We start from the raw sequence: 144179 nt of genomic DNA, 5'->3' as shown, positions 1-144179 counted from the left end.
GGCAGCCTGCTCCTGAGAAGATTGCAGCCTTGGAAACCCTATGGGGCAGTTCTACTCTGTCCTGTAGGGTCTCTGTGGGTCAGAATTGACTCCGCAGCAATGGGTTTGGCTTTTTGGAATAGAATGTAATTTCTTATTTCAATTTTCGTGCTAACTCCTGGCCTCTTCCTAATCTCAATCTCTTGATATTTGGGCCCACCTCACCGTAGCCCCGTTCCTTCGCACAAACACCCCCTTGCTCTCCCCTTTTTTCTCTCTTGATGCCTTCATATCATCTTCACCACATCATGTTGCCCACTTCCTCTGTCTTCCCTCTATCCCTTCATTCTGTCCTCTCTCTCTCTCTCTTTCTCTCTCTCTCTCTTATGTCCCTTTGCCACTCCCGGCCCCCCCAAAAATTATAACAACAAAAGACACTCATTGATAGTTTCGGGGGCTCCCTATAATTTATGGAGCAGAAAAATCACTTGGTGTTTCTCTTGCTTGAATTAATTTACAGTACAGTACTCAGCCTATTTCTGATAGATAGCCTAAGGAATTTTTTTTTTTAATTGAACTTTAGATGAAGTTTTACAGAACAAACTAGTTTCTCATCAAACAGTTAGTACACACATTGTTCTATGACTTTGGTTAACAACTGCACGACTTGTCAATACTCTTTCTCAACCCTAGGTTCCTATTACCAGCTGTCCTGTTTCCTCCTGCCTTCCAGTCCCTGCCCCAGGGCTGGTGCACCCCTTTAGTCTTGTTTTGTTCCATGAGCCTATTCAATCTTTGGCTGAAGGGTGAACCTCAGGAGTGATGTCATTACTGAGCTGAAAGGGTGTCTGGGGGCCATACTCTCAGGGTTTCTGCAGTCTCTGTCAGGCTAGCAAGTCTGGTCTTTCTTTTTGATCTAGAATTTCGTTCTACATTTTTCTCCAGCTCTGTCAGGGACCCTCTATTGTGATCCCTGTCAGAGCAGTCAGTGGTGATAGCCGGGCGCCACCTAGTTGAACTGGACTCAGTCTGGTGGAGGCCGGGGTAGATGTGGTTCATTAGTCCTTTGGACTAATCTTTCACTTGTGTCTTTAGTTTTCTTCATTCTTCCTTGCTCCCAAAGGGGTGAGACCAGAAGAGTGTCCTAGATGGCCGCTCACAGGCTTTTAAGACTCCAGACGCTACTCACCAAAGTGGAATGTAGAACATTTTCTTTATAAACTATGTTAGGCCAATTGAGCTACATGTTCCCTGAGACCACGGTCTCCACAGCCCTCTAGGCTAAGGAATTTTTTATCCTTTGTCTCCTTTAGGCAACAGAGAGCTAGCTAAAGTTGTTACAGACGGAATATTACAGGGGCTGGTAAGGCAAGAGGTAGAGACTGTAATGGTTCAGGTTTTCTGTCAACTTGGTTGGGTCGTGCTGCTCAGTGGTTTGGCAGTTGTGGTGTAGTTTGGCTGTTATGTAATGATGTAATCACCTCTATGATGAGATCTGCTATGAGCAGTCAATCAGTTGAAAGGGGGTTTCCTTAGGGGGTAACTGGCATCCAATATATATGGGCTTTGTGGCAAAGCTCCTAAGTTTTTGTTCCTTCTGGATCCTGCATCTGGCTCATCATCATCTGACCTCCGGTTTTTAGGACTTGAGTTAGCAGCCTGCCATGAGCCCTGCCAGTCTTGGATTTGTCAGTCTCTGCAGCTACCTGAGTCAGGCGAAGCCTCCAGCCTGACACCTGACCCACAGACTTGGAACTTTCCAACCTCTATAACTGTGCGAGCCATTTCCTTGATATCAATCTCTCTCTCTTTCTCTCTTATACATATACACTTCACTGGTTTTGCTTCTCTGGAGAACCCAGCCTAAGACAAGAGCTGTCAGTCACTCAATAAGTTAAGGAGAGAAACTTAGGGTGGTCATTAGAGAAAGAAGATTGGAGCAAATTTTATTAAATTCAGAGGCTCATATGCACAGGTTTGAAGACGAAGACCAATAGAGTTGGAAATATCAAAGACACTGTGAGGGAGAGAATACACAGAACATCAAAGTCCCTCTGCAATGGAGAATCAAGGAGCTACCAGAGGAAGAGTGGACGTGCCTTCCTCTGGGACAGCAAGGAAGGATGGGTAATAAACTACCTTGGCAAGCAGAAAGTATTGAATTGGGTGGAACTTTCTAGATGGCCGAATCCAAGCACCTAATTTTCCAGAAATGGAAACAAGGTCAGAGAGGCTGTGACTGCCTTGAGGTTTTAAAGAATGACAGGGAGAATAACAGCTAGAACCCAGGTTGGGATGAGAGTGGTCACACTAGAGGGCCTTTGTGGGTCTTTTTGGAATAAAACAGCAGGAGAATCCTTCAGTTTGGGTCATTTTCTGGGTTTGAACAGCATTGGCTTAGGTTTCCATTTAATTAATCATTCAACAAACCAGGACTGGGTGCCCTGATTTGACTTTCTCTCTTTGACTTTCCAGACACTGCCAGCCACTGACTGGCCTCATGTCAGCTTTCTCCACCTTTACTCCCCAAAGACATAAGTATCCATTGGGGTTGCATGAAGCATTATTCATTTATGCCAGAAAGTCTGCACGATTCTGATAGGTACCTGTATTATCTTATTTCTTCTTCACAACAAACCCACAGCTTGGAGGCATTATTGTCGCATTTGACAGGTGAGGAAAACGAACACTGCTAGATGAAGTTGCCCAAAGTTCCCTGCCAGATAAATCACCTACAGCCTTTAGAGCAGAGCCGGGCATGTGGTAAGCCCTATCTGTTAGCTACTATCATTTTTATGATTATACTAGAGGTGAACATAGCAGATAGGAGCACAGACTCTGGAGCCAGATTCTCTGGATTCAAATCACTATTTACAACCATTTGTGTCATCTCAGACAAATTGAAAATAGAGATAATAACACTTAAAGTAATTAGAACAGTGCCTGGCACACAGTAAAAAAAAACAGTTGCCATTGGGTCGATTCCGACTCATGGCAACCCCATGTGTGCCAGAAGAGAACTGTACTCCACAGGGTTTTCGGTGGCTGATTTTTTGGAAGCAGATCAAAATGTCTCTCTCCAGGCATCTCTGGATAGACTTGAACTTCCAATCTCTCAGTTAGCGATTAAGCATGTTAACTGTTTGCAACACCCAGGCATCCCACACATAGTAAAATTATATAAATATTAGCTATTTTTATTTTTAAATATCTGTTTCTTATTCTTTCCCAGTTTGAACATGTGCCTAAAATAAACAAAATACACTCATAAGATATAACCACCCAAGCTTGGGTGGCCAGATCCCATGAGCCAAGTGGTAAAAGCCTGGTAGTTTCATTTCCTTATGGAGTCCCTGGAAGTGAAGGGCATTGGTTTAGGTTTCTGTTAGTTAATCATTCAACAAACATTTGTTGAATACCCACTAGGTACCCACAGAGGAAAGTTGCAGAAGTATAAGCCACTCCCCTTGACTTGGAGGTGCTTGTAGTCTCTTCAAGAAGAAAGATAGAAAAATAATTTCAATAAAACGTGATGCGATTGAGACTCTGCCCAGAGGGAGGAAGGTGACATCTGAGCAGGGTGTTGAAAGATGAGGGAAGCGACATGAGGGAGGAAAGCACTCCAGGCAGAGGTAACCTTGGGGACAAATGGCAGCCTGGAGGAGTCAGCCTGGTGCGGAAGCAGGGACCGCTGTGAGGGTGTGGCAGAACAGCCTAGAGAAGCAGGCATGAGTGAGATTGAGAAGGGCCTTGTGCACCATGCTTAGGAGTTTGGATTTTGTCCTGCCGGCAGTCGGGGAAGCCATGGAGAGCTTGTAAGGAAGGGAGCCACAGGATGAGATCTGAATTTTTTTTAAGTCAAGACTACAGGTGGATTCAGGGCAAGGACTGGGGCAGGGAGATGGGTGCTGAGACCATCACAATAATAACCACAAAGGACCGGGGGCTCCAGAGCCCAGGTGGTGGCCGTGGGGATCAAGGGGGAGAAAGCATCAGAAACAGAGACAATTAAGAGACAGAATCTACAGGACCTGGTGACAGTCTCTTAGGAATGAACGGGAGATTCGTGGTAAGTGTTGCACTTTGAATCCCAGGTCCCTAGCCTGTATGGAGGCTGAGGCCCTCTCTGAGATGAACTCCTCAGGAGGAGAAGCAGGTTGAAGATGAGGGTGGGAAGGTATGGTGAGTTAAATTGTAGGTGCATTGAGACCTCTGCAGGGCACTGAGGTGAGTCTGTCCCACAGGCTATGGAAATATGAGACAAGAGTTTCTGAGAAAAGCCTGGCCTGGCCTAAGGCAAGGATTTGGAAGGGTCAATGGTATTTGAAATCAGAAGAAACTAGAAGATATGGAAATGACTTGGCCTGGAGAAGAGCATAGTGCTAGTCTCATGACTCAGGGTCACCTTATAGAAGATTCCAGAAAGGTGCAGGGCCATGGGGTAGGGAGATGGGTTTCTTGAGAAGAATCAGGAACCCAAGCCTTTTCTTCCCTCTAACTCAATGCTGTACCAATGGCTGAGTGGATTCCGACTCATGGCAACCCCGTGCGTCACAGAGTAGAACTGCTCCACTGGGTCTTCTTGGCCGGAATCTCTACAGAAGCAGATCGCCAGGCCTTTCTTCTGTGGTGTTGCTGGGTGTGTTTGAGCTGTCAACCTTTAGGTCAGTAGCTGAGTGCAAACCATTCACACGACCCGGGGGACCTAAAAACTTCCCTAGACTATCTAATGTTCAGACACACCCCTCATCCGCAAAGTTGGCATTTTCCAGAAAAAAGAATTAGTTGCTTTTTTCAATATCTTAAAAGAACAAACAAGTAAAGGTAAATCATGTTATAATGTAAATCGTAGCACAGTAGAGCTATACAAACTAATCTTAAAAATTTTGTTGATTTTATACGGAATTACATCCTCCCCAGTGTGGTTTCATTGGCTGTTTTGTGATAATCAGAAGCTTCGATTGGTGGTTGTAAATGTTTTTGATAAATTACAATGAGAAAACAATTTGGGTTTGCTAATTATGCACTTTAATTGGCAGACATCAGTTTTCAAAACGTGAAGCCTCTGAGGACTAAAAACCAAGCTGAACAAAATCAAACTACATCCAGGGTGGTGAAGGAAGAGTTTGGGAACCCACAGCATGACCTTGGCCCCTAATCAACGTCCTTGTTGAGCTGGGTTCTGTCTGGCAGTGCCACAGGCATCCCTTGTGGTGGACCAAAGGGTTCTGCCTGATGACATTTGCAAATAGTTCCCTGAAAGAGACGAGTGGAAAAATTTTAAATCCTGCCTAGCTAACTCTGGAGCCCTGGTGGCGCGGTGGTTAAGAGCTTGGCTGCTAACCAAAAGGTCAGCAGTATGAATCCACCAGCTGTTCCTTGGAAACCCTATGGGGCAGTCCTACTCTGTCCTGTAGGGTTGCCATGAGTTGAAATTGACTCACTGGCAGCAGGTTTTATGGTTAGCTAACTCTGGGGTCCCTGGGTGGCACCAGTGGTTAAGCACTCAACTACTAATGCAAAGATTGGTGGTTTGAACCCACCCAGATGTGCCTCAGAAGAAAGGCTTAGAGATCCGCTTCTTTAAGTCATAGCCTTGAAAACCCTGTAGAATGCAGTTTTACTATGCGCAGGTAGGGTAGGCACGAGTTGGAACCAACTTGAAGGCAACTGTTTTTTGTTTTTTTCTAGTCAGCTCCAAGTCATCGTTCAAAAAATATCTTTCTCCAAGAAGCTCCTCAGGGTGGGCTAAGTGTCTTCCTCTGGGTTCTGTTTTGTCACAAATATTTTGTGATTATTAAAGTTTGTTTGTTTTGATTTGGCTTTGTTTTGGTCTGAGTCCCTTACTTAAAAAAAAAAAAAACCTGTTGCCGTGGAGTCGATGCCGACCATAGGAACCCTATAGGACAGAGTAGAACAGCCCCATAGAATTTCCAATGAGTGTCTGGTGGATTCGAACTGCCGAACTTTTGGTTAGCAGACGTAGCTCTTGACCACTACAGGGTTTCCAACTAGACAGTAATTTCTTCAAAGGCAAGTATTGTTACTCACTGTCCCAAGCAGCTAACACAGTGCCTGGCATATTTCCAGAGCTCTAAAAATGTGTAGCTCAGAAGACAGACAATCTCTTTTTTGATAAGACTTGCCTCTGAAGACAGGGGATCAAGATCTGTATTCCCTACTATGTAAGCTCTGGGCTCAGAAAGAATGGGGTGAGGAGGGCCATCCGTGGTCTAGGTCTGCTGAATAAAGGAACCTTTTCCCCCATGTGAGGGACCATCCCTGCAGCACCCCAGCAAACATTTACAAACACCTTCCACACAGGAGACCCAGGATTGATTTTTGGCCCATGCATCTGATGCCCAGGAGCCTGTCATTGGAGGTTTGCGTGTTGCTATGATGCTGATGGTGCTGGCGAAGAATATTGAATATTCCATGGACTGCCAGAAGAACGAACAAATCTGTCTTGAAAGAAGCACAGCCAGAATGCTCCTTAGAAGCGAGGATGGTGAGACTTCATCTCACATACTTTGGACAATGTCTTAGTCATCTAGTGCTGCTATAACAGATATACCACAAGCGGATGACTTTAACAAAGAGAAATTTGTTTTCTCATGTAAAGTTGGCTTAAAGTCCAAATTCAGGGTGTCAGCTCCAGGGTAAGTCTTTCCCTGTCTGCCGGCTCTTGGGGAAGGTACTTCTCGTCAATCTTCCCTTGGACTTGGACTAGGAGCTTCTCTGCACAGGAACGGAGGGTCCAAAGGATGTGCTCTGCTCCCGGTGCTTCTTACTTGGTGGCATGAGGTACCCAACTCTCTGCTAGCTTTCTTTTCCATTTTATCTCCTGAGAGATAAAAGGTGGTGTAGGCCACACCACGGGAAACTCCCTTTACGTTGGATCAGAAATGTGACCTGGGTAAGGGTGTTACAATTCCACCCTAATTCTCTTTAACATAAAATTACAACCACAAAATGGAGGTCAACCACACAATATTGGAAATCATGGCCCAGCCAAACTGATACACACATTTTTGAGCGAAAATAATTCAATCCATGACAGACATGTTATCAGGAGGGACCAGTCCCTGCAGACAGACACCATGCTTGGTCAGTGAAAAAGGGGAGGACCTTCAATGAGATGGACTGACTGATACAGTGGCTGCAAAGATGGGCTCAAGCATAGCAACAACTGTGAGGATGGTGCAGGACAGGGCAGTGTTTCGTTCTGTTGTACATGGGATTGCTATGAGTCGACCTAAGAACACCTAACAACAACAACAGCATGATGCTGAACAGGTTTCAGGTGAGCTTCCAGACTAAGACAAACTAGGAAGAAAGGCCTGGCAATCTACTTCCAAAAATTAGCCAATGAAAATCCTGTGAATCACAATGGTTTGATCCACAACATATTGTTGGGATGGCACAGGACCAGGCTGACTTAGGTCTATTGTGCATGGGGTCGCCATGAGTCAGGGGACAACTAAAACACAGCTAATGACAACAACACTATAAGACAGGCTCTGGGGGCGGGAGGCACAAGGAACACTACATGTGGGTCTCATAGACTTAAAGCACCCAGCTTGCTGGGAAAACAGAGACCTAACAATCCAAGACAGCCTATCTGAGGTCCCAGTCAGTGGGTGCCCTTGTAATGAGAGATGCAGGAAGCGTTCTGAATATCTTCCTTCTCAGGATCTGTTTTGACGTTGAGAGACAATAGATTTAAATAGGAATTTGTCCTCAGTGTAGGGGCAAGTGGAGCCTGGAGGGTATTTTAAACAACAGCAGAGCTGGATAAAAGCATTTGCATTGCACGCTGGCTCTTCCCTCTTTTTTTCTGGCAAACTGCAAGAGCGAAGTTCAATTCCAAATGCTCGCGTGATATGCTTTCCCCCTTTGTAATTGAGATCTCAGTTATCCATGGCTTTGCCAGAACTCCATCTAATTGTGTTGCACGTCTCAGCTTCAAGGTACTCTGACAATTTTCTCTGGGGACTCTGGTTGTCCAATGGTTAAGCACTCAGCTGCTAACTAAAAGATCCATGGATCGAATCCACCAGCAGCTCCACAGGAGAAAAGATCTGCTGATCTGCTACCAGAAGGATTACCCATTGCCATCAAGTCGGTTCCAGCTCATAGTGACCCTGTAGGACAGGGTAGAACTGCCCCATAGGGTTTCCAAGGAGCAACTGGTGGATTCGAACTGCCAGCATTTTGGTTAGCAGCCAAGCTCTTAACCAGTGTACCACCAAAAAAAGGCGCCACCAAAAGGTTTACAGCCTAGGAAACCCTATGTGGCAGTTCTACTCTGTCCTACAGGGTCGCTATGAGTCGGAATCAACTCAACAGCAAACAACAACAGCATACCAGCAGCCGTCAAGTGGGTTCTGACTCATAGAGCCCCGGTGTGTCTGAGTAAAACTGTCCTACATATGGTTTTCTATGGCTGTGACCTTTTGGGAGGTCGCCAGGCCCTTCTTCAGAGGCACCACTGGGTGGATTCGAACTGCCAACCTTTCAGTTACTTGTCCCATGCTTAACCATTCCCACTACCCAGGGATTCCTTTATGTATGTCTTCAAAGGTATGACTGTATCTTAACTGACCTCTCAAGTCATTTACCTTCCCACTCACCCAAGCACCTCTCCTTAAAAGTAAAAAAGCAATGAAGTCTGAAGATAATTCACTCAGCACAAACATTTCACAAATAGAATCTAGGCTCCATGGGTGTGTTGAGAGGGAGGCTACCTTGAAAATCTCCGAACTGTCAGATGTCAGTCTGTATCTGCAGGAAAGATACCGTATGTAATTTAATCATCACCCTCTGGTTCCCCCCTACTTTTCCCAGATAAAGGTCCTCTCCTCACACCCCCTTATCTTTGCCTAACCCCTCACCTCCGAAAGAGAGGAGCTAGGAATGGTGAAGAGAGTTAATTTGGTTGCAACTATCTGGGGAGAAAAAAAAAAGAAAGATGGAAATGAGATGGACAGGCTGAGGCCTTACTTTCTGACGGGCATTGCTGCTCACACCTTTTAAGTGCTTCCAAATGTAAACGGCCACCGTCCTGTGAGGGGGGCTGCGTCCTGATTCAAAGATGCAGTTTCAGACCTGCTTCTCCAGCCTGGTCCGCAGAGGAAGACTGGGATTCCACCAAGGCAGGACAAAACCTCTGGACTCGACAAATCCCTTCAAAGTAACGTTTGACGTGTATGTGCTCACAGTCTAATTGTTGGATAATTTTGCTTGAGCGTTTGAGTGATCCGAGGTATAGAGTGCTGCTTAGAAGCCCTCAGAGGCTCCCGACTGAGAAGGCAGAGGGGTGCAGAGGTGGGTTTCAATGTTGTTGTGTTAGATGCCATTGAGTCAGTTTCAACTCGTAGCAACCCCTTGTACAACTGAACAAAATACTGCCCATTCCTGTGCCATCCTCACAATCGTTGTCAGGTTTGAGCCCATTGTTCTAGCCACTGTGTCAATTCATCTCGTTGAGGGTCTTCCTCTTTTTCGCTGACCTTTTACTTTACCAAGCATGATGTCCTTCTCCAGGGACTGGTGCTTCCTGATAACATGTCCAAATTACATGAGAGGAAGTCTCACCGTCCTCGCTTCTAAGGAGCACTCTGGCTGTACTTCCTCCAAGACAGACATGCTCATTCTTCTGGCAGTCGATGGTATATTCAGTATTCTTCACCAGCACCACAATTCAAAGGCATCAATTCTTCGTAGGTCTTCCTTATTCTTTGTCCAGCTTTCTCATGCATATGAAGCAATTGAAAATAGTATGGCTTGGGTCAAGAGCACCTTATTCTTCAAGTTGACACCTTTGCCTTTTAACACATTAAAGAGGTCTTTTGCAGCAGATTTGCCCAATGCAATACATCATTTGATTTCTTGACTGCTGCTTCCATGGATGTTGATTGTAGATCCAAGTAAAATGAAATCCTTGACACTTTCAGTCTTTTCTGTTTATCATGATGTTGCCCATTGGTCCAGTTGTGTTTTTTGTTTTCTTTATGATGAGGTGTAATCCATACTGTAGGCTGTGATTTTTGATCTTCATCGGTAAATGCTTCAAGTCCTCTTTGCTTACAGCAAGCAAGGTTGTGTCATCTGCATATCGCAGGTTGTTAATGAGTCTTCTGCCAATCCTGACGCTCTGTTCTTCATATAATCCAGCTTCTTGGATTATTTGCTCAGCATACAGATTGAATATGTATGGTGAAAGGATACACCCTGATGCACACCTTTCCTGACTTTAAATCATGCAGTATCCCCTTGTTCTGTCCTAACAACTGCCTCTTGATCTATGCAAAGGTTCCTCATGAGCACAATTAAGTGTTCTGGAATTCCCATTCTTTGCAGAGTTATCCACAGTTTGTTATGATCCACACAGTCGAATGCCTTTGCATAGTCAATAAAACACAGGTAAACATCCTTCTGGTATTCTCTGCTTTCAGCCAGGATCCCTCTGACATCAGCAATGATATCCCTCATTCCTCCTCCTCTTCTGAATTCGGCATGAATTTCTGGCAGTTTCCTGCTGATGTACTGCTGCAGCCGTGTTTGAGTCATCTCCAGCACAATTTTGCTTGAATGTGATATTAACGATATTGTTCAATAATTTCTGCATTCTGTTGGATCACCTTTCTTTGGAATGGGAACAAATATGGTTGAGATGCCCAATTCAGTGACTCACGTTATAATTCTCTTCAAGTGAAATCCACTCCATAAGATCTAAGGTGGAGTATTAGCTCCCCGGGTTGTTGTTATTAGCAGCCGTCAGGTTGGTCTCCCAACCGTGGAGCTCCATGCACAACAAAGCGGAGTGCTGCCCTGTCCTGTGCCAGGCCCAGGGTCAGAGCACACAAGCCACTGACAGACGAGTGATGGCTGGGCATGCGGTTCACTGGCAGGGAATCGAGCTGAGGTCTCCCGCCCGGAAGAGGAAACTGCTCCCAGTGAACACCCAGTGCCTCTCTGGGTGGCTGTGAGGAATTCCGGCCCACTGCAAGGATTTTCAAGTCCACACTGCGGTTCTTAAAAGTCACATCTGGGCTGAGCTGACAGTTTTGCAGCGTCTGTAATTGTGGGATAGAGGATGAGATACTTCTTTCTGATGGCTTTTATCCAGAACAGCCCTTAGGTCATATTCCACACGTGGCTACACTTCTGCTGTCACCAAGCACTGGTAGTTAGGTATAATAAAACCAAAACCAAGACAAAGCAAAACCCGTTGGCTTCGTGTCGCTTCTGAGTAGACCTGTCCCATGGGGTTTCCAAGGCTGCAGTCTTTATGGAAGCGGGCTGCCACATCTTTCTCCAGAGGAGTGGCTGGTGGATTTCAACTGCCAACTCTTGGTTAGCAGCCGAGCGCTTAACCACTGCACCACGAGGGCTCCTCGTTAGGAATAACAGAAGATGATTAATGGAAAAGTTAAGTGAGATCAGATTTCTAGGCCTTCGTTAACCTGTCTGATTCTGTCTCTATGTCAAGAAATAGGAAGCCCCAGTGACAAGTCTCTTAGACTAAGGTTAGGGCAAGCATAACGGACTTCAGATATGCCAGTCTCCAGAAGGGACTTAGAGGAAATATAATTTTTCGTTGATACAAACGTGAGCATTGCTGAAATTTTTTCATGGGGTGGTGGACACGGGTTTTGAAAATCTTCCAGGATGAAATCACCTCTAACACTCTCTTTAGGATAAAGCTGTGACTTGGTCAAGGGCTAGGGTGGACCCAGAAGTATTTCCGGAAAAAATTCCTGTCTTTGCCTGCAGGTCCTCCCCTCTCCACAGCAGTCTACTATTTCTAAACTATATGGATCTCCTCTCAACTAATGACAGAAAATACCATCTTTCTAAGCCCTTGAACTGATGCCTTCCGTCAGAACCATTTCAAAATTATTCCATCCCTTCACTTGTCCTGTACTTTAGCTTTTGTCTTTGGATAAGGCCGGATATCAGAAAGTCGATACACAGACATTATTTAAGCTCCAAAAGAAAAACAAAGTTGCATTTTCATCATCAAACCCTAAGAGCCAGGCTGAGGGAGGTAGGGGTCTAGCTAGGCTCTGGAGCTGGGGCCCTCTCCACCACCTGGCTTCACAAGAAAAAACTTCATCAGAAAAGGCTTTTATTCCTAAGGGCGTCAAAAAGCGTTGCCTCTCCTGAGATTGTTCTCACAACTGACTTTTTCTCCCCTACCCCATCTTTCTTGAGATGGTGTTATGGTTGAATTGCATACCCCCAAAACGTGTGTCAACTTGACTAGGCTATGATTCCCAGCATTGTGTGACTGTTTTCCATTTTGTGATCCGATGTGATTATCCTATGTGTCGTGAATCCTAACCTCTAAGATATGAATGGATCCCTGGTGGTGCAGTGGTTGAGAGCTACAGCTGCTAACCAAAAGGTTGGCAGTTTGAATTCACCAGCCACTCCTTGGAAATCCTATGGGGCAATTCTACAGTGTTCTATAGGGTCGCTAGGAATAGGAACCAGCCCGACAGCAATGCCTTATGATGTTAAAGAGACAGGATTAGAGACAGTTATGTTACTGGGGCAGGACTCAGTCTACAAGATTAGGTTGTATTTCGAGTCAATCTCCTTTGAGATATAAAAGAGAGAAGTGAGCAGAGAGGAGTGGGACCACCTACCACCAAGAAATAAGAGGCGGGAGCAGCCTGCCTCCTTTGGACCTGGGGTCCCTGCACTGAGAAACTCCTAGACCCAGAGGAGGATTGATGGCAAGGACCTTCCCCCAGAGCCAGCAGAGAAAAAAGTCTTCCCCTAGAGCTGGTGCCCTGAATTTAGACTTCTAGCCTCCTAGACCGTGAGAATACATGTCTGTTTGTTAAAGCCATTCACTTGTGGCATTTCTGTTATAGCAGCCCTAGGTAACTAAGACAGTTGGAAACCTCAGAATCAAAACTGAAACTCAAAACGATTCTGTGGCCCGGGTGACCTGCCTGCTTGTGTCTCATTACTCCTCAGACCCCGATCGCCTATCCTGCTTTCTCCCTCGTCCTCAGTTTTGCATGTGCTTTGCTTGTAAAATGTCTGTGATCCATTCTGGAAATTAGAAGGTCATACCAAGTTTAAAATAACCAGTTTCAGAGACCGATTATCCCTATTATGAACTGGTCAGGTCCTTTGTTTCAAATCCTCCCTCCTTCCAACTACCCTTCCTTTTCACTACTTCAGTTCTTAATACCTGACCAAGTAAACGGCCCACAGCACTCAGTACAGCCCTGATGGTTCAAAATGAAAGGTCAGCAGTTCAAACCCACCAGTGGCTCAGCAGGAGAAAAGACCAGGTGATGTGCTCCCACAAAGATTACAGCATAGGAAACACCATGGGGCAGTTCTACTCTGTCATATGGGGTCACTATGAGTCGGAATCAACCCAATGGCACATAACAACAAACGTTTCTCAAATGAGTAACAGAAGATCTGTTGGTGGGGGAGAGACTGAAGCTTTGCCCTACAGTTTGGATATTATCTCTGCATTCAGTTACCTAGATCCGCAGTTTCCTGACCCCGATAACTCTGATTTAGTTTTGCTTTTCTTTATAAGTTTCCTCTAGTTTGCATATTGGGAGTCCCTCGGTGATGCACACGTTCACAACTGCTGAACTAGAGGTTGGAGGCTCAAATCCACCCAGACGTGCCTCAGAAGAAAGACCTGGTAACCTTCTTTCCCAAAATTAGCCATTGAAAACCCTATGGTGCAGAGTTCTACTCTGACACACATGGGATCACCACGAGTCCAACTCAGCGCAACAGCAACTGGTCTTACTTTGTACGTGGTTATTTTGTCAGTCTCCTCGTGCCTGTTTCTCTCTCCCTGAGAGAAAGCCGAGAGTGCCATATGGCAGACTGGCAACCCACACAGAAAATATTTCAGACTTTCCAGACCATATGGTTTCTGTTGCAAGTATTCAACTCTGAAATTGTAGCTCAAAAGCAGCCACAGACAATACGTAAACAAATGAGCGTGTGTCTTCCAACGAAACTTTATTTACAGATAATTAAACTCGAACCTCATATAATTTTTATATGGAGCAAAATGTTATTTTTCTTTTGATTTCTTTTTCCCAACCATTTAAAAATGTAAAAAAAAAAAAAAAATTCTTCACTTTCTGACCATACAAAACATAGATGGGGTAGGGGGGCTGAATTTGTCCTATGGGGTATAGTTTGCCAGCCCCTGTTGCACAGCCCTGGTGCCTCAGTAGTTAAGTGCTCAGCTACTAATTTAAAAGTCAGAAGTTCAGATCTACTGGCCGCTCCTTGGAAACCCTAGAAGGCAGTTTTACTCTGTCCTAGAGGGTCACTTTGAGTTGGAATCAACTGGAGGGCAGCTGTTTGGTTTTTCTCTATTTTTTTGTATAGACTTGTGTTCAAAGCTATCGTTGTCACAGTCTCTGTCATCCCAGGGTCATCGCTCTGTTGTGTGGGTCTATGGAACAGAAAGACAGACTACGGAACTTGGAGTCCAGATACCTGCGTTTGAAAACCAGCTGTATCACTTCCTAGCTATTCTACTTGAGGAAACTTTTCTGAGCTTCATATATAAGACGAAGTCCCTGGGTGGTACAAATAGTTAACACACTCAGCTACTAACCAATAGGTTGGTGGTTCGTGTCCATGAGTTGGAACTGACTCAGTGGCTAGCAACTAGTTTGGGTTTATATACAAGAAGGACAGCGATTCATGCAATCTCCCAGGGCTATTAAAAACAAAACAAAACAAAAAAAACTGTTGCCATCGAGTCATTCCAACTCATAGCAACCCTCTAGGACAGAGTAGAACTGTCCCTAGGGTTTCCAAGGAGTGGCTGGTGGACTCGAACTGCCAACCTTTCAGTTAGCAGCTGAGCTCTTAACCACTGCACCACCAGGAGGGCTCCCCCAGGGCTATAATGCAGGTTGAATTGTACAGCAAAATATAGCTCTGGGGGTGGGACTGTCTCCACCACCATCACACTCCCACCCAGCCCAGTTAACCCACTGACCTCTACTCTTGGGGCTTCTTGGACATCATCCAAGCCTCATGCAGAGAACAAGCCTGATGTCCACCAGCCTGACTCCCTTCTGCTCTCCTTGCCATTGTCAGGCAGCAGGGATGGCATGCAACACAACCAAAAATGAGGCGGAAGACGTGTCTCTAAATACTATAGCCCTGTTTCCATTGGCTCACAACCCAGCACAGAGCACAAGGGAGTTGCCCCTGGACTGCCCAGCCCTTGTTTAGGCTCATGTCAGTCAGATAATTTTCAGGCCCCAGCAGAAACCTGCTGGTGAGAACTTCTCAAGTGTCACTGCTTACAACAGAGGGAGAAAAACAGAAACTCTGTTTATTTTCCTGACCTAAAAGAGAACATCACTTTGCTCTTTCCTTTTGTCTAAGGTTAGTCAGGAACATTTCTTGAAAGTTGCCCAAGAAGGAGTTTCTCAGACTTTATTTCCCAGCAATTTGTGTTTTCCATTCAAAATCGGTTACTTTCAGTAACAACAATAAAAAAAAAAAACAATAATAGTTAATATTAAAAGCAACAGTACTATTTTCCTCATCTGTAAAAACTGAAAAAAAAAAAAAAAAAAGATTCCAATCCCAGCCTCTACAGCAGTTTAAAATGAGTTGTAAACTGTATAAGAACAGTGTTGTTAAGACATCTACTAAATGGCTTTGAAATTGTAATTTTAGTGGACTTTATAGGCAGTAGAAGAAACCCTGGTGGTATAGTGGTTAAGTGCTATGGCTGCTAACAAAAGGGTCGGCAGTTCAAATCCACCAGGCACTCCTTGGAAACTCTATGGGGCAGTTCTACTCTGTCCCATAGGGTCACTATGAGTCGGAATCGACTCAAAGGCAGTGGGTTTGGTTTTTGGTTTTTATAGGCAGTAGGGGAAAAAAACTAAGCACTATCCCCTCAAGGAACTCACAGGGCTTTGGGGACTTGGGCTCCTTCTTTTTCACAAAATTGAAAAGCATTGTTCATAAAATTATAGACTCAGACCCTGGAGCTGAGAGCCCCAACTCTTTAGTCTGGCATGAGAGAACAGAGGCCGGGGAGAAGCGGTGACTTGGGCATCTTAGGCAAAGGAAAAGGAATTCTGCATCTGGACGTGTGTCCTTCTGCATGGGTTACCTCCCTGTCTGGTCCTCTGTGCTAGGAGCTGGCCTGGCGGTGCTGTCCTGGGGAGGTGGGGAGAGGCCAGGGGCGCCGCAAGCGCAGGGTCACGTAGCCAGAGCCAGAGCAAGACGGCTCAGCCCAACCTAGGGAGCTGTGAAGGTCAGCGTTTGTGACACAGGTAACATTTCAGCGTCCTTCTTTCTTTGCCTTAAATTGCTTTCTAGAAACTGACAGAAAATGGGAATCTGGCACATTGGGACTTGGCGTATTATTCAAAAAGCAAAGAGTGTCAAGGAGTAAGGGCTAGCAGGGGGCTTAGCCTCTTGCTTTTCAGATAAGGAAGCGGATTTGGCCGAATTCAAAAGAGCTAGGGTGTCCCCTTCTCCTTCCCCCATCAGTTCCTTGCCCTTGTCTCACATCATCCAGCACTTCCACCATTTTTATCTGCTGGTTTAGGACTTTAAGCAGTGCACCTGAAACCTCCAGAATCAAGTTAGGAACACTAACCCCACCTCTGCTACTGAGTATGTCTTTGTTGTTGGGTGCTATGGGATGGATTCCAACTCACAGTGACCTGGTGAGACAGAGCAGAACTGCCACATGGGGTTATCTGGGCTGTTACCTCTACCAGAAGCAGAAGCAGATCCAGCGTTTAACCCCTGTGCCACCAGGGCTCCTCTGCCCCTTGGGAAACAGTGAACGCAACAGGAGTGCGTGAATCACAGGTTTGCAGTGAGGAAGGGCGATTTACTATCTCCGTGGGAGGCGGCACCGTGTAGGGCACTCAGCCTTGGTAAAGTTTAAGTTCTACCAAAAGTCCCAGGTTTCTAACCCCTGGCAGCTGAGCGTGCTTTGGGAAATATACACTGTTTACAGGTCACTCTGTCCTGCTGACCTCCCATGGGGTGGAGCCATTCCATTTGGACTTCGTCATTCCTTAAGAACACAGCTTCCACTGCCAACGGAGGTGGTTTCCAAACTTCTGATCATGGAACATGGCCTTCAGAAGAAGGACTGATCAGAAGCACAAGGTATGAAAGTCACTCCTAAGCTGCTCTGTTTGAACAGGGATGGAGGTGGAGTCCAGAACACAGCTTTGCGGGTTCCTCCCCTCCACCAACAAGGGGCCTGGTTACGGTGGATTTCTAGGGAGCCTCAGGGTACAGTTTGAAATTCACTGTCCTCTAGGTTACAGCGAAGGTGCTTGAGTGTGCTCCTCAGCATCGTTTACCGTGAGGCCACAGCATTCTTCGCCCTCTCCTTATCAGGGTGTGCTGTCTCTTTGACTTGTTGCCTCCCCTCCCCTGGTCCCAGATTCGCCCTTCACAAATCTGCTCAAACGCTCCCTCCTCTGTCTCTCCTTCCTGAATGATTTCTGTAGAACTTTGTTCATACCTTAAATGTGGAGCCCTGGTAGAGCAGTGGTTAAGAGCTACAACTGCTGACCAAAAGGTTAGCAGTTCGAATCCACCAGCTGCTCCTTGGAAACTCTATTGGGGCAGTTCACCTCTGTCCTGTAGGGCCGCTATGAGTCAGAATCAACTCGAGAGAAATGGATTAGGCACACTTTGAGGTCAATTTCCCACATTGCAGCATGCACTCTCTGAAAACAAAAACTGTCTTCTTCTTGCAGTGTTCAGCTGATGTTTAAAGAATGCCTGATGAGTGCTGGGTGCTGGGGATAGAGCCCAGAGATCAAAACTGACAGGAAACACTGCTCTCGTGGGAGCTGACATCTTAGAGACAGGAAGACAGACAATAAACAAGATAAAGGAGTAAAATATGTAGCATATTACAGAGTGACAAGCACTGTAGAGAACAGTAACACAGAGCACGGGGACAGAGAATGCGCACCGGGAGCAGAGGGCATTCCAGTTGTAAATAGGATGGTCAGGGAAGGCCACACACAGAGGGTGACATGGATATCAACCTCAGATCTCTCTGATCTGTGTAGCTCACTGGTGGAAATTGTTCCAAGCCCAGAGAAACAGAGCTGCAATTACGCCTGAGAAGAGAGTGTACCGGCATATCTGAGGAACATTGAGGAGGCCATTGTGGCTACAGGGGAGAGAAAATGGAGGAAGAAGCTAGGTAAGGTGTCGGCTGGCCTGGGGCCCCATTGGCCATTGTAAGGTCTCTGGTTATTACATGAGAGGGTCAGACACTAGAGGGTTTTTGAAAGGACTGGCATGATCTGATTTCTGTGAGAACAAAATCACTCTGGTTGCCACATTGAGAAGACTGGAGAGGGCAAGATGATGATGGTCCAGACCAAAGTGGCAGGAAGATTAGTGGTGAAAGGTAGATCAAATCTGGAGATGTTTTAAAGATAAAGCTGACAGATCTTGCTGAGGGACTGCAGCTGAGGTGTGAGAGAGAAAAGGATGACTTCCAGATTTCTGGTCTGGGCGGCTGGGAGGATGAAGCTGAGATGGGGACGGTGCAGGAGGAGGAGGTTTGGGGGAAAACCACAGTCACTCTTTTGACATTAAGACAATGATGTGGGTATGTGTGTGGTCAGTCTGGAGGGGAGTGGGCTGAACGGGAAGTAAAACTTAGTGTTTGTCATTAGTCAGCCCAGTGCTGAGAAAGTGCTCAGTAAATGGTCGCTGAATCATGGAATAGATGAGCCCATCAGACGACCAGAGAACATGCACAAGGCCAGGGAACCCAGAATACCATCAAAAACCCTGAGCTGTTAAACAAAACCTCTGACGCCACGCATGTAGGCTTATGAATAGGAATTAGGGATTTAAAAAATCTTACCCTTTTAATGTATATGGTTGTAATTGAGGCGGTCCTCCCAGATGTGACAGGGCTTTGTGTCAGTGGCATGTTGTCACCACTTAAATCCAGGACATGGGAGAGAAGAGCCCAAGTACCGAGATCTTCATTGACGATCGATCATCATGGCACCCTTTGGAGTCTAGTATTGAATGGCAGGCTGGGGTGGACACATTTTATTCCTGTCCTTTCAGTCTATTTGTATCTTTTTAAGCAACCTCCAGGCTGAAATGGGTTTCCGTTTGATGGTTTTCTTTACAGCGCCTCCTTTAGAATAGCTTTCTTTCAATTCTGTAAAATGATCCAAGGTAAAAAGGCTGAACTATGTTTTGCAAGTGTGTTCAAAGAAAACTCTTGGACATTTCCACAACCTCCTCTTTTTTACACCCACACTATCTCTTACGAATTGAATTATGTCTCCCCAAAAGATATGCTAAAGCCCTAACCCCTGTTTGGAATAGGGTCTTTGAAGATGTTATCAGTTAAGTAACATGAGGTCATACTGGAGTAGGGTGGGTCCTAATCCTACGAATGGTGTCCTTATAAGACAGTAGAGACATAGACACATAGACACAATGGGAAGGTGGACATGTGAAGGTGGAGACAGAGACTGCAAGCCAAGATCACAAGTCATCACCAGAAGCTAGGAGAAAGGCATGGAACAGATTCTCCCTCAGAGCCCTCAGAATGAACCAAACCAGCTGAGCTCAGAGTCCGAGCCTCCAGAACAGTGAGACAATAAACATCTGTTCTTACAAGCCACCCAGTTTCTGGTGCTTGTTATGGCAGCCTAGGGAACTACTGGAAACCCTGGTGGCATAGTGGTTAAGTGCTGTGGCTGCTAACCAAGAGGTTGGCAGTTTGAATCCACCAGGTGCTCCTTGGAAACTCTATGGGGCAGTTCTAGTCTGTTCTATAAGGGTCACTATGAGTCGGAATAGAGTCAACGGCAGTGGGTAGTTAGGTAGGTAGGGAACTACTACACTATCACTCTCAACTCCTTCCCAATCAAGCAAGTGTCTTGAAAAAGGAGTCCATCCTTGATGCAGTCTGGCTTCTGCTCCCACGGTTTCCAAAGGCCTACGTGGCCACGACTGTGACAATTCCAGTTGGCATTTCTCAGGCCTTATTTGCTTGATTCCTTTTCTGTCTTTGATGCCATTGGCCACTCCTTCATTTTTGAAACTTTTCCTTTAACATCTGTAATTCCCCTTTCTCCTTTTTCTCCCTACTTCATTGACCACTCTTTCTTTTTTTTTTTTTTTGTTGTGCTTTAGGTGAAAGTTTACAGTTGAAGTTAATTTCCCATAAAAAATTTAGACACATATTGTTTTGTGACATTAGTTGCCACCCCTACAATGTGTCAGCACACTCTGCCTTTCCACTCCGGATACCCTGTGTCCATTCAACCAGTTCCTGTCCCTTCCTGCCTTCTTATCCTGCCTCCAGACAGGAGCGCCCATTTGGTCTCGCGCATCTGATTGAACTAAGAAGCACATTTCTCACTAGTACCATTTTTTGTTTTATAGTCCTAATCTTGTCTGAAGAGTTAGTTCTGGGTTGACTGAGTGTCTGGGGGCCATAGTTTTGGGGGTTCCTCCAGCCTCTGCCAAACTGTTAAGTCTGGTCTTTTTATGTGAATTTGAGTTCTGCTCTGCATTTTTCTCCCACTCCATCTGGGACTCTCTGTGGTGCTCCCTGTCAGGGCGGTCATTGGTGATAGCCGGGCACCATCTAGTTCTTCTGGTCTCAGGCTGGTGGAGTCTCTGGTTTATGTGAGTGACCACTCTTTCTTTTGATTCTTCTGTGGTTTTCTTCCTCTGCTTTCCCTTTTAAGGGTTTTCTCCCAGCCAAGGCTTTGCCTTCAGCCCCCTGCTATTCTGAATACACACCCTCACTCTTTCTGACCTCATCTAAACAGCCACCTGATACATAAGCAAAAGCAGGTTCAGTTTGTAAGGAAGAAGGCAAGAACAGCAGTGTGTGCCCAGTCTCGCCCCTTCTCTCCTCTCTAGCTCCAGCTCCTGCCATTCCCCCAAGTGTAATGTTTTCTGTGACCATTCTGAGGAGCCCTGGTGACACAGTGGTTAAGTGTTTGGCTGCTAACCAAAAGGTCAATGGTTCGAACCCACCAGCCACTCCTCGGGAGAAAGATGTGGCACTCTGTTTCTATAAAGATTTACAGCCTTGGAAACCCTATGGGGCAGTTCTATTCTCTCCTCTATGAGTCAGAATCAACTCGACAGCAGTGGGTTTGGTTTTTTTGGTTTTGGGATCACTCCAAATGCCTCCTGTTTTTAGAAATTTTCAGCTATGCATTCCCACATGCTTAAAATGTAGTGTATTAAATTAACTACTGCTGAGAAACAAAATGCACCCCAAATCTCTTTAGTGGCTTAAAACAACAATAATCACTTATTAAGGCTCTTGGTTCCTACTTAGGTACTCTCATGAGATTGCAGTCAAGATGTCAGGTGGGGCTGCAGTCATCCATGGGGCTGGGAGATCTACTTCTAAGGTGACTTACTCACATGGTTGATAAGTTAGTTCTGTCTGGTGGTGGGAGGCCTTAGTTATTCACCTTGACCGTTCCACAGGACTGCTAGAATATCCTTACCACATGGTAACAGGCTTCCTTGGGAACAAGAAATTCAAGAGAGCAAGAAGGAAGCTGCAATATATTTTATAACCTAGCCTCGAAATTCATAAACCATCACGTTTGCCCTATTCTACTGGTCACTCAGACCAGCCCCTATTCAGTGTGGGAGGAGGCAACACAAGGTTGTGAATACCTGGGGCCATCTTGGAAGTGGACTAGCCCATTGTGTATAAAGAATTATGGCCTTCCCTAAGGAGAAAGTATGGCCTTTGCCCTCGACTTCTGGACACTGTTCATAAGTCTCTTCTGACTCATGGTGACCCTGTGTGTAACAGAATGAAACATTGCTCAGTCCTGTGCCGCCCTAACGTAGAAGGTATGTTTTAGCCCACTGTTGTAGCCACTGTGTCAATCCATCTCCTTGAGGGTCTTCCTCTTTTTCGCTGACCCTACTTTACCAAATGTGATGTCCTTCTCCAGAAATTGGTCCTTCCTGATAACATGTCCAAAATAAGTGAGACAAAATCTCACCACTCTCTCTTCTAAGGAGCATTCTGGCTGGACTTTTTCCAAGACAGATTTGTTCACTCTTTTGGCAGTCCATGGTATATTCAGTATTCTTCTCTCACATCATAATTCAAATACATACATTAATTCTTCTTCCACCTTCCTTATTCATTGTCCAGCTTTTGCCTGAATACAAGGTGATTGAAAATACAATGGCTTGGGTCAGGCACGCCTTAGTCATCAATGAGACATCTTTGCTTTTTAAGATTTTAAAAAGGTCTTTTGCAGCAGATTTGCCCAATGCGATATGTCTTTTGATTTCTTGACTGCTGCTTCCATGGGCATTGATTTTCGATCCAAGTAAAATGAAATTCTTGACAACTTCAGTCTTTTCTCTGTTTATCATGATATTGCCTATTGGTCCAACTGTGAGCATTTTTGTTTTCTTTATGTTGAGAAGTAATCCATAGTGGAGGCTCTAGTCCTTGATCTTCATCAGTGAGTGCGTCAAGTCCTCTTCACTTTCAGCAAGCAAGGTTGTGTCATCTGTTCATCACAGGTTAATCAGTCTTCCTCCAATCCTGATGCTATGTTCTGGGCACTAGAAATGTCTTTTCTAATGTCTCTGTTTGCCTGGTGGCCTTGAGTCCTACATGATATCTACCAACAATGTGATATAGAGTGGGGGCTTTGGTGACATGGCACCAGTGTCCTGAGGGCTGAGATCAACCATGTGGGCAACCAATCAGTCATGCCTACATAATAGAGCCCTAAGCAAAACTCTGACCACTGAAGCTCAGGCAAGCTTCCCTGGTTGGCAGTGCTCCATTCAAATTGTCACTCATTGATAGCAGGAGAGTAACCTGAACAGACTCCGTGGAGAAAGGACAACAGAAGTTCCATGTTTAGAGCCCTCTTGGACTCTGTCCATTGCCTCTTTTCCATTGGCTGATGTTAACCTGTATCCTTTCTGTGCAATAAGCTGTAACCCATGAGTATAAAAGCTTTTAGTGAGCTACAAACATCAGGGTGGTTTTGGGGAATGCCCCTGCTTTGAAGTTGCAGTTGGTATCAGAAATGAGAGCAGTGTTGTGTGGAGGCTGCCCTTGAACTTTGTAGTTGGCTTAAATTCCTAGCACCCATGTAGTTAGCCACCCTCTTAATTTAAAATGACTCTACTTGTCCCTCAAAACTCGGCTCATGTCACTTTCTTTGGGAAATCTTCTGGGGCCCCTCAAACGAACTTCTTCTGCTCCCAGTACACCTTGGGCATATTTCCATTACATCATGTTAAATTGTTGATTTCCTTGTTTCTCTCTTTTAGCCTTCATCGTCCTCATTCAAGTTGATATCACAGTCTCTAGAATGGTGGTGGAGCTCGCATAGTGGTTAAGAGCTCAGCTGCTAACCAAAAGGGCACCAGTTAGAATCCACCAGTCGCACTAGGAAACCCTGTGGAGCAGGGTCACTATGAGTCAGAATCGACTCAACGGCAATGGGAATGGCTTCAGTTTAGAATAGCAGTGCATAGTAGGGTCTTGATTCAACTTATGTAAGTGATAAATGAATGAATCAATAACATTTCCTTTCAGTGATCAAAAGTGTTTTGTATAGCACTTAATTTATATCACACCCCACCTCAGTTCTCTGATGGCTGGTTTTCAAATTTCAGCTTTCAAGTTGCATTTCCCACCCTACCTTTCTCCTAACTCAAGTCCTGCATCTCTGTGACTCAGCAGTTCCATCCTAGGCATTTATGCTAAGGAAATAATTCCACAGCTGGCAAAGATGCAGCTACAGCAATGTTCGTTGCAGTTTGTTCGCGATGGTTAACTTTGCACAAAACCTGCATCTCCAAACATAAAGATGGGATTAACCATATTATACAATAATAAAATGGCACATTGTGTAGCTACTAAGAATAATAACACAGAAATACGTTCACTGATATGAAAGATGTTCCTTTGATATTATTTATGAAGTAAAACCAAGTTGTAAAACATTTTAAAGAGGAAAACATTTATACACACACATGCACTCAGAGGGGAAAAAAAAAAAACCCCAGGAAAGCCTATGCTGGAAAGTTAGGGGTATGGATTATGGAACTATGAGTGATTTTAATTTTCTTCTTTGTCTTACATGGATCTTTAAATTTTCCAGGCATAAGTGTGTTACTTACAAAGACAAATTTTTTTTTTTTTATTCTATGTTTTCATTCTAATAAAGAGTAAGTCATCGATTTATCCTCTGAAGGTCTAGTGGGAAAATTCTGAAATCAAGAATATATTCAGATTTTCAGAGTTTTCCCAGAAGGGTACCAAGTCAAGGAGGGCCAAGCCATTTTACTTTCTAAGCTTCATTTCCCTCTCCTTTAAAATGCAGGACTTTTCCAGAACAGGCCTTCTTTGTGCCAAAGAATTGAAACACCACGTGTGGAATTCATTGTCCTTTCCCAATACCCTGTCTGCTCTCAAAAGGCCTTGATTCTATTTCTGCCAAAATAGTTATCCCACAATGTGTTATCTGGTTCCCTGTCTATATTGGGATGTCCTCTAAATCATGGTCTTCCTCATTTTTGCAACACCCACGAGCACAGTGCTCGGCGTATTTGTTAAAGAACATTGCCAAATCCAAAAGGCACATTTCTGTTTTCTTCTTACTCAACTTTTCAAGAGCTTTTGACTCAAGAGAATCAACCAACCACTGCTTCCTGTTGAGATTGCCTTCTCTTTTTGCTTCTGAGACACCACAGTCTTGTTTTTTCTCCTGGGCCTCTGGCTACTTCTTTTCTATTATCTTTGTAAAGTCCTGTTCCTACTCTACCTAATCTCTGAAAATGTTCCTTTCCCTTGCTCCTTCAGGCTCCCCACTGTTACTAGCCTCAGGGTACTGCACTCTTGGCTTTTCCTAAACCCCTCCGATGCCTTTGTAAATAGTCCTTTTATTAAACTCTTCTCAAATGACCCTGGTTTCCTGCCAGACCCTGACTCTTGAGTCCACTTGGTATCTTCCCTTGGATGTCTCGCAGTCATCACAAATACGACATGTGCAAAACATAACTCTTGGTTTTTCTGCATCCCTCCTTCTCCCCACTTCTGCTTCCATGTAAATAGAACCACCACCAATCCAGGTGTACCTGTTCAGACGCACAAGGCAGACACCTGGGAGTCATACATGATTTGTCTATCTCCCTCACCGCTACTCTCCCTCAACTAATCTCTTGCTATGTCTGTAAATTCAGCTGGCTTCTTCTTCCTCTTTACATCTTGGATCTCAAATGCTATCTTCTCAAAACTCTTTCCTCCACCCAAACAAGTAGGGCCCCTATCCCTTTATCCTCTCTCAAGGTACCAGTTTGTTTGCTTCTTGGACTTATCACAATATATACCAATTTGCACAATTCCACTCCACCCCCTACTAGAGCATTCATCAGTCTTCATTATAATTCACTACTCACTTTTCTGTCTCCCCTACTATTCTCTAATATCTTTGACAGCTGGGAATGCCTCTTTTTATCATTGTATTTGTAGTGGGCCCTGCGAGGTCTCTACCCAACACCCCATTCCCTTCCACCTTTCTGACAGAACATTGATTTTTATTCAGGTGTCTACGCCTTGTGGCTCTGCAGAGACTGACTTCATTCCAGCTCAAGAGTTGGACTCTGATTGGCAATCCCATCCTTCTTGGAATGATTGATTCTGGAGCCAGTCAATGCATGCTATCCCTTTGCTGGCTACTATTGGCACAGGGATGGACAGACTGCCTAAGCTGGCCCCAAAAATAAGGACGTTTACTCCCATGGATCAAAGAAGATTTTCTCTCTCTCCCAGTTAAAAATGCTACCCCAAGAAACATTTGTCCCAGGGAAACTATTCAGAGAATAGCCAATACCTGAGAGGACAATATGGAAATAGAGGAAGAGCTCTGACTGAATCTGTATTATATGAGATAATACATTTCCTCATGGTCCAAGACAGGTTGAGTTACTTGCAGACAAAAGCCTTCTAGCTGCCCTGTATCTAGTTTTAGTGCTTTGACCAGCATAGTGTAGGCATTCAAAACCATTGACTAAATGAGTGAATAAAATAATAAATTAGCATTTCTCCAACAAAGTGCAAAGGAAGGGTGCCCTAAACAATGGAAGTCATTATGTATCTACTTTGTGAGTTACGTCCCTTTGGTAGAAAAGGTGACTCTGCGCTATAAGAGATAACAAACTTAACTCTTAAGGTAATCCAACTTGGAGACCAAATTTTTCTGATCCAACATGGCAGAATTAATCTTTGAAGTTCTAGACCTACATCCATGCTAACCTCACCAAGGGACAGTACTCCTCAAAGCCACATGGAAAACAATCTGTTGACTTTATCCAGTGTTTCTACACTGGTAGAAATAAATTACATGACTTATCCAGATTTTAATTAGTGCTCAGTTCTATTGACTACTAGTTTAATGACTTAACCTAAACTATGCATTTGTTTCAAATAATCTCCACACATAAAAACAACTTAAAAAAGATATAATCTAGAGACCTAAAATGCCACGTTTAAGATTTAATAATTTGACTCTGTCTATGAGCTACAAGTTCAGAAAACAAAGACAAACAAAAACCTAACTGAAAGCAAAGATGCCTTCCTTTTTTTCAAAAGTCTTCGTATACATGGAGTCAGGTGGAAAACAAGGATGTACCTGTGTGTTATCAGAAATGAACTGAAAAATTTGTCTTGTTTTGCTCTGTGGAACATGGCTGTAGGAAACCCCCACCATGTGTGATGTATGGGTTCACAGGTAGGAATCCTCATGGAGTTTAGGACCTCCCTTTTATTGGTTGTTTCTGCTTGGAGCCTTGGGATTGACCAAGCAAAGGGAATCAATTTCTTGGATCCTACCTTTGAGTAGGGATTTAGGAAAAATATGTGGGGATGGGAAAAAGAGAAGAGGATGGGAAAATAATTCAATAGCACATTGGAACACCAACTTGAGAAAAATTATGGAGAAAACAGGAGTTGCCCACATAGTCTCGTGTGTCTACTTGAGTCAAGAAGCTCACTCCTCACCAGTATCATTTTCTGTCTTATAGTCCAGTCCAATCCCTGTCTGAAGAGTTGGCTTTGGGAATCGTTCCAGGCTTGGGCTAACAAAGGGTCCAGGGGTCATGACCTCCAGGGTCCCTCTAGTCACAGTCAGACCATTAAGACTGGTCTTTTTACACTTCTACATTCTTAAGACTTAAATTTTGCCGTTGAACTACCAGAACTGGAGGCATTAAATCTAACCCCTACACTGTTCAGTGGAGGAAATAGGTATTCAGAACTATGTTTCATCTGGGGAGAGATGTCAAATTAAATCAGTTTGTTGAGTACTTACTGTGAAAAGAGCATGATGGGGGTGCAAAGGCAAGTAAGACCTAGCTTTAAGATACTTTTGGAGTCTGAAGAAGTCCCTGGGTGGCGCAAAGTGTTAAGCTCTCAACTACTAGCTGAAAGGTGGGTAGTTCGAACCCACCCAGAAGCACCTAAGAAGACAGACCTGGCGATCTGCTTCTGAAAGATCACAGCCTGAAAACCCTGTGGAGCACAGTTCTGCTCTGCACACATGGGTAGCCATGAGTCAAAGACAACTAGACAGCAATTAACAACAACAGGTGTTGTTGGATGGTGCCAACAGTTAACGCACTCAGCAGCCAACTGAAAGGTTGGAGGTTTAAGTCCACAGTGGCACCTCGGAAGAAAGGCCTGAAGATCTACTTCTGAAACATCAGCCATTGAAAACCCTACAGATCACAATTCTGCCCTGACACACATGGGGTCCCCATGACTAGGCGCTGACTTGAAAGCAACCGGCTTCAAGGTGCTTTGAACCTGCTTTGGTGAAAACTTATCCAAACTATAACTCAGAGCAATTGTCCTGTTTACGGCCATGAAATTTATACCATTGCTTGGGAATAAGTGCTTTTCCTAGGAGATCTGACTTTTCAAATGACAATTTTAAAGTGCCATAAACAGAAATCAAAACGAAGCCTATCAAAATAGCTTTGATTTTACTGACCAAAGCTAGGCAGCTTATTGCTGAAGCAGCTCCATCTGTCCTCCTCACAGGATGAATGTCATGTGTTAGTCAAATGCACTTAGAGTCCTCCCACACTCAAGACCTCTCTTCTTGGAATTCAGCTGACAAAAGTTTTCTCTTCCTCAAAACAACTGCTAGAGCATGCTTGCTTTAGTAAACACTGTAAATGCGAACTGGGTGTTCCCAGTAAAGCTTTATTCTTTGGCTTACCAGAGCCAAAAAAAGCAATGGAAATGTGAAATCTCAGCTTTTTTCTATCTAACATTATCAGTGCTTGCTACCCTCCACTGAGGACCTGGGTGGAGGGTTACAAAACAGGCTGAATCTTTGTCTAAATGTAAATGAGTTGATACTACATTGTGGAAGTTACCCACTGGTTAAGGTTGGGTTCCTTTTTTGCTTGTTTGTTTGTTTTGTTTTGTTTTGTTTTGCTTTTCTCCCTCTTCTCCATGTACTGAATTATACAGAAAAAATAAAAGAAAAATTTGAAGGAAATCCTTTGTGCAATTAAGGTGTGGGCCATACACACTACTCTCATTGGGTTCACTTCGTGCTGACTTTTAAACAACATGGTGTAATTGACCAGGTCTTTCTGATTGCTTTCCTCTTCCTCTTTTCTACTTTTACGACTGACTACTGGTTAAGCATAGCCCTGGTGTTATAGTGCTTAAGAGCACAGATGCTAACCAAAAGGTCGGCAGTTCAAATCTACCAGTCACTCCCTGGAAATCCTATGGGGCAGTTCTACTCTGTCCTATGGGGTCGTTATGAGTCAGAATCAACTCGATGGCAAGGGGTTTGGTTATGTTTACTGGTTAAGCAGTTCAAACATGGCTCTCAAAGGACAAGAAGGAGACACGCAAACCAAGGAACTGAGCAGACTCAGTGAGACAGGAAGAATGCTTCATTTTAAGAAGTTGAGAGATGAATCAGTCTTGGAAGAAGTACAGCCAGAATGCTCCTTAGAAGAGAAGATGGCGAGACTTCATCTCATGTGTTTTGGACATGCTATCAGGAGGGACCAGTCCCTGGAGAAGGACATCATGCTTGGTAAAAAAGAGGAAGACCCTCAACAAGATGGACTGACACAGTGGCTGCAATGATGGGCTCAAACATAGCAACAATTGTGAGGATGGCGCAGGACCAGGCAGGGTTTCGTTCTGCTATAGATGGGGTAACTGTGAGTTGGAACCGACCTGACAGCACCTAACAACAACAAGAGGTGCATCAAACATTTGCAGAAACCAAAGAGAGCTGGAGGTAGAGACTGAAGCTGGGACATAAGGCTAAGAATCTGGCAACAGTGGGGCTTAAAATGACCGGTGAGTGTACACCCTGGTTTTTCTGGCTTCCCTTACACTGCATGAGTTTACTGGAAAGTATCAAGTTCTCCGAAGAAGGAACAAAGGACAAGTGGACATCTCTGCTTCAGCTTTCCTTATCTTCTGTATGATTTCCTGCTCACTTCCTCCATCTTTACCATCACCCGCCCCCATGCTCATCCGCTCAATAGGCTGGCAAGGCTAATTGCTCACAAGCTACTTATAGTGTGTGCTGATGGTGCAGAACTGGGCTAGGCAGCTGGGAACACCCCGGGGCTCTCTTGTGACTCTGACTTGCTTTTTCCATGTTACAATGTGCTGGGCCTCTGCAGTATTCCCCAGAGCCCCAAGTGAAGCCTCGCTATAATTCATGCGATTTTTAGATGTGAAAAATGTCCCTGCCATAGAAACGCAGGACGAAGTTGTTAAAGTTTATGTAGCATCAATTTTCAGGAGTCAAAATGTATCCAAGACATAAGTAAACGTTCAAGAAGGAGACAGAACGATGACGAAGGGATGGCGGTCAGAACAAAAGGACTTAGAAGCTGGGAAAAATACGATGAAGCTCTCCATATATCTAATTCATGAGACGTTTGTGAGAAGATCCTGGAGAGTTGCTCAATGTGGGGTATAAAGCCAAAAGAGGGCCATAAAATCAGTTACATGATCGGGGAAAGGGTGGTTACCCTAGAAGTACTGTTACTCTTGGTATAGAGATTAAAGAAAAATCCACTCTTTTACCCCTGTTCCTAGGTAGTGCGAACAGTTAAAGTGCAGCTAAATGAAAGGTTGGGGATTCAAATTCATCCAGTGGTGCCTTAGAAGAAGGCCTGGCCATTTGCTTCAAAAAGTCAGCCCACTGAAAACCATGTGGATCACAGCTCTGCTCTGATGCACACAGGGTCGCTATGAGTTGAATCAATTTGGCTGGAACTGGAACCAGTTCTTACCCCACCCTGACTGTCTCCGGAACATCATGACAAGACTGCGGTAGACTGAAGCAAATTTTCTAATATCCTTACAATACCAAACAAACCCGTCGCCCTTGAGTCAATTGGGACTCATAGCGACCCTATAAGACAGAGCAGAACTGCCCCATAGAGTTTCCAAGGAGTGCCTGATGGATTCGAACTGGCGACCTTTTGGTTAGCAGCCATAGCACTTAGCCACTACGCCACCAGGGTTTCCAACATCCTTACAATAAACATCAATAATCTCCAAGGGCTGGGGCTGTAGGAATGCAGTGATAAATGATAGCCTTTGCTGTCAATGATTTTATGAGTTAATGGGGAGTAGGAACATTTTGGAGCTCAGTAGCTAACCAAAAGTTCGGCAGTTCGAATCCACCCTATGGGGCAGTTCTACTCTGGGCTGGAATTGACTCAACAACAACAAGTAAGAATTTTTATGATTTAATGGTTAAAATAAAAAACCCGTTGCCGCTGAGTCAACTCTAACTCGTATCAACCCTATAGGACAGAATATGACAGCCCCATGGGGTTTCCAAGTAGCAGCTGGTGGATGTGAACTGCTGACCTTTGGATTAGCTGCCGAGCTTTTAACCACTGCACGACCAGGGCACCAATTTAATGCGTAGGGGAGATTAAACCATTGTTTTGGATGGGTATTTCTACACCCACTGCCGTGGAGTGGATTCAGACTCCTACAATCCCAGAGGACAGAGTGGAACTGCCCCATAGAGTTTCCAAGGCTGTAATCTTTACAGAAGCAGGCTGCCACATCTTTCTCCTGTGAGAGGCTGGTGAGTTTGAATCACCAACCTTTTGGTTAATAGCTGAGCACTTTAACCGCTGAGCCACCAGGGCCCCTGACCATTTCTACGGCAGGGAGATTTGTCACAGTTAAAAGTCAAATATACACGATTTTGTAGAAAGTGCAGTGTTCTGCCTAGAGCCTGGGGCCACTCCAGAATGTACCTCATGGGAAGGAAAACACAGGCAAAGTGGATAAAAGAGAAATGACCTGTGGAAGAGAGAAAAGATCCTTTTGTCGGGGTTACAATCATTCATACTCACGGGAAAAGCGGACAGCTCTTGAAACACAAACGAGGCTCTTCAGTGAGGCATGCCGGGAGGAACATTGGAGCAAAGGGAACATGACAGGGGAAGGCACCGAGAAATCAATCAAAGCACCCACAGGCAGCTGAATTGAAAAGATTAGGCTGTTCCCCACCATTGGAGAGAGTAGCTTCATCAGAAAACACCAGAAACTGGTCTGGGAGATGCTATCCCAGCTGCCAACGATGCATTCCTTCAGCGTGACCAACAGCAACATCTTGCTGGGATTAAAAAAAACAAAACAAACCAAACCTTTGCCATTGAGTTGATTCCGACTCATATTGATCCTATAGGACAGAGTAGAACTGCCCTGTAGGGTTTCCAAGGAGTGTCTGGTGAATTTGAACTGCCAACTTTTGGCTGGGATAAAGGCGAGAGGAAAATAAGGCAAGAATTAATTCTATAGAAACTTCCTCGAGTGGCATAAATATTTCCACTATGGTAAAAGGCTTTTCTCAATGGGGTCTCCAAGCCATGTGCGTGTGTGTTTAATATTTACTTATTGATTGATTGTTGAATGATTGCCCTAGATATCTATTGTAGGTTAATACTGGTGTAGATTAAAAAAAAAAAAGGTAGCGTGTTCTAGAAGTGGCTCTGTAATATCTTGAAGCAGAAATAAAAGCCAGCTTTGAAGTGTAAAAGTAAGGAAAGCATTGCAACCAGAATAATAGAGACCTCGTCTTACAGATAACCCAAGTTGTAGCTTGTCCGCTCCTTCTGCCCCCACCCTCTATGCAGAACACGTGGCAGCTAATAACGTCAGCAACTCCACAATGACCCTCAGTGGGGCAGAAGGGCTTCTTGTCCAGCCCCAGCAAGCTCTTCTTAAGTCATTTCCCCCAGTGCCTGGCTATTCCCCCAAGGAGGCTTGCAAGGCAAAACCTCTTCCCAGGAGGGGTGAGCTAGCACCCCTTTCTAATACAAAGAACCATACTTCGTTCTCTTTTTCTCTTCCCAGGTTTCCAGGGGTATTCCAGTTTTACCTTTGCCAAATTTCTCACTGGAAACTCCACCGATCCCCATTTCTACCTGTGAATTACAACCCAAGTGCTGTTATTAATGTTGACCACACAAATTTGACACCTCTCAATTTGGGGCCATCTCATTACTGACCCACCTCTAGTCACACTCAATCGTATCACTCCATTTTTACGGTTTTCACAGCACTTACAACTGTTTGAAATTATATTGTACATTTATTTTTATACATGTTTAGAGAAAGGACAGGACCTCATTTGTCTTGTTGACTATTTCCAGTTTCTAGAACAGCGTGTGGCATATAATAGGCACTCGACAAATATATTTTATTGTTGAGAATAGAGGGCAGAGTCAACTTAAGTCAGGGAACTTTGGGGAAAAGGGCGGATATTCTATTGAGTGCTGCAGTGGGTGAACTTGGAGTAGCCAGAGATAACTGAGAAGGTGGATGCCTAAGGAAAGAGGAGTATTAAGGTTTGGAAAGGGGTCTACAGCAGAGGTTTTCAGAGTGTGGTCTGCAGAGCTTTTGTGGGGATGTCCCTAAGATCCTCCCAGGGGGTATGTAAAGCCAAAACTATTTAATGGTATACGAAGACATTATGTGTGCTTTTCACTGTGTCACCATTTCCACTGATGGTGCAAAAGCAAACAAAAGGCGTCTTAGTTACCCAGTGCTGCTGTAACACAAATACCACCAGTGAGTGGCTTTAAAGAACGGACAGTTATTTCCTCACAGTTCCCAAGGGTAAAAGTCCAAATCATGGTCTTGGCCATGTCAATTCCTTCCTTGTCGGTCGCCTTGGGTGTTCTTTGGTTTTTTGGCATTTCTTGATTGTAGACAATCCTCACGTGGCATCTGTCTTCCCTCAAGTGTGTGTCTCTGTGTTGGTTCTGGTCTTTTTATAACTCGGAAGTCATTATGCTTAGGATACACCCTGCACTGGTGTGGCCTCACTAACATAACACAAGAGAGGCCCTATTTCCAAATAGGATCACATTCACAGGTACAAGGATCAGCAATTCAACACATTTCGGGGGGGGGGGGACAATTCAACCCATAACAGATGATAAAACTGCTGACGCTTCAGCATCCATGAAGGCAGTGGCACTAAGCGATCTGAGACATCACCACACACTCGCAGGAAACAAATGAGCGTTCTACTTAAGAACATTCCTGATACATAAGTAAAAATCACTAATTTCGTTAGATCTCAGATCTTGAGTACTTATCTATTTAACATTCTGTGTGACAAAATGGGAAGTCCATATGAAGCATTTCTGCTGAATAGATGAAGTATGTTAGCTTTCTTGAGGGGAAACACTTGGTGATTATTTGAATTGTAAGCTAAACTAGCCACTTTTTTCATGAAATGCTATTTTTACTTGAAAGAAAGAAAGACAAAGTAGAGTTGTTTAGCCTTAACTATCTGACAGACATTTTCTGGAAAATGAGGTGAGCCTATGACTTCAAGGAAAACACTGGCAGTATCTGTTGCCAATGACAAAACTTGAACTTTCAGGAGAAAATTAGAATCATGGACAAATTGGGTCCATCACAGTGAACTTGACAGTTTCTCTATAAAGACTTAAAAAGAAAAATAAAAACCTTTTTTCTGGTAATAAAATCTACCATATTTAACACAAATAATGCACACCTTCTGTGTGTTTGCCAACCATGCCCTCCCCCATCAAGATATTTTCATAAGCGCCACTGCGTCAATATTTGTTTTTACATGTTGCTGTAAAAAAAACTAGCATAACGTGCTAAAGAAAATACTTCCAGGGGGGTACACGGTTGGCAAACCAACGTAGAAGACATGCATTATTTGTGTAAAAACACGGTATAACAAAAAATTTGCCATTTTAACCATTTTAAAATCGTGAAACCATCACCATTATTTGTTTCAGAAACTTTTTCGTCACTACAAACAGAAACTCTGTACCCAGGAAGCAAAAAGTCTCATTTCTTCCTTCCCCCCAGACAATGGTAACCACTAATCTACTTTCTGTATGCGTTTGTCTGTTCTATACATTTCACCTAAGTGAGGTCATACACTATTTGTCCCTTTCTTATCTGGCTTCTTTCTTAGTTTAATGTTCTCAAGGCTCATCCATGTTGTACGTGTGTTAGAACCCCATTCTTTTTTTATGGCTGAATAATATTCCATGGCGTGTATATACTACATTTTGTTTATCCATTCATCTCTTGATAGACATTTGGGTTTTTCCACCTTTTGACTGTTGGGAGTAGAGCTGTAATAAATATTGGTGTACAAGTATCTAAGTCCCTGCTTTCGATTTTTTGGGGGTGTATACCCAGAGGTGAAATTGCTAGGTTATACGGTATTTCTATGCTTAACTTACCGAGGTACCTACCACCAAACTGTTTTCCACAGTGGCTGTACCATTTAACATTCTTGAGCAGTGGCTAGAGTTCCAATCTCTCTACATCCTCACTAACAATTGTTATTATCTGTTTTGTTTTGTTTTTTTAAATAACCTGTAAAGACTTTTTGACGAGATTAGTGATAATACTAATAAATGTGATTTTTAGGTATTACATAATGAAACGTGTCAACATGTGGAAGGTCTGTGTAACTCAAAGGACTCATATTTTCCAAAGGACTCATACACCATGTTATAAAATCATGTATAAGTAAAAGATTCATTTAAAGTACAGAATCGATCGATGGATTTCATGGGACAGTTTAAAAAGTTTATTAATAAGGGTGCAGATTTCACACTGAAACTCACCTTTAAGAAACTAGTATTTACCAAGTTTAGGTGCGATATCAAAGAATCAAAGAATTACCTGAAAGAGCTATTAAAATACACCTCCTTTAAAAAAAAATTGTTATAATTTAGGTGAAAGTTTACAGTGCAAATTAGTTTCTCATTCAAAAATTTATACACAAGTTGTTTTGTGACAGTGGTTGCAAACCCTGCAATATGTCAGCACTCTCCTCCTTTCCCTCTTCACCCTGGGTTCCCCGTGTCCATTCATCCAGTTTTCCTGTCCCTTCCTGCCATCTCATCTTTGCTTTGGGGCTGGTATTGCCCATTTACTCTCCTATACTTGATTGAACTAAGAAGTACATTCCTCATGTGTGTTACTGTTTGTTTTGTAGATCTGTCTAACCTTTGGCTGAAAGGTAGACTTCGGGTGTGGCTTCAGTTCTGAGATAGCAGGGCATCTGGGGGCCATAGTCTCAGGGGTTCCTCTAGTCTCTGTCAGAGCAGAAAGTCTGGTCTTTTTTTGTGCGTTTGAATTTTTTTCTACATTTTTTCCTGCTCTGTCTGGGACCCTATATTACAATCCTTGTCAGAGTGGTCAGTGTTGTAGTGTGTACACCTTCTTTCATTAACTACTTGTCTGTGTGAGGCCAATTTTTCTTCACGTACTTCCACCAAAACAAGGTATCACAACAGATGAATGTAAAAGCGGATATGAGAATCCAGCTGCTTTCTACTAAGACAGACATTACAAAGATTTTTGAAAATTTGACACCACTGTTCTCACTAAAATTTTTTTTCTTTGCTCAACCACCACCTTTATTTGCTCCTAAATTATACCAAAACCCTTAACAGAAGCTCGGTGTCCCCTATCAATACTGTTTTGATAGATGGAGAAAACAAGGCTCAGAGACTTAGGTATCATGTCTAAGATCACACAGCTAATAAATGAATGTCAGAATCCAACACTTCCCATCACACAGGACATCTTGACAATTATCAGAAATGTTTAGGTCCAAAGTACTTTCACCTAAAATATTAGCACAATTGAGGCAAAGGATGGCTTTGATTTGTTGAATTATCCTGATAACCACCTTGGTATGCTACTTCCCTGGGCTCTGGAAGACAACGAGGTCACAGAACGGTTATCAAATTTCCTGCCAGACTCTATAAACCAGCTGGATCCTTCTCTAAACTTCTTGGAATAATTCTTTTTCCTAAAGAAAAAGGATGTTTTTTTTTTTTTCTCCCCCTTTCTTTCTGTTTTTGTTCTGGCATTCTTTGGAGAATATGGAACTGATTACTAAATAGGGTCAAACTGCTGGAGTTGGTCTTCCTGTGTGAATGTGAACAGTTTGCTATGTTATCTGGGGCGGCTGTGCCCAATGCTGACGTTTCGGATGGCTTCCTTCAATTTCCTGTATGGTTATAATGGTGGCTGGGTGTGCACATGTGCACGTGTGGGCAAAGAAAACGTGGAGACAGAAGGGACATTGTGTCTATGTAGATTTTCTTGGATTTTGTGAAAGGTTTTCAGTTAGACATTAAGAGGGCCAAGTGTAAATAGACAATAGATAAGTGATAACTTTGGTGAAGGGTAAGACAGTACACAATACTGGGGAAGCCAGTACGACTGGTGCAAGGCAAGGTCATGGAAGCTCCATAGACACATCCAAACTCCCTGAGGGACTAAACTGCTGGACTGAGGGCTGGGGGGACCATGGTCTCGGGGAGCATCTAGCCCAACTGGCACAACACAGTTCATAAAGAAAATATTCTACTTTTTAGTTTGCTGAGTAGCGTCTGGGGTCTTAAAAGCCTGTGAGCAGCCATTAAGATACTCCATTGGTCTCACCCCTTCGGGAGCAAGGAATAATGAAGAAAACTAAAGATACGAGGAAGAGATTAGTCCAAAGGGCTAATGGGCTACACCTACCACAGCCTCCATCAGACTGAGTCCAGTACAACTAGATGGTGCCCAGCTACCACCACTGACTGCTCTGACAGGGCTCACAATAGAGGGTCCCGGACAGAGTGGGTGAAAAATGTAGAACAGAATTCTAACTCAAAAACAAAGACCAGACTTGCTGGCCTGACAGAGATTGGAGAAACTCTGAGTGTATGGCCCCCGGACACCCTTTTAGCTCAGTAATGAAGTCACTCCTATGATTCACACTCCAGCCAAAGATTGGACAGGCCCATAAAACAAAATGAGTCTAATGGGGCACAAAAGCCCAGGGGCAAGAACTAGAAGACAGGAGGGGACAGGGAAGCTGGTAATAGGGAACCCAAGGCTGAGCAGGGAGAGTGTTGACATGTCATGGGGTTGTTAACCAATGTCATAAATCAATATGTGCACTAACTGTTTAATGAGAAACTAGTTTGTTCTGTAAACCTTCATCTAAAGTACAATAAAATAAATAAATAAAGAGGGCCAAGTGTTTTAAGAGGCAAATGTTTAACTTGTTAGCAAAACCTGCTGCTAATTATCTGCATGGTTTTGGGCAAATTGTTGTTGTGTGCTGTCAAGTTGTTTCTGACTCATAACAACCTTATAGAACAGAGTAGACTGCCCCGTGGGATTTCCAAGGCTGTCATCTTTACCGTAGAAGATCGCCAGGTATTTTCTCTGGAGGAGTCGCTGGTGGGTTCTACCTGCAGACCTTTCAATTATGCAACAGAGCGTTTAACCATTGCCCCACCAGGGCTCCTTTCTGGCAAATTACTTAGGCCCAGTTCCACTTCCTCAAAGGATCCTTTCCGGCTCTGAAATTCAATTACTCTGGGTTTGGCCCAGAGCCTCCTTTTCCAACTCCCTACACTTTGTTGTTCTAAAACCTTTGTTTTTCTTCCTCCTGATCTTACTTTCCCTCTCTTTGTCCTTTTCAGTTCCTTTTATTGTTCCTACACTTAAATCCTTCTAGAAATGGTCCTCCCCCACCAGCTCTTATTATTCAGCACCCATTGTCTCTGAAAAAAATTACCAAACGGTTGACTCTATTTGAGAAAGAAGGTCCAGAATGTGACCGCTTCCTGTCCTGCCAATCGGGTGTCTAGAGCATAAAGGTTGGGAGCCCTTTCTGTCAGGCCATGTTGCAGCCTGGAGATGCCGGGCTGGAGGCTACTAATCCAGTTCGGCTCTATTTTTATTAAATTAGATCAGGCCTTAAATATGCAGGACAAAGGCATATTTAATTAATTTAATTTCTTGTCGGAGTATGAACATTTTAAATGGAACCAGGACATTCACTTCTCTTGTTTTATACAGACTTCCGGTCCCCCACGCTCAGATTGCTTTTCCAGATGGGCTACAGTTGGGTTTAGCACCATCTAGTGACCTAGACGGCACCTAACAACAACAACAACACGGGATGCGATGGGCTGATGGATACCTTATTGCCTGGTTCCTAAGATCCTTGATGAAGAAAACATGTTGCCTGAAAGAAAGGCAAACAGGGCTTTAAACAAAATACTGGGAACATTTGCAGCAGATAACTCCGTATACCAAAAGTTCAAGCTTGTTATAAAACGTGCAAATTCGTGTCAATTACATAATCCCTAGGGCCACGCTAAGTGGAGATTAATGGGTGTGTGCGCTGTAGATGTGAGTCATCTTCAGTTTTTAACTTTCACTGAGGTTTTTGTGTTCTCAGTGTGGGAGGCAAACGCTGTCTGTTGGTAATTTATGGTCCTAGGCAAAACATATGTCATGGGGGTCACTATGAGTTGAAAATCGACTTGGCAGCACCTAACAACAGTAATGTGCTGGACATGGGCAGGTTGCTTCATTTTTATCAGGGTCAGCTTCTCATTTTTTCATCTGTAACAGATAATTCCTAACTTCTTTAAAAACTTCAAACCAACTCCAAACACTACAATTCAGTGATTTACTGCAGGAAATGCTTTGTTTCATCTCCAAGAATTTAATATTAACAGGCGGTATGGAAATAATACCAAGTGTTGTCATTTATTGGATACCGCAATGTCTCTGGTATTATTTTAGGTATTTTACATACATTTGGAGCCCTGGTGGTGCGATGGTTAAGTGTTCAGCTGCTACCCAAAAGGTCAGGGGTTCGAATCCACCAGCCGCTCCTTGCAAACCCTGTGGGGCAGTCTGCTCTGTCCCATAGGGTCACTGTGAATTGGAATTGACTCGACAGCAATGGGTTTGGTTTTGGGTTTTACCCACATTTGCTTTTTTATTTAACCTTTAAAAATGCTGATTTACAAAATTCTGAAAGATACATATCACTAAGTTCCTTTTACAGATAAGGGCTCACTAGCCCTGCTCTCCAGGTTTAAAAACTAGTAAAGAACATGAAAGAGAAGAAAGTGAGAAATATACTATTGCTGTCATTATGATTTATTAATTCATTGTAACACCATTTATGGCATGGCACACAGTGCAATTTGCCAATTCCTAGCAATTCAAAAAGGACATCATGTTTGGTAGACAGCCAACAAAAACAAGGGAAAGCCTTAATGAGATGGACTGACACAATGGCCACACAACAGTGGACTCAAACGGACCAACGATCATGAAGATGGCACAGGACCAGGCAACATTTTGTTCTGTTTTATGTAAGATCTCCATGATTTCGAGCCAAGTCAAAGGCAACCACCACCCACAACAGCAATAACAAAAACCAAAAACCAAACCCACTACCGTCGAGTCAGTTCCGACTCATAGTGGCCCTCTGGGACAGAGTAGAGCTGCCCTGTAGAGTTTCCAAGGAGTGCCTGGCGGATTTGAACTCCCGACCTCTTGTTAGCAGCCGTAGCACTTAACCGACAGCAATACACCAGGTAAATCGTCCAGGGCCACATTAGCGGAGGTATTTCAGTATCTTTCACATATTCACAAAGCTGCTATCGTAAGGCAGTTGTTAGAGAGGTTGTTTTTTCAAAAAATATGTTTTGCAAGGAGTCAGGGGGACTCACTGTTATTCATTAAGCACGAACTGTGGTCCCAGCCTTGAAAGCCCTATGGAGCAGTTCTACTCTGCACACTTTGGGTCACGGTAAGTTGGAATCAACTAGATCAACTGGACAGCAATTAACAACAAAAACTAGGTGCACAGACCAAGGCAGGTACTTTCACAGACCTCTTCCCTGGGAGCTGAAAAGTGAGGAAGGTGGATGGACAAGCCCTTAAGGGTATCCTCCACGTCCCAGACACTGACACAAGGATGCCAGGTGGCACCATTGAAAGAACACCTCAGGTACCTCGTGATATTAGCGTTCTATTAGTTTTTGTTGATTGGTTTATTTGGGTCTTCCTTTTAAAAGCAGGGCAGCCTTTCCCAAAATGTGTTAATAGATCTTATGTGAAAAAACAAGGCTCCCAGGTGAAATAGTATGGTTTTCCTTGCTCTAGCATAGGACTTTTTGAAGCTCTTTGTATATGAATGTGTACTCTTTATTTAATTTATAAGCTTATTTTTGTTGTTGCTAGTTGCCATCTAGTCAATTCTGACTCATGGCGACCCCAAGTGTGCAGAGTAGAACTGCTCCATAGGGTTTTCAATGCTGGGATATTTCAGAAGCAGATTGCCAGGCCTGTCTTCCAAAGGTGACTCCGTGGGTTTGAACCACCAACCTTTTGACTAGTAGTCAAGCACTTAACTGTTTGTGCCACCCAAACCAAACCCATTGCTGTTGATTTCGACTCATAGAGACCCTATAGGACAGAGTAGAACTGCCCCATAGGGTTTCCAAGGAGAGCTTGGTGGATTCGACCTGCTGACCCTTTGGTTAGCAGCTGTAGCTCTTAACCACTACGCCACCAGGGTTTCCTTGTGCCATCCAGGGGCTTCTAATTCATAAATTGCTTGTATTTTGATGTAATTTATAAATTAACAACACTAGGAGCTCTGTAACCTAAAAACTGTTAACAGTTCATGTGTGTGAGTGTAAGTTTCCAAAATGTCTCAGTAGCATCACTTTGCCTATGCGGGATAGCACGTTAATTCTGGGTAATATTGAAACAATGTTGTCCAGCTGTCAAATGGCAACTGGGGTCCACATCCCACAGAGCAACAATGAGCCATAATCGCTGCCCCCTTGAGGTGGGGTTGCACCCTCGGTTTTGCACACCCCACAAGCATTTCATCCTTACGTTGTCCATCCGGTTCCCGTAGGCCTTTAGATTAATGGTCCAACCACGCACTGACCTGATAACCAAATACGCTTCCCTGCATTATAGAATTAGTCATGAGGCTTTAGGGGCCAGATTGTGTGCTTAAAGAGTCTGTTAAGAATTTCTAGGCTGTTAAACAGTTTTCGGTAAACCCTAGATCCTGACTGAATCTTTTCATTTTAGAAATAACATCTTTCCTGCAGAACTTTACGTATGTTAACTTCATTGATCCTCCCAATAACCCTATAAAAGTAGATGTATGGAACATGTTTGATTTATAGAAGAACTGAGTCAGAGCTACTAAGTAACTTGCATCCCTAGACCATGCCTTCCGGAATCTCTTAGCACCTCCTTCTGTTTCCCCTTGTTGGCCTCAGACACTCTCCGTGACCTCTGCTTCTGAGAACTTGAGCTAATCCTGACACACAGCCTTGTTGGCCATTTGCTGACCCACCTTCCACTCCTACTATCAGATCGCCAGTCTGAGCATGGCCCACTCTCAAGTTTTTGCATCAAACTCTAATAGAAGTTGCTACGCTGTGTTAAGATACAGAGTGAAAGAAGAACAGAGTGAAAGAAGCAAGGAGCAAATTTTACATACACCCTGAGTTCAGTTACGAGAAGAATGCTCAGTAAAGGAGTCTGGAAGGGAAGATGGTAAAGAGATTGTATTGGAGTTGTAGGGTAAAGGGTTCACTGCCTCCCTTCATGTCTATTTTCTCAGTTTTCTGGGATAGGGTTATATTACTAAATGTGAGAAATTTACCTTATTTATTTATTTAAAAGTTTCTTTCTTAAAACTGAAAGACATTTATCAACTTGCTTGGTTACCATATAATATCATAAACTATAGAAAAATCCTCCCAATAGTTACCATTTATTAATTGCTAGGTACTGTATATACCTAATATTTAAACCTCATAAAAACCCACCAAAGCAGCTATTATTAAGCTTTTTTTTTTTTTTTTTTTGACATTGGGGAAACCAAGACCTATAGAAGGTTAGTGATTTTTCCAAGATTGCATTACCAGTAAGTGCTAAAAATGGAATTTACAATTGCCAGATATACCTAACTTCAAAGTTCCCTTTCAGATAAGCATGTTTCAAAATGCCTGGATTTCTATGGGCTATTTTTCTATGAATCCTTTCAGTCAATTTATCAATCAATTATCATTATTCAATCATCCTTCATCTGGTAGGAACAATTATTATTATCCCATATTTTTTTTCCCATATTCATATTACCCAGAAATTTTGTTAATGTATCAAGTTCATATGACTAGTGGTAGAAACATCATAAGAATCTACAGATAGAGCTCCTGGGTTCAGCTCCCAGCATTAACTAATTAGCAGGTGTGCTACCCTGTCTCCAAGATGGCCCACAATGGTCCTTGCTTCCTGGTATTCATGGTCTCCTGTAGTTCCCTCCCATATTAGATCAAGTTTGGTCAGTGTAACCGATAGAATACAGCAGAGGTGATGGTATGTCACATCTGAGACTAGCTCATAGAGGACTTTGTGTCTTCCATCTTGCTTGCTCTCTCTTGGATCACTTTTTCTGGGTAAAGCCAACTGTCATGTCACCAGGACATTGGAGAAGTCTATGGACAGCCCACATAGACAGGAACTGTTGGGAACTGAATTGTGCCCCCCGCTCCCCCCCCAAAAAAGATATGTTGAAATCTTAACCCCTGTTCCTGTAAGTTTGGCCTTGTTTGGAGAAATGGGATTTTTCATTTTCTTTGTAGATGTTATCAGTTAACAATGTCGTACTGGAGTAGGGTGGATCCTAACCCTTCTGAGGGGTGTCTTCTAAAAAGGGAGACACACACGCAGGGGGAAGACAGACACCAGAAGCAGATACATCTATAAGCCGTAAAGGGACATCAAGGATTCCCAGCAACTACCAGAATCTGGAGACAGGCATGGAGCAGTACCTCTCTCAAAGCCCTCAGAAAGAATCTACATAGCCGATACCCTGATTTGGACTTCTAGGCTTCAGAACTGTGAGAAAATGCATTTCTGTTCTTTAAAGCCACCCACTTTGTGGCATTTTGTCATGGCGGTCCTAGGGAACTAAGACAGGAACTGAGGCATCCAACCAACAGCCATGTGAGGTGAGTGATCTTAGCAGCAGATCGACCAGCCCCAAGGAAGTCTTCCGATGACTGACATCTGGCAGTCATCAGATCACATCTTGACTTCAATTTGATGACAAACTGACATCTTGACTTCAGCCTCATTCAATGTCCTGAGTCAGACCCACCCAGTGAAACTACTTCTGAATTCCTGCCCAGAGAAACTGAGATAATAAATGTTTAGTGCTTTAAACCACTAAGTTTTGTTCACAGTCTTCAGACAGAGAGGACCTCTACTTGAAGAATTGTACAAAAAGAACTATACCTGAGTGGCCTCCTCCGTACCTGGACCTGCTGTAGTTGATGACACTCTGGACTTTGAGCTGATGCTGTAAAAGTCCGGGATGTTTGGGAGATGTTGGGAGGGGATAAGAATAATTTGCCTGTGGGGGAAATATAAATAATTTGTGGCCAGAGGGTAGATTGTGGTGGTTTAAAATATGACCACAAATTATTTAACACTCCATTCAAAAGGTAGAGCCTAATTTCTTTCTCCTTGAGTGAGAGCTAGACTTAGTGGCTGACTTGTAATAAATAGAATAAAGCAGAAGTGACAGTGTATAACTTCAGAGGCTAGGTCATGAAAGTCACTGTGCCTCCCTGCTTGTTCTTCCTCTTGGATTGCTCGCTCTGGGGAAAGTCAAGAGGAGCCTTATGGACAGGGCTATGTGTTAGGGAACTGAGGCCTTCTGCCAACAGTCAGTGAGGAACTAGGCCTGCAGTCAACAGCTTTGAGAATAAATCATCTTGGAAGTATATCCTCTAATTCCTGTGAAGCCTTCGGCCAGCAGCCCTGGTCGCCATCTTGACTGCAACCTCATGAAAGACTCTTAATGAGCTAGAACATTACCTTGATCGACCTCGTAGTGGCTCCGAAAAGAAAATTAAGGCGGGATATTTATATGGCTTCAGGACCCAGGCTGGGTGATTTTAAGGTGAGTCTTGCCAGGCAGAATTGGGATTGCGCAGAATTTTAACATATTAGGTTACTGAGCACAGTAGGGTGAGGGTCTTGAAGCCAGCCTTGATGTACAAGCTGTGAGTCTTGATAAGTAAGCTCTTTTGTTGATTCAGAGTCTTATCTTCCAGGAGTAAGCAGGTAGGTGATTTTTATTTGGTGCTATACCCATACCAAAAAACCCAACCCCTTTGCTGTTGAATCGATTCTGACTTATAGTGACCCTACAGGACAGAGTAGAACTTCCCCCTAGGGTTTCCAAGGAGCAGCTGGTGGATTCATACTGCCAACCTCCTGGTTAGCAGCTGTGCTCTTTAACCACTGTTCTACCAGGACCCCAGCTCCCAACCAGATTATCTAAATCAATTGGTTTTGAGCGTTCTTTGGTGTGCACTAAAAGGTCCCCAGGTGTTCCAATCTGCAACTCGGGCTGAGAACCGCTTCTGTCAGCAAAGGAGAACACTGAAAGGGTCTTTTAACACAAGTGTGTGTCTTAGATAATGCTGATAGCTGCGTGGAGGCTGCAGTAGATGAAGCAGCACACAGGGAGCCCATGTTCAACTCAGAGCGTCGCTTCGGGAATTTCCTTTAGCTGTTGAATTAACACAGATTAGAAATCTGGGCTTGAGGAGTTATCCAGGGAAGTTTGGCCTGTAGCTCACTTGGAGTCCCTGGGCTTCTGGGGGTAGCTTGGAACCCTAATATGTAATGGGGACGCATTGGGACCACAGTAGATGCACTGCAGGGGATGGGGGTGGGAGGGAGACTGAGGACAATGAACATCAGTGGAGAAGATCTCCAGCTTTGCCTAGACCTGCCCTGACCTGGCCCTGGCACCATTAGGGAATTCCTAATTGGATACGCTATCAGGAAAGATGCTTTTGTATAACTTAGAAATATGGAATTTGGCCTGTTCCTGTTACAAATGCTTGCTTCCTCTGATTCTTTCAATTTTAGTTCAGTTTTCTTCTAACCAATATAGATCTCTAATGTTTTTCTTTGTACAACCACCATTGCCATCAAGCCAATTCCAACTCATAGCGACCCTATAGGACAGAGTAGAACTGCCCTGCAGGGTTTCCAAGGAGCAGCTGGTGGATTCAAACTGCTGACCTTTTGGTTAGCAGCCAAACTCTTAACCATTGCACCACCAGGGCTCCTTGTACAACTAGAAAAGGAAAAGAAAAAAGTCATAAAACCTGAAGTTACAAGTTACTCTTGTTGTCCTGTTGGTCCTTAAAAATGAAATTTTTGTGCCACACTTTTGGGTATTATATCACCTTTTACTGTGTGCTAGGGGTGCTCTCAAGGAGCCCTGGTGGAGCAGTGGTTGAGCACTTGGATGCTAACCGAAAGTTTGGTGGTTTGAACCCACCAGCCACTCTGCAGGAGAAAGATGTGGCAGTCCGCTTCCATAAAGAGTACTGCCTTGGAAACCCTATAAGGCAGTTCTATTCTGTCCTATAGGGTGGCTGGGAGTCAGAATTGATTCGACAGCTGTGGGTTTAAGGGCCCTCCTGACAACTATCACCTTTCTTGATGCCTTGAAACTCAAACTCAGGTTATATCTTACTTAGTTAACCCAGGACTTTATCATGAACCTGATTTTACAGACAAAGAAATTGTACAAAGGAGAAAACCGAGGCTCAGGAAGAACCAGTTTGGTTAAGCCGGTAGTACTAACAGCAGCAAGAAGAGCGTCGGAGTGGGCGGCTACTACTCGAGAGTAGTAAGCCATTTGCTTCTTATCTCCCTCGTGGTTCAAGTTCACCATGCTTGCCACAGTTTTTCACTTGGACCCTGAAGGCTTTCTCCCTAGGCCGGACAGCTGGGAGAAGTTGCCCTCAGCTGTTGGAAGGATGTCCCTTCAAAATCGGAAAACCAAGGCAACAAATTATTAGCTTTCAATTTCTACTACTACTTCCCAGGTGGAAGGTAAAATGAGTTTTCTCACCTTCCGACGGGATTCCACAGGCCTGGGAGAGCGTACAGGGGGAGCAGTCAGTCAGCAGTTTGAGTCCACCAGGCGCTCCTTGGAAACTCTATGGGGTAGTTCTACTCTGTCCTATAGGGTTGCTGTGAGTTGGAATTAACTCAGCAGCAATGGGTGTGCGGATTTATGTCGTTAAGAGCTGCTCAGCTGCTAACCAAAAGATCAGCAGTTTGAATCCACCGGCTCCTCCTTGAAAACCCTATGGGCCAGCTCTACTCTGTCTTTTAGGGTCGCTGTGAGTTGGAATCAACTCATTGGCAGTGGGTTTTTTGGTTTGTATGAGTCAGTGATTGCCACATGCTGCCTACTCTACTTGGTGTGGAATATTGAGCAGTGAACAAAGGAGGACCAACATTCCTTTCCTCATGGAGACGTACATCTTCTTGTTGTTGTTAGCTGCTGTTGAGTGGGCCCCCAACTCATGGTAACCACATGCCCAACTAAAGGAAACAGCTGCCTGGTCCAGCACCATCCCCATGATTGGTTGTGGATCAGACCATGGTGATCTATAGGGTTTTTGTTGGCAGATTTTCAGAAATAAATTGCTAAGTCTTTCTTTTTAGTTTGTCTTAGCCTGGAACCTCTGTGGATACGCAAGCCTCCACTGACAAATAGCTGCACGTAGAGTGCATTGGTCAGGAATCAAACCCAGGTCCCCTGCATGGAAGTTGAGAATACTATTACTGGACCACCAATGCCTCCTCTTACATCTTAGTGGACAGACAATAGCAAATACAAGAAAAGATGTAGTATTTAAAGATGATTAAAAAAAAAAAAAAAGCCCTGTTGCCATCAAGTTGATGCTGACTCATAACAGCCCCATAGGACAGAGTAGAGCTGCCCCATAGGGCTTCCAAGGAAAGGCTGGTGGATTTGAACTGCCGACTTTTGGTTAGCAGCCACAGCTCTTAACCACTGGACCACCAGGGCCCTAGTATTTAAAGATGATGAGATTATGGAAAACGAAGATAAACAAGCCATGATAGGGAAATAAGGAGTGTGTGTGCAATTTTAAATGTGTTGACCAGGGAGAGCAGGTAGAGAACATGACAGCAGAGCAGAAGGAAGGAAGTGAGGGAACATAGCTCATACTTCAGAGAAAAGCGTTCCCAGTGGAGGGAACAGCAAGTGTAAGCCCCTGAGGTCTGGAATAGCAAGGAGGCTCCAGGGCTAGCGCTGAGAGCGTGAGGGGAGCAGAGTGAGAGATGGGAGTCAAGGGGGTCACTCCTGCAGGTCCCTGAAGGCCGTTGTATATTTTCCTGTCATGACTCTCAGGCAAGGGCAGCCTCCATGGGACTCTTGCCATGCAGGACAGCCCCTTTTTGATGGCCTAGGCCATTTCTATGCCACAGGAATGGGGTGTGGACATCAAGTGGGATGTGGACATCTAGCTGGGTTGTGGGGCATGTTGAGGAAAACCCTGGAGACCTCCCACTGAGTGAGCTCTGATTCAGTCCCATTTGTTTTCTCCTGTTATCTTTGCCAAATAGCTCATGTAATATTTTGAAACCATTGGGAACCTCCACATTTCAAGTGTAAGCTTTAAGTATTCCAATGTAACATTCGCAGCTAAAGATCATCATAACCTGAAAACAAGCCCACTGCCATCATGTCGATTCCAACTCGTAACAACTCTACAGGACAGAGTAGAACTGCCCCATAGGGTTTCCAAGGAGCAGCTGGTGGATTTGAACTGCCAGCCTTTTGGTTAGCAGCCGAGCTCTTAACCACTGACCCATTAAGGCTCCAAAGATCATTTTATCAGTCCCTTATTGCCTCTGAACATATTAAAACAAACAAACAAACAAAAACCCTTGCCTTGGAGTGGATTCCAACTCATAGTGACCCTACAGGACAGAGTAGAACTGCCCCATAGGGTTTCCAAGGAGCAGCTGGTAGATTTGAACTACTGACCTTTTGGTTAGCAGCCAGGTTTTTAACCAATGTGCCACCAGGGCTCCTGAATGTATTTCTGTTCCCAGAAGATTTGCCTTCTTCATCTTTCTTCCACAGATTATATTCTTATATATTTTCATGCTAATATAATTCTCTTTCGTTATCACTGAACTACTTCTAAATCTGAAATAGTATGGATTAGAAGATGTAACAACTTGCTTTGAAAGACTCTTGTTCTCTCTGTACAACCAGATTGGTCTGAATTACCACCTGGTTACCAACTTGTTAGTTACCAGGTGTTTGACAGACCAGTTAGCATTAGCTCGGCATCAGATAGTTCTGGTAAGACATTTAAACTGACTTGGGTATAGGAACACTTCAGATTTCAGTTGTCGTTAGGTGCCGTGGAGTCAGTTCTGACTCACAGAGACCCGAGGTACAACTGAACAAAACATCGCCCGGTCCTGTGTCATCCTCACAATCGTCATGTTTGAGCCCATTGTTGCAGCCACTGTATCAATCCATCTCGTTGAGGGTCTTCCTCTTTTTCTCTGACTCTCCACTTTACCAAGCATGATGTCCTTCTCCAGGGACCGGAGCCTCCTGATAACGTGTCCGAGTACGTGAGATGAAGTCTCACCATCCTTGCTTCTAAGGAGCAATCTAGTTGTACTTTTTCCAAGACAGATTTGTCGTTCTTCTGGCAGTCTTCGTCAACACCATAATTCAAAGGCATCAATTCTCCTTTAGTCTTCTTATTCACTGTCCAGCTTTCACATGTATATGAGGTGATTGAAAATATCATGGCTTGGGTCAGGCTCACCTTAGTCCTCAAAGTGACATCTTTGTTTTTTAACACTTGAAAGAGGTCTTTTGCAGCAGATTTGCTTAATGCAATAAAAAAAATGCAATACGTGCTTTGATTTCTTGACTGCTGCTTCCAGGGGCGATTTCAGTAGTAGGCTATTACGTTCCAGAAGGGGGCAGCCTAGTTCCACATTTCATCGTGAGGAATTCAGCCTCTTCTGGGCGCTTGTTTGTTAGGGAATCACATTTCCCAGGCAGACAGGTGTGAACTTGGGAGCCATTTTTTCCTTTTTATTTTCCTGACTCTCCATTCAGATTCTGTTACAAAAAAAAAAAAAAAAAGTTGCCATCGAGTTGATTCCTGGCAGCCCCATTCTACCTTAGCTCTGCATATATCTTGTTTTCATCTCTAAACCTGTCGTCTCGGGTCCTCCACGGGGTCTTCTATGTTGTTATTTGTTGCCATTGAGTCAGTTCTGACTCATCACAACCCCACGTGTGCAGAGCAGAACCGCTCCATAGGGTTTTCAGTGTTGTGACCTTTTGGAAGGAGATCACAAGGCCTGGCTTACAAGGCTCCTCTAGGTGGGTTCAAACATCCAAATTTGGGGCTACCAATTGGGGGCTTAACCGTTTGTGCCTCCCAAGGACTGCTGTAGGCTGCCTTGAATCTCAGCCTTGCCTCCAGCATCACCCTTCATTCTGCTCCAGAGTAATCTTTACAGAAACTCTGCTCAAAAACCTTCAAAAGCTCTCTAGCATAGGTTTGAGTATAAATTCCTTAGTGTAGCTTTCAAGGTTTGGACAGTCACACTGTAAGACCCTGCTCCAGTTTTCTCACCTCTTCCCCTTCCACATGAAACCCACCTTCCCACGACGAAATGGGCAGAACAAACCTGAGCCCCTTCACTCTCCAGTGTTTTGACTTTGGCAAGTAGCCTAAACTTTTCAAGCCCTACACTCCACACCTGTCAACGAGGCTCAGTGATACCTACCATTCAGTGCTGGTGTGAGGAGGAAATGAAACTATGACTGTGAACGTCTGTGGAACATGGAGCCCATGTGATAAATGTCATTGTCATCATCGTTGTCATCCACGTACTCTGTGCTTCTCTGCCTCTTTGCCATCGTCCAAGTGCCCTGCCTCCCCGGCCATCGACAGTCCACTCTCCTCTGAGGTCCAGCCTCATGTCACCTGCTTTTTGAGAAAGAACCGTTGTCTCTCCATCTGGGGGCCCACGGTTCTCCATAACTTCCTCTGGGCACCCCTTGCATCCTGAGTGTGAACTGCACATTTAACACATTCCTGAGCATTCCCATGGAGGTGCACTGGTTAGTCACTGTGGGATACCGCAGTGAGAGGCTGACTGGGTCCCCGACCTCGTGACTTGTATACTCTGGTAGAAAAAAGATATGCAGAGGAAATAAATATGTGTGATGAGTTTCAAAAGGGAGACGACACAGAGCTTGGGGAACAGATAGTGGGAACAGAACCTGGTCTCTGTTCTGGGTTAGGGATCAAAAAACCAAACCCATTGCTGTCCAGTCAATTCCGACTCATAGTGACCCTATATGACAGAGTAGAACTGCCCCATAGAGTTTCCAAGGAGCAGCTGGGGGATTTGAACTGCTGACCTTTTGGTTAGCAGCCATAGCACTTAACCACTGCACCACCAGGGCTCCTTGATTTAGAGATGGGGCACCAAAAGCATGCAAGAGAAAGGTACATTTAAGCAGAGATAGAAGATGATTTATCCAGACCAAGTGGAAAGCAGAAGAATATTTCAGGAAGTCAGAGCTGTTCACATTGGATCTATTCTGCTAGTTTTTATTTCTCTAGGACCGGGGACTGCAGCTTATTCCCAAGAAATCTCCAACAGTGCCTAGAAAAGTCCCTTGCACACGGGAGTTGTTCAACACAAAATACAAGAAAACATAGAGCTCTTAAGTTGCCATCTTTAAGGTGACAGAGAAACATATGCCGTTTCCTGGATTTTCAGTGTCTTTCTGGGAGCAAGTACTCCATTTGTTTTAATTTCAACACATTATAGCAGTGAGGAAAAAAAAAAAAAAAAACCACAAGCTCTCTGCAGATCACCTTAAAAAGGCTCGGGCCTCACCAGATGGCATGGGTGAAGGTTTCTTCAAGAAGAGGGCTCAACACTCTCTGGAGCAAATGAGCTCTACCTGAGTGAGGTGTGCAAGTCACTTCAACGCTCATACTGGTGTTCCCTGGTAGGAAAACAGAGGCTTGTGGGATTGGGCTGGGGCTCCCTACCATCTTCACAGAGTTGTCTTGTTTCATGGAACTGTGGGTGTCCGACTGCGTTTCTTTTGATGAGACACTTTAAGTTGCCTCTGATGAGGGTGACCACTGGCAGCCCCCCACCTCGCGGGAATGGGGAAGTGGTCTCCTACCCAGCTAAGGAACAAGGCCCATCAAAGTGCTTCCTCCTAGCTGGGACGTTGAAGGTGGCAGCTCCACTGACTTCACGCCAAGGCCAGGCACAGTAATCTCTGCGGGCCCAGGCTCAGGATCCTGGGCTATCTGCATTCAGGCTCCTTCCACTCCTTGGGCACTGGATCCATGGGGCCCAGCTCACTGCCCCAAGTGGCTCCCTACTAGTGGAGCTGTTCCAGCCTCCCACTCAACACCACAGTCTGCGTCTAAAAACCCTTTAAAAGCCCCGGGCTCTCAAAGGTGTGGGTGCGGCTGACTTCATGGTGCGCTGTTGGTTCTCCTCTGGAGCAAGAGAGCTCAGACAAGAGGCCCAGCTACCCTGATTTTTCAGGCGTGGCGTATGGGTGAGGGAGGATTTCCCTTTTTATCTCAATCCTGGGTGGTGCAAATAGTTAACACTCTCAGCTGCTAACCCAAAGGTTGGAGGTTCAAGTTCACCCAGAAGCCCCTTGGAAGAAAGGCCTGGTGACCTCCTTCTGAAAAATCAGCCCTTGAAAACTCTACGGAGCACAGTCGAATTGACAGCGACTGGTAGCATCGTGCCCCTCATTTGATACGTAGCCAAGCACTATGATCACTTCCACTTAAGAGAGAGAGAGAGAAAAGCCAGTGACTGAAGTTTAAATATTGGCCACTGGTGATTTCCATTTTGATCCTTAAGGAATTAACTGAGGGGCAATACACATCATCAGGTTTTTTTTTTTTTTCCTGTACTCAAAAACCTGACAAATAACTGAACACTTGCTCTTCACGTCTGAAGTCTTAGAGAAAGATGAAAGGAGGTTTAGACCTAAGGAACCTAAAACCAAAAATCCAAACCCATTACCGTTGAGTCGATTCCGACCCATAGTGACCCCATAGGACAGAGTAGCACTGCCCCACAGGGTTTCCAAGGCTGTAATCTTTACAGAGATTTCTAATGGTGTAGTTGTTAAGAGCTATAGCTAATAACCAAAAGGTCAGTGGTTCAAATCCACCAGCTGTTCCTTGGAAACCCTATGGGGCAGCTCTACTCTGTCTTATAGGGTCACTATGAGTCGGAATTAACAACAACAGGTTTGGTTTTTTGGCTTTTAATCTTTACAGAGACAGGTTGCCACATCTCTCTCCTTTAGAGCTGCTGGTAGGTTTGACTCTCCAACCTTTCGATTAGTAGCTGAGCGCTTAACCATTGCACCATCGGGGCTACTTTCCATCGAGAATAGGGTCTTCTAAAATGGTAAATGTGGGTTTGTTCCTGGCGGCCAGGGCAAGGGGTGAAACAGAGGAGAAATATACCAAGGAGGAAGGTGAGACCGGAGCTTCAAGAGTCCCTTGTCAAGTATCCCTCTTTTTTGTTCTTTTTTAAATTGTGGCGACTTGAGGGAACAAATCATGAATGATGCAGGAAGGCTTTTAACTACCAGAGGCAAGTACAGTATAGAGGGTCGTTCTGTGAAATATATGGATGAAAAGGGCTGTAGGAAGGTGAAGAAGACCATGTAGGGTGGTGAGATCAGGGTGATTTCCCTAAAGTTGGCCCTTGAACTGGGGCCTGTAATATGATTGAGCTCTGGGTACGTGCAAAGGGCAGCAGCTGCCTGCGGGAATACAAACCCTGAGGGGCAATAGGAAAAGCACTGCAGTGAGCAGATCTGGTTCTCACTTTGGGAGAGTCTCTCCCTCTTTGAGTCCTCACCTGGAAAATGGTGGTGGTGGAGTTGAGGCTGCGGAGGGTCTCTGGCAGCTCAGACATTTCCGAAGAGTCTGGGGCTGCATACACGTGCACCTTTATGGGAAGTATCTCCTGTGTCTTCCCTCAGGGGACTGGGTGGGTCATGAAACCCATTGACAAAACAAACCCATTGCCATGGAGTCCATTCCAACTCATACAAAACCAAAACCAAACCCAGTTGCCATCGAGTCGATTCCGACTCATAGCGACCCATAATTCCAACTCATTGCGACCCTGTAAGACAGAGTAAAACTGACCTATAGGTCTCCAAGTAGCGACTGGTGGATTCGAACTGCCGACCTTTTAGTTAGCAGCCGAACGCTTGCAGGTAATTTGAGTTTTCTTTTGATTTCAACCACTAAGAAAACTGTAAAAACCTCTTTAAAAAATCTGCTCAGTGTATAGTTTTTAAGCTGAATAAATGCTTAGATATTTCCCACAGAGAAGTACGAGGACCAAAGAAGCGACCGCTTCTAAGGATGAGAACCAGCGGTATTTTTAATCTGAGAGCTATTTCTGCCAAATAGAAGAGAGCCTATGACTGACGTCTCACTCACTCCTGCCAGAAGATTGGCAGACAGCACATTTCATTTGTTATCGGTAATTTTCCACTTATATCTCTTAAGCAGCCACTCCGAGGGGCAAACAGGCTCCCAGGGAAATGGAGTAAATTCTTACATCACCGGGGAGGGGGTGGGAGGCAGTCAAAGTTCCAGGAAACCAGGGTACCATCTGCAGCTCAACTGCATCCCTCCGAGCCACGTTAGAGACATAGCCGAGCTGGTGCAAATCCTTCCTCACTTCAAAGCCCCCACAAGAAGGGTGATCTGACAACCTGAAGATGGAGCAGGTCGATAAAAGGAACAACAACATGAAAAAATAAAACCGAAAAACAGTTGCTGGGGAGTGAGTTTTTACTCGTAGAGACCCCAGGTGTGTCAGACCTGTGCTCCATAAGGTTTTCAATGACTGGTTTTTCTCCGCAGAAAAAAGATGTGGCAGTCTGCTTCTGTAAAGATTACAGCCTTGGAAACCTTATGGGGCAGTTCTGCTCTGTGCTATAGGGCCGCTAGGACTTGGCATCTGCTCAACAGCACTGGGAGTGAGAGCCAGTAAGGGATTTTTCTAACGTAGATTGCCAGACTTTTCTTTCAAGGTGCTTTTGGGTATGCTGGAACCTCCAACCTTTTAACAGTTTGTAGCATCCAGGGACCCCAACGGGAATAAACACGCTTAAATTCCAAGCTACATAAAAAATGATATGCTTTCAACTTTAGTACTATATTTTCACATAACACACTTTCGGATTGTCTCATATATCTTTATTAATCTTAAAATATATCTTTTTTTAGCCAACAATTTTTTTTTTTTAATTAACACGCTAGAGGCTTAATCTTTTATTAGTCACATTGGTTTCCTTTGAGAAAGACAAGTCAAACACAAACTTGCCCAGTTCTTTTCAATTCAGACGAGTGCTGACCTTCTGAATTGATACAGGATACGAACGCCTGTCACACTCAGAGCAGAGATGAAAAGTTTGTATATCCAGTACCATTTAAATACAGTACACTGAAACACAGCGTAAAATACACAGAATCTAATATATTTCATAAGCATGAAAATTAGACTGTTTGTAATAATACTCATTACAAAATGACCTTAACCGTCACTGGTTAATACAAATAAAATATTGTCAAATTATTCCAGCAGTCCAGATATTTTACATCAATTTGTGCTTTTAAAACTATTGCCAGCTTCCTCTGGGAAGGGCTAAAATAACTGGATATTGTAGAAAAAAAGAAACTTTTTGCACTTTTGATACAAATACACGTCAACACCAGAAGAGGTACAACATCTTACAATTATCTTTAAATTTCTCTGAAACGAACAAAAATCTATACCACGAAATACATTTCTATGGCCATTTCTAATTTAATGTTTTCACAAGCGTACAAGAGAGCTACTTTTTCTTGGTTACTAACGACAACAAACACTAGCCATCTAGGAATATATATATTTACATACATACATATTTACGAGAACATCTGAAGAAATGGGGACAGCTTTCACATATATATTTAGAGTGTCTCAGAAATGCCACTTGGTATTAGTCAGCCCTAAATACTGCCAGCACTCTGTGTAAATAACAGAGTGGAAAAGCAGTCTTCACTAATGGAGTCCCTCTGCCTGGGTTATCAGCAAATCTAATGGACGTGGTATGATTAGCTCATAAGAGGAATGCCTGTCATTCAACCAAATTCCCTGCTGGGTGAGCCTAAATAAAAGTATCACTCAGGGAATTCAATACTCAGTTACATCAGCTACAGAATATCTCCGTGACCCACAGTTCCTTCTCTGTGGAGATAATACCCAGAGAAAAATAAATGTTCCACTGGATAAAATATATTATTCCAAAACCCACTGCCATCGAGTTGATTCCGACTCCTAGCGACCTTATAGAACACGGTAGAATTGCCCCATGGGGTTTTCAAGGCTCTGTTCTTTTGGGGGAGCCCTGGTGGTGCAGTGGTTAAGATCTCAGGCTGCTGACTGAAAGGGGGACAGTTCGAATTCACCAGCCGCTCCTTGGAAACCCTATGGGACAGTTCTGCTCTGTCCTGTAGGATCGCTAGGAGTCGGAATTGGCTCGACTCGACGGCAGTGGGTTTGGTTGGGTTTGATTTCTCTTTGATTAGCTCTCTTAGGTTTCTGTTTGTGTTCTCCAAATTGAAGTGTTCCCAGTCTGCATTTGTAGATAACTGAGGTTGCAGTTATGGAGTTTATAACATCAAAACAATAGCCATAATTTTAGCTTAAGTCTGGGATAAGGGGAGTTGAGCACTCTGGTCTGGGGCCTGTAATTCCCTTACACTCTCATGGCTCTGCCACCTGTTGGATGGGTGTGTGTGAGACTTATCTCAAGTGCCCCTGATGGAACCAAACCTGCTGTGTGCATTTTCCTTTGGAGAAAGACTGCAATTATGGCATTCAAAATCCACGTATATATATGTGATAATTACTTGTCGGGATGTATTTTCCAGTGAAAGCATTGCTGAAAATAGCAGATTGTACAACACAAAAAATAGGGTGAAATTGCAGGAGGTGAGGTTGAAAATAATTTAGAGTCAAATTATGAAGGGCCCGAGTGCCATACTAAGGAGTTTGTATTTTATTCTATAAGGAGTGTTATTTTCTGAAATGTGTTCCACAGGATGCTTGTGCTTAAAAAAAAAAAAAAAAAACCTGTAAGCCATCAGGTTGATTCCGACTCACAGCAACCCTACAGGACAGAGCAGAACTGCCTCATTGGGTTTCCATGGAGCCGGTGGTGGATTTGAACTGATGACCTTTTGGTTAACAGCCAAGCTCTTAACCAGTATGTCTAGGGCAAATTCAGTTAGATTAAGTCCAGGTCTACTTTAGGTCGGGCCTTAATTATGCTAATATGCATTGTGATTCTCCAAGAGGGTTTTTATATACATATTGCTCTTCTCAAACTATGCAATATAACTTGATAATACGTATACAAGGAATATGAAAAATGTTCAAGCTTGGCACTTTTAGGTCAGCTAATATTCTGTGCACGCTCAACACACTCGATATTCACTGGCTTATATTTTATACATCTGGCTTTTTTTTTTTTTTGGCATATCATGGGACCCTGGTGGCACCGTGATTAAAGCACCTGGCTGGTAACCAAAAGGTCAGCAGTTAGAACCCACCAGCTGCTCCTCTGGAGAAAGATGTGGCAGCTTGCTTCCATAAAGATTTACGGCCTTGTCTTCGAGCCGATTCTAACTCCTAGTGACCCTATAGGACAGAGTAGAACTACCCCATAGGGTTTCCAAGGAGCACCTGGGGGATTTGAACTGCTGACCTTTTGGTTAGCAGCCATAGCTCTTAACCACTGTGCCATCAAGGCTCCATTCTGACTCAGATACAAAGTAGAATGCCCTATAGGGTTTCCAAGGCTGTAACTTCACGGAAGCAGACTGGCACATCCTTCTCCCGTGGAGCTGCTGGCGAGTTCGAATTACCCACATTTTGGTGAGCAGCGGAGTACTTAACCACTCTCTTAAGTCAGACCTGGGGCCCTGGTGGTGTAGTAGTTAAGAGCTGGGCTGCTCACCAAAAGGTCAGCAGTTCAAATCCACCAGCTGCTCCTTGGAAGCCCTGTGGGGCAGTTCAACTCTTATAGGGTTGCTAGGAGTCGGAATCAACTTGATGGCAACGGGTTTTACATGAAGGAACACTTTGCCACTAGTACTCCTTGATATAAGTGTTTACTACCCAATTATTGTCTAGCTATGTACTCTTTGCTTAACCACACCAAAGCTAATTTGTAAAGGGGCTAATCATAGTTACCTTGAAAGGCTGTTCTACAATGTGTCAGTACTGGGACCCCGTGGGCAGGAGTATACGGTGTTGTGGTTAAGAGCACAGGTTCAGAGCAACATCCCCAGGTTTAACTCAGTTCTGCCCCTTACTAGAGTGTGATCTTGGACAATTAAATTAATTTCTTTCTACCTCAGTTTTCCTCATCTGCAAAATGGGAACAATAAGTATACTTACCTCAGAGGGCTGTGGTGAGAATTACAAATAAAATAATAAATACGAGATATTTAGAATAGTCACTATTATGATGATGATGTCAAATTTTCTACATAAAATGAAAGAAGCTCGGTCCTGCCCTATTATGTTCTCCCTAGACTGCAGCTGCTTGGCTGGTGGTGAGTCTTCATTTCCCCTCCCTCTCAAACTGGGAGCTCACAGCTCATTTTTTAGGAGTACCCTCCCCTACCAATTTCAACAACTATTAAGGTTAGCTCTTCTGTTCTTCTCCAAACACATTTACATATGTTTTTAAAAATCCTTCAGTACTTCTTTTTGTGGCCATTAAACAAACACATTAATGATTCTAACCCATTGCTGTAGAGTCGATTCCGGCTCATAGCAACCCTACAGGACACAGTAGAACTGCCCCATAGGGTTTCCAAGGAGCGGCCAGTGGATTCCAACTGCCAATCTCTGGGTTAGCAGCCTGAGCTCTTAACCACTGTGCCACCAGGGCTCCAAACTCTTTCTATCGATTTACGTTTGGATTATTTTCTCTCTGGCATTACCACCAATTTTTGCTCTTACAATTGAGGGTCACAGAGAAATTCTTGACATCTAGAATTTGGGAAGGAATAAAAGGGCAAATTAGACGCAGGAATTAACATGCTTCTGCCCAGGTATGCGTGATGAGAAGGGAGGAACAAACCAATATGATCAGCCAAGACATTTGTGCAGATGGTTTAAGCTTGTGTCTTTTCACGGCTGTACTACCTACTGAAAAAATGGTAATTTAGATAGGTCTCCTGCATGGCTCCCATTCTAAGGTAATGTTGGCTGCTTCCTTCGTCCACGTTCAAGCACTTTGCCCCAGATGTGTGGCCGTATACAAGGAATTCCTCCCAGAGGCCAGTGAGCCAGCAATAAGCCAGCCAGAGTTTTTCAGGACCCTGCAACCATGTTCCTAATGCCCCTCTCCACTTCAGATAGTGGGACTTTGCCCCGAGACCAGTAAGTCCAGGAGACAGAAACAAAAAGATACTCTTTGATTCAGTAATAATAAGAGAGTCTAAGTTTTAAAATCAAACGGGAAAAATCAGAACATCTATAATCAGGCAAGCTGAGGTTGACGTAACACTCACAGTCTGTACACATTTATACTCACTTATGACTTGGATTTCCTTCTGAGGACCATCCTAAAGGTGAGCCAGGTTTGGAAATTGTCAGCCTATTTACATGATTTAGCTCTTCAATGGATTTTTTTTTTAATCCAAAAGCAGAAGGCAATTTTAAGAGTGCTTTTCACATTAATCCACCTCAAGAGGGTTTCCCAACTATGGAGGTAAATGTTTGCAGTAAAATATTTGCATACAAAACAACAGAAGGATACCTAGAATTCTGGGGCTCAGCAGACGCAGAACAAAAGAATGCAGTTATTAGTGGTGTTTTATTTACAGCCCTGTCAAAATTCCATGAAAATGTTTTTTCTCCCAAGAACCAGTCTACAGAACCCTTTCATATAATGTGTGTGTTTAAGAGGTTGCTCATTGAGGTTAGCTCAAAAGCTCTTCTAGCACAGTTTAATAAACTGAATTCTACGGCGTGACCTCTAAATGGTAGGCTACCCCAGAAAGACATGATCTCAAACAGATTTCTGGCAGCAAGACTAGGATTCAAAATACATGTGACAACAGGATTTAGAGGGAGGGAAAATCCACTCATAAAATAGGCCATCAAACCCTAATTGTAAGAGCATCTCCACTCTGAGAAGCCTTCCCTTCCATCAAGAAAACCACTCATTCTCAAGGTTTAATGTCTTGATGTAAGCAATGGAAGACCCACTAAATTTTTAATCTGCTCTCCTTTCCATCTCTTTTCTTGTTGTTCCTCTAATACAAAATGTGCATTGAATAATAGAAATCACGTGTATCATTTCCATCAGACAACTCCATCAACCAAGGTGATGATGCACTCTTATTTGAAGGCCACAAAAGTTACACACAACAATAATTTTCAGATACACATTTAAAATAATCTTTCAAACTTCTTTGAAAGTAGCATCATTGTTTTAAGTTTGAGCACCACCACTGAAAAAAAATACAAAATAAATTAAGTTTTAGCTAATTGAGTTAATTTTAGTGGCAAAATAAAACAAAAATTGGATTTTCATCTAGTAGTCCATACGGTAAAAAACCTTTTGTCAAATAATTGATTTTCTCCTTACTAAGGAATTACTTGAGACCATCTGCCTAGGTCAGCCTATTTCAGCTTCTCCAAGTTTTCCAGTTTTTTTTATCCTAATTCTATCTCTGCCTACGGCAAAGACTGAAACAGATCCATGGTTAAATCCAAACAGATGCAGTGACCACCCAACGCCCAGTCTACTCATTTGTCTATGCCATTACTGTTGTTAGTTGCTGTCGAATTAGGTCCACTCATGATGACCTTATGCATAACAATGAAACGTTGCTTGGTCCTGCACCATCTTCATGATCGTTCGTATGTTTGAGCCCATTGTTGTGGCTGTTATGTCAATTCATCTCACTGGGTATTTCCCTCATTTTCACTGACCCGCTACATGACCAAATGTGCTCAGCCGCTAACCAAAAGACTGGAGGTTCAAGTCCACCCAGAGGTGCCTCACAAGAGAGGCCCAGTGATCTACTTCCAAAAAATGAGCCAATGAAAATTCACAGAGCAGAGTTCTACTTTGACACACATAGGGTTGCCATGACTTGGGATTGATTCTATGACAACTAGTCATTTGTCTATAAAGAGGCAGAAATTCAATCTTTTAATAGTAGGAGGTGTTTCTATCTAAATCCTTAATATAACTGATAAAATATGGTTGCTTTATATAAAATAAATGCCTGCATTTCATTTTTAAGAATCCAAGAGCAAATCCCATTCAAACCACCACCAAGGTCAAATATTGTGGACCTTAACAAGTCTCAAGGCCAAAATAACAGTGCTTCAGTGAGATTCTCATTTCATAAATACCTCTTTAATTCATAAGAAAAGCATCATTCCAGCTCAAAAACTCCTCATTAATCATATGTGGTCTTTTAACTGGAAATTCACACTTCTAATAAGTTGGGAAAATATCACTTAGGTACTTGCATCAACTCTTGCTATGCACATATTCCACTCTCCACATGCCAACACTGAAAACCTTATTTACTTATCTTGAAACGATGTCGCTTGTCATTTATAAAAATCCTTGTAATACTTCTTGTGTTATTGTCTCTTTCCACAGCCTCTCACTTTTCTGAAGACTTTAGTAGAAGCAAGGACTTGGCATCAAAAATGATTTATCATACGGTATAGTCATATGAACTTGGAATACGGGATATCATTGCTGATGTCAGATGGATCTTGGCTGAAGGCAGAGGATACCAGAAAAATGTTTACCTGGGTTTCATTGACTAGGCAAAGGCATTTGACCGTAGGAATTATGACAAATCATGGATAACGTTGCAAAGAATGGGAATTCCAGAACACTTAATTGTGCACATACAAAACCTGTACATAGACCAAGAGGCAGTTGTTCCAACAGAACAAAGGGGTACTGCAAGGTTTAAAATTAAGAAAGGTGTGCATCAGGGTTGTATCCTTTCACCATACCTATTCATTCTGTATGTTGAGCAAATAATCTGAGAAGGTGGACTATATGAAGAAGAACAGGACATCAGGATTGGAGGAAAGCTCATTAACAACCTGAGCTATGCAGATGACACAGCCTGGCTTGCTGAAAAGTGAAGAGGACTGGAAGCACCTACTGATGAAGATCAAAGATCACAGCCTTCAGTATGGATTACAACTCAACGTAAAGAAAACAAAAATCCCCACAACTGGATCAGTAAGCAACATCATGATAAATGAAGAAAAGATTGACGTTGTCAAGGATTTTAATTGGATCCACAATCAGTGCCCATGGAAGCAGCAGTCAAGAAATCAAATGACACATTGCATTGAGCAAATCTGCTCTGCAAAGATGTCACTTTGAGGACAGGTGCATCTGACCTGAGTCATGGTGTTTTCAATCACCTCATATGCATGTGAAAGCTGGACAGTGAATAAGGAAGACCAAAGAAGAATTGATGCCTTTGAATTATGGTGTTGTCAAAGAATAGTGACTATACTACGGACTGCCAGAAGAATGAACAAATCTGTCTTGGAAGAAGTACACCCGGAATGCTCCTTGGAAGCATGTTGGACATGTTGTCAGGAGGGACCAGTCCCTGGAAAAGGACATGATACTTGGTAAAGTAGAGTGTCAGCCAAAAAGAGGAAGACTCTCAACGAGGTGGATTGACACAGTGGCAACAACAATGGGCTCAAACATAGCAGTGATTATGGATGACGCAGGACAGGGCAGTGTTTTGTTCTGTTGTTCATAGGGTTGCTATCAGCGGGAACTGACCGAATGGCACCTAACAACAATATTTACAGTCGTGCAGTAGAACGGGCTTACCTGTTATCTTGCACAACAATCTAAATTATAACCAGAGAAACAGAAATTACTCCCCTACTTTATAAAAATGCCGTATTTTAAAGATATATTTTTAAAAACAGAATCTTTTAAAATCAATGTATAATACTGGAAAACAACACATTCTTACACGAATTTCATCTTTTAGGGGAAAAGAAAATCCAAACCATACTGATGAACATCTTATAACTGTCTCTTCATATTGAACATTTATGAATATTTGGCCACATATACCTTTTATTGAATGCTTTCGATGTCAGGTACTATGCTTACCCAAAGATTAAAAAGATGATCAATTCATAGTCTTTACAGACCAAAACATAAATAGGAGAAAAAAATAATAAAACTGGATGCTAAGTCGAATACAAAGAACGTGGTTGGCCTTTTGGAGGAGTAGTCTAAAATGTCCCAACCAATCAGTTTTCCTTCTTCTCTGCAACAACGCACCAGTTGCCATGATCGTTCCCGGAGCTCAGTATGTGCAGCTCTGACACGTTGTCCTTGAGCAGGTCATAGAGTTCGCCTTCTCGAAACACATGGTAGTAGCGCATGAAGGACCTGGGATCCAAAGTGGCCTGCTGCTCTGCTCCCACAGGAATTGTGGCATCTGGAATGGAATCTGTGGAATCAACTGTAGAAACCTTTCTCAATATTTTACTAGCAGAAGAGCTACCTTCTTCTAAGCTACCTGCACCCACACAATTCTCACTGGCGTTGGTGCCGTCCAGAAAACGACCATCTCCGTTTCTCCTCAGTTCTCCTTGATGGTCTCCATGTAAATGCTTCAGTGTGCGTGGTGCCCTCAGCCACTGCACGTTTTTCTGGGAAGAAGTTTCCACAAACACGTCCTCATCCAAATTTTGCTCTTTCATTGAAAATGGCGCTTGGTGACCTAAGTCTAAACTAGCATGTCTGGAAGGTTGAACTGAGATGGTGCTACTGGCCCAACCTTCTGTGTTTTGTGAGGGTCTTACTCTTTCAGTTTGCTTCCTCAGAGCTGATTCATCCAAAGATCTGGAGAAAAACCAGGAACGAAAAGATTTTCCTAATGTGTTATAGAATCCATTTTCTTCCTCACCTTCCTGAGAAATATTTCCACAGCAGGTTCTAGCCATGCAGTGGTCCGTGCTGTGGGACTGTTTTGAATTGCACCTCTCTTTAAAACAAACAGAAAAACCACACTCCAAGCAAGGAGGAGAGTAGGGAAGGCTCATTTCTGCCTGTCCACATGGTCTCTTTCTCCCAGACTGGCTGGATTCTGAGAAGACCTGGGAGCACAAGGCCCTGTTCCATGGAACAAGCACATCTTGCTTCTCAAAGTGACGGTTCTTTTGTTCCATAGCCCAGACATAGATCATCAACTGGCCCCCGGGCACTAAGACCCTAGCCATTTCTTTTATTGCTCTGATTCTTCTTTGTTTGGTAGAGAAATGATGTATGACTGAAAAAGAAGAAAACGAGCCTCAGTGTGCATACACACAACATACGCATTTATATACTAGTATTGTCTGTCTAACGGTGATGAAATGTTTACATGTAGCAAAATCTTATTTCCCGCAGGATAGGGCAATGGTACAAATAGCCTAGCTTTTGGAAAGACACAACTGTCAGCTTTGGCTCGTCTACTTATTAGACAGGGGCTCTTGGGCAAATTATTTAAGTTCTATAGTTTTAAGTTTCTTCGTCTATAAATAAGAAGCCTAGAATAAAGAATCCGTAAGATCTCTTCCAGTTCCAAAATTCTATGAATTTTATTAACCAGAAGGATGACCACTGTGAATTAATATAATTTTAAAGGGATCCCTAAGTTCGGCAAATGTTTCCTGGTAGAACTCTATGAACTAATTTATTGTTCCAATGAGTAATAGGTACTTCTAAAGCACACAGGGATTAATACTGCTACTACCCTGCCCATTGCTGTCCAGTTGATTCTGACACTGGTCAGCATTAATAAAACTAATAAAGTAAACAGAAGTAGAGAAAAATGTTAAAGATTGCTTTTCTGTTTAGACGATGCAAAGATAACCAGCCCAACAAGAGTCCGAATGATTGCTTACAATTTTTTTTTAATTTTAATATAATATAAAATGGGTATATTTTTAAAAACAAACAGACTGGTCATCATTTTACTTCCAATGGCGACAGTCAGCGTGAGATTCCAGCGGAACTGCCTTCACTTAGTCTTAAGCATGTCCTTAAAAACCAAACCCACTGCCATCGAGTCGATTCCGACTCATAGCGACCCTATAGGACAGAGCAGAACTGCCCGAGCGATTGGCGGATTCGAACTGCCGACCTCTTGGTTAGCAGCTGTAGCACTTAACCACTACACCACCAGGGCATGTTTTTATCCATCTATATATGGAAAGTGCTGATCTGTTAGCTCCTGGGGGGCTTTAACCAAGCACTATGTCAAGGGAAAACATCCAGTTGTTTTTCCACACAAGTGCCTACCACATATCTCAGGTAGGAAATTAGCCCCAGGCAAAATCTGAACACTCCTGTTCAGATGGGAGGAGTGAGGATAGAGAGGGAGAGAGACAGCACCTCCAGTCTCACCATGATGGCTCTACCACACACAACGTAAGAAAGCTGGAGGCACACTGGGCAAATGTGTTAGCAGAACAGGACCCAGTGTGTTTGCTACTAGATCCATCGGTAACCAGACTTGGGACTTTTGACCAACCATTTTATCTCACTAGGCCTCAGACTGTTTTTACTTTTTGTTTTGTTTTTGCCTCCAAGGAAAGAGCCCTTTAGAGTGGTTAAATTAAAGTATATATTTCTAGAAGCAGGGACTTGGTCACTGAGTTACCGGGAGGAAGAGGGAGCAGGGACGGGACTGATAGAGACACCCAAAGTTCATGTCTAAATCTGAGTCTTCATTAATATCTCCCACAATTTACACCTAATTCACTGTGAACTTCTATGGGTATGTTCCCCAAATCTTTTTTTTTTTTTTTTTGACATAAAAGAAAGAAATCATTAAAACAGGACTATTTTAATACAATAATTTCATTTCAGTTTCTATTTAAACAAAAACAAGACAAACAGTTATCATGGTGTCAATTCATGTGTGTCAAGAGTAGAACTGTGCTCCGCAGGGCTTTCAATATTTTATTTTTTCAGAAGTAGATTGCCAGGCCTTTCTTCTGAGGTGCCTCTGGGTGGGCCCAAACCTCCAACCTTTTGGTTAGCAGCTGAGTGTGTTAACCATTTGTACCATATAGGGCTTACAAAAGATTTTGTGGTGGTTGTTTTGTTTTAAGGCAGAAAGTCTTGATATTCATTTATTAAGCATTTATTATGCATCAATTCACCAATATTTGAGATTCCATAATTCTACCCAGAAAATATGTGAATTTCTTTTATGTTTATATTTAACATGTAATAATAACTACCTTTAAGTAAAATGTTATTGAAAAAGAAAAAAAGGGTTTACAAATATTTATTCATTATATATAAAATATTAATATGCATATATAGACATGTTCTATAAAGAAACGCTGTGAATAGAACTAAAACAAAGACTAAGGGATGCATTTATATGAATTGTCAATGTCAGGAAACTATGTCGACTTTTTAAAAGATTCAAAAGATGTCTCCTTTTGTTGAGAAACCATAATTGCAATTTAAAGGCAAAAATGTAACACTCTATGTATCCTATAGCAATGTTTTCCTGCAGAGAGCCCAGAAAATAAGTAGGCTGAATTCAATTATTGGATTCCAGAATCAGATGGAAAGTTATACAAGATTGACTTTAAAGTCCTCTTATATCTTTATATTTTATGATATATTTATTATTCAACAATTCAAGTGTGTTTGTCTTGTCTCCCAAACTATAAGCCATCTCAGTCAGAATCTATGGGTTTAGCATAAAGCAGGGTTTCACATTCACAGCGTGGGTACTACTGACATTTCCCGCTACTTAATTACTCTTTGTGGGGGGTCAGTGGCACTCCCCCACAGTTATGACAACCTCCAGACATTCTCAAATATCTCCTGAGGAGCAACGTCACCCCGGTAGAGAACCTCTAGCAAAAAAGGTATAGTTAACTCACACTATCTTAATATATTGTCAAATTTCCCTACAACTTTTCCAGACTATTCTAAAAGTAAGTAGAAAGGGCGTTTCATTTTCTAATCTGTTAGTAAAACATACCAAAAAAAAAGAAACAAACCCAAACCTGTTGCTGTCGAGTCAATTCCGACTCATAGGGACCATATAGGACGGAGTAGAACTGCTCCATAGAGTTTCCAAGGAGCGCCTGATGGATTCGAACTGCCGACCTTTTGGTTAGCAGCCGTAGTTCTTAACCAATACGCCACCAGGGTTTCCAGTAAAACATACTGAATGTATAAACAGGTATGATATTTACCTCTCACATTACTATTACTAGAAGACCTGGAAAGCAAAAAATACCTTTCTTTATGTTAAGGAAGAAGTGCTGACATGTACACCTGTAATCGGGGAAGTAAACCTCTGTGGGCAGAAGAGAGAAGAGTCTATTGAAATTCCTCATAATAGAGTTCTAAATGAGAAGCCTGGGCTGATAATTACCACGCTGTGTTAATTTATAGTTACAGCTCATAAAATCGTGGGTTATGTGTCCATTAAGGAAGCATTTTTAATTACAAGATGGTAACCGGGTGTGCTCTACTTCCACTGAGGACGAGGCATGAGATTTCAGCTGCACCCGGTGGAGGAGGACTTAGCTAGGTGTACAGGGAGCACCTCCCAGAAGGCATGGTGGACCACTATCCACAGTCCCTACCAGTGAGGCTAACAGGGAGCACCTCCCAGAAGGCGTGGTGGAACACTATCCACAGTCCCTACCAGTGATGCTAACAGGGAGCACCTCCCAGAAGGCATGGTGGAACACTATCCACAGCCCCTACCAGTGGCTTAGCCCCACTGCCTGGCTGTCCTTAGCCTCGAAGAGCCTAAAACTAACGTGAACAAAAGTGGAGCAGAGATAGCACTTCTCTCTCTCCCAGTTCTAGTTATTCAGGGCGAAAGGCCAAGCCGAACCCTTTCTTTCTGCTAAGGGGTCCACACGTTGTACTGTGTCACTTAGTTCAACAAGACTCTCTCCTCTTACTGCTCCAACCAAAATGGACCCAACAGTTTCAACTGCAACCCAGTAGGGCTGTCATAGAGCAGGTGTCCGTGGCAACCACTCCCTGTCAGTCCTAACTAGCTCCAAGATTATGGGTTACAGGTCTGCCTCCACTTCCTACATAAAAAGTACAATCTCCAGCTAATGTTGAAAAAATCAACCTCCTGTCTGTTTCAGGAGAGAGGAAACAGTCTTATTCTGTATTTGTATCATGAATAGTAGTTTTATATAAAATCACCTTGTTTTAATGGAGTTTGTTGTGTGAAAATAGATTAATTTTTTTAAATGTATTGGAGCAGACACTGCTTCGACAAGTGTTTTTTGTTGTGGAAAAGGACTTGCCACAGGATTCCCTTAAATGGAAACTTTCTCCAGCATACTTAAATGTGACTAACACACTGGGCTTCAGGGAGACACGTATCAGGTAAAACGAGTCTTACCTGTGTGTATTTTAGACAAGGATTTTTGGTGTGTCTTTTCATTTTGGGGGGCCTGGGTATTTTATGGGCACATTTACTGGGAGAAGGTGAAGAGCACATTTCCCGAGATTCATGAACACTTTCTGGCAGGAAGGGAGCCGAGTGGCATTATGAAAACAGCACAATCTGGGACCAGGTGGGCCCCATCTTCTCCAGTGGCTTGAGTGCCAGTGAATGGCAGATTGGATGACACATTCTCTGCGTCACATTCAGCAGGCGGGTCCTACAATGCTCTGTTAATAAAGGGCACTCTTGTAGCCTGAAAAGGTAATATGACTCCTGAAAATCTACTTCACGTTGGAAGAATCTGGCTTATTTCAATATAACAAAGTACTGCTTTCAGGGCATAAAATCCCTCTCTAATACTTGCTTACTCATAAGTAAAAAGAAATTGGAAGGAATCATCAAAAAGCATACAATATGAGCAGTTCTACTCCACACACATGGGGCTGAAATGAGTTAGAATTAACTCAATGGCAACTAACAACAACAGCAAACAGCAGACCAGGGTTTGGGAGACCACAGCCTATGGGCCAAATCCAGGTCACTTCCCCATTATGCAAATAAAGTTTTATTAGAACAACAACCAAAACAAAGTATACAATGACACCGAAGGTTTAACTACTTAAAAAATCATACGTAGCACAAGTGCGTCTGTTATTAGCTAAATCATCCAACCAGTTGAAATATATATTTTTTAATTACATAAAATGAATGATGTAGACCTTTCTACACAGAATGGGTGTTGAATCATGAGAGTGGCCTCAACCATGTTACATTATTCTCATGGTGAAGTGTGAACGTGTGACCAGGCTGCCTTACCTCCTATGGAGATGATGGCATCGAAGCCCTGATCCCTAAAGGGGAGATTAAGGTTGTCACATACCATGACTTCACATCCTCTGTTCCGGGCAATCTCTACCAATGGCCTACAGTAGTCACAGCCCAGCGTATATACCTGGCTGTTCACTTTAAGATACTTTCCAGTCCCACAACCTGTAAGAGAAACACCTGTGTTACATGTTGTTCTTAACGGGTGGTGGAAGAAAAGTCAGTTTGTCTTATAACAAAGAACTTAAGTAAATTTCTATTAACTAACCAAGACAGAGCACAACACAGTATCAGACGTTCACAACCAAAACATCTTAGCTGGCCCGCAGCAGGACACGATAGCTCCCTCATATCCCAGAGACAGTGCAGTCTCTTAACATCAGTTACCGTCACACACGTATTTCGTAATGTATGCATATAGGTTACAGCATTTATTTCCAGACATTCTTACCACTTGTTGGCTATATAAAACAAAACATCGCCAACAGCTTTTCCATGGATGTAAATAATTTTAGACTAAAATATCCTTTTCAAGTTTTTTTATTTGAATTTCAATGAAAAAAAGAATTTTTAACAACTTATCATTCAATCCATGTAACTGCTGAGTTTTAAATGACGTCTTAACTCCACGTACTACTGTGACAGAGAGCTCTTTTTTTCTTAAGTAGACCATTTTTTTGACATTTACTTTCCAGTGACAGAGACCCCATGAGTCAGGATTTATGTGGCTCAAAGATTTAGATCAACCAGATTGTTACGGATTGAATTGTGTTCCCCCAAAATGTGTGTCCAATTGGCTAGGCCATGATTCCCAGTATTGTGCGGTTTGTCCTCCATTGTGTGACCTCATGTAATTTCCTTTGTGTTGTAAATCCTAACCTCTAGGACATTAATGAGCCAGGATTAGAGGCAGTTATATTAATGAGGCAGGACTCAATCTACGGATTAAGTTGTTATCTTGAGTCAATCTCTTTTGAGATATAAAAGAGAATTAAGCAAAGAGGAGAAGGACCTCATGTCACCACGTAAGAAGTGCCAGGAGTGGAGCAGGTCCTTTGGACCTGGGGTTCCTGCATTGAGAAGCTTCTAGAGCAGGGGAAGATTGATGACAAGGACCTTTCCCCAGAGCTGACAGAGACAGAAAGTCTTCCGCTAGAAATATCTCCCTGAATTCAGACTTCTAGCCTTCTAAACTGTGAGAGAATCAATTTCTGTTAAAGCCATCCTCTTGTGGTATTTCTGTTATAGCAGCATTAGGTAAGTAAGACACAGATCTCACTGATATTATCGATGAAGAAGGTAAAAACACTAGTGAATGAATAGCCATCTGGAAACAAAGCTTTCATCCAGCACCTTGTATTACATTCTAGCACAGACATACCATCTAATTCCTTTCCAGAAATATTAAAAAATATATCAATCAGAGATTTTTATATCTACAGGTATAAGCTATATATTTTTCTGCCTCAAAAATCTACAGCTATTTAAAGATAATTAGTTTGCTACTTCTGAAATACATCACAACACTCTTTAACAACTTCTCTTAATAGGTACTTTTCAAAGTTATACAAAGACACTAAAAGCATAATTAAGGCTCACTGGTGCCAGCTGAGACAGTGGAGAGTCTGCGTGTTAAAAAATTCCAACATTATTATTTCAGTGTAAATGATTGGGTTCTTGGAAACATTTTAGATCAAATAGCCACTGTTCCTGATGATGCTCGTGGAGAAAGAATACCCACTATTTGAGGGCAATCATGGGGAAAATATCATTCACAAAGTATTTTGAAATTAAAATCCTATGTATTTCAGAGATGATAGTCATACATTAAGAAAGATAACCTCACAATTTTTTTTCTTTGCTTTTTTTATTGGCTCAGGGATTACATTTAGAGAAATGGAAGAGAAACTTCAAAGATACTAATAAAAACAAGTTCATAGACCAGTAAAGCTAGAAGGAACTGTTCGGAGAGTGTCATGGATTGGACTGTGTCCCCCAAAAATATATGTATCAATTTGGCCAGGCCGTGATTCCCAGTATTGTGTGATTGCCCACCATTTTGTCATCTGATGTGATTTTCCTATGTGTTGTCAATCCTACCTCTATGATGTTAATGAGATGGGATTAACAGCAGTTATGTTAATGAGGCAGGATTCAACGTACAAGATTAGGTTATGTCTTAAGCCAATCTCTTTTGAGATATGAGAGAAGTGAGCAGAGAGACACTGAGACCTCATACCACCAAGAAAGAAGAGCCAGGAGGATAGTGTGTCTTTTGGATCTGGGGTTCCTGCACTGAGAAGCTCCCAGAGCAGGGAAAGATTGATGACAAGGGCCTTCCTTCAGAGCCAACAGAGAGAAAGCCTTCTTCTGGAGCTGGCATCCTGAATTTGGACTTTTATCCTCCTAGACTGTAAGAGGATAAATTTCTCTTATTAAAGCCACCCCCTTGTGGTATTTCTGTTACAGCAGCACTAGACAACTAAGACAGAGAGCAACTGACAATAATGAGGAAACGGAGGTCTCTTCAAATCTAAACAGCTCCTGAAATATCTCCAGCGCCCCTGGCACATTTGATTTATCCCACATTCATTTCTAATGGCATTCACTCTCAAGGGCAGTAGTGGAACTCCCAAGTACGATGCAATTAGCCATTTTATAAGTGCACATATAGCAATGCTAGAAAGGGAAGATTTTATCCTAATGAGGAAATGAAGACTATTGCCAGGCCTAGTCACCCCATTATCTTAAGTGTGAAGAAGTAAACCGGAACATGAACGACGCCACAGCAAGCTCCCGCGTAACAATCAGGCTTCTTCACAGAATCTCATTAAATGACAACCTCGCGAGGAGCTAAAGAGAAATAAAAAAAAGTGCATGTTTACACGCGCCTCTGTTTTGTGTTCTGTACCACGCCACGCTAAAGACGAAAACAGATCGCTGCCTTGATTCAGTAAAACGCTTCAGTCCACTGTGGGCAAGTATTTGTTGAAAACAACTAGGTTAATCTGACTGTTTTCTCTGAAGTTTGCAAAAACAACTACTTTTTTTTTCACTCCTCCCACCTCCTTGGGAGTCCTTTGGCGAGATCTTAACCGAAAGAGAATTTGCTTTTCTGGTGAGAAAGAGAAGAGTATAACCTATGTGTTTCCTACTTTATATACGTTTCTTGAGGCCAGAGATGAAGGCATGTATTTCACTCTGCAGGCACAGTGGCTGCCACACAGTAGTGGTTTATATTTTTACTGACTCAGTGAGGGAACGGTAATTAGAGAATAATCTACCATATTAAATCTGACCTCAGAGCTCCGAGTAATAAGAGTTAAGAGGCAAACTGAATCTTAATTATTGAAAAGGTAATTTTTATTATATATATACATAAACAAAATTATCAGTCCTGTTAGGACATTTGTCTGTGACTTACAATAAAAAGGTAAAAAAAAGTCTCACTCAAAAAAGAATTTCGCTCTGGTTTTTCTCGCCTTTCTAAGCGATCCAAGGAAAGATCTCAAGCCACAGAATGCCATCCGAGCATTGTCTAACAGACTCAATCTTACTGGCCAGGTCAAAGTATTTCCTGAGGGTACTTTGGCATACCTGCTGCCTTTGGATAACTGTCTTAGTTACCTAGTGCTATGACAACAGAAATACGAAAGGGGAGTATTGAGTCCTACCTCGTTAACATAACTGCCACTAATCCCATCTCATTAACATCATGGAGATAGGATTTACAACACACAGGAGAATCACATCAGTTGACAAAATGGTGGACAACCACACAACACTGGGAATCATGGCCTAGCCAAGTTGACACACATTTGGGGGGGACATACTTTAACCCATAACAATAACTAAAATTCTTTTCATTAGATTATAGTTTTTGCTCACTTAGTCCCTGATATCTGCTGTCCACACTTAATTTCCATCCATGAGCCATTATCACAAAAGAGCTTGCTTCGGGAATGGGGAGACATGCTTAATAAAATTTTAGTTAACTACAAGTTACACACTAAATATCTTACAGGTATTTTTGCTTAGCTTGTTTTAGTGTTTTCACTTTGTTTATATATTTGTCTAGATTTTTGCCTTGTAGATTTTTTTAATTTTTATGTGGTCAAAGATATCAACCTTTTATCATTTCTGGATGTTTTGGTGTTAGACACAGAGAGAGTCCTCATGCCTCTGAGACTATTTTTAAAATAACGTAATTGTCTTCTAGGGCTTTGATGATTTCATTTTCTTCTACTTAAAACCTCTGCTTCATGTGGAATTTATTTTGATGTCGGGTATGCAAAATTAACTCTCATGATGACGATAACGAGGATGATAATGATTTTCATATATCTATGGCGTTGTCCTGAAGCTATTAAACAATCCCCTTGCTCCCATTGATTTTAAGTTTCCAGTACTTTGCGTGAACGGTAGGTGGTAAGAGTTCCAAACTCACTGCTTCCTCTGAAACCAGAATCATTTTTTTAAAAAATTGACATGATAGAGATTGTTTTCAAAAACTCTCAATTTCTATGTGACATACAGCCTTTTTCTAAATTTCCCACTGCTTCCACTGCCTTTAACAAGCCCAAAGCCCTGGCTCGTACATGTTTCTCTTACCAGTATTTAGAGTGAATGTCAAACTAGGCAGAATTTGTAAGTACAGGTTTATGATTATAAATGCTAGAAATTTTTAGAAAGCAGTTTTAGGGGGAAATGCCTTATCTGGGAAGGTTGAAACACAATTTTCACTATAAATCTATATTGTTGTTGTTCTTAAAAAAAAACACATACACACCAAACCTGTTGCTGTCGAGTCAATTTAGACTCATAGCAACCCTACAGGACAGAGGAGAACTGCCCCATAGGGTTTCCAAGGAGCAGTTGGTGGATTCGAACTGCTCACCTTTTAGTTAGCAGAACACTTATCCACTCTGCCACCAGGGCTCCAAATGTTATATTGTTAGGTGCCATCAAGTCAGTTCTGACTCATAGCAGCCCTATAGGACAGAGTAGAACTGCCTCATAGGGTTTCCAAGGAGTAGCTGGTGGATTCAAACTGCCAATTTTTTGGTTAGCAGCCGAGCTCTTAACCACTGTGCCATCAGGGCTCTGTGGCACGTCTTAAATCTTAGTCTTAGATCTACTGAGCTGTGGCTTACCACTTCTCAGGTCAGAAAGATACTGAGCCAAAGTCCACTAGGCTAATCAGTGGTTATGAAGATATGATCTAAAATGAAGATATGATCTAAGTATAAAGATATGATCTAAGTATAAAAGGCCTACAGAACCATTAAGGGAAAGGATCTATGAAATCAATTTCAGGTATAGGACCTCTTCCATGATCCCATAATTCTGGCTCTTCTGTAGAAACCTTGAGAACCACTCAAGGTGGGCCACCAGTGCAAAACGTTGTATTTACAAATGTGAATGTCTCTACATTTAAAAAGGGCCACTTCACAAGTGGTCACTTCAGTCCTGAGCTTTTCAGTCAATGTCAGGTCATTTTGGTGGAAGGGGTATGCACAGAGGCTCTGAAAAGATCACCACTGTCTAAATGTAGATTTGGGGAACCTTTCTCCTAGCTACCTTGACAATAAGTATTTCTGCTATAACGTGAGTGTTCTAGGCACTGGGGTGCCAAGGATACAATTTCAGTCTTCTTCTTAGAATTGAAATGAAAACTGAATCTGAAAAGGAAAGGCAAGATGGACTATATTTTCCACCCTGGGGCAGGACCCTGGGTTACCTATGTCAGCAATGAGGCTCCCTGGCCTCTGCTCCTGGAGGAACTGGCGGACACGAGGCCAGGCTTTGCTCTGCAGGTCGCTGAGGTAAGCCGCGGTGTTCTCGTACACCTGGTGTACATGCTGCTTCTCCAGCTGGGCCGCTTCATGATCCATCCTGGGGAAAAGAGGGCCAACCCAAGGAAAGCAGGTCACGGCATGCACCAGATGGCTGAGGGATAGTGCAGACTTCCCCAAACTGGGCACCTACAACTGCCAAGTCCCTGTGTGGTACACAATGTTAAAGCAAGAAAGGTTGACGGTTCCAGTCCTCCCAGAGGCACCTCAGAAGAAAGGCGTAGCAATTTACTCCCAAAATATTAGTCTTGGAAAACTCTGTGGCGCAGAGTTCTACTCTGACACACGTCATGCGCTGGCGTTGACTCATGGCAACTGTGTACAGGTACAACTGCAAAAGCTGTGCTGTTCTTACATTTCCTTACAAGCTGCAAAGAACACTACCTTCACTGTAACATCATCACAGTAGCCCAAAAGCTAGTAAATGCTTACTTTTTACCCATGAAATAAGGTTCAGAAAATAATGGTTTGGCAATGAAGTAATAACCATTGTAAGTTTTTCTGCAAATACGAAAAGGGGAAAGGAATACACAGTGAAAACTGAGAGAGTCAGAGCTCAACAGGACTGCCTTGTTTTTTTGGGTCTCCAAGTTTTCCACCTCAAACAGGGTGCAGTCTTACCACATTTCTTTCTTTTATAAAAAAATTTTTTTACTTAGCATTATGGGAAAGTTTACATAGCAAATTAGTTACCCCATCCAATAGTTTGTACATAAAGCGCTCCAGGGCATTGGTTGTGTTCCCTACAACGTGTCAACACACTCCCCACTTCTGTCCTAGGTTCCCCTGATTTTCTATCCTTTACCCTTTTTTTATTGCACGTTTTAGTGGAAGGTAGTTTGAGTCTTCCTTCTCTGACAGGGTTCTGCCTCGCACAGGCTCCGGCTTTCGCAGCTTTTGCTGTTTATTGAGTGATTCTGAAGAGATTCGCATACAGTGATGCAAAAGAAGCCAGAAAATGAGAGTTGGAAAGGTCGGTAAAGACCTGAGAGCTTGGATTTAATAAGGATCAAAAATACAGTGAAGGAAAAAAGAGATAGAAATACATCATTATATATTTGTTATTAATTTTATATCTATTCGCAATAGGGCTGGCAAATAGATTTATACCCTCTAACTTCAACTGGTCAAATAACTGACTATACATGAATCCATGCAACCAAAATTAGTTTGAACCTTTGTATTAAAAAAATAAAACCCAAAATAAGTGCTGATTTCTACAGCCAAGAGGGTTAAAAAGTCTTGCTGTTAAGTGCAGAGGTATAATAAGTTGGAGTTTAATGTATTACATTAAAGCTACTGATGTTCATCTCCAGTGTGATAAACATTTGAAGCAGGGCATTGTCAGTCAGCCGGCTTCTGCATAAAACCACACGCCTTAAAATGAGTGCAGGAGAAATTGGGAACTTTACCTTAGACCTCAGCTTAGAAGCACAAGCAGGAGAGAGAGAAATTCTACAAAAATTACATCACCGTGCAACTTACAGGGTTGCTATGAGTCCAAATCCACTTAACGACAATTTTTTTTTTATGCAACTTTTATTTTTTAACATTTCTTTTCTTGCACTTTAAATTGCACTTATCGGAAGTATCGGTTCAAGAATGGCCCAAAGGAGGTCAAGCCACTGTGTTTCTTAGGATCTTGTTAACCTGCCTTGCAAAGAAAGTAGCAAACTTGAAAAATCTAATGGAGCTAGCCAGTCGCCATCGAGTCTATTCTGACTTGTAGCGACTGTACAGGACAGAGTAGAACTGGCCCATGGGGTTTCCAAGGAGCAGCTGGTAGATTCAAACTGCTGACCTTTTGGTTAGCAGCCAAGCACCAGGGCTCCAAGGCATACAAACCAAGTGACTTCAGGTCATTCGATGTGTTTGAAAAGCTGACCACTACAAAAGGAAGGAAGGGAGAGAGGCCCGGAGAAAGGACGCTTATTCTGTGTTTCCTAAAGAGTGGACCCAGGAGCAACATGAAGGCATGAAGGCATTGCTGGAGGCAATTTTACGTCAAGATCAGTATTTTTTTTTTTTTTTTTAACAGTGAGCCATTAATTTGAAAGGAGCAGAGGATCTGTCAAGAACAGTAGTGACAAGTCATTTCCGGAGACTTCAAGTTTTATGGAATATTTGATCACCCCATACCTGGCTCATGCACTTGTGCAAAGTATTTGCAACACTAGGCATTTAAAAGATCAAGATACTTAAAAAATTTTTTTTTAGATTTTAGTGAAAGTATACACAGCCAAAGATCCCCACTATTCCAATAATCTCTACATGGATGATCCAGCGACATGATTACATTCTTCAGGTTGTACTACCATTCTTCACTATCCTTTCCCAGATTATTCCATCACCATTACCTTAAACCCACTGCCCCCTAAGCTTCCCATCCAACCTTTAGACGTGCGGTTGTCAATTTGATCTCATAGAGATAATTCTTTAAAAGAGCACAATGCTCAAAGCAAACATGCTTTACTAATTAAGACAAGCCATTTTTTTGGTTCAAAGAAGACTTGAGGAGATACCTTTTTGGTTTAAGGTTTAAAGTTTAAAGATTATCTCAGGGCAATAGTTTCAGGGGTGTATCCAGCCTCGATGGCTCTAGAAAGTTTGGATTCCATTGAAAATTTGATATTCTGTTCCACATTTCCCTCCCCCCCACTTTTGATCAGGACTCTTCTACAGATTCTATGGATCGAAATACTTTTTAAATATTTCTGCTTATTCTCTCTTCCTTTGTGGGACTGTGCCTTGGAACCCCAAGTGAAGCTGAGGCCTGCTAGCCATGACTGACAGGAGTGGGCCCATGATGCAATCTAGGCCAATCAGTCTCCCCTGAGAAGCTGACTACTGAATGGAGACAAACAGGATAAGAGGTGGCTGGTGTCAAATGGTAATGCCAATGGTATAACCCTAAAGTAATGGGCCCCAAATTTCTTCCCCATTCCTAACTTTCCTAAAGGTCCCTAGGTGGTACATTTTGTGCTTGATTGCTAACTTAAAGGTTGGCAGTTCGAACCCACCCAGCAGTACCTCGGAAGAAAAGACTTGGTGATCTGCTTCCATAAAGATTGAAACACCAAACCAAACCCACTGCTGTTGAGTGGATTCTGACTCATAGCGACCCTGTAGGACAGAGTAGAACTGCCCCATAGAGTTTCCAAGAAACGCCTGGCGGATTTGAACTGCCAACCTCTTGGTTAACAGCTGTAGCACTTAACCACTACACCACCAGGGTTTATAAAGATTACAGTCAAGAAAACCCTATGAAGCAGTTCTACTCTGAGTTGAAATCGACTTGATGGCAACTAACGACAACCACTTAAATTCCCTGAGGTTTGATTTTCAGCTCTTCCTTCTGTTGTATCAGCTACTTAGCACACTCCTAATGAATCCCTTTTTGCTGAAGTAAGAATTATTTTCATGTTTGCAGTCAAAGGACTTTAATTATTACAGACTTGAAGAGTTCTTCACAACCACAGCACACACCTCAGAAGGGATGTACTGTGGTGATCAGCGTGCCCAGCAGGGCTCCCTGCCAATAGATGAAAGGACTCTCTTGGAGCCCTCCAGCAACAGGGTATACTTGGAACATCCTGTCAGCAATGCCAGCCTAAGGGAAGATCAGAGTGGTTGTCACAGTGCTGCCATCTTTGCTGTCTTTCCTTATTTTTGTTCCTACTGCCACAACTTAATATCTCAGCTATTATTACAACCTTCTAGCTGGTCTCTCTGTCCCCCTCTCCACCCTGACACCTCCCCACACATCTACCCCCTCACCTCTATGCACAATGCTAGGAGATTGCAACGTTCCCTTCTCATTAATATTCACTTACGGAGGCGCACACACACACTGCTAGGGTAAAAGGCAGCTGCAGAGACAACATAAAATGTATTATTGCTGGCTGTAAAACATTATTTTCCCTGCAAGAATCCAGGAAAAGCAGACTAGAGCTTCTACTCCATGCCAGTGCTGGATTGATTTGCCTATAACATCTCTTTGCTAATATCCCCTCCCTGCTGAAAACCTTTGAGGGGGCCTCTACTGCTTATGGAAACCTGGTGACACAGTGGTTAAGAGCTCGGCTGCTAAACAAAAGGTCGACAGTTTGAATCTACCAGCTGCTCCTTGGAAACCCTATGGGGCAGTTCTACTCTGTCCTATAGGGTCACTATGAGTTGGAACTGACTTGATGGCAATGGTTTTTTTTTTTTTTTTTTTAGTTTCTACTGCCTATGTGGTAAAGATTGCACTCCTCTGTCTGGCATTCAAAATCCTCCATGCCCTGGCCCCAGCCTACCTTTCCAGTCTTATTTCATGTAACTAAGGAGTCTTGGTGGAGAGTGGTTAAGCACTTGGCCACTAACTGAGAGGTCAGAGGTTTGAACCCGCCAGCTGCTCTGCTGAGAAAGATGTGGCAGTCTGCTTCTGCAAGATTATAGCCTTGGAAACCCTATGGAGTAGTTCTACTTTGTCCTATAGCGTCACTATGAGTCAGAATTGACTAGAGGGCAATTTTTTTTTTTTCTGTAAGTACTGTAATTGGAACTCTTGGCTCCACCCAAAGTCATCTGCTCACCGTTCCCCGAGTGGACCTTGTATAGTTCCTCATTCAAGTCCTTGCTGAAGTTTTGCTTAAATGCTCTCCGATCTCTTTACCCTTCCAAAATCTTACCTGAAAAATCTAGCACAGCTGCTGCTTTCAGTATTTCTGAATACCCCAAACTTAGGATCTCTATTACTCTTAGGGTGTTTCTCCTGATACTACCTTGAAATCTCACCTTTGTTCCCAGCTAGATTATAAACTCCCAGAGACCAGCAGGAGTCCCTGAGTGGTGTAAATGGTTAACACACTTGGCTGCTAATCAAAAAGTTGAAGCTTCCCACTCAGAGGTACCTCAGAAGAAAGGTCTGGGAATTTTCTTCTGAAAAATCAGCTACTGAAAACCCTGTGGAGGACAGTTCTCTGACACATGGGGTCACCAGGTGTTGGAATCAACTCGACGGCAACTGTTTTTTTTGGAGAACAGGAACCAATCTGTAATTTTTACTTACTCTGTACGACCATTTTGAAATCCTTTTCCCACCTAGCACAAAAATAAACACCAAGTTACTTTTTATCAATCACATTGTCATAAATATAAAATTACAGGTACTGGGGCTGATAAGGTTTATTGACTAGGCGCATTGCCACACAACCGTATTGCCTGAATTGCGGTAATAGCTGAAAGCCACTCACCTGAGTCATCTTGCGATCACAGGAGAATCGCTCCTCCTCTTGGTGAATCTGGCAGCTACCACCTCAAACTGAGGGTTGTTTCTTCTGAGTAACTCTGTGTGTAACGTAAACGAGAAATCACAGGAGCGAAATCAAACGGTGAGGTACTTCACACGATGAATCATTTTGTAGGAGTCTCTGAAGGGAATACAGGCCCTGCTAGAAAAACAAACAAATACTTCATGATATTTTTACATAATAAAAATATTGAACTAGCCATTGCACAGGTTGGCCTCTTGACCCATGCTGAGCACTAGGGATGAGAAAGCACTGTTGATACATGAAGTGTGAATTATAAGAAGTGTAAGAGCAGTTTATAAATCAAGTCCTAAGCTTTCTGTAAAATATACAGGGCTTTTTCTAAAAAAAACTACATTTGATGATGTCATCTTGTTCCTGGAAAAATTACAAGCATGGAGAATCAACTCTGAATCCAGTGGCTTAATTGAATGGATACCATTTAAGAAGATACTACTAAATGTTATTAAATCATTTCAGGCCAATTTGATTGCCCAATATTTGGTCAGATTATCAGCTACTTCCAGGTCACCTTGATGAGTACTCCAAGTCATTCTTCATTGTTCCATTTTTTAATTTTTCTTTTTCACAATAGAGTAGGTCTGTCATCAAGAGCTCCTGTTGTTGTTGTTGTGTGCCAGAGTCGATTCTGACTCCTAGTGACCCTACACGACAGAGTAGAACTGCCCCATAACATTTCCAAGGAGCAACTGGTGGATTCCAACTCCCAACCTTTTGGTTAGCAGCCTGAGCTCTTAACCACTGTGCCACCAGGGTTCTCAAAAGGCTCCTAGTTACTAAAATATGCCTGTCACAGGCCAAAAAGCTACAGAATGGTGTCCTGTGAGGACAAGCCCATCCAACAAAACCTCCAGGCCTGAGTCCTCCTCTACAAATGATTTTGGATACCTGGTGGTGCAGTGGTTAAGAAGTCAGGGTGCTAAACAGAAGGTTGGCAGTTCAAACCAAGGCAGCTGCTCCTTGGAACCTTATGGGGCAGTTCTACTCTGGCCATTAGAGTCGCTATGAATCAGAATCAACTTGAAGGCAAGCTTTTTTTTTTTTTGAGACGATTGGACCTTAATTAGATCTCATTCTTAGCCACTATCCCTAGTCCCCATATCCTTTATGTAGACACCATGCTGCCACTAATTGTACTTCTCATCACACACAAAGGAGCCCCAGTGACACAACAGTAAAGCCCTTGGCGACTCACTGAAAGTCTGGCAGTTAGAACCCACTCAGTGACCCTGCAGGAGAAAAACCTGACAATCTGCTCCCGCAAAGATTACAGCCTAAAAAAGCCAATGGGGCAGTTCTACTCTGTCACATGGGGTGGCTAGGAGTCAAAAACTGACTTGATGGCACCTAGCGACAATGACGACACACACAGTAAGTCTCAGGACTGGGTGGGGTGGGGTGGGTGCACACTTGCTTCCCTCTGCTCTGCACCCCGCCCCCCGTCTGAGCCACTATCTAAGAATCGCTGATACGCTGCTCTCATAGCAGGCATTTTTGCAAGCTGCTCTCCGGTCTTCTGAATTTGCATGTTAATTAATTTGCAATTAAGCTCCAGTCACCTCTCCATCACATGCAGGTATGCTGTCTTTGCCAGTGAGAGCCACAGAGGTTCACTTTCAGAAAGAGGGCTCAAGAAAAGGGAGCAGAAGAGCTGCCAACCAAAGGGTCCCTTCTTTCCTTCTGCGGTTTTAGAGGCTGCCTGAATTATACGGAGATGAGGTTTGCTTCCAGTGTCCATGTGGTCCCCATACCTCAGGCTGTGCCCTGGATGTGCCCCTCCAGGCCCTGACCTAGTCTCTTCCAGTGTCACCAGCAGACATGGCTGCCTAGGTGCTTTCCTTTCAGGTGTCAGCAGCTAAGAGTATTAGCTCTCTCAGAGAAGCTACTTCATGCTAACAAACGTGAGTGTCAGTGCCTTAGTCAGCATTATGGATTGAATTGTGTCTCCCCAAAAAACTTACGCTGCAGTCATAACCCCCGGTACCTGTGACTGTGACCTTGTTTGGAAATAGGTCTTTGAAGACGTTATCAGTTAACATGAGGTCATACGGGAGCAGAGTGGGTCCTAATCCAGTATGAGAGGTGTCTTATAAAGGAGAAGAGACGGCAAGACTGACAGAGGAAGACAGAGGGAAGACTCCCTGATGACGGAGTTCACATAGTATCTGAAGAACAACTAAGTCAGGTGGGTATGAAGCTCAGGAGAGCAGGCTGGATTAGAGATAACTAGAAAATCATCCCTACCTAGGACTCGGCAGTTAGGGCAGTTAGGACGTTTCTAACTGAAATCCACAGATTTAATGCAGAGTAAGAAAAGGAATGAAGTTAGAACACCAAAGATGACCAACATTTACCCCTACATTTGTCCTACTGTGGTGGCTTTCTGTTGCTATGATGCTGGAAGCCATCCCACTGGCATTTCACGTATCAGCAGGGACATCTATGATGGAAAGGTTTGGGGCTTACAGACTAAGGGGGGCTAGGAAAAAAAACATGTGAATCTACTCTTGAAGATTAGCCATTGAAAACCCTATGGATCACGACAGAATATTGTCTGATACAGAGCTAGAAGCTGAGCCCTGTAGGTCAGAAGGCACTTAAAATACACAGTGGCCACAACAAAGGACCTGAGCATACCAAGGATCGTGAAGGTGGCACAGGACCAGCAATGTTTTATTCTGTTGTGCATAAAGTTGCTATGAGTTGGAGCGACTCAATGGCAGCTAACAGCAACATCATAATTAAATTTAATACCAGAAATACTGACTGAGCAGCTACTAAGCACCAAGTACTGAACAGCTGCTTTGGAAGCCAGGAGAAGAATGAAAAGTGTGTGGTCTCCACTCTCAAGAAGCTACAGGCCAATATAAGAGTAAGAGTAACAGCTGAACAACAATATTAGGGAGCAAGCTATGATTTATTGATAAAAATGAAAAGCATAGATATTAAACAATATCAGCTTTTACAATTCGGGTGACACTTTGACTCTAAGTATAAAACCAAAAAACCCATTGCTGTCAAGTCAATTCCAACTCATAGTGACCCTACAGGACCGAGTAGAGCTTCCCCAAAGGGTTTCCAAGGCTGTAATTTTTACAGAAGCTGACTGCCACATCTTTTTCCTTCTAAATAACACAGTACCTAGAACAGGGTTCTAATCCCTACTCTTCTCAGAAGGATTACAATAGAAACCATAGGAAACGGAACTTGGGACATTTCTAATAGGAATCCTATGAGCAGAACAATCTCAGAGCTTCAAGACAGCACACTGTGCGGCAGTGGCTGAATGTGGCCCTCTCTAGAATCTCCACAGGGACTAGAAAGTTACTTCTGAGCAATATTGGCTCAAAGAGAGTGGACACAATGAGGGGAGTATATTTTAGAGGGAAGTCCTGGGGGGTGCGAAGTTACCCAGCTCAGCTGCTCACAGAAACATTGGCGGTTAGAGTCCACCCAGAGGCACCTTGAAAGAAAGGCCTGGTGATCTGCTTTTGAAAAAAGTAGCCACTGAAAACTCTATGGAGCGCGGTTCCACTCTGACACACATGGGGTCGCCATGGAACAGCAATTTTTTTTTTTTTTTTTGTCTTTTATATTTTAGGGGAAAGAAATTGAGTATTCCCAAAGAAGGCTTTGATTTACTGAAAATGTTCTAGGATTACATGTCTAAATTGACTTCACTTAGGAATAGGATAGACCCTTAATGAGACGGATTGACACAGTGGCTGTGACAATGGGCTCACACATAGCAGTGATTGTGAGGATGATGCAGGACCGGGTAGTGTTTCGTTCTGTTGTACATGGAGTGGCTGTGAGTTGGAACAGATACACAGCACCTAACAACAACAGGAATAGGATATTACGTCCAAAATCTAAGTCAAGGAAATCAAATGTGGTAATATCTGGGTGGAGAGTGTACTGGGGGGGTGGGGGGGGGTGATTCCAGGAGAACAACACAAAAAGTAGGAAAAAGGACTGGAAGCACAATATTGATTATGAGATCTGTTATTAAAGGTTGGCCTGTACAGGCAGTGACTAGGCCATATTCACTGTAACTATATTACGATTCCTTTTGATTTTGTAGATTAGAGAATGCCAGGAAAGAACAAGAAAATCGAATATGAGATTTTTTTTTTTTTTTTTAATGATAATATAATACCCAGCTTTCTCCAGGCTTCCTCTGCTGCTGGTGTCAATTTGACAAAACCAGCTCTCAGCCTGCGTTAAGATAAAAGTAATAGGGTGCCCGGAACATCAGTGCGGAAGAGGATTGCCCCGATATAAGGAAAGGCAATACCTGAGCAGAAGCGGATGTTGTTACCGTCGTTGTCTTCCTTCTCGGGAAAGGAGGTTTAGGCAGGATGGGGAATGGGGGACCCCACAGTCACTGCACTGGCAAAAAATCATTCAAAAAAAAGCTCTGAAACGTTCACTTAAAGCTCAATAGAAACTGTTAAAAAAAAAAAAAGAAGAGAGATTTAAAAAAAAAAGCTCTGATGTGAAGACTGTGGTCATCAGCTACAAAGCAGCCACGTGGTGATTTTCTCGGAGTGGAATCGAGAGGATGAATTGTGTATCAGTGTATTTCATAAAATATATTTATAATGTGATTGACTCAAAAGAGGTGCCCATGGAATTATCACTATTTTTATACATAATCTGATTCTATATTGAAGGTTCAGGAAGGCGCATACAAAGTAGAGTAACATCTGAACTGTCTAGTGACTTATTCTGGAAATGCCATCTCCTCCATCTCAATCCTCTTATCCTCCCTCTCCTTTCCTGCTGCCTCGGCCTGAGGCTTTAGACCCTCACCTGGTCCAGGAGGTCCCACTCTTGTGGATTTCACAGTCCAGCAAAATCTCAAAGTGATAGAGGATCCAGGAGCCAGATGAAGAATAAAAAAAAAAAAAAAAATTTTTTCATACTAAATATTTTAAAAATCTATGGGGCGCTTCTACTCTGTACTACAGGGTCGCTATGAGTCAAAATAGACTCGACGGCACTGGGTTTGGTTTTTGGGTATCATTTCCTATCACCATAACTGCATAAACAAATGGGCAATTCATTCCTTCCAAAAGTTGTAAGGCCATAAAATCCTTTAAAATTGAATGACAGTTAGCTTTATGAAAAACTTTCTACTTTTTTTTTTTTTTTTAAACTTTCTAAGCTGTCTTTAATGTTCTCATTTCACTATAGATTGGTGAAAACATGGTCACAAACCAACACTGGCATAAAGAACTAAACCTGGGGGACTAGGTTAATGGTCTCCAATAGAGTAAGGACCTCCAGGCCCACCAGGCTCCTCACCTTCTCAGTTCTGTGCCCCGAAGTTCATCCTTTACATTACCACCCCCCAGCTCTTCTCTTGTGTTGTCCCACTCCCACCCCATGTCCTGTGCTCTAGCAAAGCGACTCATGGTAGCCAGTCAAGGACTGTGTGTTACAATGAGACAGAGACTTTGCACCAGAATGTAAATCAACGCACCGCTTCTTTTACTGAGAAACTCTTGCTGCAATTGAAGATAAAAGCAACAAAAGCATCCCCCTAGTGATTTAGTTGGTTTATATTCTGGTGTAAGCTCCTTATCTAATGCCACTGCTCCGCCTTGGTATATGCCATAGACACTTGACGTCTTTATGCTTTTGCTCAACTGCTTCCTCCTCCTGGAGCTTCCTTTCTCCTATGGACCATCTGACAAGAATAATTATCTTTGAAGGCTCCTCTTGTGTCTTATTCTCTATGAAGCTGTTCCTGTCCACCAGTAGGGTCCGCCACCTTGTGCTTCCTTGTGGCTCCACTGTACCACACAGATAGAGTCTCCACCTTGTGTTTGCTTGTAGCTCCACTGCACCATACAGATACACTTTGGTACTACAATGTGGTAGACATTGTTTGGCTTATTTTGGGTGCCTAACATCCAACTTTATGTCCTTTTAGGGCCAGCCTCATAGTATGCAGTATTGGTGGGATTCATGGTCTTGCCCCTCACCACACACACTGAAGCAGGAAGATCTACCCGCTCTCTGTCTCCTGGGGGGATGGCCTGGTCATATGGACTAGACTCAGTCAACCAGAAACTCCCATCCTGGACTCTGAATCCAAAGCAAGTCATTCAAAGGCAAAGGGACTGTGATGGTGTCCATCAGTGACTGAAGCCCACGCCAATGGCAGTAGTCTGTAGCCCTGACCAGCTGATTACTGCTAAAAGGCAGCCCTTGTTCTTTCTGCTCTTGTGCTTCTCAAGCTGCCTTGGTTCATGTCCATTTTCCAACTTAGGTTCTCTTGATTCTGTGGAGCCCCCAATGTATTCTGGAAAACTGGCTTTTCTGGTTAAGATAGCCAGAATTAATTTCTGTTGCTTGCAATTAAAAATGGTGAGCAATTAAAAAAAAAAAAAAGTTCCCTTGAGAACGGGAACCAGACAAGGATGCCCTTTATCACCGCTCTTATTCAACATCGTGTTGGAAGTCTTAGGCAGGGCAATTAGGCTAGACAAAGAAATAAAAGGTATCCGGATTGGCAAGGAAGAAGTAAAGTTATCACTATTTGCAGATGACATGATTATATACACAGAAAACCCTAAAGAATCCTCCAGAAAACTACTGAAACTAATAGAAGAGTTTGGAAAAGTCTCAGGTTATAAAATAAACATACAAAAATCACTTGGATTCCTCTACATCAACAAAAGGAACACCGAAGAGGAAATAACCAAATCAATACCATTCACAATAGCCCCCAAGAAGATAAGATACTTAGGAATAAATCTTACCAAGGATGTAAAAGACCTATACAAAGAAAACTACAAAGCTCTACTACAAGAAATTCAAAAGGACATACTTAAGTGGAAAAACATACCCTGCTCATGGATAGGAAGACTTAACATAGTAAAAATGTCTATTCTACCAAAAGCCATCTATACATTTAACGCACTTCCGATCCAAATTCCAATGTCATATTTTAAGGGGATAGAGAAACAAATCACCAATTTCATATGGAAGGGAAAGAAGCCCCGGATAAGCAAAGCACTACTGAAAAAGAAGAAGAAAGTAGGAGGCCTCACCTTACCTGACTTCAGAACCTATTATACAGCCACAGTAGTCAAAACAGCCTGGTATTGGTACAACAACAGACACATAGACCAATGGAACAGAATTGAGAACCCAGACATAGATCCATCCACATATGAGCAGCTGATATTTGACAAAGGACCAGTGTCAATTAACTGGGGAAAAGATAGCCTTTTTAACAAATGGTGCTGGCATAACTGGATATCCCTTTGCAAAAAAATGAAACAGGACCCATACCTCACACCACGCACAAAAACTAACTCCAAGTGGATCAAAGACCTAAACATAAAGACTAAAACGATAAAGATCATGGAAGAAAAAATTGGGACAACCCTAGGAGCCCCAATACAAGGTATAAACAGAATACAAAACATTACCAAAAATGATGAAGAGAAACCCGATAACTGGGAGCTCCTAAAAATCAAACATCTATGCTCATCTAAAGACTTCTCCAAAAGAGTAAAAAGACCACCTACAGACTGGGAAAGAATTTTCAGCTATGACATCTCCGACCAGCGCCTGATCTCTAAAATCTACATGATTCTGTCAAAACTCAACCACAAAAAGACAAACAACCCAATCAAGAAGTGGGCAAAGGATATGAACACACATTTCACTAAAGAAGATATTCAGGCAGCCAACAGATACATGAGAAAATGCTCTCAATCATTAGCCATTAGAGAAATGCAAATTAAAACTTCGATGAGATTTCATCTCACACCAGCAAGGCTGGCATTAATCCAAAAAACACAAAATAATAAATGTTGGAGAGGCTGCGGAGAGATTGGAACTCTCATACACTGCTGGTGGGAATGTAAAATGGTACAACCACTTTGGAAATCTATCTGGCGTTATCTTAAACAGTTAGAAATAGAACTACCATACAACCCAGAAATCCCACTCCTAGGAATATACCCTAGAGATACAAGAGCCTTCATACAAACAGATACATGCACACCCATGTTTATTGCAGCTCTGTTTACAATAGCAAAAAGTTGGAAGCAACCACGGTGTCCATCAACGGATGAATGGGTAAATAAATTGTGGTATATTCACACAATGGAATACTATGCATCGATAAAGAACAGTGACGAATCTGTGAAACATTTCATAACATGGAGGAACCTGGAAGGCATTATGCTGAGCGAAATGAGTCAGAGGCAAAAGGACAAATATTGTGTAAGACCACTATTATAAGATCTTGAGAAATAGTAAACCTGAGAAGAACACATACTTTTGTGGTTACGAGGGGGGGAGGGAGGGAGGGTGGGAGAGGGTTTTTTATTGATTAATCAGTAGATAAGAACTGCTTTAGGTGAAGGGAAAGGAAAAAAATTAAAAAAACTAAAAAAAAAGTATCCATAATTGTTACAATCCGTATCATTGAGATGTATGTGAGAATTCTCAGTCTGATTATCATGCTTATCTGGAAGAGAATGTAGTCAAAGCATCATTAATATTTCAGGAGAGAAATCTGGCAGCACACGGATACAGTGGCAAAAGGCAAATTAAGTTAACCACCTACTGTCGTAGGAATTATGTGCCCAAATAGGGCAAGTCTTTGGGGCACAACCCGGCTCCTGCAGTGAAGAGCATGAGGGCATGAGGAATGCAAGAAACCAGATCAGGCATTTGAATAACTGAAGGAAGAGAAAGACAAACTCAAATCACTTAATTCCGAACTCAAGATACAAGCTTGATGCTCTGATTTCTTGAAGCTGTAGGGCTAAGGCAGCTGAAAAATAAACTCAAAGGGAATTGCCTGGGGAAGAAAACTGGGCCCTGAGAATAGGAATGAGGATTTATGGATGTAACACCTCCTGCCTTGCCTGCCAAGGCCAATCTTTATTCCTGGGGGTCCTGCCAATCCCCCACCAGAGGGAGTGTCTTAAAGAGGCAGACAGCCACACCACCACATTCCCTCCACTTGTTAAGGTTTCCAGTCACTCTCCTGTGTGCCCCAGGGAGACAATTAATAAAGTCAAACCCAGAAGGCTTACATACCAGAACAATTACAGTTTGTTCAATTTAGAAAGACAGAGATCTGAGGTAAATGTCAACACAGAGAGATAGCCCAATGAGAGAGAAATATGATTTTAGATTGTGCCAAGTTTATCAATATGGGCCTACTTACCAGAGGCTCTGCATTCCAGGTGCCAGCCTGAGCAGGAGCTTACTCATTTGATACACTAAAATCTGGATTCAGTGGTAGTCTAGCCAAAGAGTTGAGATGCCATACATTTCTTGGTCAAAGAAGAGATATGATACTGCAGGATGGCCTGGTTCATGCCATGTAGGGACTACTGAGTTGGCTGGATGGTTAGCAACAGAATCACATTTTGGCGGAGAGTTAAAATGATGGACTCCTCAGAATTGCTCACAGTGTGAGAATATTCTTAACTCGAGGAAATAAGATGGCCAAGAGGCGCTCTTTCTCCAGTGCTTGCTCCTTTGGTGTCATGAGCAATGTGACCATGTGGGCAAGAGTGGAAGTATGTGGTCAATAACATAGTCCTCCTCTCAACAGGCTGGTCTTGCTATTGCAACTGCTGAGTGCTCAATGTACCAGCATTAGTAATGAACTCTGAGCCCGTGATATTACACAAGACTTCAAAGGAATCAGCCATTTGCCTGATAGTGAGTTCATTGTATGGGGCACTTTCCATCACAGCAACTGGAGGAGGATTCGATAGAGTAGACATTCAACCTGGATTTGGATTTTCTTTCCTTGTCTACTGTGCAACACCATCTACTGACAGCGCTCCTAGGAGGTTCTCTAAGGAAGCTCCCTTGACCTCAGGCTTCCAGTTTGGGTTTGGCCAATGAGAGGCATAAGCAGAATTTGGGAAGCGGTAGGAGGAGACAGAGGTCAAGTTATTTATCACCCCAACTCCCTCCTGTGGACCTAAGTTAAACAATGGGTTTGTGTCTCTACTGAAGGTCACAGATCCTGCTGGGCAGTCCTCTCCTGGTCTTCAAGTTCTTGTCAAGTTCTGGTACCCATTTGTTATGGGTCGATTCGTATCCCCCAAAAGATACGTTGAAGTCCTAATCCCCGGTGCCTGTAAATGTGATATTATTTGGAAGTAGGGTCTTTGTAGATGTAATTAGTTAAAATGAGATCATACCGGAGTAGGTTGGGCCCTTATTTAATATGACTTGTGTCCTTATAAAAAGTGGAGAAGACACGGAGACAGAGAGACACAGAGAAAAGACAGCTATATGATGATGGAGGAGAGTGTACAAGCCAAGGAACACCAAGGATTGCAGGAAACCATTGGAAGCTGGAGAGACGGATGGAATGGAGTCTCCCTCAAAGCCCTCCAGAAGAAACCAACCTCGCTGACACTGTGATTTTGAACCTCTAGCCCTGCAGAACTGTGAGAGAATAAATTTCTGTTTTTCCACTTTGTGATTCTTTCTTAAAGCAGGCCTAGGTGCCCTGGGGGCATAATGATTAAGAGCTCAGATGCTAACCCAAATGTCAGCAGTTCAAATCCACCAACTGTTCGTTGGAAACCTTAGGGGGCAGTTCTACTCTGCCCTATAGCGTAGCTATGAGTTGGAACAGACTCCAGGCACCTAACAACAACCACAGCAGGAAACTAATATGCAGGCCTTTCTCCTTGCTGTTTGAGGCTTAGCTACGGTAATGGCTTTCTGCTGTTGCTAACCCCAGGGTGCTTCATCATCTCCTGTTAGTTTCTCTTAACCTTGTCAACACTTTATAAATAGGCCTTTCAATAAACTCTCTTCGATAGTACTGGATATATGGTTTCCGCCTCCATACGTGCTGATACATCATCTTAACTCCTTATGTATAGTATGTCAGACAACATTGCTTCTGACCAAGAAATTCACTTTACAGTGAAAGAAGTAAAGCAATAGACAACGTCTTATTGCTGATCTTACCATGTACTCATCAACTAGAGTTCTCTGGTCTTGAATAATGGTGGAATGGCCTACGGAAGACTCAGTTAAGGTGCGAGTGGGAAACAGTATCTTCTGAACTTGGAATGTGGCCTTGTATGTATTATTCTGCGCCTGATGCTGTTTTTTCCCCACAGCCAGAGTTCTTCGGTATGGGAAACACGGGGTAGAAGTGAAGCAAAAATTCCCAGCAGCACCTTCAGTAGTTATACCTAACTATCCACTTCAAAAATATTTACTCCTTGTCATTATGCTTCTGGGTTTGCAGATTTAGAGGTTGTCATAACCAAGGGAGAAGTATGGCAGGGGAGCCCAGTGACAGAAGAATGCTTCATCAGCGGAGCGAGGCCTGGGAGTGCCATTGCTTCCCAAACAAGACCCCTACTGCACTGCACAGGCTGTGTCTACCAGCATTTAGATTTCTCTAGCATACTCTGGACCCCAGTGCTCCATGTCCCCTAAACTGCAGGCGTACATATCAAACTTTCTGTGTGGTCCCTTGAAGACCTGCCATTTGACTTTAGAATAGGGAGACACGCCCCCTGCCCTTCTCCCAAGGATGCTGCATGTGTGTTAGCAAGTGTAATGGATTGAGTTGTGTCTCCTAAAAAGATATGTTGAAGTCTCAACTCCTCTATCTGTGAATGTGACTTTGTTTGGAAATAGGGTTTTTGGAGATGTTATCAGTTAGCGTGAGGTCATACTAGCATAAGTGGGTTTTAATCCAATCTGAGTGGTGTCCTATAAAAGAGAAGAGATACAGAGAGACAGAGAGGAAGGATGGCCATGCAAAGCTGCATCTGCGAGCCAAGGAATGCCTGGGACCATGAGAAGCTGGGAGAGACAAAAAAGGGTCTTCTCTTAGAGCCTTGAGAGACAGCGTGTCCTTGCAGACATTCTGAACTTGGACCTCTAGCTCCCAGAACTGAGGTAATAAATTTCTGATGTTATGAGCCACCCAGTTTGTGGTACTTTGTTCCGGCAGCTCTGGGAAACTAATGCAGCAAGAGAAGGGGGTATCCAGAGCATGACCACAAACCTCTCTAAATAAATCCTCCCCCCATGCCCAAGTCCTTCAACATGGGTGTTGGGACACAAAACCGATTTCAGCCACTTCTTCTGCGAGTCCTACTTGGGTAGTCTAGCAACTGATTTCTGAACACAGGAAGCTGCCACCTAGTGTACTGGGGACTGAGCCTGTTATTAAGTTATTGTCTCACCACTCCAAACTCACCCTTCTTCACATTGGTTTGTGTTGTGGGGTGGGGACACTTCAAACAACATCTCTTCTCTGCCAAGTGGCCCCGTTGACAGGGGAACCAAAGGGAGCCTGGAAGGCAAGAGGAGGGAGAAGGAACTGGCTCCTTTCTGTTTGCTTCCTGTTCCTGCCGGAGTTGCCCAGCAACAGCCCTTCACCCTGGCAGCAGCATCTGTTTCCAACAGCAGTTGGTTAGTTCCAGGTTTTTTCCACTCTCCCAGAACCAGCCCTTTTGCACGCCCCAAGAGATACCAGCACTAGCCAAGCTGCACCCTTCCCAAGGGATCTGTGTCCCAACTCCTCACGGTCCCTCCTCTGAGCTCTCGAGGTGTCGGCACCAGCTGGCCAGGTTCCCTCCTCAGAGGTCTGGCCCCCAACACCACGGGACCCTATGAGTTCCCCATGTCTGGGTTCCAGCTCTGGGGTCCCTTCCTCCAAGTTTCTAGGTTCTGATAAGCCTGTCCTCTGCTGTGTGTTTTCCCAGTGCAGGGAGGCAGCTACTTCCCGCATCACTCTCACCGTGCCATCTCAATGCTCCCTCTGCAATTCCAGTCCTCTGCTGTCTGTTTTGACTCAATGGCACTGGGTTTTTTTGGTTTGGTTGTCTGTTTGGAAACCCTGGTGGTGCAGTGGTTAAGTGCTAAGGCTGCTAACCAAAAGGTAGGCAGTTCGATCCACGAGCAACTCTTTGGAAACCCTATGGGGCAGTTCTACTCTGTCCTATAGGGTCGCTGTGAGTCAGAATCGACAGCAACGGGTATTATCTGTTTAAAGTGTTAAACACTTGACTGCTATCTGAAAAGGTGGTGGTTCGAACCCACCTACAGGCACCTTGGAAGACAGGACTGGTGATCTGCTTCCAATAGGTCACAGCCTTGAAAACCCTATGGAGCAACTCTATTTTGCCCACATGGCGTCACCATGAGTCAATGGCAACTAACAAGCGCAACAACCATTTGTTTAGGAGGCAGAGGCAGGTCAATGGTAGAATTCTTGCCTTCCGTGAGGGACTCCAGGGTTCAATTCCCAGCCAATGAACCGTATACGCAACTACCACCCGTCCGCGAGTGGAGGCCTGCCTGTAGCTATGATGCTGAACAGGTTTCAACGGAGCTTCCAGACTAATATGGACTAGGGCGACAGGCCTGATGATCTGTTTCCATAAACCAGCCAGTGAAAACCCATGGATCACAACGGTCCAAGCCTCAATCAGTCACAAGGATGGCCCAGGACCAGGCAGGGTTTCATTCAGTTGCGCATGGGGACACCATGAGTCAGGTGCCAATTCGACAACCACGATCAACTGTAGCCATCTGTTACTAAGTCCTTACACTGAATTCTCTTTGTTAACATGTCTAGTGTGGTTTCTGTTTTCCTGACTAGACCCTCACTAATCAATAAAAAATGAAGATAAGAAAAAATTCCATTTCAACATCCTGCTGCAGTTATTTATTACCCGTCTCCCCCAACTGGTTTGTAAGCTCCATGAAATCAGGGTATGTTTTTGCTTCACTGATATGTGTCCAAGGCTTTGAACACACCTGGCACACAGTAGGCACTCAATCCTATATGTTGAATAAATTTATAGGAAATGTTTAATGCAAACATAACAAGCAAAACAAAATAATTGTAGTCATGAAAATCTGCTTATGTTAAAAGACATAAAAATTATAACCATGTACAAATATATATAGAAGAAAAATAGTTAACTTTGCAAAACTCCTTTTGCTGAAATTTTCAGCTAACTCCATTTTCTACTTTTTTTTTCTATTTTATTACTTACTAATTTTTTCAGCAATGGTTTCTCCATAGTTTCTTGGTACCTTAGGGTATGCTCTCCAAGCATTATTCATTCACTCAATAAAATATTTCTTTACATCAACTCTGTTTGAAATACTATACTAGGGGCCGTTACAAGTCTGTTTTAAGTCCGACTAATACACAATTTGAAAATTAAACCACCAATAAATAGCAGCTGTTGTCGAGTCGATTCCGACTCAGCCTGGCCAGACTCAGTCAGCAGCTGAGTTCATTAACCATTCGCACCACTCAGGGACTCCTTAGAATACCAGCACAGTATATTAAACCTCAAAGTAAAACTTGAAAAGTAGAACTCAGAGCACTCTGGAAACAAGGCATCAGTGATTGGCCCGGGGCTGTAACTCCGTGGAGACCTGACCTTTGGCAAATCACTCAGCTTCTCTGGGTATCTGTTTCCTCCTCTTAGAAATGAGAAGTATAGGTAAATATTTGCTAAAGCGTCTTTCCTCTTCTAAGACTCTGACTCTTCACATAGAAATGTGTTTTAACAAAACAAAAGCACAACGTAACTTTCAAGCACCGATGGCTGCTAAGCAGACTTGAATTTCTTCTTAACACAGCCCCAAACACACTACCTTACACAAACTGAGAGGCTAGAAGCGTGCAGCGACCAGCAGTAAACAGTCTAATGAAAAGCTTCAGTGCCAATTCCTATTTCCAGTTTCAAATGTAATTATAACTTTCTTGTCCTCAATACTTTTTAAAGGAGTCCTGGTGATGCAAATGGTTAAGTGCTGGGCTCCTAACCAAAAGGTTGGCGGTTCGAACCCACCCAGCCGCTCTGTGGGAGAAAGAACTGGCATTCCGCTTCCATAAAGTTTAAAACTAAAACCTGTTGCTGCCAAGTGGACTCCGACTCATAGTGACCTTATAGGACAGAGTAGAACTGCCCCATAGGGCTCCCAAGGCTGTAAATGTTTACGGAAGCAGACTGCCACATCTTTCTCCTGTGGAGACTAACTGGTGGGTTTGAACTGCTGACCTTTCAGTTAGCAGCCGAGTGCTTAACCACTGCACCACCAGAGCTCCTTCCCATAAAGATTAACCAAACCCATTGCCATGGAGTCAATTCTGACTCATAGCAACCCCACACCCCACGGAGCAGTTCTACTCTGTCACATAGGGGTGCTATGAGTCAAAATTGACTTGATGGCACCTAACAACAACAATACATTTTAAGCTTGGCTGGATGTTTTTAAGATCCTAATCTGTGGATTTGGAGCCCTGGTGGTGTGGTGGTTAAGCACTCGGCTGCTAACCAAAAGGTCAGTGGTTTGGATCCCCATCAGCCACTCCACAGGAGAAAGCTGTGACAGTCTGCTTCCATGAAGATTACAGCCTTGGGAACCCTATGGGGCAGTCTACTCTGTCCTGTAGGGTTTCTCTGAGTCAGAATCGACACGATGGCAATGGGTTTGTTGTTTGGTTTGGTTTTAATCTGTGAACTAGAATTAATATTGACAGCTGCATTAAGCATCCAACACATTGGAATATGTTACAAAGTTCAAAAAAGACCAGATCAGAGTAGCCATCTCTTCTCTGTCACTGACATCTAAATGTGTAAGTCTTCACAGAAGGTGCTGGAGCAAGATCTGAAAAACTGAGCGAAAACTCACCAAGAAGCAAGCCCACCGCTAAGGCTTAGCCATGAGAAAGATATAACACAAAGTACAACACAACTGTCATAAATCTCCTCTCTGGACTGCTATGTGTGATGGAGAATACAGTAGAATAGCAAAGTCACTCAAATGCTACTTCAGAAATAAGGAATGAGAATAGAGGGAAAACAGGCTATGTAAAAAAACAGATCCCAGAGCCAAAAGGTCAAGGTCAGTAAAGTGAACAGATTGGTCTGTTTAATAATAACAGATGTCGACAAAAGTTAACAGAGTAAACTTGTTTTTGTCACATAATTTCGTTCACAGAAGTAAAATATAATTTGCGTGTGTTTACCTGTAAGAAAATCCAGTAGTACTGGCGTTACCAGCAGGGAAGGGTTTATTACGGATAGAATTGTATCACCCCAAAATACATGTTGGAATCCTAACCCCTATACCTAGGGATATAATTTCCATTGGGAAATAGGGTTTTCTCTGTTGTGTTAATGAAGTCATATCAGTGTAGGGTTTGTCCTAAACCTAACCACTTCTCAGTTATTTAAAGAGCAGTATGGGACACCGAGACAAGCAAGCACAAATCGGGGAGAGAGATGCCACGTGAAGATCACCCGGGAACCGAGGAACACTGAGACTACAGAAGGTGGAGAAGCCAAGGATCTTTCCCAGGAACTGACAGTGAGACTTCCCCTAGAGCCAGAACCCTGAATTTGGACTTCTAGCCCACCGAACTACTAGAAAATAAAGTTCTGTTCCTTAAAGCCACTCATTTGTGGTATTTCTGTTACAGCAACGCTAGGAAACTAAGACAGGGCTAAAGGGATGCTCGGCACCAACAATGTAGCCTATTGTTGTTAGGTGTTGGGTTCCGACTCATAGCGACCCTGTGTATGATAGAAACACTGCCATCCTGCTCCATCCTCACAATTGTTGTTATGCTTGAGCCCGTTGTTGTAGTCACTGTGTCAATTCATCTCATTGAGGATCTTCCTCTCTCGCTGACCCTCTACTTTACCAAGCACGATGTCCTTCTTCAGAGACTAGTCCCTCCTGCTAACGTGTCCAAAGTAGGTGAGACGAAGTCTCACCATCCTTGCTTCAAGGAGCATTCTGGCTGCATTTCTTCCAAGATAGATTTGTTTGTTCTTTTGGCAGTCCATGGTATATTCAATATTCTTCACCAACACCGTAATTCAAAGGTGTTGATTCTTCTTTGGTCTTCCTTATTCATTGTCCCGCTTTTGCAAGCCTATGAGGTGACTGAAAACACCATGGCTTGGGCCAGGTGCACCTTAACCCTTAAAGTGACATCTTTGCTTTTTACCAGTTTAATGAGGTCTCTCAAATAACTGCGTGTGCGGGGGGAGGGGGGTAGGTTGTGTGTGTGTGGGTGGGTGGGTGTGTGTGAGTTTATTTACATTTATGTATCAATAAATGACACAGAAACATAGGAAGGTGGATTTACAAGCCTATGTGAGCACCAAAAATAGGCAGTACTGTCCCAGAGTCCAGGATGGGAACATGGGTGCAATCAAGGTGGGAGGAACTTCTGGTTATATATAAATACATAAGTCCCTGCATGGTTATGTGAGGACTTGTGAAGTGCTGCACACCTGTTGCTTTTCTCTGTGATGCTCATCAGGCTATTCATAAATTCCATGGTTGCACATCCACCATGCCTCATCTCTTTTAGGAATTACCTGACACTGTTCCACAGGCAAATGCCTACGGGAACAGGTAGAGGTGCACTCTCCTGGTGCCCTTGAACCACTGGGCTGCCAGCTGCTCAAACTGTCCTCCCCCTTCACATCCTGAAGACTGATCCTCCTCAGAGTGGGGAGCTGAACACAGTCAACGTGGGCGTCAGCTCACACCTCAAAACGTCACTGTCTAAAACGGCCTTTAACCTGATTGCATTCCATATAAAATTCAGACTTCAGACTAGAAAGCATGGAGAGATTCTGGCAATTAGGAGCTCTTGCAGAGTTTCATGACATGTAAATAAGGAATTCCTAAGGTCTGTCACTGGGTAAGGTTTATTTATGAAGGAAAATTCTTCTTCACAGCAATTCCAAAGAGCAAGCCCACCACTTTCTAGGTTAAAGGAACAGGAATGACGAAGGCCTGCCTACTGTCATCCCTTCCAGGCCTCATCCTCATCCCAGGAGAGCCATATATTTCTCCAGACCTTTATAGCCCCCTTGATAAGAGATTCAATACTCCTTGAACTTCCAACTTCGAAGTATGTCTTTTGTGATTTTGGGTACTATCTCATTTAGAATAAAAATTAGTATCAATTGTTCTCTTTTTTTTTTGTAAGAATCTGTCTTAGAAGGTGTGTAAAGCCCTTTAGCAATTCTTGTGCAATGAAAGTGACAAAGATAACTTTGTAACAATGTTTCAAAATCTGTTTACTAATAGCATAGTCCCAATTAATATTTTCATTTTGACAACTACCATATAGGGTAAGGTCAGCGTTCAGAAACATAAACCCTGGTGGTATAGTGGTTAAGAGCTATGACTGCTAATCAAAAGGTCAGCAGTTCTAATCCACCAGACCCTCTTTGGAAACCCTGTGGGGCAGTTCTACTCTGTTCTTTAAAGTCACTATGAGTCCAGATCAACTCAATGCAATGGGTTTGGTTTTTGGTGTCATATAATTTAATTTTAGAAATAACTAAAGTTAATCTTTTCAGTACCAAAGCATTATTTACGGTAACCACTTTTGTGAAATACTGCTCTGGCGTTCTAAGTGAGTTAATGATTATAATTCTATGATGGAAGTGAGGACTTGCTTAAATGGAAAAAAAAAAGTTGAAAAATCAGAAGGCTTCGCCTTCCCTAGAAATTACTAACGTTAAAGAGAGAGTCAACTTAATTAGAAAGAATGCATTCATTTACAGGGCACTGGTGTAGAAGAGTCGAAAACAATCTAAACGGAGAGGGCTGAGGTTGGTCACATGCTAACAGGAAAAATTTGACTTTTTAATGTCAACTTTAACACAATGTATCACAAGAAAAATCTGTGGGGTGAACAAGTCATCCCTACGGCTTCACTGTGTCGAACAAGGTTCAGTGTGTCCATGGTCTAGGAGGGAAGAGACGTTAAGGACATGGGCTTCAATGCCTACGGCCCCGAGGTCGAGTCTTAGCTCTGCCGTTCTGTAGTCCCATTAAGGAACACATTTTGTTCCTAAGTCCTTGGGTGGGTTTTTAATTGTGCTTTTACCCAACACACTAGTATTTAACTCTAGTAATCTAAGATTTTAGGGCATTGCACATATTTCTGGAGCCCTGGTGGTGTAGTGGTTAAGAGCTTGACTGCTAACCAAAAGGTTGGCAGTTTGAATCCACCAGCCACTCCTTGGAAACTCTATGGGCCAGTTCTACTCTGTCTTGTAGGGTCCCTATGAGTCGGAATCGACTCAATGGCAATGGGTTCTTACAGGTACATATTTCTAAGGAACCCTGGTGGTACGGTAGTTGAGCACTTGCTGCTGACTGAAGAGTTGGCGGTTCAAACCCACACAGCGGCTGGAACACGTGGCAATCTGCTCCTGTAAAGATTTAAAAAAAAAAATGTCGTGGAGTTGATTCCAACTTACAGTGACCCCATAGGACAGAGTAGAACTGGCCCACAGGGTTTCCAAGGAGTGGCTGATGGATTCGAGCTGCCAAATTCTGATGAGCAACTGAGCTCTTAACCACAAGTTAACCTAAGAAACCCTACTGAACAGCTCTACTCTGTCCTACAGGGTCGCTATGAGTCGGAACCAACCCCCACGGCCCACAACAACGTCTTTCTGGATGATCTTTCCAGAGAGAAAACAAATACAGGAAATAATTTACCCAGGATCCTAGAATTAAGCAGTGTTTACACTGGAGTACCTCGGTGGCACAAACAGTGAAACGCTCGGCTACTCGGCTCAAAGCCACCCTGAAGCGTCTTGGAAGACAGGCCTGGCTATCTGCTTCTGGAAGGTCATGGCCTTGAGAACCCTACGGAGCAGTTCTACTCTGCACACCCAGAGTTGCCATGAGTCAGAATCGGCTTGGCAGCAGCTAACGACAACAAACACGAAATCTGCATGTTATTTCTGCTTCTCAATCCAATTTTTTTATGTACTGAAAAAAAATCATTTTTATGCTCTCTAGAATTTTATTAACTATACTTCCCACAGTTCTAAAGTATTAACAACCGAGGTCTGTTATGATGATTTTAACATTACCTGATCCTAAAATGCTTTTGGATTATAATCTCATAATCCAAAAATTGAAAAGGACACTGCAAAATAGAAGCAAGAGCACAAAAGTGTTATAAACTCTATTTTTGAGCTGTGGAAATGAGGTCTTTAGACTTGCACCACCCAGCCTCCTAACTCCTCAGGGCACTTTGGAGGGTAGAGCAGAGGTCCCACCTCAGACAGGATGGCCCCCATATCCAACGTACTAGACATGATGGTGCTGTCTGGACTCCCACAGCGTTCTGTCTCTGCTCTGGAAGATTACGTGTCACTCTACACTGGGTGATATTGGTGTACGCCACCTCCTGTATTAGTCTGAGAAATTCCGTGATAAATACGCACTGAACTCAAAATTTAGACCAATTTAGATAAAAGCTGCACCACACAATTTAATTTTAGAAATAACTGATGCTTAGTCTGTTCAGTTCCGTCTTAGTTTTCCAGTGCTGCCATAACAGAAATACCACGAGTGGGTGGCTTTAACCAACAGAAATTCATTTTTTTCACATTTAGGAAGCTAGAAATCCTGATTCAGAACGCCAGCTGTAGGGGAAGGCTTTCTCTCCCTGTCAGCTCTGGTGGAAGGTCCTTGTCTCTTCAGGTTCTATTCCTTGGCTCCTTGGTGATCTTCAAGGGCCATAGCATCTCTCTCCCCCACCTCTGCTTGCTGGCTTGCTTGTTTAATCTCTTTTAATACCTCAAAACAGATTGACTTAAAACCCACCGTACACGTATATTGTCTCATTAACACAGCAAAGAAAACCCGTTCTCAAATGGAATTATAACCACAGGTGCCAAAAACCAAAAAACCCGTTGCCATCGAGTCGGTTCCGACTCCTAGTGACCCTATAGCATGGAGTAGAACTGCCCCATAGGGTTTCCAAGGAGCGCCTGGTGGATTCAAACCGCTGACCTTTTGGTTAGCATCTGTAGCTCTTGACCACTACGCCACTAGGGTTTCCACCACAGGTACAGGGGTTAGGATTTACAATACATATTTTTGCGGACACAATTCAATCCATAACAAGGACCAAAGCATCATTTATTTAAATCATATTTATGGAAATCTTTCTAAAAAATTCCCTATACTGCCATGCCTTCTAAATAGCTTATCAATAACAGATGTTCATTGATAACGTATAGTCTATTATGCTCCCAGGACATAACGAAGTGTCTGCATCCACACTACATGGCCTTAGACTGTTGTCTGAAGTACTTGTTTCTGTTTCTTAACCATTTCTCTGCCAGTCTTGCTGTTGGTTGCCACTTCTCACTATCAATACGCCTGTGTCCAGTAAGCGCCTCCACTTTCTAATTTTCTGCTCTGAGTCTGCATGGGACTTAAACAAAACAAAATAAAAAAATCAGACAACAAAGTCTGTTGAAATCGTCTCTAAAATACGAAGAGAAAGACTTTCAGGGTCGTCTGTGGGGTTAGTTTTGGATAAACAAGTCTTGTGACATCATAGGACTGCTCTTGAGCCTTCTTGGTTCTGGACCAGCATCTGGAATCTGGGTAAGGCTTGTTGTTCTTGTGACCTTCTGCTGTGGGAAATGTCCTTGGGTACTGACCCTCTGATGGCCAGCCTTTTGGTTTTTAACCAGTGCCCTCTGACAACATTTCTTTGCTGTGTGTTCATTTAAGTGTTAGTTCTATTTCATTGGGAATGCTGGTGGCTCAGTGGTTAAGAGCTTGCCTGCTAACCAAAAGGTCAGCAGTTCGAATCCACCAGGTGCTTCTTGGAAACCCCATGGGGCAGTTCTGCTCTCTCCTATGGGATCACTATGAATTGAAATCGACTCAACGGCAATGGGTTAGGTCTTTTTGTGTGTGTGCAGGTGGGGGGATGGGGGAAGGCCTTTTTCCTTTATACTGAGCTCCTTCCTAGCCAAGATCTTGTGCTTCCCTTCATGGTCTGCAGCAACACCCACCTGCCTAATACCCGTGCAACCAGTGCGGTGGTACCGTTTGAATGTTTACATCACACATCCAGGCTTCCAACTGGGAGTAAGTGCCACAATTACAAAAGCCTCACAGAAGTAGGAAGTACTCCAGTTGAATGAATGGTCTCATTTGCAGGCAGCTTGCATTGTGTTTTATAAGAATACGTTTGACATTTTAAGCTTTCCCGTGGCAGTAAATTCTCTTTCTCCTAGAAGCAGAAGTTATTATCTTTGTGCCCAGAATAAGCCAGACTGTTTTGAAAAGTTTAATTTTTTTCAGTGTTCATATTCCATTTTATCACTCTGTGTTTCTTCAGAGGGAAGGCTATAAGGACCCACAGTCTATTATTTCTCATTTAAAACTACAATTACCATTTTTTACCCTTAAGGGATTTCATCATAACCTATTTCAAAGTGAACAAAACAAGTTAAATTAGAGTACAAGCCTTCTGGTTTTAAATGAGAAATTAAAAATAAATAAGACAAAACACTCAACCTAACATTCCCAAGGCAAGATGGAACTACTTGTAAATGGCTATACAATATTTAACAAAATCTAGAATATCACCTATATTGTAATATTCACAATTATTTTATGATCTCTAAGAAAGCCAATGATATGCCATCAACGGTAAGATGTGGCCACATTTTAACATCTTTAAAATCAAAAACATCTTGTTGTTAGGTTCCACTGAGTTGGTTCCAACTCATAGCAACTCTATGCACAACAGAATAAAACACTGCCTGGTCCTGCACCATCCTCATGATCACTGCTATGCTTGAGCCCATTGTTGCGGCCTCTGTGTCAGTCCATCTTGTTGAGGGTCTTCCTCTCTTTTGGTGACACTCTAGTTTACCAAGCCTGATATCCTTCTCCGGGAACTGGTCCTTCCTGAGAACATGCTCAAAGTATGTGAGAGACAGTATGTCCATGCTTGCTTCTAAGGAGCATTCTGGCTGTACCTCTTCCAAGATACATTTGTTTGTTCTTCTGGCAGTCCACAGTATATTCAATATTCTTTGCCAACACCGTAATTCGAAGGTGTCAATTCTTCTTCAGCCTTCCCTATTCCTAGTCCAGCTTTTGCATGCATATAAGATGTTTGAAAACACCATGGCTTGGGTCAGGCACACCTTAGGGCCCAAATTTTAAAGATGTTAAAATGTGAAATAATCAGGGAAAATCAATGAAATATAGTATTTTTGAAAAATATTTTTAATAACAAATATGACAATAATGACTAGAATTTTTTTTTTAAGTGTCTTATTCCCTTAGGAAGGCCAGTATTCTACTTTAATTACCAGATCTTTGTTTTATGCCCTCCTAAATTGTTAGAAAGTGAGAAGCAACATAGCTCATTCATGAGAAAACTACAGTCAAAAACAGGCAAATGGATATAAAACCAAAGCTTAAATGTGTATGGCTTACATTGGGCACTTCCCTCAATCCCCTCCCCTTCCGTAGCCTGAGATACTGACGAAATAGTATCTCATCAGACTCTGCGCCTACTTCACTAAGAAAATGTCAATTTCCTCAGCTTCCCTCCTTCTATCTCAAAATTTTGTATATTCCTTTTTTTCTCCCCCAGAATTATTAGACTGCTTTCAAAGGCTAAGGAGCCCTGGTGGCACAGTGTTCAAGTGCTGGACTGCTAACCCAAAGGTCAGAGGTTTGAAACCACCAGCTGTTCCTTGAGAGAAAAATGTAGCAGTCTGCTTCCATAAAGGTTTATAGCCTTGGAAACCCTTGGGGCAGTTCTACACTGTCCTACAGGGTTGCTACGGAATCGACCCCCAAGGCAGCAGGTTTGGTTTTATTTGGCTTCAAAGGCTAGCATCTCTCCTGAGGCATTAGCCTATCCTCTGCCTTCCCTTCTTTGTTGTCTCTCTCCCAGTGGCTCCCTCTCCTCATCCAGGAGACAGCAAAGCCTCTTTAAATACAAATAGACAGCAGCACACAAATGTAACCTATCTCCAGACCCTGTTTCTGCCCTCAAGCTGTGTTGTTATTGTTAGGTGCCATTGAGTCAATTTCGACTCACAGTGACCCTATATGACAGAATAGAACTGCCCATAGGGTTTTCTAGACTGTAAAATTTACAGGAGCAGATCTCCAGGTCTTTCTCCCATGAAGAGGCTGGGTGGGTTCGAAATGCCAACCTTTGGTTAGCAGCTGAGTGCTTAACCGTTGCACCACCTGGGCTCCTCAATCTTTAGCTTCCTCTTTCTCCTTTCCTTCTCAAGACAGGTCCATAAGCCTTATCTGCTTCCTCATCTCTCCTTCTCCTCTCAACCCACTGCGACCTTGCTGCTATACGACACCACTCTACTCCAAAAGCCTCTTGGTTTTTCCTGCCACGTGCTTCTATCACTAGGTTTTATAGCAAGATCACCCTTGAGAAAAATTATTGTTGAACTCCACTGGATGGTAATTTTGCTGGCAGCTATGTTAGCAGGTGGGACAGAATGTACTCTTTCTGAAGCCATTGATTATTGCTCAGGAGTCGGTTCCAAACAGGCAAGAAGCCCCAAATAGCTACCATGCTGCTTAAGTGAAGGACTTGAGATTCTAAGGCATAAAAGGAGGTGGCTGCAGGGTATAAGGTGGGAACAGGGAACAGCGTCACGCTGAGGGAGTGGGACCAAGGGTAACAGCAGGTCTGTGTGTGATGAGTTTTATGCCATATTAGGTGAAAATTATTACCACTCATGGCATTTATAAATAGTTGAGAACAAACCAGTATGCAAAAGAAAACTATATGACTAGTTTCTGAAAGACCAAGGCCTAGAACCCATGTGCACTCATTCTACAAGCCCAGAGACACACCACACCATACTTTAGGTTCGATAAACAGAACTAAAGCCTCCAGGAAAACGAGAATCATTTAATAAGAGCTTTAACTACTTGTTGCACAATACTCAATGCTGTGGTTAGGTGCAGCGGAGTTGGTTCTGGCTCATAGTGATTCCATGTACACAACAGAAGGAAGCACTGCCTGGTCCTGCGTCATTCTCACAATCATTGCTATGTTTCAGCCCATTGTTGAAGCCACTGTGTCAACCCATCTCCTTGAGGGTCTTCCTCTTTTTCAAGTATGATGTCCTTCTCCAGGGACTGGTCCTTCCTGATAACATATCCAAAGTACATGAAATGAAGTCTCACCATCCTCGCCAAAAGTTTATGACTTGATAATTGAGTCAGTTGCCTACAGCAGAGCTAAAGACCCACAGTGCTGAGCTGATCTGATTTTAGCTGCACAGTGATGGGATTTTAATGATTTCTGCTTTTCAAAGATTTGCTCTCATTCCAGAGTGCTGTTCTATACATAAACCCATCAATTTTATGTCAGAATACATCATCTTGATGAGAATAAAAAACTCTTGTGTGCATTTGCTGCCAATACATTTTCAAAGGACCAAATTTTAACAAGGAGAATAGACAAATCCATTAGACAAGAGATCATAAATTATTTTGGCTGTAAAAATGTTTTTAAAATATCTGGGGCAACCTTCTGCTTGCAGGTTTCCACATGTACTGCCTCCATATGGGTGTGTATGTGTGTACATACAGCTTTTTAAAGGAAATGGCATGTGGTCTGGCCCACATTTCCACGGTCGTGTAGGAACTAAAATATTCTTTGCTAGCAGAACAAGAAGAGCAAGGTTCGCATTTCTGCCAACTGGATGCAAAGCTCCAAGAGCTTCCTGTCAAGTAAAGCCAGTCGGAGAATCTAGTCAATGTCTACTGTAGGGAAAAATTAATGGTGGAAGATTGAAGGGACTTGATCATGGATGATGGTCAAATTCAAGTAATGGCCTTGTAGCTTCAAAACAGACATTTCTCTGGGTCCAGGCTCTCTGTGGCAGGTCCAGGCTCTCTGTGGCCTCTGTGCGCCTGACTGAAGTCTTTAACCAGTGTGAAAATGGATGGCAAAGAGTTAGTTTTCACATTCTCATCTGCTAAAAGTTGGGTAATATTTCTGCACCTAAGGTTTAGATAATACAGCTGAGTAAATGCTTCAGCTGAAGTTAGAATGGTAGCACTGTTTTCCTTTACTGATTACCTTGACTTAGACTACGTTTCCCATCAGTTGACACACTGTCACCTGGACCCCTAACACTAACATTTTCTAGCTCTTCTCCTCCAGCACCAGGTGAAGTGCTTATTAATTTTTCAGTCTTCACTACACAGATAGGCCCCATGAGAGCAGGCTTGTGGACAAGTGTTCATTCTGAGCAGCCATAAGACTTTGGGTCCATTTTTCCAGAAAGCTCCTGAATAGCCGTTTGACCCTCAGCTACCATTTCTGATTGACAGATAGCTTCTTCAGATGCATTTTCTGAAGCTGGTTCACTACTCACAACTCATGTTCATGAAGTTCCTTCAAGGGTGTTGTTACGGAGCAAGATTCCTCTATTGACTCTACAAAGGACTGACAACTGCCATAGAGACTTAAAGAATTGGACCAAAGCCCATCTAATTCTTTGTTCCAGACAGGTCAACAGTACTTTCTGGGAGCTGCAAATCCCTAGGGGAAATGGAATTATTTAAAATTTCAGATGAAGAGTTATACTCTGATGCTTCTACTTCCATAAAGGGGTTATCTAAGCTGAGATCAGGAGGGTATTGGTGGTTTAGTGGTGGAATTCTCGACTTCCACACAGAAGACCGGGGTTCTATTACTGAAAATCAGCCACCGACAGCCCTATGGATCACAATGGTCCAAACTACAATCAATCATGAGGATGTCTCGGGACAGGACAGTGTTTCATTTCATTGTGCATGGGGTCACCAGGAGCTGGGGACAGCTAACAACAACAAGTTGAGATCAGATGCACCAATATTCCTGATGTCAGCATTCTGACATTTACTCCTGCAGTGCTTCTGAATATGAGCAGCTCTGAAGATACAGCGATTTTCCCTGTGCCTGGAAGGTCCACATATCTGCTATAGCTGCCGCCTTTCATCTCAGCTTCCAAATCAACAGATTTTTGTTGGCTTTGTTGCCTTTCTCCAGGAAGTTCAAGGTCTCCCCGGTTACAAAGATGTTCTCTGTCAGGTGGAACATTCTGCTGCCCAGTCTCATGCTGTCGATTTCCTGGTTCTTTGTGGTGCTCTAAACCACTCCCTTGACTCAGATTCTGACAACGTTCTTGATGCCAACCCTTTGCACCCAGAAACATTTGTGGTTCATGCATTGTGGTAACTGTGGGCAGATAAACAAGCTTCCTTTCTTGGGTGGGGACAAAATGGAAGGCCCTGGGTGCTTTTATCAGGTGGTGGGTTCTTTGGGTAGTCTGCAACGACTGCTTTGTCCGATGAACCCTGAAGTGGCCTAGCTGGGCTCCAGTCTGCGGGAGCACTACACTGAAGAAGCATGATCAGAAAGATCCTGTAGAGGGAAAGAATGTCCTCTCACCCCCCTACCCAATATAGCAATGAATCCAATCACACTACATAATTAGCACCTTATCTTGGTTGACCGTAAATCCCAATTTGCTGGACAGTCTCAGTTTATGCCACTTTTCCCAGCGTAACCATTAGCAGTGCCAGCTCCACTCTAAAAAGTAACCCAGTTTGGACAACAAGGTACATGGTCACCCTAGATTTAATTTCATCATTGCATAACTGATTGCACTCCAATCTGCATTTGCAAATTTCTTAACGTTAAGAATGTGCCTGCATTTTCTCAAATTACACTAATTATAAACTCAACGTCTCGAGGAATGTTATGGGGCTCCGATAATTATCAGAAGATTACTGACTGCTTTCTGAACATTGACTAGAGTATCAAGAGCAGTCCTCTTTTCTTATAAGGAATACTCTGGGTGGTGCAACTGGTTAAGTGCTTGACTACTAACCAAAAGGTTGGCAGTTCAAACCCACCCAGAGGCACCTCAGAAGAAAAGGCCTGGCAATCTGCTTCCAAAAGGTCACGCCAGAGAAAACCCTAGGCAGCACAGTTCTGCTCTGCACATATGGGGTCACCAGGAGTTGAAATTGACTTGACAGTCACTTTTTGTTTGTTTTTGTTTTTTTATAAACTCAGTATTTCTTTAAAAGTTAAAACACTCTAACTTTTGACAAATTCACTTATTTCAATTTTTTTGCGGATTCAAGGGAGAAGATAAAAGAAAAACATGGTCCTAGACAGTGGCCACTTTTTTGCCTCCCTCAGCTACCTTTTGTTGTTTTGTTGGAAAAAATATCAGCAACTATTCTTTGAAGTCAGAAATATATTTTGGTTTCAGTTAGGTCCACATTTCACCTCAACATGAGAGAAGAGACCACTTCTTCTCTGGGGAAACCACTGTTCTCCAAACTCGTAATGTTAAGTATTGTATTATTCTAACCTTGTATTGCTGTGCACCCCATCCCCCATCCCCATACTATCAGCCTTTCAAGGGCAAAGCCATATATCTATAGCACCTAGCACCAATCCTGGTAGCAAATAGGTTCTTATTACCCACTTCTTGAATCAACAAAGGAGCCCCAGTGGCTCAGTGGTTAAGAGCTCAGGCTGCTAACCAAAAGATCAGCAGTTGAATTCACCAGGCACTCCTTGGAAACCCTATGGGGTAGTTCTACTCTAGTTCTACTCTGTCCTGTAGGGTCTCTAGGAGTCGGAATCGACTCAACAGCAACAGGTTTGGTTTCCGGTTTCTCTGAATCAACAAATAATCAAATTCATTCATTGATGTTCAGAACCTAGTCCTGTTTGGTTCTCCTCAAATTTTGATTTTAAAGATATACAAAATCCCTTGCTGTCTCTACCCCAACCCCCTTCAGTTTGGCTCATCAATGATTTAACTAGAGAGAGATTTCGTCTACTCTCTAGTTGACTTGGCCAATCAATAGATCATTCTGGTTTTCAGTTCATAAAAGAAGTTGTGTCCTACAACTTAATCTTCAATTAAAAATTAAGCTCTGTATATTTAGAGAGGACAAGAGCTTTTCACCCTTAAAATTGAGAGGGAGGGTAATTCAGGTTTTTCTCTTCAATATTGACTCAAATATGATGGAAGAGAAAAATTGGGGGGAGGGGTGGAAGAAATGAGAATTAGAGAATGCATTACTACAACATAGACCAGTCAATACCACTGACTTTCCCTTATAATTAACCAAATGATAATATAACGTTACATCCAAACACTTCCCACGTGAGAATACTATATAACAAAACAAACAAACAAACAAACACCAACCAAACCTGTTGTCATCAAGTCAATCCCGACTCAGAGCGACCCTACAGGACAGAGTAGAACTGCCCCATAGGGTTACCAAGGAGCAGCTGGTGGATTTGAACTGCCATCTTTTTGGTTAGCAGCCAAGCTCTTAACCACTGTGCCACCTGGGCTATGAGAATACTACATAGATGGGGCTTAGGGATAACAACCTAGGAGGGGCCAGGGATAAGGAGGTAGCAGTTCTGTCTTGAAGCTGCATTTACAGAGCAAAAGCACTGCTTTTATTTTGATATGCTTATTTTTGGTGGCTTGGGGTTCGGTGGCCAAACTCTTGGACTCAAATAAGCATATTTGTATTACAGTGTGATTTACCTGAGGTAACAATGGCCATTTTGCATTTAAATACTTCCATGATCTATCAGAGAAGATATCTGAAAGTATTCTTACCTTTCAAGACATAAAAATCTATTAAAAATGTATGTGCAATAAACTGGTCCACCGACAACCAACTTCATTTGTTGCAGCTACTCTTTTCTAAATCAGAGGAAAATATAGGATGATTTCATTCAATAATCAAGACTAACTCCTGGATGTTCCATTGTAATTTCTGAGTAAAAATAAACCAATAATTTATTAGCTAGGAATAGAAGAGATGCAATCATATCTACTTTAATAGTTTACAAAAAAGAAGTCTGACAAGCACGAGGCTGTCCAATATGTGATTACAGTGAATTCAAGCATACTCTTATTTTGATCTCCAGTAAACAGCTCATTTCTATCTTCATACTCCTTAAAAAAAAAAAAAAGAGAGAGAGAGAAAGAAAAGCACCATGAAAGTCACAGAGCAAAGAAGGATTCAGTAGACACACAGGTACACAGATAATTTCTCCCATGAAAGAAACAGCCAGCCAGGGACTATGATTTCTCAGAGAGGACACTATATTCTTTCTTTGTGTTCAGATTGATTAAGCTGGTAGGCTACCTGGGATTTTGGTCGGAAGGACCTTTTTCAAAATAATCTTTCTAATATTTCACCTTGCTTGCGAAACCAAACCAAAGGAATATTATGTCACATTCAAAGAGAACCACATGCAGAGGCAGGTGCACATAATTGTTAGGAATTTATTTGCTTAATGCTTTTTCCACCAATTTTAACTGCAATAACTATAATATCCACCTTTTGAAGTGGAAAAAATGGTTAGCAACTCACTCCTTTTTTCATTCTTATATATCAACTTCCAAAGCCAACCCCTACCTGCTGTGAATTAAGTATTCTAGCTAAGTCTCTGATGCAGTGTCTTGGGTACACATTAGACATGATGGATTCTCATTCAGCATTCACCCCAATCTCATTCAAGTCTACCATCCTTGGCCTGAGGTTGGAAAGCTCTAAGCTACATTTCCCAGAGTCCCTCGCAGCGAGGGTCCTGGGTACAGATTCGATTCTGTCAGTGAGATGAGCTGGATGGGAAGACAGGCAGGTATCACACCGGCCCTGGGCACGTAGCACCACGGAGCAGTTTCTAGCAACCTGGTATGGCCAGCGGCTTATCTACAGAAAATGGCACCTACGGCAAGCACTGAATCTTCCAACATCTTACACCCTTCTTTTAGGTAACTTTACCATAATATCAGCTCAAAAATACAAGTCAAGCTTGTTAATTTTTTAATTAACACATTACTGTGCTTGAGGAAGGACATTGGGCCAGACCAAAAACAAAACAAAACCCAGTGCCGTTGAGTCGATTCCGACTCATAGTGACCCTACAGGACATAGTGGAACGGCCCAATAGAGTTTGCAAGGCGCGCCTGGCAGATTTGAACTGCCAACCCTTTGGTTGGCAGCCGTAGCACTTAACCACTACACCAGCAGGGTTTCCAGACCAGGTTAACAAAAACTGCTAGGTGGCACCACGCACCCAGGCCCAGTGCAGTACCCTAGATATGGCAATATCTCCAAGACAGATTCGTTTGTTCTTCTGGCAGTCCATGGTATATTCAATATTCTTCACCAACACCACAATTCAAATGTGTCAGTTCTTTTTCAGTCTTCCTTTTTCTTTGTCCAGATTTCACATACACATACATGAAGTGACTGGAAAGCCCACAGCTTGGGTCAGGCACACCTTAACCATCAAAGGGACATGTTTGATTTTAAGATTTTAAAGAGGTCTTTTGCTGCAGACTTGCCCAATACAATATATCATTTAGTTCCTTGACAGCTGCTTCTATGGGCATTGATTGTTGATCCAAGTAGAATGAAATCCTTGATGGCTTCAATTTTTTCACCCCGTATCATAATGTTGTTTATGGGCCCAGTTGTGAGGATTTTCATTTTCTTCATGTTCAGGTATAATCCATAGTGAAGGCCGTAGTCTTTTGGCTTCACAGTATGTGCTTCAAGTTGTGTTCATTTTTGGCAAGCAAAATTGTATCTTTCCACCATGTTGTTGTTGTTGGGTACGGTCGAGTCAATATTAGACTTATAGAAACCAGATGCAACAGAGTAGAACTGCTCCATAGGGCTTTCTGGGCTGTAATCTTTACAGAAGCAGATCATCAGGTCTTTCTCCCATGGAGCCACTGGGTGGGTTGGAACCGCCAACCTTTCCGGTCAGCAGCCAAGTACTTAACTGTTGCTTCACCACTGTTTTATTTTATTTTAAATAATTTTTATTGTGCTTTAAGTGAAAGTTTACAAATCAAGTCAGTCTGGCACATATAAGCTTATATACACCTTACTACATACTCCCATTTACTCTCCCCCTAATGAGTCAGCCCGCTCCCTCCTTTCATGACTGTTTTGCCAGTTTCTAAACCTCTCTACTCTCCCATCTCCCCTCCAGACAGGAGATGCCAACACAGTCTCAAGTGTCCACCTGGTACAAGTAGCTCACTCTTCATCATCTCCCTCCTACCCATTGTCCAGTCCCTTCCATGTCTGATGAGTTGTCTTCGGGAATGGTTCCTGTCCTGGGCCAATAGAAGGTTTGGGGACCATGATCGCCAGGATTCTTCTAGTCTCAGTCAGACCATTAAGTCTGGTCTTTTTATGAGAATTTGGGGTCTGCATCCCACTGATCTCCTGCTCCTTCAGGGGTTCTCTGTTGTGCTCCCTGTCAGGGCAGTCATCGGTTGTGGCCGGGCACCAACTAGTTCTTCTGGTCTCAGGATGATGTAAGTCTCTAGTTCATGTGGCCCTTTCTGTCTCTTGGGCTCATAATTATCATTCACCACTGTTTTAAAATAATGATCACTGCTGACATTTATTGAGCACTTCCAATTTATGAGACACTATGTGAAGCACACTTCGTAATCTCATTTAATCCTCACGACAACTCTACCATGAAGGAATTATTGCTAGTTCCTTGTTTCAGAATACAATCTGAGGTTTGGCCAGAGGCTTTGGTAACTTGCCCAGGTAACTCAGAAAGCACATGCTTGAACAGTGTCTTCATTATCCAGTGCAGCTAAAACAAAAATACCACAAGTGGATGGCTTTAGCAAATAGAAACTTACCTTCTCACAGTCTTGAAGGCTAGCAGTCCGAATTCAGGGTACCAGATCCAGGGGAAAGCTTTCTTTCTCTGTTGGCTCTTGGGGAAAGCCCTTGTCATCAATCTGTCTCTGGTCTAGGAGCTTCTCAGAGCAGGGACCCCGAGTCCAAAAGACACCCTCCCTCCTGGCTCAGCATTCTTGGTGGCATGAGGTCCCTTTGTTTCTCTGCTTGCTTTTCTCTTTTATATCTCAAAAAAGATTGACTCATGATACAACCTAATCTTGTAGATTGAGTCCTGCCTCATTAACATAACTACTTCTAATCCTGCCTCATTAACACCATACAGCAGGATTTACAACACATAGGAAAATCACATCAGATGACAAAATGGTGGACAATCACACAATACTGGGAATCATGGCCTAGCCAAGTTGACGCCATCTTTGAGGGACATGATTCAATCCATAACAAGGAGGATTCATACCTAGGGAGCTCTCTCAGACTCATCACTTCACATAAATGTTAGGTTAACATTAACTAGGAAGGTTTCCTCTACAGCAGCCTACACAAATACCTGAAGGATCTAAGCATCAGAATGCCAACAGCAGCCAGGGGCAAAAGGAGTAGGGGGGTGCCGAGAACACACGGGCCCCCTTGAAAAAAGCCAAACTCCGAGGTAAGCAGAAGCGGAAATCACCTCCAGGTAGGCTGTAGGAAGACATAGGGCACAGTGTTTAGGATTTGTGCAAAGGGACACTAGGGTTGATTATTCAGAGCCTCACCCCCCAAGGAGATGCCCCCCAGTCCTAGGTTATAAACCAGTCAGTGCCTTCTTATTCTTCTTCGCAGGTGGAGAGATGACTCTGAAGGTTTGCACTTTGTTTATGTACCTAACTTGACACAAACAAGAACAGATAAATAAGCAAATACAGCACAGCTTTGAAAAAAGACAACAACGTGACTAAACATAATTGCAAGAGACTGTCAAAAACCTGTGAAATGAAAACAGAAAATAACTCTTTCTCCATAAGGAATGCTTAGATGGAGCAATTAAAGCACTAAGAATAGGCAATAATAAATTGGCTGTTTCAAAGGATGTACTAAATATGGAGACACAGCCCAGGAACCTAGCTGAGAAAAGGGCAATTTCTTTAAGAAGTACATGTGCCAGAAGATCGGAGGATGACAGGAAGTGGGGCCAAGAATGAATGAGAGGGGAGAAAAGCTTGAAATCTATTAATTTTTTTAAACTTTAAAAATATGCTAGGACTATGATAGAAGGCAGTTTTATTGCTCTTTCACAGCTGGGTTTCATTACTAGAACTATCAGGAAATCTTTTTGGATCACCTATGTCCAAAAGGCCTGGCAATCAACTTCTGAAGAATCAGCCATTGAAAACTCCATGGAGCACAGCTCTACTCTGACACACACGGGGTCACCATGAGTCAGAATCGCCTCAACAGAGACTGGTTAGTTGTACCAGGCAGTGTTCTAGGCCTTGAGGATGGCCTGATGTCACTGAGTTGATTCTCACTCATGGCAAACTCACGTGTTACAGAGTAGAACTACTCCACAGGGTTTTCTTGGCTGTAATCTTTATGGAAGCAGATTGTCTTTCTTCCGCAGCGCCACTGGGTGGATTCAAACCACCAACCTTTTAAATCAGCAGCTAGTGCACACCCTTTGTGCCACCCAGAGCTGACCAGGTTACTGTTCTCATGAAGCTCTGATACTGTGGGAAGTCAGTTTCCTACCCCATAAACCTAAGACCTAGTCTTCACATTTAACATTTACCTATATATTTATTAAGTCAAGAAATCAAATGATGTATTGCATTGGGCAAATTTGCTGCAAAAGACCTCTTTAAAGTGTTAAAAGGCAAAGATGTCACTTTGAGAACTAAGGTGGGCCTAACCCAAGCCATGGTATTTCCAATTGCCTCCTATGCATGCTAAAGCTGGAAAATGAATAAGAAAGACTGAAGCAGGATTGATGCCTTTGAATTATGGTGTTGGCTAAGAATATGGAATATACCATGGACTGCTAGAAGGACAAACAAATCTGTCTTGGAAGAAGTACAGCCAGAACACTCCTTAGAAACAAGAATGGCAAGACTTCATCTCACGTACTCTGGACATATTATCAGGAGGGACCAGTACCCATGCTTGGTAGAGTGTCAGTGAAAATGGAGAAGACCCTCAAGGAGATGGATTGACACAGTGGCTGCAACAATGGGCTTAAACACAGTGAGGATAGCACAGGACAGGGCAATGTTTTGTTTTGTTATACACCAGGTTGCTACGAGTCTGAAGTGACTCAGCACCTAACAACAACATATATTTATTACAACTTGTTTAATTTTCCAGACTTGAATCAAGGACTTTGGCCTACAACTTATAAATATCCACAAAACGGTTTTAAAATTTATTCAAAACACTAAAATCTGAATCCTTAAATTTCTTGAGAAAAAAAGACAACAGGTGGGGATGGGGTTATTAATCTTGGTATGTTTCTTTTTGTCGGAAATAGTTCATTTAAGTGGGGGTGGTGTGCTGTAGCTCACAATGAAGCAGGAAATAGTGTCAAAGTAGTTACTGCCAGGGACAAAGTTGTAATTAAAAGTCAAGAACTTGGGGCGGCTCTACCATGCTGAGGCTGAGTGGCATTGGATGCCCCTCTGAAAGCGGTACCCATATGACATGTACAGTTACACATTAAAGAACAGGAAAGGGACAGTGCTGTACCATCTAGGACTACCCACATAAAGGCCTTTAGGGCCTGAGATGGAGGCTTAAGCATAATTACAAGGGCTGAGAACTAACCATGGAGGACCCCTGGAGGAACTAAATCATACACTGGAGAGAAATCATTAGCGAAAAACTGACAGGAGGGAAAAAGAAGGGAAGAGGGAAAGAAACAAGAAAAAGTTAAGAGAATAAAATCATGCATATGGTGAAGAGGACTGTACTGGTTTAGAGTGTGGTCCCCCAAGACTCATGTCCTTCTGTAACCTCAGAACGTAACCGTGTTTGGAAATAGAGTCCTTGTAAGTGTAATTAGTTAGGATGAGGTCATAATGGAGTAGGGGATCCGAACCCAATGTGGTGGTTGCCCGTATAAACACAGGAGAAAAGACACAGATAAGGACACAGGGAGAAAGCCGTGTGACAACAGAGGCAGACTGGAGCCATGTGTCTACAAGCCAAAGAACGCCAAGGATTGCCAGCAACCACCAGAAGCTAAGAGAAGGGCAAGGAACAGGCCCTCCCCTAGAGCTACCAGAGAGAGCATGGTCCTGCCAACACCTTGATTTCAGACTTCTAGCCTCTAGAACTGTAACAAAACACATTTTTTTGTTGTTTTAAGCCACCCAGTTTGTTAGGGCAGCGCTAGGAACTAATCCAGGGACAATACACCAACTCACTCAAGTGACCTTGGCTGGACAGTGCCGGAGAGCGATCCACCAAATGTGAGTGCTGCTTCCTGCCGCTGCCTTTGAGAGGTGAGCTCAGGGTTTCTCCACATAAAGCCACAGTAATCCTTTTCCACGTGAGAAATCAGAGTGAATCAGCCCCCACGTCTCTTTAACAGAAAAAAAAATATGGAAATTCAAACTGGATATATATACACTAGCTGGACACACACAAAGCATGTGTTCTAAACAAACGTCTGTTAGATTTAAAAAGAAATAACCCAAATGGTTTTAAAGTCAGGCAATTAATAACACAGGAAGCTGGAAAGCTAGTCAATTATGGTAAAAATGTGTTTAGTTTCTGACCAACTAAACGAAACAATCGTAAATATCCTTTTTATAATTCGACAGAATAGTCTGGAAAAAAGACTAAGGTACTGAGACTGTTATCTTTACATAAAAGGGAAAAAGAAAAAAGCATCTCAAGGCCTAGGTCTACTGATCCAGTCTCATTTACACAAAGCCTTCTCTTTCTTCAAAGACACCTGTTCTCTCTACCGTGTCCCCCACACCACCTCCACTCCCTCTCTCTCTGTCTCTCTCCCTCACACACGCACATATACATGCACACACATGCACACACACACGCACACAGACACACACACATGCACAAGCGCACACGTACTCACACACACGCTCAGGGTCTCTACAATGAGCTGTCTGCTCTGCATCAACCGCTCTTCTTTTCCTCTCCCCCTTCACAACCCCTGCGGAGCCCTGGTGGCGCAGTGGTTAAGAGCTCAGCTGCTAACCAAAAGGTCAGCAGCTCAAATTCACCAGCTGCTCCTTGGAAACCCTATGGTGCAGTCCTACTCGGTCCTATAGGGTCGCTATAAGTCAGAATCGACTCCACGGCAAAGCTTTTTTGGTTTGGTTTCATAACCCCAGGCTCATTCCTTAAGGACACATTCCTGACACCCCCCTCACACAGGTCGAACTCCCCTACTCTGCCCTTGACATTTTTCCTGCACTGCACTTAGCACAGGTTGCAGTTACGGGTTTTCTTGTTTATCACCACTGACGATCTTTCCACGACAGCAGGGGCCAGGAGTGCTGTCCTTGCGCTGTATCCCCGTGCTCAGCACGGTGTCTCAGGTGTCTCAGAAATGCAGAATGACTGAAAAACTGTGTGAGTGTTATTGCTGCTTCACCCCGGAAGTCCAAATATCCCATTTCTAAATCACCACGGGTGTTCCCATAAACCATACCTGCATTTTCTAACTGTCCCTGGGAAAACTAGGAATACTCATTAATTTTTGAAGACTGTATGGGGCCCTGTGGTGCACTCATTAAGTGCTCAAAAGGCCGGCAGTTCAAACCCACGCTGCTCTGTGGGAGAATGGTGTGGTAGCCTGCTTTCCTAAAGGTGGCAGCCTTGGAAACCCTGCGGGGCAGTTCTACTCTGTCCTATAGGGTCTCTGCGAGTCGAAATCGACTCGACGGCAATGGATTTGGTTTGGTTTTTGGATTAAGACTGTACTTCTGAAGGAGTCTTGGTGGTGTGACTGACATACTTCTAACGAAGGAGCCTTGGTGGTGCAACGGACGTACTTCTAACGAAGGAGCCTTGGTGGTGCAACGGACATACTTCTAATGAAGGAGCCTTGGTGGTGCAACGGACATACTTCTAATGAAGGAGGCTTGGTGGTGCAACGGACATACTTCTAACAGCATTGTTGTTGTTGCTTTTGTGTGCTGTCGAGTCAATTCCAACTCACAGTGATCCTACAGGACACATTAAAACTGCCCCATAGGCTGTCCTAGGCTATGATCTCTATGGGACCAGATCACCAGGTCTTTTCTCCCACAGAGCCACTGGTGGATTCAAACTACCAACCTTTTGGTTAACAGCCAAGCACTTAACCATTTGCCACCAGGACTTCTTAACTGCATTAAGGCACACAAACTATTTAATTAAATTCTATTTTAAAAATTCAACGAGTCATCCCCTTCCTTCCCTTTCTGTCATGTTCTATCACTATCAAGTTACAAGCAACTTCTTTAATCTCAGTAAGTCAAAGGCCTGTGTCTTAGTCATCTAATGCTGCTGTAACAGAAATACCACTAGTGCATGGCTTTAACAAGGAGAAATTTAGTCCTTCACAGTCTAAGAGACTAGAAGTACAAATTCAGGGTACAGTCTCCAGGGGAAGGCTTTCTCTCTCTGTTGGCTCTGGGGAAAGGTCCTTGTCATCAGTCTTCCACTGGTCTAGGAGCTTCTCAGCACAGGGACCTTAGATCCAAAGGATGAGCTCTGCTCCTGGCTCTGCTTTCTTGGTGGTATGAAGTCCTTCTGTCTCTCTGCTCTTTTACATCTCAAGACACAACCTAACCCTGCAGATTGAGTCCTGCCTCATTAACATAACTGCCTCTAATCCGGCCTCATTAACCTCAAAGAGGTAGAATTTACAACACATAGGAAAATCAAATCAGATGACAAAATTGTGGACGATCTCGCAATACTGGGAATCGTGGTCTAGCCAAGTTGATGCAAATTTCGGGTGGACACAACTCAATCCATACAGGCCTGTGTAAGGCAGAGATGCAAGGAGAAAACGCAAGGTGGAGGAGAACCCCTGGTTCCCAAAGGGCAATGCCTACTAAAGGACTGCATAGACCAGGACTGGCGAGTGACCCATTTACCCAAATATTCAACTCCACGCCACTCACGCAGCAACTCCTCTGCAGCCCCAGGAGATGACACTGACGTCAACCTATTTCTGGTTCCTGTTAGAACCACTCTCTGACTGCTTGCCACATGCTGACAGTGTACTCTGGCATTTTACTCTTGTTATTCCATTTGCTCCTCACAGCCACCTTGGAAGGGACCATTATCTCCATTTCACAGAGGAGACAATGGGCTCAGAGCTGGGACTCACTCACTTCAGGTGACGCAGTTCAAATTCTAAAATTCCTTCTCTTGCACAGTTAAAAGCTTCCCTGAATGTGAAATGAGTGCTGAGTGAATTGCGAGGACACCTTTAGACTGGCTCTTAGCTAGCGGTTCTATGCCATGTACTCTCTTACGCAACCAAGGGAAGAGAATCCCAAAAGCTGAACCACATTCAACTGGCCACTTAGCATCACTATACTTTCAGCCTTAGCAGGGACCACCTGTGCCAGGAGCAGCCTCCATATTTAGTTTCTTCAGCTTGTCCTTAAATAAATTCCTCAGCATCTTAATACATTCACGACGCTCTTCTCCGCACACTCCTTAATTCATTGATGAGTAAAAACGTAAGATTGCAAAGACAGGTGCTGACAGCCTAAACTCAACAACGCAGTATACCATGCACTAAATCGCCATGAGAGCTTGGACTCAATTCTTATTTAAAAATATAAATAAGAACATCGACAGGCAGTAAACACAAAGATTTTCTTGCATTTTTTTTCTCTTAACACTGATATCCGGTATATTGTCAAGCTTGTCTGGCCCTTTGTGTCTTCTTCAAAGCGGTGACAGAGCCTTTTATCAGAATTTTTGGAGGCTAGTTTTCTGTAGGTGCATATGAATTCTTCACAAGTGAAATGCATAGAAGTGTTCGCATATCCACTCATCGGAAATATCATAGGCATGAGTGACCCTTCTTCACAGTCTTCTTAATCCCCAGTATGACCCGGCTTCAGAAGATATGCATAAACACAGATTTAAGATCTATTGGGGACCCCCCCCCCATTTTAAGCCAGGGTTAACTGCAGGCATTGCATTTCTGATTTCATATTCCTCTGGTAAGTAAATTCTATTAAAACCTTTGCAGTACCTTGGTTCTTTAGCTATATTAAGACACACACACAACGACAAATTATTTTCAAAGAACATCATTACAGTAGTTGAGTCTTTCTAGAAATAGGATTTCTTCCGAATTAGGAAAAGGAGTCTATAGAAAGTTCCCTTTTCAAATCTTACCAAATGCCTGAATCAGGCAGCGGTTCTCTGGAGCTGTTTCCCTAATGACAAGATACCTTCCAACTTGTCAAGGTCTCCTTTAAAATAAATTATATGCAATCAATGGCTATCAACCAGCTTCCTTCATTTTTGTCTGATTCCCCAGCTCTGGGCAACTCCAAGGCACCACTCACCAACGCTGGAGAGTGAGTCTTTTCACACTGCACTTTCAACCAGGCATCAAGGACAGAAAAACCTGCAATTCTCCCTTCGCTGAAGTTCAAAACAAATTAATAAGGTCAAGGATTCGATGTGCTCACAAGTCACAGAAATAATAATACTCGTAGCTCCAGAAACAAGGGGTTAAATGTCAATCGCTGTCTGTCCGTAACATTGCCAAGTAACTTAACCTCAAAACCATACAATATATTCTAGCTCTTTGCCCACTCGCAATGTTCTACCGACAATTTAATTCATGCATACCAACCAATCTAAAGCTTTGCACGTAAATGTTTAGTCTTGCCCTCTTTCTACATAAAGCCTTTACCACCAAGAACCCAGGCAGTAGAAAATGACATACACATAGCAGATATTACACCAGTCCTACTACCCCGTTTTGGCTTTCCTTTTAAACGGTAATCTCATTACCAGGTTTGACTATTTCAATAAATTATTTCAGATAAACTAATCAAATATGCCGACAAACTTTCTGCCTTCAAGTTATCTCAGGTTCGCGGTACCCTGCTAATTAAAAACCAATCCCCAAGTGCTATCTTCTAAAGGGCAAGACGCACGTGCAATCCCTTACAACACAGATTCATTTTCACCTTTCTGTCACTAAGCCCCTTCCGCTCTGGGCTCGGATTTATCAGGTCTGACATCTAAAGCCCACCCCGCAATCCCTCCCTGCACAGCAGGCTCGCCTGCTTTCATCACGCCGAAGTTTCCAAGGTAAACAGCTCACGTTCAGCGAGTGAATGGCACAGGAAGGGCAGAACTCACCCAGGCGGCCAGTGGCGCCCCCTCCTCCGTGCCCGCGGGGGGAGGCAGGCGCAGAGCCGTCAGAACTGAGGGTGCAGAGAGGCGTCTCGCCGCTCCCGCTGCAGACTATTGTCAGCGCCACGGTCGCCGGCGCTTTCTGCACGGTATGGGGGCGGGACGCTCTACACAACCGAAGAGTTCAAACGCTGTGCCAGAGCCGGAGACAAAAACTGCTTTTGCATCAGGGCCAGGAGCTGTACCAGGTGTAATTCCCACCCCTTGACCTATTTTAGAGTGTGAGACTGAAAGGAAGAGGAAAAAATAGACGGAGCGCGCGCGAGCGCGCAGGGGGACCAGGCGCCGGGTGTGCGCGCGCCCGAGGGTGAGCCTGTGCGCGCGCCCGGGCGTGTCGGCCTTGGAGGGAGCAAAGTTGCAGCGAGGCCCCCGGCGCCTCCGGGGCCGCGGCTGGGCAGGCAGAGCTGGGGGTGGCCCTTAGCAAGCTCCTCCTCCCGCCACGGCCCGAGTCCCAGCTCCGCCAGCCTCTCCGGGCGCGCCCCGCGCGGGAAGCAGCGCTCCGGGGCGAGGGGAGCGCGGCTCTCCGTCCCCATCCCCGCCTCCCCGGGCCGCCCTCACCTCTCCCAAGGCGGCGCTCCGGCTCCGCAGCCCGGGAACCGAGGCCCGCGGCCGTCAGCACAGCGGTGCGCGGAGGGGAGCCGGGGGAGTGTCGGCCTCCCTGCCCGGTCCCCTGGGAACCCCCGCCCAAACGTGCCGAGGGTGAGGCTCTGCCCGCCCTTCCTGCCTGGGCTTTGGGGTGAGTTCCCTGCCTCCTCACTGCCCTCGTCTCCTCTGTCCCTGCTGGCGTGGCCTGTCCTGCGAGGGAGAGGACGCCAAGGCGGCCACACCTGGGCCGGCCCGGAGCGCAGCAACGCAGTACCTGGGGTGACAACAACGCCCAGGATTTGCGTGACGCTTAGGCATGTCTTTTCTCATTTGATCTTTGCAACCACCTACTTCAGCACTAATGTCCCAACTGGGTACTTGGGCTAACCGAAGGTCAGAGGGATTAGACTCAAGGTGGACTGCTTAGCCTCCGGATCTTGCCACCAAAACAGCCTCTAATCTGTTGTTAAGAGTTTTGCAAAACTAGCCCCTTCGAAGTAGCATCTATCAGAGGAAGGGATGGAACTTAAAGTTTCTGTCTGAAATTGGACGGTGCCCCACTGTTGTCACTGGCATCACTAGGGTTGATGTCGTCCAGTGCAGTAACGCATGGTGTCACCCCCCAATGCCAGCTACCAAAATATTCTAGCTAAAACTCCAGAAAATTTGACAAAATGAGTGACTATAAAACGCCAGGACAAGGAAAACAACTGCTCCTGCTTGTAGCATGTGTAAACTATGTAATTGGAAACCTCCCGGTAATTGGGTCGTAATGACAGCCCTGACTGGAGCACATTGAAAAAACAACAAAAACCAAACCCATTGCTGTTAAGTTGATTTCAACTCGTAGGGACCCTATAGGACAGAGTAGAACTGCCCCATAGGGTTTCCAAAGAGCAGCTGATGGATTCAAACTACTGAACTTTTGGTTAGCAGCCACAGCTCTTAACCACTACGCCACCAGGGTTTGGCTTTGAGAGGGCATTAGAAGGTTCAAAAAGTAAATTAGCACAGCCTTGTAGGTATATGGATACATGTAAGCTGGGCTTAGGAAAAAAAAATGTTATATCTAACACAAAACCAAAAAAAAAAAAAAACTAACTACAGGGATAGTTTTATAAAAAGTAATAAATTTCTACTGAAACACTGCACAAAAATTTTATAGTGTCACCTGGTGTGGTCTGCACCCCCTGCACCCCTGCACCCCTTTGGCGACGTCACTGCTATGCCTTCTGTAACAATAGTGTTAACTACTTCCTGCCAGATCTTTATCTTAATCATCTTCCACACATATTATTCAACCACACTTTTCAGTTCTCATCAGGGGCCTACGTACTCTACCAAGTGCACAGGCTGATATAAAAAACCAGCGTTCAGTAATTGCTCTGTTGCCCTTTTGTGTATGAGGTTGATGCTGCCAATCCATGGGGTGGGGGGGACTTCATGTTGAGTTGTTTTTTCAGTGGTGGTTATTTGTGGGGACACGCCTATGTGTTTCACAGAGACATGGGTGTGTCCGAGGTGCTACCAGTAGGGCTGGTGGAGGTTAGCACGCAGTTTGTAATTCTGAAATGGTTTTCTAGTGCCACAGTATATTGAGGTGGGAGTGGGGGCAGACCTTGGTTTGGGCCCTTTTATCACCAAGCCCAGGATATTGACAATTCCTTTTCCTGTAAACATCTCCTTTTCCTATTTAAATGAAAACAAAATACCATGACCCTGGTTTGATATGTTCTTCTTGAGCTGAATGCCAGCTGAAAGGCACTGCTCACTTTTGCTTCCATTCACTGTAGCTACAACATGTTCTTGAACACAGGATACATGCTGGATACTGTAGAATTCCTTCACCCGTCCTAACAGTGCAAGAGGAGACAGAACACACTAAATAAGGGTAGTACTAGGGCCTGGCAAGAATCCCTGGGTGGTGCGATAGGTGAAGCACTTGACTATTAGTGAAAAAGATTGGCAGTTCGAATCCATCGAGAGGTTTCTTAGAAGACAGGTGATCTGCTTCTGAAAGGTCATGGCTTTGAAAACCCTATGAAGCAGTTCTAATCTGCACACATGGGGTTACCGTGAGTAGGAATCGACTCCATGGCAGCTAACAAGAAGTGCCTGACATGCAGTAAAGGTACCTGATAAATACTTGTCAAGTGAATGGGATCTAAACAGACTGTCATACAAAAAAGACCAGACTTACCAGCCTGCAGAGACTAGAGAAACCCTGAGAGTATGGCCCCCGGACACCCTTTTAACTTAGTACTGAAGTCAGTCCTGAGGTTCACCCTCAGCCAAAGATTAGACAGGCCCATAAAACAAACAATAATACATGTAACTCAACCACGTGTATGAGGCTAAATGTGCACAGTAGCCCAAGGGCAAGGACAAGAAGGCAGGAGGAGACAGGAAACCCCGGGCGAATGGAAATGGGGGTCCCAAGGTCGAGAAGGGGAGAGTGTTGATACGTTACGGAGTTGGCAACCAATGTCACAAAATAATATGCATATTAATTTAGTGAGAAACTAATTTGTTATGTAAAAGTTCACCTAAACCTCAATTAAAAAAAAAAAAAAAGGATGTGGTAAGTACTAAAGTGGTCTGAAATTGTGTAAGAAAATACGAGGGAAGTCAGTATAGATGAGTTGTCAGGGAAGGCATCCTGGAGGTGGTGGTGGGTGATAGGTGCAGGATTTTCACATGGAGAATTGGCTAAGGGATGGAAGTGGGAAAGAAAGCACGTTGTGCTTTCACTCAGGATAGGGCAGGGGCAATGGGTGGTTCTTAACTTTTTGTAGGTAATCGGCTCCTGTGATAGAAGCTTTGGGATACTTCCCATATCTCCCACCCCTGTGTATGTAATAAAGAAATGTAAAAATATTTCCATACCCTTTTTGGGGACTCACAGTCTGGCTGAAGCAGAAGTATGGAATTTGCAGAGGCCTGTGGACCTCAGTGACCAATTCCTTATTTGGACACAGGGAGAAAAACAAAGAGATTATTCTAGTTGAGACCATCCTAAGAGGCATTTCCCCAGTCACCACCAGAATCGGTGGGTGCCACAAATGGTTTGTGCTCAGTTACTCCTCTGTAGCTCGTGGGCTTGCCATGAGTTGGAATCGACTCCATGGTGAGGGGTTTGGTTTTTTGTCTTTTGTGGGAATGTGAAAAATATTTGTACACTACAGAAGCATAACAGTCGCTATTTGACAGCTGGTCTTTTTAACAGTTTCTTCTTCTTTCTTTCTTCCTTTTTTTGCATTAGAATTCCCCTTTCATTTCCCAGCAAAAAAAGAGAAAAGGCTAGAAAAAACAAACTGGCAAAACAACGATAGTCACTAATGCTGGGCGAGTACATGGGGTTCATTGTATTTATGATATCTGCATTTTTTTTTTCAAGAAGAAAATTTTTACTTTCAGTGAGTCAGCACCGGTCTTATGACATTTCCTAACACTGGCTGTTAGAATGAAAATTATTTATAGGAAGAAAAGAAAAACAAAAAAACAAATACATCAGTGATGCCACGCTCTGAGACTATTATTAGTAAGTGTCATGGATTGAATTGTGTCCCCCAAAAATATGTGTATCAATTTGGCTAGGCTATGATTCCCAGTATTGTGTGATTGTCCAACATTTTGTCATCTGATGTGAATTTCCTATGTGTTATAAATCCTATCTCTATGATGTTAATGAGATGGGATTAGTGGCAGTTGTGTTAATGAGCCAGAACTCAATCTACAAGATTAGATTGTGTAGTAAACCAATCTCTTTTGAGTTATCAAAGAGAGAAGCAAGCAGAGAGACAGGGGGACCTCATATCACCAAGAAACAAGAGCCAAGAGAATAGTGCGTCCTTTGGATCTGGGGTCCCTGTGCTGAGAATCTCCTAGACCAGGGGAAGACTGATGACAAGGACCTTCCTCCAGAGCCAACAGAGAGAGAAAGGCTTCCTCTGGAACTGGCACCCTGAATTCAAACTTCTAGCTTCCTAGACTGTGAGAGAATAAACTTCTGTTTGTTGGAGCCATCTCTTGCGGCATTTCTGTTACAGCAGCACAAGACAACTAAGACGGTAGGGAGAGTCTGTATAGAGTAACAGGGTTTCTCTTACAGTGCATTACAAAATGTGTTGTGGTTGTCTCAACAGGTATCAGACCAGTGTGGAAGGTTGAACAAGTGTTTTCCTGTTTATTTTTAAACTTCATTTTGTATTGCTTAGCTTCCTTTTTCAGCTAGCTCTTTGGATCTGCAGGTATCTCTTGAGGCAGTGCATGGCAGGCCATGCTTCTCGGAGGACTACTTGCTCACTGGCACCTCCTGAGGAAAGCAGCTCAGGGTGGTTCCTTATACATAGGAACCCGGCCATGCATCCCATTATGTGGCTAATTCAACCACCTACTGAGGCCCCACCCAAAAAGGGTGCCTAGTTTGTCTTACAGCCTACAGGGCAACCTGCTGGGAGAGCTCCGTCAAATAGATAAGTGCTGCATTGGACAGAGGTAAGTCCCAGTCAGATGGTTCCCCCTGGTGTCTCAACAGGAGGCAGAGGCAGAGCCTGGACACAGAGAGCCTGTCTTCTTCACCACTAAGTTTACTGCCCAAGGAGGGGCAAAGAGTTAAACCAACCCACGTGTATGCCCCAGTCACATGGTAGAGGATGATGGATGCCTTGATGACTAAGCAACTCAGTCTACTCTGCTCTCTGGGGCTCCTGTGTTCCCGCATTGACCTACCGGATCCTCCTGAGTTCCTTACGGCTGTGGAAACTTGCTTGCTCTTCCTTACTTTTCGCAGCTTCCTAATGAAGTAATATCAGTGAAGAAAACCTGTTTCTCTTTTTTATAACCTGGATTAACGCAACCATCTGATAACACATTGATTACCTATAACAATCTCATGAGAGGAAGGAAAGCTATAAATATTCTTTCCACTGCTATATGCAGTTTACTGACCTTCTTTCCCCCTAATAAAAACAGAAGAGATATCTTTCTGGAGATGTTATCTTAAAACAAATTGCTGCATATAAAGTCATGGTTTCCAACTGACTTTCTTTAATTAGGAAAATTAAATATTTTTCCAAAAAAAAAATAACATTTTGCTCTAAATCATTATTTTAAAATTTACAACCAGAATTTAGCAGATATTATTTTTTTCCCTTATTTAGTGGAAATTTGGAAGAAAAATATAATAAACAAATAGTGAAAACAAATTATTTTGTGTTCCTTCTGCTCAAGATTCATCACCAACTCTCCACTGCTTATCAGATAGATGGATATATAGATAGATAGGTGCCTTTGAGTTGACTCAGACTCATGATGACTTTATGTACAACAGAACAAAACATTGCCTAGTCCTGTATCATCCTCATGATCACTAGTGTGTTTGACCCATCGTTGTGGCTGTTGTGCCAATCCATCTCCCCAAAGGTCTCCCTCACCCTCATTGGCCCTCTACCAAGTGTGATGTCTTCCTCTAGCAATTGATTCCTCCTGAAGACATGTCCAAAACAAGCAAGATGGACAGTGTTCAGTTGTGATCATAAGGTTTTCATTGGCTAATTTTTGGAAGTAGATTTCCAGGCCTTTCCTCCTAGGTTATCTTAGTCTGGAAGCTCTGCTGTAACCTGTCCATAATGGGTAACCATGCTGGTATTGGAAATAATGGTACCATAGCTTCTAGCATGACAACAACATGCAATCTACCACAGTACAAGAAACTGACAGACAAGTGGTGCCATTGATTATTAGATACCACAAATTCTGTAGAATGGAGTACAATGCTCCTCACAGCCTGGCCCCAACCTACCTCTCTGCCCGAGGAAAATCACCAGGTGTCTCCAGTTTACACAGCCCTAAGCTCCATAACGCTGTGTCTCTTAAAGTGTGGTATATGCGAGGAATGCGTGTAAGCTCTATCCTTAGAGGGTTTAGCCATTATTTGTTTTGTTCTCATTGCCTATCACAGTTCATAGCACTTAAATGGAGCTCAATGCATATATTTGAATGAATGAATTTGCATGTGTTGCCATAGACTCAAACTGTGCTGCATAATACTTATGGAACTATTTGATGTATTTCAACTTCAAGGAGGTACTGCATACAAGGCACTAGTCTAAGTATTGGCTATTAGCCACTTTGGGTGCTTAATCTATTATGGGTGTAATGGACTCCTAATATGCTGCGTTTTTACTCATATCTCCTCCTTTCAAAGTCATCCTGTATCTTTAAATGAATTTAACTAGTTTAGCACAATAAGGTCTTGGTGCATAAGGCAACGGGACCTCTCAACACATGGAATGGTAAACGAGCATGAGGTTAGCTGCAGATCACAGGAAGAACTGGGAAGGCCTTCAGCCTTCCCACAGTGCTCACTTTAGGAGGCTGAAGACAAAACATTCTGGCAACAGAGATAGTTAAAGCACAAACTTTATTGGCCTCATTGGTTTCAAAGAATTCCCCACAACAAGCCAGTCAGACTGGTCTGGTGAGCAACGTGCCCCCAGCCGTTTCTAATATAAATCAGCACATCTTAGAAATAGGAATGCCAACCAAGAGCTGTCCTTGGCATTGCTAGATGTGCACTGGCTGGAGTCCCAGGATGCCATCCATCTAAGTCCTAAATCCTTCACTTTTCCAGCCATTTTGGTGCCAGAGAGTCTGGAGCAGCTACCTTTATCCAAGGAACTGGTAATCTTCAGACCCGCGGACGTGGTCAGCCTCCTGGGGGTAAACAGTGAATTTCCCAGCATCGTGGATAGATGTTTCTTATCTGACATGGATTTAGGGGCCAAGAAGAGGAACAGTCCTTCTGCCCTCTTCCTGTTGTTGTTGTTAGGTGCCAACTCATAGCAACCCTATGCACAACAGAAGGAAACACTGCCCGGTCCTGAGCCATCCTCACAATCATTACGCTTGAGCTCATTGTTGCAGCCACTGTGTCAGTCCACCTCTTTCAGGGTCTTCCTCTTTTCTGCTGATCCTGTACTCTGCCAAGCATGATGTCCTTCTGCAGGGACTAATCCCTCCTGACAACGTGTCCAAAGTATGTAAGATGCAGTCTCGCCATCCTTGCTTCTAAGGAGCATTCTGGTTTTACTTCTTCTAAGACGGATTGTGCCCTCTTCCTAAACTACATAAAAAAACAGCCCAGCCAAACCTCAGCATTTTCGAAGCACCTGTCCTTGACCTCCTGCTTTTCTTTCTCCATAACCTCTCCCTGGCCAACGTCATCCACCTTTATAACTTCAAGCAGAACCTCAGTATAGATGTCTCAAAGTCTCTATCTTTGGACAGTCTTCTCATCAAACCTCCGATCCCACATGGCTAACAACTTGCTCAACATCTCCATCAGGGTGCCTCAACATGTCTGAATCTAAGGTCCTGTCCCCTCCATGGACCTCATCAGCTACTCTTTGCTCACTTCTGCTAATCCCCAACCTCTGTTAAATGACAGATTCAGGAGATGAGTTATAAAACATGTTTAACAAGGATTTTATGGGAGTAAACCAAATTGCTGCAGCAAAGAAGCCTGGCACTCAAGAGGAGATACTAAGGACTTCAATTTGAGAAAGATAGCAATCTCCTTTTATAGAACCTTTGAGGAAGTTAGTTGGAAAGAAGGGGATAGGTTTTGGAAAATTTATTATTTAGGCAAAGGAGGGTCCTTTGGAAGCAGAGGGCAAGCTTGTGATTGGGCCACGTGTCCTTTTGTTCGTTGTAATAGCTGCAAATATTCTTGGCTTGACTATGTGAAAGTTAAGACATTGTGGGTTTAAAAAAGATTAGTTAAGGTTTATAAAAAATTCAAACCAAACCCTTTGCTGTTGAGTTGATTTGGACTCATAGCAACCCTGTAGGACAGAGTAGAACTGCCCCATAGGATTTCCAAGGAGCGGCTGGTAGATTTGAACTGCTAACCTTTTGGTTAGCAGCTTGAGCTCTTACCACTGTGGCACTAGGACTCCAGTTAAGGTTTATAGGTGGAACTATTTGATTTATTTTCACTTTGACAATTTACTGTATACAAGGTTCTTCTGGTCTAAGACAACCAGACTGGGGCTGTTTCACACATCCCAGTCAACCGCCACATGCTTAGGCTCTGCTTCTCCTTGCCCTTGATATCCACTGGCAGCCTTTGTTTGACAGTTTCATCTTTGCAATGCCTCTTATATTTATCCACTTCTCTGTCTTCTTATTGTTTCTACCCTAGTCATTGAGGTCTCATTACTTCTCATTGTTTAATCTAATCTCCAGTTTTCAAGACCAGCTCTTCCGTAAAACCTTTAGCTTTTATCTGGAACTAACCTCTCTGTTCTATGAATTTAGCCATTCTTTATCTATTTCCTCTTGTGACACTTATCACTAACTTTTATAAAAATTATTTATTCATTTATTTATTCAACAAATATTTGCTGAATACCTGTCATAGAACAGACACTGTGGTAGGAAAGCAACAATGAGGACAGCAGATGCAATACCTTCCTTATGGAACTTAGAGGCTGGTAGGATGAAATACATTAATCAAATAATCGCAAGTATCACAGATAAAATGTAAAATTCCAAACTGAAGCAAGAATCTTGAAAGAAGACTATTGAGACTACTGAGTATTGTGAGCGCTCATGTGTCTCACTTCCCTCCTAGAAGGAAAGATGGGTATAGGGCCCATTCTTGTACCCTCAAAGTACCAGCCCAGGACCATGCATAGGGAGGGCGTTCAATAAGTTCCTATTGAAGGACATATAGAGGGCACTCAGTAAGTCTTTGTTGAAGGAACATATGCACCTACCTCTGACATTGAACTGCGTGACTTTTCCTGTATTGCACAGGATTGAATAGAACACATAGCAGGTACCCATTCAAATATTGATCTCAACGTGCTACCACTTAAGCTATCTGCTTTTGTTTCCATTACCACAAATCCATGGGTCATCTATGTCCAAATACTTCTTGTTTTCTTTGCCAACATTATCAAGAACATCCTTTACTTTATAGCAACAGCTTGTATACGTACCTTAATAATTTGTTGTTATCACCAGCAAGAGCCCGTTGTCTCTCTTCTTTCTATAGTTCATAATGTTTGCTGATGATATTAAACAACGCTGTTTCTGTTGCCCCAGCAGAAAACTTGGTCATCGTCCAGCCATTCTTTGTGCCATTTGCTTACTTCCTCTCTATCTCTGAACCTGCTTAGAATTACTTCTGCATCCTTTCCCTCTGACTTCTTGTCACGTTGCTGTTTTACCATCTACTATTTGTGATCCTGTAATTTTTGGAGTCAGCTTTTTGCCAGAACAGTGAATAACATGTCTCCTGGTGTACTTTATCTTTTTTTTTTTTTTAAGGTGTTATTACATAATTCTTTTTCAAGAAGCACTCTCAGGCCTCGTTACCTCAAGCTTGATTTTGTGTGTTGCTTGTTTTTAGCATGGTATGGACAGAGAATGGGAAAGGTGACCTTATTTGTTATTAGAGGGAAGAAAGACTGCAAAAAAAAAAAAAATTCCAACAACAGAGAATGGATTGTATAAATAACTTTTCCAGCAGGTGAAAAAATACAGAACCACAATTCTGAAGACAATTCAATGACCTGAAAACACAATATAATGTTAAGTGAAAAAAACACGTTGATCCCAATTTTGTGAATATTATATGCTTGCATATAAAAACTAAAAAAAAAAAAGGAAACCCTGGTGGTGCGGTGGTGAAGAGCTACAGCTAACCAAAAGGTCAGCATATATGCATAAGAAAAATACTGGGAAGACTATACCAAAATATCAACAGTGGTTTTCTCTGGGTGATGGAATTTTTATTTTCATATCCTTCCATATTTTTAAAGGAATTATATGTGTTTAAGGAGCAAAACATAGCCCTTTGCAGCTACAACTCTTTCTTCATTGGATTTGATTGATGTTGCATTCTTGCTGTTATCAGTCAAGAGTATGAGCAGCAATATCAACACCTGGAGAGCCCTCTTGATCCCTTTATTATTATTTTAAACTCTCAAGTGCAGCAGTGCAAGAAAACTCAGCCATTTTAAGTACAGAAGTCATAATTACCACAGCAGTCACGTATCAAAAAGCTACTCGTGACTGTGTCAAAGACACTGCCATGTGCACCCCATCTTGCATTGTAGCTAAATTACCTGTTATATTTACATTTTGTCTTTTAGGTAAAGTCAAATGTCAGCTCTCTTCCTAAGGGTATCACTTTGCTGCTCACCCAAAAGGTGAGCGATTTGAACCCACCAGCCGCTCCATGGGGGAAAAGACGACAAAGATTGTTGTTGTTGTTGTGTACCCTTGGGTAGATTTCAACTCATAGGACCCTATAGGACAGAGAAGAACTGCCCCATGAGGTTTCCAAGGCTGAAATCTTTATGAAAGCAGAGTGCCACATGTTTTCCTGTGGAGCGGTTGGTGAGTTCAAGTTAGCAGCCAAGTGCTTACCCACCGCACCACTAAGAATCCTTTTATAGTGGGTCAAAATCAGAAACCAAACCCATTGCTGTAGAGTAGATCCCAACTCATAGCGATCCTATAGAACAGAGTAGAATTGTTCTACAGGGCTTCCAGGAGTGGCTGGTGGATTCAAACTGCTGACCTTTTGCTTAGCAGCTGAGCTCTTAACCATTGTGCAACCAGGCCTCCAAATAGTGGATAGTAGCTTCTATTTAATTCATGTGAAGAATTTAGGAGGAATTTAAAATATTGAAAGGAAGGAGAATTATTCTGAGAGGCTCCAGAGGGCAGACTAGGACCAGTGAATGGAAGTTACAGGGGAGAACATTTAGACTCAAGAGAAAGAGACTTCTAAAATTTGAGCTGCCTGAAAGTAGGTACAATTCTTTGTTTCTGAACAGGCAGATGCCAGGTCACTTACTGGTTATGTTTGCAGAGGGAATCCATTCATCACATAGGACATGTAATGGATTGAATTGTGTCCTCCAAAAATATATGTTGTAAATTCTAACCCCTATACCTGTGATTATAATCCCATTTGGGAATGGGTTTTCTTTGTTATGTTAATAAGGCAGTTATTAGTGTAGGGTGTGTCTTAAATCTCTTTAAGATATAAAAAGAGCAGATTGAGCAAGCAACCAAGCAAGCAAGCAGAGACAGGGGAAGACAGATGCCATACCACATGAGATCTCCAAGGAACCAAGAAACAGAAGCTGAAAAGAGACAAGGACCTCCCCCTAGAGCCCCCCCTCAAAAAAACAACAAACCCACTGCCGTCGAGTCGATTCCGACTCATAGCGACCCTATAGGACAGAGTAGAATTGCCCCATAGAGTTTCCAAGGAGCGCCTGGCAGATTTGAACTACCAACCTTTTGGATAGCACCCATAGCACTTAACCACTACGGCACCAGGGTTTCCTCCCCTAGAGCAGACGCCCTAAATTCAGACATCTAGCTTCCTAAACTGTGAGAAAATAAATTTCTGTTCATTAAGGCCATCCACTTGTTTTATTTCTAGGATAGCAGCACTATGAAACTAAGACGGGTTTAGTTTACCTCTAGGTTCTTTGCAGGACTGGGATTCTTTGATGTGGTTTCACGAACGACTTTGAGAAATGTCAGAGCACAGAGTCACTTCACATGTCTGGACAAGGAGTGAGGCTGGTGTTTGCACAACACAGGCTTTGCAGCCTCCTTCTCTTGCCTGCCCATGATGGTCTCATCTTCTGTATCTTGCAAAGAAAACTGGTTATGTTTGGAAATAATCTCATCAAATCAAGATATAAACTAACATAGGAGAGGGTTGTGAAGATTGTTTTCATCCCATTGTTGGAGGAATTCAGCTGAGACAAGAGGAGGGACTCTGAAGAACCTCGGCAGAGCTAACCAGGGCAAGAAGGGTCTTTGGTTTTGCTCATGTCTGTTATTTGGAATCTCTACATCCTTTTTCTGGTTTAACGTGAAAGAAGAAAAGGAAATAAATTAAGCAAAAAAAAAAAAAATCAATAGAATGGTTTTTGAAAAACATAAAAAAAAAAAAAAACCAACTGAACAGACAAAGCAGCCACAAAAGATCAAATAAGGTTTTATGTCTAAAAGAAAAAATAAACAGCCATCACCCAACAAGAATAACAAAGCAGGAGAATGCCTTTCCAAGGAGAAAATGGCCCAGAAGTTGAAGTCACTGCCAAGGGCCAGACGGGTGAGAAAGTCCTTGGGGACCACCTCAGGCTTGTACATTTTCTATTATTTGCAGAAGAGAACTCATCCATCATTTCGGATAGTGATTCTGCCATTCCCCAGAGCAAAAGCTTTTCCACATTCAACATTTCAGCCACATGTAGGCAAATATAATGTAATATACGGTCTCTTCTCCTGTGAGCTCAATCCTGTCTGATTGTAAATCAAATCAGCATAATCTAAAGAGAGCAATTTAAGAAAAATACCAAGCACCATTTTTCTACACCCAAGTTGAATACAAAGGTTAACTTTATTCAAGAAACATTCATGCAAAAGAGAAAGCCATGAAAACAAAACCGAATATCTTTTTCTTTCCAAATTTTCAATTGGTTCCTAAATTTTTATTGTAGTTAGGTGCCTTCTAGTCAGTTCTGACTTATAGCAACCCTATGTACAACAGAAGGAAACACTGCCAGGTCCTGCACCATTCTCAGCATCATTGCTGGGTCTGACCCCATTGTTGCAGTCACACTGTGTGAGTCCATCTTATTGAGGGTCATCCTCTTTTTCTTGGACCCTCTACCGAGCATGATGTCCTTCTCCAGGGACTGGTCCCTCCCAATAACATGTCCAAAGTACATGAAATGAAATCTCACCATCCTCACTTCTAAGGAGTATTCTGGCTGTACTTCTTCTGAGATAGGTTTGTTCCTTCTTCTGGAAAGCCATGGTATATTCAATATCCTTTGCCAACACCGTAATTCAAAGGCATCAATTCTTCTTTGGTTTCCTTTATTCATTGACCAGCTTTCACATGCATATGAGGAGATTGAAAACACCATGGCTTGAGTCAGGTGCACCTTAGTCCTCAAAGTGACATCTTTGCTTTTTAACACTTTAAAGAGGTTTTTTGCAAGAGATTTTCCCAAAGTAATGTGTCATTTGATTTCTTGCTGCTACTTCCATGGGCGTTGATTGTGGATCCCAGTAAAACGAAATCCTTGGCAACTTCAGTCTTTTCTCCGTTTATCATGATGTTGCTCATCGGTCCAGTTGTGGGGATTTTGTTTTCTTTATGTTGAGGTGTAATCCATACTGAAGGCTGTAGTCTTTGATATTCATCAGTCAGTGCTTCTAGTCCTCTTCACTTTCAGCAAGCAAGGTTGTGTCATCTGCATGACGCGGGTTGTTAATGAGTCTTCCTCCAACCCTGATGTTGCATTCTTCTTCACTTAATTCAGCCTCTCAGATCATTTGCTCAGCATACCACCACTCATCTGCTAGTTTGTTGTACTTGGTGGCTTGCATGTTTCTATGATGCTAGAAGCTGTGCCATAGGTATTTCAAATACCAGCAGGGTCACTCATGATGGACAGGTTTCAGTGGTGCTTTCAAACTAAGACAGCCTAGGAAGAAGGACCTGGTGATCTACTTCTGAAAAAACTGGCCAGTGAAAACCTTATGAAAACCCTAAATTAATAAACTACAGTAAATGTATAAATTCAGCAAGTTTTTGCCCCATCATTAAAGATAGTCTATAATAGTTTGGGATTCTAGAGTTCTGTACCTTTCCTTGTCCTCTTCAACTGTTGATGAGATTTCACATGATATGTTATTTGGGATTACTCCAGCTGGATTCCTGCTGGATTCACAGGTTACAGGTGAACACCAAAGAAAGAAGAGGAAAAACAAGGATCTGAAATGATATTTTAACTCTTTCTTGTTAACTGAAAGAAAAAAAAAAAAAAATCCAGGAGAAAAAACATTGTTTGCTTCTCAGCAGATTAATTTTTAATGTTGCCGACCAATTATTCTAACACAAAAGCAAAGCAAAGCAAAGAGTTTTCTCTGGGAAAGCTGCTTATCTTTATGAGGAAGTCACATAAAAGAATCACGTCATGTTTATAAAGCAACTGTGTGTGCATACAAAGTTTAAGAGGTATAGGGATTTTAGAGGTAATAAAGTGCATCTAAAAGAAATAAATGTTTACTCTAAAAATGTCTGAAAATTCTGAAAAAAAAATCAAAAGTTCACCATCGTGTGATATTACAACAGACCCAACCGAAATTAAAAGAATCATATCAGATTATTATGAAAAATTGTGCTTTAGCAAATTTGAAAATCTAGAAGAAATGATTTGCTAAAAACACACTACCTACCTAAACTAACACAAACAGAAGTAGAACAACTAAATAGACCCATCACAAAAGAAAAGATTGAAAAGGTAATCAAAAAATTCCCAACAAAAAAAAAGCCCTGGCCCGAATGGCTTCACTGCAGAGTTCTACCAAACTTTCAGAGAAGAGTTAACACCACTACTACTAAAGGTATTTCAGAGCATAGAAAAGGACGGAAAACTATCAAACTCATTCTATGAAGCCATATTCCATATCCCTGATACCAAAACCAGGTAAAGACACTACAAAAAAGAAAATTACAGACCTATATTCCTCATGAATGTAGATGCAAAAATCCTCAACAAAATTCTAGCCAGTAGAATTCAACAACATATCAAAAAAATAATTTCCCATGACCAAGTGGGATTCATACTAGGTATGCAGGGATGGTTCAAACATTAGAAAAACAATATAATCCATCACATAAATAAAACAAAAGACAAGAATCACATGATTTTATCAATTGATGCAGAAAAGGCATTTGACAAAGTTCAACACCCATTCATGATATAAACTCTCAGAGAAATAGGAATAGAAGGAAAATTCCTCAGCATAATAAAGGGCATTTATACAAAGCCAACAGCCGACATCACTCTAAATGGAGAGAGCCTGAAAGCATTTCCCTTGAGAATGGGAACCAGACAAGGATGCCCTTTATCATCACTCTTGTTCAATATTGTGCTGAAGGTCCTAGCCAGAGCAATTAGGCTAGACAAAGAAATAAAGGGCATCCAGATTGGCAAAGAAGAAGTAAAATTACCTCCATTTGCAGACAACATGATCTTATACACAGAAAACCCTAAAGAACCCTCCAGAAAACTACTGAAACTAATAGAAGAGTTCAGCAGAGTATCGGGATACAAGATAAACATACAAAAATCACTTGGATTCCTCTACACCAACAAAAAGAACATCAAAGAGGAAATCACCAAATCAATACCATTTACAGTAGCCCCCAAGAAGATAAAATACTTAGGAATAAATCTTACCAGAGATGTAAAAGACTTATACAAAGAAAACTACAATATGCTTCTGCAAAGAACCAGAAGAGACTTACGTAAGTGGAAAAACATACCTTGCTCATGGATAGGAAGACTTAACATTATAAAAGTGTCTATTCTAGCGGGGCCAAGACGGCTGACTAGGTAGAAGCTGCCTCGGATCCATCTTGCAGCAAAGACTGGGAAAAACAAGTGAATTGATCACATACATGACAATCTACCTACCCTGACCATCAAACACAGATCTAAAGAGTTGACCTGAGTGACAGAGACTGAGAACGAACAACCAAGGGGAAGCAGCGACTGTTTTTGGAGCCTAGAGCCAGCGTCCCAGTCAGGAAACCTTGGCACTTGGCTTTGGACTGGGCGCAGGGGAGCTGAGCAGGGCATCTTGAGACGATGCAAACATGGGATGCAGCCCTAGCCCCCACAAGTGACCTCGGGGGAATCCCAGCCAGTGCACACAGGTAGAGCAGTGACGCAGCTGACAGGAGGAGAAGTCACTGGGAGGCAGCGACTGGTTTTGGAGCCAGGAGTGTGGCTTCCCAGCAGGGGAACTTTGGCGCTGGGCTTTGGACTGGGAGCAGAGGAACTAACCACAGCTTCTGAGACAGTGCAAGCACGGGATGTGGGCCTGACCCTCGGGGGCAATCTCTACCCAGCCAGTGCACACAGTCGACGCACCCCTCGGGAATCTCAGATAAAACAGTCATCCCAAGCAAGATAAGAAACTTTGCCTATATTCCGGGGTGCTACTCTTTCCAGTTTTTCTGAACCCTCCCCTCCCCTTCCCAAGTGGCTTCATTAACATTGGAATTTCCTGAGCCAGAGAGTGAACTGCTTGTGGTTTTTCTTTCTTTCTTTCTTTTTGTCTTTTCCTAACCCATTCTCCTGGCCTGAGAGAAGCAGCTACAAAAAACCCAGGGACAAAAAATCCTTCCCTAATTGGACTAAAAACACAGAACCAGCTCCAGCCAAGCATATGTTATCCACAGTCTTGGGCTTTCATCCCTACAGGGAACAAGGTGGCTGTTATAATGCAAAGGCATTTCTGATAGGGATCTGACTGTAATTGTTTTAGCCGATTACTGGAAAGACAAGTTTCCCAGGTCTGATATCTCTGCCTATTCAACAGAGCCCTCACTGACCCACAACAGGGAACTGAGGGCTGAAGCTCCCCCCAGACCACCTAACCTCCTGCCTTAGGGGTCTAAAGAGGGTGACACCTACCAATCTGTAGAGGTACTTGCATTGGGGGCCTAAGGTACAGTTGCAGAGCCCACCCACCAAAGTGCTTTAGGAATAGAGGCACACCTACCCCACTGGCACTTGGGGGAAGCCTGTCAGCATCCTGCCCCCCCTGCCCCCGGAATGTGAACTCCTGCTGCTACTAGAATCTGGTGCACACAACTATCACCACTACTTCTCTAGATGGACAGGTGACAGTCTGCACCACACACTTGGTGACCAAAAATCAGATTCTACTCAAGAATAGTGAATGGACTCAGGCTTATATATCTGGTAACAGCCCAAACCAGCCGGTAATAGGACATAAGTGATTCAAGGGCTACAACAATCAAGACAGTGCAATCTAGTAGCCCATCTACGTATATTGAAAGAAAACAAAACAAGATAAGACTCAGTGAGCAAATATAGAATAAATCACTACAATATCTTAGTGATGGCTCGGAGACAGCAGTCGATATCAAACCACATAAAGAAGCAGACCATGATTGCTTCTACAGCTCCCCAAACTAAAGAATCAAAATCTTTCCCAAATGAAGATACAATCCTGGAATTGCCAGATACAGAATATAAAAAACGAATTTACAGAATGCTTCAAGACATCAGGGATGACCTCAGAAATGAAATAGGACAATATACAGAAAAAGCCAAGGAACATACTGATAAAGCAGTTGAAGAACTCAAAAAGATTATTCAAGAACATAGTGGAAAAATTAATAAGTTGCAAGAATCCATAGAGAGACAGCATTCAGAAATCCAAAAGATTAACAATAAAATTACAGAATTAGACAACGCAATAGGAAGTCAGAGGAGCAGACTCGAGCAATTGGAATGCAGAGTGGGAGATCTGGAGGACCAGGGAATTGACACCAATATAGCTGAAAAAAATCAGATCAAAGAATTAAAAAAAATGAAGAAACCCTAAGAACCATGTGGGACTCTATCCAGAACAATAACTTGCATGTGATTGGAGTCCCAGAACAGGGAGGGATAACAGAAAACACAGAGAGAATAGCTGAAGATCTGTTGGCAGAAAACTTCCCTCACATCATGAAAGATAAAAGGATATCTATCCAAGATGCTCATTGAACCCCATTTAAGATTGATCCAAAAAGAAAATCACCAAGACATATTATCATCAAACTTGCCAAAACCAAAGATAAAGAGAAAATTTTAAAAGCAGCCAGGGATAAAAGAAAGGTCTCCTACAAAGGAGAATCAATAAGAATAAGTTCAGACTACTCAGCAGAAATCATGCAGTCAAGAAGGCAATGGGATGATATATATAGAGCACTGAAGGAGAAAAACTGCCAGCCAAGGATCATATATCCAGCAAAACTCTCTCTCAAATATGAAGGCGAAATTAAAACATTTACAGATAAACACAAGCTTAGAGAATTTGCAAAAACCAAACCAAAGCTACAAGAAATACTAAAGGAAATTGTTTGGTCAGAAAACCAATAATATCAGATACCAGCACAACACAAAGTCACAGAACAGAACATCCTGATATCAACTCAAATAGGGAAATCACAAAAACAAATTAAGATTAATTTTAAAAAGAAAAAAATGCTCAAAACAGGGAATCATTGAAGTCAATATGTAAAAGATCACAATAATCAAAAAGAGGGACTAAATACAGGTGGCATAGAACTACCTTATGGAGAGGGATACAAGGCGATATAGGGCGATACAAGTTAGGTTTTTACTTAGAAAAATAGTGGTAAATATTAAGGTAACCACAAAGAGGTATAACAACTCCATAACTCAAAATAAAAACCAAGAAAAACATAACGACTCAGCAAACATAAAGTCAAATACTATGAAAATGAGGAACACACAATTTACAAAGAAAAACGTCTCAGCACAAAAAAGTAAGTGGAAAAATGAAATTGTCAACAACACACATAAAAAGGCATCAAAATGACAGTACTAAACACATAAGAAGAAAAACTTTCATACTTACCTATAATTACGCTGATGTAAATGGACTAAATGCACCAATAAAGAGACAGAGAGTCTCAGACTGGATAAAGAAACACGATCCGTCTATATGCTGCCTGCGAGAGTCACACCTTAGACTTAGAGACACAAACAAACTAAAACTCAAAGGATGGAAAAAAATATATCAAGCAAACAATAAGCAAAAAAGAAGAGGAGTAGCAATATTAATTTCTGACAAAATAGACTTTAAAGTTAAATCCACCACAAAGGATAAAGAAGGACACTACATAATAATTAAAGGGACAATTGACCAGGAAGATAAAATCATATTAAATATTTATGCACCCAATGACAGGGCTGCCAGATACATAAAGCAAACTTTAACAGAACTGAAAAGTGAGATAGACACCTCCACAAGTATAGTAGGAGACTTCAACACACCACTTTCGGAGAAGGACAGGACATCCAGTAAGAAGCTCAATAGAGACACGGAAGACCTAATTGCTACAATCAACCAAATTGACCTCATAGACTTATACAGAACACTCCACCCAACTGCTGCAAAGTATACTTTTTTTTCCAGCACGCATGGAACATTCTCCAGAATAGACCACATATTAGGTCATAAAACAAACCTTTGCAGAATGCAAAACATCGAAATATTACAAAGCATCTTCTCAGACCATAAGGCCATAAAAGTGGAAATCAATAACAGAAAAATTAGGGAAAAGAAATCAAATACTTGGAAACCGAACAATACTCTGCTCAAAAAAGACTGGGTTATAGAAGACATTAAGGAGGGAATAAAGAAATTCATAGAATGCAACGAGAATGAAAACACTTCCTATCAAAACCTCTGGGACACAGCAAAAGCAGTGCTCAGAGATCAATTTATATCAATAAATGCACACATACAAAAAGAAGAAAGAGCCAAAATCAGAGAACTGTCCCTACAACTTGAACAAATAGAAAGTGAGCAACGAAAGAACCCATCAGGCACCAGAAGAAAACAAATAATAAAAATTAGAGCTGAACTAAATGAATTAGAGAACAGAAAAACAATTGAAAGAATTAACAAAACCAAAAGCTGGTTCTTTGAAAAAATTAACAAAATTGATAAACCATTGGCCAGACTGACTAAAGAAACACAGGAAAGGAAACAAATAACCCAAATAAGAAACGAGATGGGCCACATCACAACAGACCCAACTGAAATTAAAAGAATCATATCAGATTATTATGAAAAATTGTACTCTAACAATTTTGCAAACCTAGAAGAAATGGATGAATTCCTGGAAAAACACTACCTACCTAAACTAACACAATCAGAAGTAGAACAACTAAATAGACCCATAACAAAAAAAGAGATTGAAACGGTAATCAAAAAACTCTCAACAAAAAAAAAGCCCTGGCCCAGATGGCTATACTGCAGAGTTCTACCAAACTTTCAGAGAAGAGTTAACACCACTACTACTAAAGGTATTTCAAAGCATAGAAAATGACGGAATACTACCTAACTCATTCTATGAAGCCACCATATCCCTGATACCAAAACCAGGTAAAAAAAAGGCATCACAAAAAAAGAAAATTACAGACCTATATACACCCATCCCTCGTGAACATAGATGCAAAAATCCTCAATAAAATTCTAGCCAATAGAATTCAACAACATATCAAAAAAATAATCCACCACGACCAAGTGGGATTTATACCAGGTATGCAAGGCTGGTTTACAATCAGAAAAACCATTAATGTAATCACCACATAAATAAAACAAAAGACAAAAACCACATGATCTTATCAATTGATGCAGAAAAGGCATTTGACAAAGTCCAACACCCATTTATGATAAAAACTCTCAGCAAAATAGGAATTGAAGGAAAATTCCTCAACATAATAAAGGGCATCTATACAAAGCCAACAGCCAATATCACTCTAAATGGAGAGAACCTGAAAGCATTTCCCTTGAGAATGGGAACCAGACAAGGATGCCCTTTATCACCGCTCTTATTCAGCATTGTGCTAGAAGTCCTAGCCAGAGCAATTAGGCTAGACAAAGAAATAAAGGGCATCCGGATTGGCAAGGAGGAAGTAAAATTATCTCTATTTGCAGATGACATGAGCTTATACACAGAAAACCCTAAGGAATCTTCCAGAAAACTACTGAAACTAATAGAAGAGTTTGGCAGAGTCTCAGGTTATATGGTAAACATACAAAAATCACTTGGATTCCTCTACATCAACAAAAAGAACATCGAAGAGGAAATAACCAAATCAATACCATTCACAGTAGCCCCCAAGAAGATAAAATTAAAAAAAAAAACTTAGGAATAAATCTTTCCAAAGATGTAAAAGACCTATACAAAGAAAACTACAAAGTACTACTGCAAGAAACTAAAAAGGACCTACTTAAGTGGAAAAACATACCTTGCTCATGGATAGGAAGACTTAACATAGTAAAAACGTCTATTCTACCAAAAGCCATCTATACATACAATGCACTTCCGATCCAAATTCCGATGACTTTTTTTAATGTGATGGAGAAACAAATCACCAGCTTCATATGGAAGGGAAAAAAGCCTTGGATAAGTAAAGCATTACTGAAAAAGAAGAAGAAAGTGGGAGGCCTCACTCTACCTGATTTTAGAACCTATTATACAGCCACAGTAGTCAAAACAGCCTGGTACTGGTACAACAGGCACATAGACCAATGGAACAGAATTGAGAACCCAGATACAAATCCATCCATATATGAGCAACTGATATTTGACAAAGGCCCAGTGTCAGTTAATTGGGGAAAAGATAGTCTTTTTAACAAATGGTGCTGGCATAACTGGGTATCCATTTGCAAAAAAATGAAACAGGACCCATACCTCACACCATGCACAAAAACTAACTCCAAGTGGATCAAAGACCTAAACATAAAGACTAAAACGATAAAGATCATGGAAGAAAAAATAGGGACAATGTTAGGAGCCCTAATACAAGGCATAAACAGAATACAAAACACTACCAAAAATGACGACTAGAAACCAGATAACTGGGAGCTCCTAAAAATCAAACACCTATGCTCATCTAAAGACTTCACCAAAAGAGTAAAAAGACCACCTACAGACTGGGAAAGAATTTTCAGCTATGACATCTCCGACCAGCGCCTGATCTCTAAAATCTACATGATTCTGTTAAAACTCAACCACAAAAAGACAAACAACCCAATCAAGAAGTGGGCAAAGGATATGAACACACACTTCACTAAAGAAGATATTCAGGCAGCCAACAGATACATGAGAAAATGCTCTCGATCATTAGCCATTAGAGAAATGCAAATTAAAACTACGATGATATTCCATCTCACTCCAACAAGGCTGGCATTAATCCAAAAAACACAAAATAATAACTGTTGGAGAGGCTGCAGAGAGATTGGAACTCTTATACGCTGCTGATGGGAATGTAAAATGGTACAACCACTGTGGAAATCTATCTGGCGTTTTCTTAAAAAGTTAGAAATAGAACTACCATACAACCCAGAAATCCCACTCCTCGGAATATACCCTAGAGAAGTAAGAGCCTTCACACAAGCAGACATATGCACACCCATGTTTATTGCAGCTCTGTTTACAATAGCAAAAAGCTGGAAGCAACCAAGGTGTCCATCAACGGATGAATGGTTAAATAAATTGTGGTATATTCACACAACGGAATACTACGCATTGATAAAGAACAGTGACGAATCTGTGAAACATTTCATAACATGGAGGAACCTGGAAGGCATTATGCTGAGTGAAATTAGTCAGAGGCAAAAGGACAAAGACTGTATAAGACCACTATTATAAGATCTTGAGAAATAGTATAAACTGAGAAGAACACATACTTTTGTGGTTACAAGGGGGGAAGGAGGGTGGGAGAGGGTTATTTACTGATTAGTTAGTAGATAAGAACTACTTTAGGTTAAGGGAAGGACAATACTCAATACACGGAAGGTCAGCTCAACTGGACTGGACCAAAAGCAAAGAAGTTTCCGGGATAAACTGAATGCTCCGAAAGTCAGAGGATCAAGGGTGGGGATTTGGGGACTATGGCTTAAGGGGAATTCTAAGTCAATTGGCAAAATAATACTATTATGAAAACATTCTGCATCCCACTTTGAAATGTGGCGTCTG

General features: G+C 42.8%; 1 protein-coding gene across 22 annotated transcripts; it reads right to left on the bottom strand.

Moving 5' to 3' along the window:
• Window positions 1–54612: 54612 nt before the first annotated feature.
• TRMT9B (tRNA methyltransferase 9B (putative)) lies at window positions 54613–121758 on the bottom strand. 22 transcript variants are annotated; one of them, XM_049866112.1, is made up of 8 exons: window positions 120878–121758; window positions 115942–116099; window positions 112537–113224; window positions 92181–92276; window positions 79868–80062; window positions 74516–74670; window positions 68767–68940; window positions 54613–63786 (listed from the first exon to the last, which is right to left on the bottom strand). In XM_049866112.1, the coding sequence occupies exons 6-8, from the start codon at window positions 74667–74669 to the stop codon at window positions 62762–62764; spliced, it is 1353 nt and encodes a 450-aa protein (XP_049722069.1). In that variant the 5' UTR covers window position 74670; window positions 79868–80062; window positions 92181–92276; window positions 112537–113224; window positions 115942–116099; window positions 120878–121758; the 3' UTR covers window positions 54613–62761. The 22 variants fall into 22 exon arrangements, with proteins under 22 accessions (XP_049722069.1, XP_049722072.1, XP_049722070.1 ...); XM_049866115.1 differs by lacking the exon at window positions 92181–92276 and having other exon boundaries at window positions 79868–80065; window positions 113091–113224; XM_049866113.1 differs by lacking the exon at window positions 112537–113224 and having other exon boundaries at window positions 92181–92376.
• Between the last annotated feature and the right edge of the window lie 22421 nt (window positions 121759–144179).

Source organism: Elephas maximus, chromosome 22 (assembly GCF_024166365.1).
Source record: "Elephas maximus indicus isolate mEleMax1 chromosome 22, mEleMax1 primary haplotype, whole genome shotgun sequence".
Taxonomy (NCBI): Eukaryota; Metazoa; Chordata; class Mammalia; order Proboscidea; family Elephantidae; genus Elephas; species Elephas maximus.
The sequence above is the reverse complement of the archived record's forward strand: the minus strand, read 5'-3'. Positions and strand labels throughout refer to the sequence as shown.

What these genes read in the sequence shown, in the direction of transcription:
- TRMT9B (XM_049866112.1), bottom strand. Translation starts at nt 74,669, where the DNA reads ATGGATCATGAAGCGGCCCAGCTGGAGAAGCAGCATGTACACCAGGTG. An exon ending in GAGCCTCATTGCTGACATAG is followed by an intron (nt 68,941 to 74,515) that starts GTAACCCAGGGT and finishes TTTCTCTTACAG; the next exon opens with GTTGTGGGACTGGAAAGTAT. An exon ending in TGCCATCATCTCCATAGGAG is followed by an intron (nt 63,787 to 68,766) that starts GTAAGGCAGCCT and finishes CTTCTTTTTCAG; the next exon opens with TCATACATCATTTCTCTACC.